Genomic DNA, 144,179 nt, shown 5'->3' with positions numbered 1-144,179 from the left:
GAAATCAAAATCCTGAAATACAAATATTTCACTATATGGATGATAAGTTATTGGCACATAAATATAAAAACACATTGCTAGAATGTTATGCCACACGTACAAATTTATTAAAAAGTTATAATCTAGAGATAGCAATAGATAAACTACAATTAAATCTTCCAATTAATTATTTAGGAGTTCTGTTATCCTCAACTATGGTCCATCCACCAACAATTCAAATATGAGTAGATCAACTCAAATCACTTTATGACTTTCAAAAGTTATTGGGAGACATAAATTGGATAAGGCCTTATCTAGGCATACCAACAGGAGAGCTAGGACCCTTATTTGATATCCTAAAAGGTCCATCGAATCCAAATTCACCCCGCATGTTAACGCCTGAAGCAAGAAAGGCATTAAAAATCATTGAAACATATATGGAAAGTATGCACTTGGATAAAATTGATATAAGTTTGCCTTTATTATTTATTGTACTACCAAGTAAAAATATTTCTACAGAAGTATTTTGGCAAGAAGGTCCATTATTGTGTATACATTTATCTTATTCTCCTAATACTATTCTTACTAGATATCCTGAGGCTGTAGGACAATCAATACTCAAAGGAATAAAAGCAGCAAAGGGAGTGTTTGGGATTTCTCCCAATAAAATTATTACTCCATATACTATGGATCAAATTGATGAGTTAGCTAATGAGTTAAATACTTGGGCAATAATCATGTGTAAATCTAATGTTTCATTTGATAATCACTTACCATCTAATCCTTTGTTGTCTTTTTGGTCTAAGCATCCTGTAGTTTTTCCAAAAATGACAAGAAAGACCCCTATTATGAATGCTCAAAATATATTCACTGATGGGTCAAATAATGGTACAGCAGCAGTAGTTACCCCTGATCAAACTTTTACATTTTTAGTACCCAAACAATCAGCTCAAAAGGTAGAGCTTAATGCAGTATTACAAGCTTTTATGATGTTTAAAGATTCTGTATTTAATTTATTTTCTGATAGTCAGTATGTAGTTAATGCTATAGTATCCCTTGAAGATGCTGGTAGGATTTCCCCTTCTTCTACTGTTTTCTCTTTGTTTTCCACTATACAAACTTTAATCTGGGACAGAAAAGATTAATTCTTTATAGGACATATCAGGGCACATACAGGATTGCCTGGAGCCCTTAGTTTGGGCAATGAATTAGCAGATAAATCTACACATGACATACATATTTTCTCCAAAATAGAAGAAGCTATAAATTTTCATAAAAGGTTCCATGTCAATGCTAATACTTTAAAAAAGCATTTTAAAATAACTAAAGAACAAACCAGATATAATAATAAAACAATGTTAAAATTGTGTGACAAAGATGAAACCAAACTACAACTTCTTCGATAATTATCACAAAAAACTGTATAAACCGATACATCAATGAATAATAATTCAACAAGTAATGCTCAAACAATGAGAGGATTTATCTTGGGAGGAAATGGACATATTGATAGATTCCTCCGCTTTGAACTGCTTACAGAACTTGCCTGGACTATGTATCACTTGTATGCACTGTGATCTATCTGTTGATGCAGCGAATTATGGTAATACTGGCGTATCTTTCCTGATGTGTCAGCAGTGATGCAATATTTCCTAAGGAGCCGTCAATTGATTTGGTGTCGTGGCATTTCTGTATCCTCCTCCCTTCTACTTAGAGATGGTCTAATTTTGGGGGCAAACAGCGGTGAGGCAAAGAACCTCACCCCCCCCACACACTGCTACATAGGCCTATCCACAAGTATGGCTATATGCTGGACCGGTAGCCAGTGACGGGTATGATCCAATTGCAGTGGTATCAACCTAAGACAGGAGGCTGATGCCTTAAGGTCAGTTTTCTGATGACGGGTAAGAACCATATGTTGAATTGGACAAACCTAACAGGCACGGTCCCTAGCCCCATTGCTTGTTGCTTAATTAAACAGAAGGGGGGAGATGCTAAGAGCCACAGCCAATTAATATGATGCATGGCATTTTTGATTGAAAGGTGATGCCAGCTAGCCATTGAGATGATATGATTATGTTAAAAATTACATTCATATGGATACCGGACTCCTGCTGTTCACCTCAGCCTGCTGCGGGACTCCTGGAGAGTTCCCATTGGTTGGGAAAGTGCAGTAGGAGAGAATTCGGGGAAGACACTTGCTCGGGGGTTCCAGAAGGACACGGGGAAAATGCTGCGTGTGTGGACCGGCAATCTTCCCGGACGCGTACGGGGTATTGGCGGCTAATTCAAAAATAAAGTTTGTTCCTACTTGAGTGGCTCGTGATCTTGTGCCCAGCCAGACTGAAGCACAAACCTAACCCTAACCATAATCCTAATCCTAACACAAACCCTAATCCTGAAACTAATTCTAACCATAACCCTAACCCTAACACTAACTCTAACCCTAATCCTAAACCTAACACTAAACCTAAACCTAATCTTAAACCTAACACTAATCCTAACCCTAACCCTAACCCTAATCCTAACACTAAACTTAAATCTAACCCTAACCCTAAACCTAACCCTACCACTAATGCTTACCTAATCCTAACTTTAATCCTAAACCTAACAATAAACCTGACTCTAACTGTAACCGTAACTGAACACAAACCATAACCATAACCATTCCACAAAACACAAACATAACCTAAATCATAAACCTAAACCTAACATGAATCCTAATCCTATTTTTAACTCTGAAAGTAACCCTAACCCTAAACCTAACACTAACACTTAGTCTAATTCTAACCCTAACACAAACCCTAACCAAACCATAACACTGAACCTAATCTAATTCTAACTCTCACCTTTACATAACCATAAACCTAACACCAATAATAACCCTAACTCTAACCTAACGTAACCTAATCCTACCCTTACCCTAACGCTAGCCCTAACATAAACCTATCTCTAACACTAACAGTAACTATAACTCTAACCATAACCTTAACTGTAACCCTAACACAAAACCTAACACTAAACCTAAACCTAACTTTAACACTAATCCTTACTCTAACTCTAACCCTAACACAAACCTGGACCCAAACCATATCACTAACCCTAACCTAACCCTAACAATAATGCTTAATTAACCCTAACCTTAATCCTAAAGCTAACATTAACCCTAAACCTAACCCTAACACTAACCCTAAACCTAAACAGAACTAAGCCTAACCCTCACCCAAACCCTCATCCCAAACCTAAAACTAACCCTAAACCTAATGCTAACCCTAAACCTAACAAAAAGCCTAACCCTAACGCTAATCTTACCCCTAAGAGTAACCCTAACCCTAAACCTAAACCTAACCCTCACACTAACCATAATCCTAAACCCAATACTAACCCTAACCCTATCATTAACACTAATCCTATACCTTACTATAACCCTAACTCAAACACTAACTTTAACCTTTGATCTAACACTAACCCTAACATTCACCCTAACAAAACCTTACCAACTGTAACCAAAACCCTAACCTTAGCTCTAAAACTTACCCTACCCTAACCAGAAACCTAACCTTTACCCTAACTCTTAATAACACTAAACCTAACCTTAAACTTAACCCTAACTCTAAACCTACACCTAAACCTAACCCTAACCAGAACACTAAACCTAAAAATGACCCTAAATCCAACACTAACCCAAATCCTTAATCTTAACCCTAACTCTAAACCTACACCTAACCAAAAACATAACCCTAACCTTAATCTAACCCTAACCCTAAACCTTACCTTAACCATAGCCTAACACTCACACTTACCCTAAACCTAATCCTATCACTAACCCTAACACTAACACTAATCCTGAACTAACCCTAACTGTAACACTAATCCTAACACTAACCATAGCACAATAGCTAAACCTTATCTGAACCCTAACCCTAAACCTAACTCTAACATTAACTAAAACACTAATCGTAACCCTTACACTAACCGTAACTCTAACCCTAACCCAAAACCTAAACTTAAAACTATCACTAACCCTAAACCAAACCCTAACATGAGCCCTAATCATAAACCTAACTGTAACCCTAACACGAACCCTAACTGTAAACATAACCCTAACACTAACCCTAAATGTAATCCTAACCCTAAAACTAAACGTAACCGTAACCCTAACACTAACACAAATCTCAACCCTAACCCTAACCTTAAACCTAAGCTTACCCCTTACGCTAACCCAAACCCAAATCCAAACCATAACCCTAACCCTAAACTAACCATAATGCTAACCCTTACCTAAACCTAAACCTAATCCTAACCCTAACAATTCCCCTTACAATAACCCTAATCCTAACACTAACACAAACAATAACACTAACCATTCCACTAAGCCCAACCCCCACCCACACCCTAAGCCTAACTCTAATCGTAAGACTAAACATTAATCTAAACCTAAACTTAACACTAACACTAAAACTAACACTAACACTAACACTAACCCTAGCCCTAACCCAAACACTAATATTAAAACTAACTCTAAATCTATCGCAAACACAAATTCTAATGCAACCATAACCTGACCCTAATCTTATCCTGACCCTCACACTTAAATAACCCTAACTACTAACCAAAAAACTAACCTAAACCCTAACCGAACCCAAACACTAATGCTAACACTATTCCTAAAGTTAAAAATAAAACTAACCCTAACATTAACCCTAACAATAATTCTAACTGTAACCCTAACAATAACCATGACACTTACACTAAGCCTAACCTTCACTCTAACACTAACCTTAACACTAATACTAAACCTGAATCTAAACGTAATGCTAACACTAACTCTAACCCTTAACCTAAACATAAACCTAACCCTAAACCTAAAAAAAACCCTAACTCAAAGCATAACCCTGACCCTTATCTAGACCTAACCCTCACCCTTACCTAACCCTAACCATTTTCCAAACACTAACTCTAAACATAATGCAAACCCTAACACTAACGATAATTCTAACCCTAACACTAAACTTACTCTAACCCTAACACAAATCGTAACCCTAACCTTAACCCTAAACCTAAAACTAAACTTAGTGCAAACCCTAACTTTAACAGTAACTCTCATGCTAAACCTAAACATAATACTAAACATAAAAATAACCCTAAAACTTACCCTAAACTTAACCTTTATCCTCACCCTAAAAATAACTCTAAACCTAACACTAACCCTAAGTATAACCTAAATATAACCCTAACAATAACTCTAACCTTAACCCTAAAACTAAACCTTACACAAACCCTAAATCTAATCATAACATGAACACTAACGTAACCCTAACTCTAACCTAACCCTAATCCTAAATCTAAACTTAACCCTAATTGTAACCCTAAACCTACCCCTAATGTAAACCCTAACCCTAATCCCTAACCCAAAGTCTAACACTAACCATAAACATAACCCTAATCCTAATCCTATCTGTAAAGCTAACACAGAACCTAACACTAAACCTAACACTAATTCTAACACTAACACTAAACCTAACCGTAACTCTAACCCTAACCATAACACTAAACTTTAAATTAACCCTATCCCTAATCCAATTACTAACACTAATCCTAACACTAACCCTAACCCTAACCCTAACACTAACCCTAACCCTAACCCTAACACTAAAACTAACCTTAAACCTAATCTTAACCCTAACCCTAACACTAACCCTAATTGTTACCCTAACACAAAACCTATACTGAACGCTTACTTTAACCCTATCACTAACCTAACCCTAAATCTACACTAACCCTAACAAAACTAAATAAAACCCTAAACCTAACCCTAACACTAATCCTAACCATAACACTAACACTGTCCCTACCTCTAAGCATAAACCTAAACCTAACACTAACCCTAATGCTAACCCTAACCCTAACACTAACACTAACACTAGTACTAATCCTAAACCTAAACCTAACACTAACCCTAACCCTAGACCTAACAGTAATTTTAACACAAACCCTAACCCTAAACCTAACCCTAAGTGCAACTATAACCTACCCTAAATCTAACACAAACCCTAACAAAAAACATAACCTTAACCCTAAATTTACCCTAACCCTCACCCTAACACTAACCCTAATCAAATCCTAACTCTATCACTAACCCTAAGCCTAACCCTATTCCTAAATCTAACATTAATGCTAATTCTAACCCTAATCCTAACGCTAACACTAACACTAACCCTAATTCTAACCCTAAATGAAACTCTAACCCTAACCATAACCATGACACTAACCCAAACACTAACCCTAACACTAAAATAATCCTAATCTTAAAAGAAACCCTAAACCTAATTCTGAACCTAACCCAAACCCTAAACCTTACACTAAATCTAATCCTAACCCTAACCCTAACTCTAACACTAAAACTAAACCTAAGCCTAACCACTATCTTAACCCTAACCCTATCCTTTATCCAAACACTAACACTAATCCTAACACTATCAATAACCCTAAACCTGTCCCTAACCCTAACCATAACCATAACCATAACCCTGACCCCAATCTAACTTTGACCTTCACACATTTCTAACCTTAACCAATAACCCAAATCCAAACAATAACTTTAACCCTAACCAAAACCTAACACTATCCCTAACACCAATCCTAAACTTAAAACTAAATCTAAACCTAACCCTAACCCTAACACTACTCTAACCGTTACTCTAACCCTAACCATAACACTTACCCTAACTCTAAACCTAACCCAGACACAAATTTTAAACCTAACCCTAACCCTAAACCTAACACTAAACCTAACACTAACCATAACGTTAACACTAAACCTATACAGTAAACCAAACAATAACTCTAACTGTGTCCCTAACCCTAACAATAACCTCACCCTATCCCTAACCCTAATCTTAAATCTAACCTCAATCTTAACCCTAAACCTCAAACGAACCATAACCTAATCAATAACCCTAACTCTAACCTAACCGTTATGCTAAGCCTTACCTAACACTAATGCTAATTCTAACCCGAACACTAATTGTAAAACTAACCCTAACCCTAACCGTAACACTATCCCTATCCCTAATCCTAACCATAATGCTAATACTATTTCTAATCCTAACCCTAACCTTAAAACTAACACTAATCCAAACACTAAACATAACCCTAACCCAAATGCTAATACTAACTCTAAACCTCAGCATAACCCTAACCGTAACCGTAGACCTAACACTAACCCTTACCTAAACATTAATCCTAATCCTAATTTGAACACTTACCATAACACTAACCGTAACCCTAACCCTAACCCTAACCCAAACTTAACCCTCATCTTAAACCTAACACTACTGTATACATAACCTTAACCCTAACACTTACCCTAACACTAACCCTAAGCCTAATTCTAACCTTTACCCTGGACTAACAGTAAACGTAAATCTAGCCCTTACTCTAATACTAACAATAACCCTAAACTTAACACAAAAACAAAACCTAACACAAACCCTTACCTAAACACTAACACAAACCTTACACCTAAATGTAACTCTAAAGCTAACCCTAACCCTAACCCTAACCCTAGACCTGACATTTACCCTTACCCAAAAAATAACCCTAACCTAACCTGCACCCTAATACTAACACTAACCCTAATCCTAACACTAAACCTAACATTAAACCTAACAATAACACTAAACCTAACCCTAAACTTTACCTTAACCCTAACATTAACCCTAAGTGCAAACCTAAACCTAACCCTATCACTAAACCTAAACCTAATCCTACATCTAAAACTAACCCTAATCATAACTGTTAGCCAAACACTAACCCTTAAACTATCCCTAAAACAAACCCTAACCCAAAACCTAACACTAACCCTACCGCTAACCCTAAACCTAACCCTAATCCTAACCCAACTTCTAACCCTAACCCTAACACTAAACCTAACACAAACTCTAACCCTAATCCTAACCATAACCCTAACCCTAAACCTAAAACTCACTCTAACAAAACCATAATCCTAAACTTAACACTTACTCTAAACCTAAACCTAACCCTAACACTACATCTAACCCTAACCCTAACACTCAACCTAACTCAAACCCTAATACTTTCTGAGAGCCATAGTGGAGTCGGAAAGAAGCATGACATTTTTGTCAGAATGGAGTGGTTGAGAGGTGACAGCAGGGAGCCATTGAGATGATGATGGTTATGTTAAGCTATGTTAAAAGAGGTTGCCCCATAGGAAGTGGTTTTAACAATACTAGGTATCAAAGGAGTAGAATACCAGGTAATTGACCAGATCCTGTAGAGAGAGACATTGGGAAAATGAATACTGTTATCAAACCACAATAGTGGGTTCTCCATTATCAAAAAACAGACAGGGACCAGGTGTTTACCCACGATATTGTGGAGAAAAACAGCGGGCTCCATTGGCAAAAAACAGACAGGGGGGACCAATGCTTCGGGGCCAACAACCACAAATATACAGGGCAATGAAGGAACCCAGCAACACAATCAGGGTAGTGCCCAGGACATATTATCCATTAGATCCTTCATCAGACAAACCAGAGAGAGTGCAGGGTTGGACATCTTTGCCTCTACCAAAGCAGTACTAACTCCAGAGATGGGACTTCCAATCATTCCCACAGAAGTAAAACTACCTCTTCCCCAAAGAACAGTAGGCTTATTATTGGGACGCAGTTCTTCTACTCTAAAAGGACTTATGATAAGTCCTGGGGAAATTGATCCCAATTATGAAGGTGAAATAAAAATTATAGCTAGTTCTCCAAGAGGTATATCAGTAATTTCACCAGGAGATAGAATAACACATTAATTAATAATACCCAGCCTGCAGGATAAATTTTCCAGTCATACTGTAGAAAGAGGTTCCAGGGAATTAGGCTCCACAGGTGTAGATTGGGCTGTGCTGTCTTTAAATTTAGATTCTCACCCAATGCTAAAACTAAATGTTCAAGGACATGAATTTAATGAGCTACTGCACACAGGTGCAGACCTTAGCATCATATCTCATCAAGAATGGCCGAAACATTGACCATTACAACAGGCCACTCAAACGCTTCAAGGCCTAGGAGTGGCAACTAATTCCCATAGAATTGCAATGATATTAGATTGGAAGGATTCTGAAGGATGTGAAGGAACTATACAACCATATGTATTGGATCATCTTTCTATAATTTTATGGGGATGAGATATCCTAGAGAAATTAGGTTTGACATTAACAAATAACATCAATTCAAATGTACCCACTATTAGGGCCAGACAAGGTTTTAGGAAAGAAAAAAGAATAGGATAAAAAGAACAAGGTATAGTAGCAATAATTCAAATAGATCAAGAAATAAATATACATGGATTAGGTTTTCAGAAGGGGTCACTGAGACAATAAAAATTACTTGGAAATCAGAAAGACCAGTATGGGTTCCTCAGTGGCCCCTGACTAAAGGAAAGATACAAGTAGCCTATGACCTGGTCAAACAACAATTACCAGAGGGACATATACAACTTTCCATATCTCCCCTTAATACTCCCATTTTTTTTTCATTAATAAGAAATCTGGTAAATGGAGATTATTGCAATAATTTAAGAGCCAATTATAATGAGATGGTTATTATGAAACCCACGGAATCGGGGATTCCTCAATTGTCTGCTTTGTAAAAAACCTGGGATGTTTTAGCCATAGATATTAAAGATTGTTTTTTTTTTCAATTCCAATTCTTCCTGAGTATAGACCATGTTTTGCATTTACTATCACTGCACTGAATCAGGAAGGTCCTGATCAGAGATATGAATGGAAAGTACTCCCTCAAGGGATGGCTAACAGCCAAACTATGTGTTAAATTTATGTTAAAGCAATTCAGCCACTAAGAAATCAAAATCCTGAACTACAAATATTTCACTATATGGATGATGTATTATTAGCACATAAAGATAAAAACACATTGCTAGAATGTTATGCCACACTTACAAATTTATTAAAAAATTCTAATCTAGAGATAGCAATAGATAAAGTACAATTAAATTCTCCAATTAATTATTTAGGAGTTGTATTATTCTCAACCATGGTCCATTCAACAAAAATTCAAATATGAGTAGATCAACTCAAATCACTTAATGACTTTCAAAAGTTATTAGGAGACATAAATTGAATAAGGCCTTTTCTAGGCATACCAACAGGAGAGTTGGGACATTTATTTGATATCCTAAAAGGTCCATCAGATCCAAATTCACCCCGCATGTTAATGCCTGAAACAAGAAAGGAATTAAAAATTATTGAAACATATATGAAAAATATGCATTTGAATAAAATTGTATGCATTGTGAACTAACTGTTGGTGCAGCAAATTATCATAGTGCTGGAGTATCTTTGCTGATGGTGTCACCGGTGGTACAATTTTTCCAAAGGAGCCATCAATTGGCTTGGTGTTGTGGCATTTCTGTATGCTTCTCCCTTCTGCTTGTGATGGTCATTCAGCTAAAATTTGCAGGCAAACAGAGGTTACGCTAAGAACCTTACCCCACCACACTGATGAAAAGGCGAAATTTGGGGGCCAACAGAGGTGAGGCAAAGAACCTCACCCTCACTGGTGCAAAGGCCTATCCACAAGTATGGCTGTATGCTGAACAAGTAGTCAATGACGGGTATGATCCAATAGCAATGGTACTAACCTAAGACTGGAGGCTGACGCTTTGAGGTCGGCTAATCGGATGATGGGTAAGGAACATATGTAGAATTGGACAACCTAAGACAGGCACGGTCCCTTAACCAAATGCTTGGTGTTTAATTAAACAGAAGGGGGGAGATGCTGAGAGCCATAACTGAGTCGGAATGACGCATGGCATTTTCACCAGAACTGAGTGGTTGAGAGGTGAAGCAAGTGAGCCAATGAGATGACGATGGTTATGTTAAGCTATGTATTCAATTGTATATTAGACTGCTGCTGTCCGTCTCAGGCAGCAGCTACTTTTGAGTTCCCGTGCTTCTTTGGAGTTCTCGTGGGGATTACTGGAGAGTTCGCATTGGTTGGGGAAGTGCCAGAGGGATTTGCGGTTGGTGTGTGGTGTGTCCCGGGAGAAGGCTGCATGCATGGCATTCACGGGAGTTCAGAAATAAAGTTTATTTCTGCTTGAGTGGCTCGTGATTTGTGCCCTGCCAGACTGAGGCAAATACTGACAACAACCATAACCCTAATCCTAAAACTAACCCTAAACCTGACCCTAAACCTTAACCTAACACTAACCCTAACCCAAATTCTAACATGAAAACTTACCCTAACAATAACCCTAAACCTAACGCTAATCCAAATGTGAACACTGACCCTCAACCTAACAATCTCCCTAACACTTGCCCTAAACCTAATCCAAAACCTAAAGCTAAAACTAACATTAACACAAACACAAACCTGACCCTTAACAGTAAACTTAAACCTAAATCTATCACTCACCTTAACACTATCCCTAATCCTAATCCTAAATCTAACTCAATCACTAACACTAAACTTAACCCTACACCTAACACTAATCTTAACCCTAACCCTAACCCTAACACTAACACTAAATATAACCCTAACACTAACACTAACACTAACTCTAACACTCACTCTAAACCTAACCCTAAGCAAACACTAACCATAATACTAATCATAAATGTAGGTCTAAGCCTAACCAAAACAATAATTTAATCCTAAATTTAACCTTATCCGTAACACTAACACTAACCCTAACCCTTACCCGTAACCTAAGCTTAACACTAACCCTAATTTTATCCCTAACACAAACCCTAACTCTAACCTTAACCATTAAACAAACCCTAAACCTAACCCTAATCCTAACACTAAACCTAACCCTAACCCTAATCCTAACCCTATAACTAATCTTAATAAGTCTAAACCTAACTCTAACTCTAAACCTAACCATAATCCTAACCTTAACCTAACCCTACCTTTAACACAAATCCACTCAACCATAACCTTAACCCTAACTAAATTCCAACTCTAAGCCTTACCTAACCCTAAAACTAACCCAAACCCTAACACGAAACCTAACACTAAACCTAACCCAAACACTAACACTAATCCTACTCGAAACCCTAACCCTACCACTACCCTTACCCCTAACCCTAAACCTAAACGTAACTCTAAACTTAATACTAACACTAACCATAACCCTAACCCTAACAGTAACCCTAAGCCTAAACCTAACCCTAATCCTAATGCAAACACTATCCATAACAATAACCCTAACACTTACCCTAAACCTAATCCGAAACCTAAAGCTAACAGTAACACTAACCCTAAAACAAACATGAGATCTAACCTAACACTAACACTTAACTTATCCCTAAACATAACACTCACCCTAATACTATTCCTAACCCTAATGTGAATGGTAACCCAATCACTAACAGTAAACTGAACTCTACACCTGAATCTAATCCTAAACCTAACCCTTACCCTAAAACTAACACCAACCCTAAATGAAACCCTAACACTAACTCCAACCTTAAACTACACTCTAAACCTAAACCTAACCTAACACAATTGATAACACTAATTATAAACCCTAACAAAAAACCTAACCAAGTCCAACCCTAAATAAAACACTAATTTAACCATAAGTTTTAACTTACCCATAAAACTAACAATAACCCTAACTCTTACCCTAACCCTAACCTAAAAACTAACTCTTACCTTATCCCTAACACGAACCTTAACTCTAACCTTAACCTTTAAACAAACCCTAAACCTAACTCTATACCTAACACTAAACTTAACCCTAATCTTAAAACTAACCCTAAGATTAATTTAACAATAACTCTAAACCTAACTCTAACCCTATCCCTAACCGTATACCTAACCCTAACCTAACCCTAAACTTAATACAAATCCACCCAAACCATAACCCTAACCCTATCTTAAACTCAACCCTCAGCCTTATCTAACTCTAAAGCTAACCAAAACACTAACACGAACCCTAACACTAAACCTTACACAAATACTAAAACTAACCCTACTCGAAACCCTAAACCTATCCATATCACTAAACCTAACCCTAACACTATTCTTAATCCTAATTTTAAACCTAGCCCTATCACTAACCCTAACCCCACAACTAACACTAACCCTAAACCTAATCCTAACCATTACCCAAACACTAAACCTAACACAAACACTAACACAAGCCCTAACCTTAACCCTAAAACTAAACCTACCCGTAATCCTAATCCTAACAGTAACCAAACAATAACCCTAAACCTAATGCTAGCCGTAACTCTAACCCTAAAATTAACACTAACCCTAACCCTAACCTTAACACTAACAGTATACCTAAACAAAAACCTAACACTAAACAAAACTCTAACCCTAACCCTATCCTAAACCAAACCCTAACCCATACCTTATACTAACGTTAAACCTAATCCTAAACCTAACACTCAACTTAACACTTACCAAAAAATGAACCCTTAACCTTAACTTACTCTAACATTAAAAATATACTTAAACCTAACACTCACCCTAACCCATACCAAAACATAAACCCTGACCCTCACCCTAATCCTAACCTAACCGTAACCCTAATAATAAACTTAATACTAACTGTAACACTAACCCAAAACCTAACCCTAAACCTAACCTTAACATTAACCCTTATTGCAACCCTATCCCTAACCATAACCATAACCCTATCCCTAACCATAACCTTAACCCTAACCCAAATCGTAACACTAACCACAAACATAAACCAAACGATAATACAAACCCTAAAACTATCCCTAGTGATAAGCTAATTCTAAACCTAACCTTAACCCAAACACTAACACTAACCCTAACCCTAACTCTAAACTTAACCCTATCCTTGAAAATAACTCTATATCTAACTTTATATCTAACCCTATCCTTGACACTAACTCTATATCTAATACTAACTCTAACCCTAACACTAACACTAATCTTAAACCTAACCCTAAACCTAACTCTAACTGTAAACTGTAAACCTGGCACTAACACTAACCCAAACCTTAACCATAATTTTATCCCTAACCCTAAACTTAACACTAACCCTAACCCTAACACTAAGTTAACACTAACACTCAACCTAACCCTAACACAAACCCTCACCCTAAACCTAACAATAACACTAAACCTAAACCTAACCCTAACTTAAGCCTAACCTGAACCTAATTCTAATGCTAAACCTCCCTGAAACCTTAGCCCTAACACGAACACTAATACTAACCCTCAAACAACACTAACCTTAACCTAACACTAACCCTAACCCTAACTCCAACCCTAAACCTAACCCTAAAGCTAAACCTAACACTGACACTAACCCTAAGTGTCACACTACCCTAAACCTAAACCTAAAACGAACCCTAATCCTAATCTTAACACTAACCTAAAACCTAACTCTAAGCTTAACCCAAACACAAAACCTAACCCTAAACCTAATTCTATCTGTAACACTAACCCTAACCCTATCCCTAACCCTAAAACAAACACGACCCCTAACACTAACTCTAACCATAACCCTAAACCTATCCCTAACATGAACCCTAACTCTAACCATAAAACTAAACCCAAAACTAACACAAACCCTAATCCTTACCCTAATATGAACCGTAACCCTATCCGTATACTTAATTTAACCCAAACCCTAACCTTAAACCTAACAATAATCCGAACCCTACCCCTAACCCTAACTATACCCTCACCCCAAACCTAACTCTTACCTTAATCCTAACCTTTATTATAACCCTAAATATAACCGTAACCGTAACAGTAACCTCTACACAAACCTTAATGATAAACCTAACACTAAACTAAAGCCTAACCCTAACACTAACCGTAACCCTTACTCTATCGCTAACACTAACTCTTACCGTAACCCTAACCCTAAACCTAAATTTTACCGTAATTGTAATCCTAACCCTAATCCTAAAACCAACCCTAAACCTAATACTAACACAAACTCTAACCCTAACAGAAATTCTAACTCTAACACTAAAATTAACCCTAACAAAACCACTAACTTTAATTCTAACCCTGTTCCTAACCCTAAATCTAACCCTAACAATATCCCTAAAACTAACCCTAACCCTAAAGCTAACCCTAACCCTAATCTTATTAATAACACTAACCCTAAACCTAAGTATAAACCTTACCCTAACACTAACACTAATCCTAACCCTAAACCTAAACCTAAAGCTATCACTAACCCTAAATTTATCACTAACATGAAGCATAAACCTAACACTAACCTAATCCTAACCCTAAACCTAACCCTAACCCTAACACTAACCATAACCCTAACAGTAATCCTAACCCTAAACTTAAGAAACCCTAATCCTAACCACAACCATAACCCTAATACAATACCTAACCCAAAACCTAACCCTACAAATAACCTAACACTAACCCTAACTTTTAATAATCCTACATGTAACCCTATCCTAACACTAACCCTAACCCTAACTCTAAAGCTAACACTAAACCTAATCCTAACCATAACCCTAAAACTCTCCGTAACAATAACACTAACCCTAACTCCAACTCTAATTCTATAACTAAACCTAACACTAACTCTAACCTTAAACCTATCAATAACCCTAACCCAAATCAAACCTTAACCCTAACCCTTACCTTACTCTAAACGTAAACCTAAACCTACCACTAACCCTAACAGTAAACCTAACCCTAATTTTAACACTAACCATAACACCAAAACTAACCCTATCACTAATCCTAACCCTAATCCTAACCCTAAATCTTACACTAACCCTTATCCCTAACTCTTACTTTAACCCTAACACTAACACTATCCCTAACACTAACCCTAACACCATACCTAAACTAACCGTAACCCTAAAAGTAACACTAACTCTAACCCTATGCCTCACTCTAATTCTCTTTCTAATCATAACTAAAACCCTAATTTTAACTCTAACTGTAACACAAATTCTCAACCTAACCCTTAACCTAATAAAAACCATAATTTTTATCCTAACACTATTCTTCACAATAACCCTAACACTATTCTTCACAGTAACCCTAACCAAAACCATAATCCTAATTCCAAAAGTAACCCTAAACCTAACCCTAACACAAAAACTAAAATTAACCATTAACCTAACTTTAACCCTAACACTAACCCTAACCATAACCCTAACCCTAACCCTAAATGTAACACTAACACTTTCGCTAATTCTAACCATAAACCTAAAAGTAACCATAAACCTAATCTTAACCCTAACACTATTCCCAAACCTAACCCTAACACTAACACTAACACTGAACCTAACCCTAAACCTAACCCTCACCCTAAACTTTACCCTAACACAAACCCTAACCGTAACCCTAACCCAAACACTATTCCTAACCCTAACCCTAACAGTAATCTTTACCTACAAGTTACCCTAAAACTAACCATAAACCAAACCCTAAGCCTCACTCTAACTGTAATCCTAACCATAACTCTAACCCTAACCATATCTCTAACCCTATCCCTATCACAAACCATATCCCTCACACAAACATTAATTATAACACTAAACCTAACTCTAACCCTAAAACTAACCCTTACCCTAGTTCGGACCCCAACCCTAATCCTAACCCTAAAACTGACCGAAAACATAACCCTTACCCTAACTGTTACACTAAACCTGAACCTAATCCTAGACCTAACCCTAGACCTATCCCTAACCCAAACACTCTTCCTAACCCTAACCCTAACACTAACACTAAAGCTAACCATAAACCTAATCCTAATCCTAAAACTAAACATAAACCTGACACTAACACGAAACCTAACCCTAACTCTAACACTAACCCTAACACTTACACTAACATGGAACCTAACCATATCCCTAACAATAAACCTAAAACTAACCCTAAACATAACCCTAACTCTAACTCTAACACGAACCCTAATCCTAATTGTAACCCTAAAGGTATAATAATCCTGACCCTAATCCAAGCTTAACACTAAAACTAAACCTAAGCCTATACCTAACCCTAACACTATCCCTAAAACTAACACTAACACTAACCCTAATCTCTTCAAAAACTCTAACCCTAACCTAACTCTAACCGTAACCCTATAACTAACACTAATCCTAACACTAACACTCACCCCAAAACTCACCATAAACCTAACCCTAAAACTAACACTTAATCTAACCCTAATGTTAACACTATCCCTCAACCTAACTCTAACACTAACCCAAACACTAATAATTACCCTAACCTTAATTTTAACTGTAACACTAACCCTAGCCCTTATAGTAAACCTAAAACTAACACTAAAATCAACCCTAACTGTAACTCTAACACAAACCCTAAACCTAACCCTTAATGTAACCCTAACACTACCCACACCCTAACCCTAACCCTAACACAAACTCTAAGCCTAATGTTAACGTAAAACACACCCTAACCAAACCCTAACCCTAACATAAAACTTACCTAACCCTTACCTTAACACTAACCCTTAACGTAACCTTAACACTAACCCTAACCCCATCGTTAACCCTATAACTCACACCAATCCTAAACCTAACACTAAACCTAAAACTAATCTTAACCCTAAACATAACCCTATGCCTAACCCTAAATCTAACACCAATCTTAACTGTAACCAAAACGATAACCTAAAACTTAAACCTAACATAAACCCTAAACCTAACCCTAACAATAACCCTTAATCGAACCCTAAACTAACCCTAATGCTAACTCCAAAACTAACCCTTACCCTCTCCTGTACTCCAATCCTAATCCTAACCCTATCACAAACACTAACCCTAACCCTAACACTAACCCTAACACTTACCCTAAACCTAACCCTTTCCCTAACCCTAATACTAACCCTAAACCTAACTGTAAATTTAAACTTAACTGTAACGCTAACCCAAACGCACACCCTAATCATAAGAAAAACCCTAACACTCAACCGAACACTAACCTTAAATCTAAGCATAACCCTAACCCTTACACTAATGTGAAACCTAACTCAAAGCCTAACCCTAACCCTAACACTAAACATAACCCTAATCCTAACAGTAACACTAACACCAACCATGAAGCTTACCCTAACCGTAACCCTAACCCAAACACTAAACCTAAACCTAACCTTAACCCTAACCTTAAAACTAACACTAACTTTAACATTAAACCTAACACTACCAAAACCCAAACACTAAAACTAACCCTAACCCTAACCAGAACACTAACACAAACTCTAAACCTAACTCTAGTCCTAATGCTAACAATAAAACTAACCCTAAACCTGACCATAACACTAACCATAACATTAACCCTAAACCTGACCCAAACCCTATAAATAATCAAAAAAACAATAATAAACTAATACCAGCCATAACACTAACACTAACACTAAACTTTTACACTACTCCTAACACTAAGTTTAACACTAACACTAATGGTAATCCTAATAGTAACCTTAAACCTAACCCTAATACGAACACTAACCCTAAACCTAAATCCAGCAATAATCCTAACCCTAACATTAACTTTTACCCTATCATTAATCCTAACCGTAACCTTAACCCTAACCCTAACACAAACTGTAACCTAACCTTAAATCTAACCTGTCCCTAACCCTAACCATAATCCTAATCCTAACACTAACCTTAACCCTAACCCTTACCCTAAGCTTAACACTCACCTAAACCTAACTCTAAACCTAACTTTAACCCTAACCCTAAATCTAACACTAACTGAAAACTTAACTATAACCCTAACCCAAACACTAACACTAACCCTAACATTAACCCTAACCCTAACCCAAACCACAACCCTAACCCTAATCCTAATCCTAAGAGTAACCATAACCTTTACCTTAACCCTAACCTTAACCCTAACACTAAAGCTAACCCTAACACAAAGCCTAACCCAAACACTCACCCTATTCCTAATCGTAACTCTAACCCTAGCCCTAATTTTAACCCTAACCTTAACCCTAACCCTAAACCCTAACCTAACCCTAACCCTACACTTAACACTAACCCTCACCCTAACACTATAATAAACCTAACCATAACCCTAACCCTATCTCTAATCCTAACTGTAACTTTTAACCCTAACCCATAACACAAACCATAACCTAGTCCTAAATCTAACCCTGTCCCTATCCCTAACCCTATCCCTAACAGTAACTCTAACTCTGACCCTAACCTTAACACTCACCTAATCCTAATCATAAACCTAAGATTAACCCTATCCCTAATCCTAACACTAACCTTTAACCTAAGTGTAACCCAAACCCTATTGCTAACCCTAACCCTAACTATACCGCAACCTCTTACCCAATCCCTTACTTTAAGCCAAACGCTCACCCTAATGCTACCCCAGTCCTAACTATAATTCTTAGCCTATCCCAAAATCTAACTCTATTACTAGTCTTAAACCTAGCCCTCATTGTACCTCTAACCCTAACCATGTCCCTTATTCTGACCCTAACACTAACCCTAGATCTAAACCTTACCCTAACACTAAACCAAACACTAACACTACCGCTACTGATAAAACTTTACCTAAACCTATCAGTAACACTAGCCATAGACCAAACCTAATCCTAAATAGAGTCATAAATCTAGCCCTAGCCTTAAACAAAAACCTAGCACTAGCCCTAACAATAACTCTTAACCTAATGTAAACACTAAACCTATCACTAGACCCAATGCTAGTCTATCCATAACCTTGATCCTAAAACTAGGCATAAACATATCTCTCACTCTTATATTACCCAAAGCCCTAACGTTATCCCAAAATATCAAAGAAAACCTAGCCCTTTTTCTAGTCCTAAACCTAGCTCTAATCATAATCCTAACCATAACCTTAGACCTAACCCTAACGCTAACACTTGCCCTAGCCCTAACCCTAGGTAAAACTCTAATCCTTAGCCTAAAGATAACCCTAACCCTAAACCTAACACTAGCCCTGACTCAAAACCTAACCCTCGCCCTAGCCCTAACCCTAGCTCAAATGCCTACACTTACCCTAAAACTAACCGTAACATTAACCATAGGCCTAACCGTAACCCTAACCCTAATCCTAACCTTAAAAGCCCTAAAACTAGATCTAACCCTATGCATTACCCTAAAGAAAAGCCTAACCCAAATGCTAACCCTAGGCCTAACAATACCCCTATCATTAACACTAATCCTATCCATTACTCTAAACCTAAGTGAAAGCATTAACCTAATTCTATCCATTACCCTTACCCTAACCCAAACCCACCACTAATTCAAGCATTAACCCTAAATCTTAACCTAAATCAAACCCTACCCGAACCCTAAAACTAATAATACACATACCTCTAAACTTGACCCTTACCCTACGCCTAAACTTACAATAGACACAGACATAACCTAACACTAATACTAATACTATCTATAAACCTAGACCTGACATTAGCCCTAACCTAAATCCTAGCCCTAGTCCTAACACAAATGCTCAGCCTAGCCATGAAACTAGTCTTAATTCTTATCCAAAAGATAACCTTAGTATTAACCCTAATTCTAACCCTTGCCCTAGCCCTAAACCTAGCTATAACCCTATCGATTTCTTTAAATCTAATCCTGACCCTAACACTAACACTAACCCTAACCCTAACACTAACCCTAGCACTAATCCTAGCCCTAGTAGAGCTCAAACCCTAAACCTACCCCTAACCCTAGCCCAAAGACTAATTCGAACTCTCAACCTAGCCCTATTTCTAGTTCTAACCTTATCTGTTACCATAACACTAGCCCTAAAATTAGCCCTAACCCTAGCCATAAACCTAGATATGACCATAACAATAAATCCAAGTCTAAACTTCACCCTATCATTAGCCCTAACACTATTGCAAATCTTAAAACTAGCCCTAACCCTAGTCCTAGTTTTTAAACAAAACTGAGCCATAGCCCTATCCTAAACCCTACTTAACCTTCACCCTAGACCTGACATTAGTCCTATCCCTAGCCCTAATCTTATTTCAAAGCCCAGGCTTAATCCTAACACTGATTTTAACCCTAGCCCAATCCCTAATTTTATCCCTTGTCCTAGCAATAACATCTTACCTTACCCTAACACTCACCATAACCTTAACCATAGCCTTAAACATAGGCCTAAACCTAACACTAATCCTATTACTAATGCTAGCCCAAATTTAGGTCTAAGAGTAAACCTAACCCTATCCCTATTCCTAAGACTAATTCTAAGTCTTTTCCTAGCCCTATCCATAGTTCTAAACCTATCCCTTACCATAAACAAAAACCTAGCCATATCCCTAGCCTCAACCTAAGCTGTAAATTTTGCCCTACACCTAAATCTGGATCAAAACCTAACCTTAAACCTAAATCTCACCCTAACACTATCCCTAAAAGCAATGCTAATTGGAAAACTAGCCCTAACCCTATCCTAGCCCTAAAACAAAACTGAGCCATAAACCTAACCCTAACCCTTAACTAAAACCAAACACTAACCCTTATCCTAGCGCTAAACCTTGCCAAAATTTGAGTGCTAAACCTAACCATAGAAGTAATCCTGACCCTGACTCAGATTCTAACACTATACCTAGCTCTAAACATTGCCTTAATTCTAAACCAAGAACTAGCCCTAATCAGAAACCAAGTTCTTTCATTAGCCATAGCTCTAATTCTAAAACACATCCTAGCACTTATCCAAACCCTAAACGTAGGTTTAACTCTAAGTCTAACCCTAACCCTAAACCTATCCCTAACCCTATCCCTAATCCCGAAAGCTACCTCTAATTCTAACCCTTACCCTAAACCAAATCCTCACAATAATTCTACTCTAGTCCTAACACTAATCCTTAGCCTATTCCAAACCCTAACTCTATTACTAGTCCTAACCCTAGGCCTCATTCTATCTCTAGCCCTAACCCAAACGCTGACCCTTATTCTGACCCCAACACTAACCCTAGATCTAAACCTGACACTAACCCTAAATCTGACTCTAAATCTACCCCTACCAGTAAACCTATACCTAAACCTAACAGTAACACTAGCACTAGACAAAATCTAATCCTAAATAGAGTTATAAATCTAGCCCTATTCCTAAACAAAAACCTTGAACTAGCCCTAACAATAACCCTTAACCTAACACAAAGACTAACCCTATCTCTTGACAAAATGCTATTCCTAATTCTGGCCCTAACACTAACCCAAACACTGACACTTACATTAACACAAACCCTAGCTCTATATCTTATCCTAACCCAAAACAAAACCCCAACACTACACTTACCCATAACCCTAACACTAAAACAAGCCATAACCATAACCTCAGTTCTTACATTACCCATAGCCCTAATGCTAGCCATAAACATCACACAAACCTAGCCCTTAACTTAGGCCTAAACCTATCCCTAATTTTAACCCTAACCATAACTCCAGACATAACCATAAACCTAACCCCCACCCTAGTCCTAAACCTAGCTCAAACTCTAACCATTTCCCTAATCATAACATAACCCTAACCTTAACCTTAGCCCTGACTCTAACCCTAACCCTCATCCTAGACCTAACCTTATCTCAAACCCAAATACTCACCTTAAATCTAACCCTGACACTAACCCTAGGCCTAACCCTAACCCTAGCCCTAAACTTAGCTCTAACACCGTCCATTGCCATAGAGAAAAGCCTAACCCAAATGCTAACGATAGGCCTAACGCTAACCTTATTGATAACAATAACCATATCCATTACTCTAAACATAACCTGAATCTTAAACCTAACACTATCCATTACCCTAATGCAAAACCGAACCCTAATGCTAATACAAGCCTTAACCATAAACCTTTACCTAAACAAAACCATACCCAGACTCTTAACCTAATAAAACACCCAGCTCTAAATCTGACATTAATCATAAACCTAACCCTTACACTAGACTCAGCCATAACCTAACCATAAAACTACCACTTACTTTGAACCTAGACTTGACATTAGCCCTAGCCCTAATCTTAGCCCTAACCTTAACACATACCCTCAATCTGGCACTAAACCTAGTCTTAATCCTAATCCAAACCCTAACCCTAGCCCTAAATCAAATTCTAACCCAAACCCTAGCTCTAAACCTAGCAGAAACCCTATCCCTTACCCTAAATCTAACCTTAACCCTAACACGAACACTAACCATAACGCTAGCCCTAACCCAAGGCCAAACCCTAACACTAACCCTAGCGCTAATCCTAGCCATAATTTAGCCTTAACCCTAAACTTACCCCTAATTGTAGCCCAAAGAATACCTCTAATAGCAGCCCAGTCGTACTTCTAGTTCTAACTCTGTTACTGTAACCCTAACAATAGCCCAAATCTTAACCCTAATGCAGGCCCTAGACCTAAACCTAGATCTAACCATAACAATGAATCTAAGCATAAAACCCATCATACCACTAGTCCTAACACAATCGCTAATCCTAAAACTAGCCCTAACCCTAACCCTAGCTCTAAAACAAAACTGAGCCATATTCCTAACCCTAACACTAACCTAACGGTAATGCTAGACCTGACATTAGCCCTATCCTTGATTCTTACCCTAACCCTAACACAAAACCTAACCCTACACCTAGCTTTAATCCTAGCCCTAATTTGAATCCTATCACTAACCCTGATCAGTAACACTGATCCTGACCAAGACCCTAACACTAACCCTATCTATAAACATCTCCCTAAACCTAAACCTAATCTAAACACTAGACATTGACCTACACCTACAATCTATTGTACTAACCTTAATCTTAACTCTAGTTCTTAAAATTGCTGTAGTCCTACTTTATCCCTATCCTAAACCAAAACCTAGCACTAATCTAATCCCTAACCCTAGCTTTAACCTTATCCCTAACCCTAACCCTAGCCCTAACACTTAACCTAAACCTAACCCAAAAACTAAACCTTGACCTAACCCGAACCATGACCCTAATCCTAACAATAACCCTAGACCTAATGCTAGCTCTAATCTTATTTATTATCCTAACCAAAACTCTAACCAAATTCTAACCCTAGGCATATCACTAACCATAGCCCTAAACTAACAATAACCATAACCTTAACTGTAGTTCTAATCCTATCCATTACACTAACCATAACCATAACTGAATTCTATCCCTAGGCCTAACCTTAACACTATCTCTAACCATAAAGTTGTCCATTACCCTAAACCTAAATTGAGCCCTAAACCTAACCATATACATTACTGTAACCCTAACATGAACCCTAATGCTAATTTGAGCCCTAACCCTAAACCTTAACCTAACACATACCCTAACCCTGATTCTGACCCTAATAATACCATAGCTACAAAGCTGACCCTAATACTCAAACTAAACCTTAAAATAGATCTGGCTATAAACCTAAACCTAACAATATCCCTAACCATAACCCTAGACCTGACATTAGCCCTAGCGCTAATCCTAGCCCTAACCCTAACACAAATCCTAGCACTAAGCCTCACATGAATTCTAACCATAACCTTAAACCTAGCCTTATCCCTAATTTTATCCCGTGACCTAGACCAAAACATATCTGAAACATCATGCCTTACCCTAATCCTAGCAATAAACCTACGCCTAAACCTAACAATAAACCTAGCACTAATCCTAGCCCTAATTTAGCCCTAACTCTAAACCTAAACCTATCCCTAGCCCTAAGACTAACTCTAAAACTCACTCTAGCCCTAGCCCAAGTTCTAAAACTATTCCTTACCATAAACCAAATTCTAGCCCTATCCCTAGACCCAATCTTAGCCCTAAATTTTTCCCTAGCCCTAAACATGAATCTAACTCTAACCTCAAGCCTAAAGCTCACCCTAGCACTAGACCAAACGCTAATGCTAGTTTGAAAACTAGCCCTAACCATAACCTAGCCCTAAAACAAAATGGAGCCATACACCTGACCCTAACCCTTAACCTAAACCAAACACTAACCCTAAACCTAGCCCTAATCCTTGCCATAATTTGAGTGCTAAACCTAACCCTAGAAGTAGCCCTAAGCTAAATTGGATCCTAACACTAATCCTAGCTCTATACATTGCCCTAACGCAAACCCTAGAACTAGCCCTAATCAGAAACCAAGTTGTTTTCATTAGCCATAGACCTAAAGTTAACATAAATCCTATTGCTAGACCATGCTCTAACCCTAGATTTAACCCTAAGACTAACCCTAAGACTAACCCTAGCCTTAATCCTATCTCTAACCCTAATCCTACCTCTAAATCCATCCCTTTCCCTAAGCCATACCCTTACCCTAATGTTACCTAGTCCTAACCCTAATCTTTAGCCTACCCCAATCACCAATTCTATTACTAGTCCTAACCCTAGCCCTCATTCTAGCTTTAACTCTAACCCAGACTCTGACCCTTATTCTGACTCTAACACTAACCCTAGAACTAAACCTCAGACTAACCCTAAACCGGACCCTACCCCTACCACTACAAGTAAACCTGTACCTAAACCTAATAGTAACACTAGCACCAGACCAAACCTAATCTAATTATAGTCATAAATATAGCAGTATCCCTAAACAAAAACCTTGCACTAGCCGTAAAAATAACCCTTAACATAACCTAAAGACTAACCCTATCTCTTGACCCAACATTAGTCCTAATTCTGGCCCTAACTCTAACCCTAACCCTTACCCGAACGCTAACTGACAGCCTTAATGCAAGCCATAAACACCACACAAACCTAGCCTTATCCTAGCCCTAATCATAACCCTATCCACAACCCTAGCCCTGACTCTAACCCTAACTATCTCTCTAGCCATAAACCTAGGGAATACCCTAACACTTACCCTAAACCTAACCATGACACTAACCCTAGGCCTAAACCTAAACCTAGCCCTAATCCTAACTTTAAAGCTAGCACTAACCTTAGCTATAACCTTATCCTTTAACCTAAAGATAAGCCTAAGTCAAATGCTAACCCTAGGCCAAATGCTAACCCTGTAACTAACACTAACCTTATCCATTACTTTAAACTTAACCTGAACCCTAAACCTAACTTTATCCATTACCCTAACTCTAACCCTAACCCTAACGCTAACTCAACACTTAACTCTAAACCTTAAACTAAACCAAATCTTACCCGACTCTGACCCTAATAATATGCTTAGTTCTAAACCTGACCTTTCCCTAAATGTAATCCTTACACTAGACCTAGCCATAACGTAACACTAAAACTATTCCTTATCATAGCCCTAGACCTGACATTAGACCTGTCCCTAATCCTAGCCCTAGGCCTTTCACAAACCCTAAAACCTAGCCCTAAAGCTAGCCTTAATCATAACCCGAATCCTAACCTAGCCCTAACTCTATTCTAACTCTCGCCTTATCCCTAAACCTAGCTACAACCCCATCTCTTTCCCTAAACCTAACCTTATCTCTAACACTAACACTAATCCTAACCCTAGCCCTAACCCTAAAACTAACCATAGCATCAATCCTAGCCCTAATTTAGCCCTAGCCTTAAACCCACACGTAACCATAGCCCTAAGACGATCTCTAACTTTTGCTCTACCCCTATTTCTAGTTATAACCCATCTGTTATCATAACCATAACACTAGCCCTAACTTTAGCCCTAAACATAGCCCTAGGCCTAAACCTAGATCTAACCATAACAATTAATATAATATTTAACCTTACCTTACTACTAGCTCTAACACTATCGCTAATCTCAAAACTAGCCCTAACCATAGCCCTAGCTCTAAAACCAAACTGAACCATAGCCACAAGCCTAACCCTAACCTAAACGTTACCCTAGACCTTACATTATCCCTATCCCTAATTCTTACGCTAACACACAAATCCTAACTCTACACTAACCTTAACCCTCGCCCTAATTTGAGTAATATCCCTAATCCTAAAAGAAACAGTGAACCTGACTCTGAATCTAACACTAACCCTATCTCTAATCATGCCCCTAAACCTAAACCTAATATAAACACTAGACCTTGTTTTAATGCTAACCCTAATACTAGCTCTGATCATAACCCTAGTTCTTACATTAGCCATAGTTGTACACTAGCCCTAACTTAATACAAAACCTAGCCCTAATCAAAGCACTAACCTTAGTTTTAATCATAGCCCTAACCTTATCTCAAGTCCTCACCCTTAACCTAACCCTAAGCCTAAACCTTCTCCTAATCCAAAACCTAAACCAAACCATAGACATATTCCTAAACATAACACTAGCTCTAAACTTAGATATAAATTTATCCATTTTCCTAACCATAACCCTAAGCAAATTCTAACCCTAGGCCTAAACATAACCATAGCCATAACCGAACCATAACCATAGTCCTAACTGTAGCTCTAATCCCATTCATTACCTGAACCATGTATTTAACCAAATTCTATCCATAGGCCTAACTCTAACCCTATGCCTTACCCTAACCTTGTGCATTATACTAAACATAACTTGAAAATGAAACTTAACCATATTCACTACACTAACCCTAATGCTAATTTTAGTCCTAACCCTAAAACTTAACCTAACCCATACCCTAACCCTAACTCTAACCTTAATAATACCCCTAGCTGTAAAACTGAGCCTAACGCTAAACATAATCCTTAAAATAGGCCTGGCCATAAACCTAAATTTAAAACTATCCCTAACCATAACTCTAGAACTAACATTAGCCCTAGACCTAATCCTAGCCCTAACCCTATCTGAAACCCTACCCCTAATCCCACCCCTAAGCCTAGCCTTAATGCTAATCCTAACCTTAACCAGATCCCTAACCCTAATTTTATACCATGTTATAGCCCAAAATATAGTTGTAACATCATACCTTACCCTAACCATAATGCTAACACTAACCCTAGACCTAATTCTAGGCCAAAACCTAACACTAACCGTAGGGCTAATCCCAGCCCTAATTTAACCCTAATCCTAATTCTAATCCTATGCATAGACCTAAGACTAACTTTAACTCTTGCCCTAGCCCTATCCAAACTTCAAAACCTATCTCTTACCATAACCCAAAACCTATTCCTATCCCTATCCCTATGCCCAACCCTAACTCTAACCATCACACTACCCCTAAACCTGGTTGTAAACCCTAACTGTAAGCCCAAACCTCACCCTAAAACTAGCCCTAACCCTAGCCCAGCCCTAAAAAAAAAATACTAGTATGGCATTATGTAAAAATGTGGATGTGTAACCGATATAATTCTGCAATCTGTATTTGGGGTAAAAATGGGAGTTCATAACTCACTTGAAGCTAATTTATGCTAATATATGAAATATGATATGTCAAGAGCTTTGTAAGGTTTTGAACAACCAGTAAAAAAAATAGATAGTAAATTAGTGGTTACCAGGGGATGAAAGAGTTAGGGGACTAAGAAGATGGAGATAGTTCAGTCAATGGCTACGAAGTTACAGTTAGGTAGGAAGAATAGTTCTGATATTCTGTTGCACAGGAGAGTCACTATGGTCAGTAATGCTTTGTGTATTTCAGAAAACTCAAGAGAGGATTTCAAATGTTTCACTACAAAGAAGTGGTAAGCATTTGAGGTGATGAATATACTAATTACCCTGATATAATCATTATAGTGTTTGCATGTGCTAAAACATCGTATTATACCCCACACATTTGCAAAATTGTTGTTTCAATTTAAAATAAAACAACTTAAAACTTAAAAAAAAGAAAAAAAAACCGAGCCATAATTCTAACCGTAATCCTTAACCTAAACCAAACACTAACCTTACATCTAACCCTAAACTTAGCCCTAATTTGAGTCCTAACCCTAACCATAGAAATAACCTAGACCCTGCATCAGACTCTAACAGTACCCCTAATTCTAAACATTGCCCTAACACAAACCCTAGAAATAGCCCTAATTAGAAAATTAGTTCTTTCATTAGCCATAGCTCTAATGCTAACACAAATACTAGCACTAATCCGAGCCCTGATTCTAACACTAACACTAACTGTACCTCTAACCCTATCCCTTACCCTAAGCCAAACCCTCTCCCTAATGATACGCTAGTCCTAACCTTAAGCCTTAGTCTACAACAAACCCTAACTCTATTACTTAGTTTAAACCTAGCCCTCATTTTAGCTTTAACCCTAATCCTAACCCTGAACCTTTTTCTGACCCTAACACTAACCCTAGATCTAAACCAAACCCTAACCCTAAACCGAACCCTAAATCTTTCCCTACCTGTAAACCTATACTTAAACTTAAAAGTAACACTAGCACAAGATGAAACTTTATCCTAAATATAGTCATCAATCTAGCCCTAGCCCTAAAAAAAAAAAAAACCTAGTACTAGCCCTAAAATTAACTGGTAAACTAACTTAAAGACTATTCCTATCCCTAGACCCAAACCTAGTCATCATCCTGGCACTCATCCTAAATCTAACACTATTCTGAACAATGATCCTTAAACCAAAACAAATTCTAGCTCTAAACCTATTCCTAACCCAAAACCAAACTCTAACCCTAGACATATCCATTACCCTGACCCTAAAACTAGCCATAAACATATTCCGAGTTCTTATATTTTCCATAGCCCTAATGTTAGCCCAAAACCTCACACAAAACTTAGCCCTTATCCTAGCCTTAAACCTAGCCCTTATCATAAACCTAAGCATAACCTTAGACGTAAGCCTAATCCTACGCTCACCCAAGCCCTAAACCTAGCTGAAACTCTAACACTAACCTGAAACATAACTCTAACCCTAACCCTGGACCTGACTCTAACCCTAACCCTTGCCAAGACCTAACCCTAGCTCAAATGCTAACACTTAAAGTAAAAATATCCCTGACATTAACCTTAGGCCTAACCATGACCCTAGCACTAAATGTAATCTCATCCCTAGCTCTAACCTTAGCTCTAACACTATCCATTACCCTAAAGATGAGCCTAACTCATTTCTATCCCTAGGCATAACGCTAACCCTATCCATTACTCTAAATCTAACCTGAACCCTAAACCTAATCCTATCCATTACCCTATCCATAATCCTAAAGCTAATTCAATCCTTAACCCTAACACTTATCCTAAACCAAACCATATCCAGAGCCTTACCCTAATAATACACCTCACTTTATACTTGATCGTTACCTAAACCTAAACCTTACACAAGACCTAGCCATTACTTAACCCTAAAACTAACAGTAACCATAAATCTTGACCTGACATTAGCCCTATCCCTAATCCTAGCTCTAGACCTAACACAAACCATCATCCTAACACTAAATATAGCCTTAATCCTAACCCTCGCACTAACCCTAATTCTAACCCTCGCCCTAGTCCTAAACCTAGTAACAACCCCATCCCTTCCCCTAACCCTATCTCTAACATAGGCCTAACCCTAACACTAACCCTAGCCCTAAATCTAGCTCCAATTTAGCCCTAACCGTAAACCTAACAGCATCCCAAGCCCTAAGAATAACTCTAAGTCTCGCCCTAGCTCTATCCAAACCTCTAAACCTATCTGTTACCATAACTCAAACCCTAGCCCCAGCCCTATTCCCAACCCTAGCCTTAAACCTGGATCTAACCCTAACCTTAATCCTAAAGCTGACTTTAACTCTACCCCTAACCCTAATTCTAATTGGAAAACTAGCCCTAACAGTACCCTAGCCCTAAAACAAAATGAAGCCATAACCCTAACCCTAAACCCTAACCTAAACCAAACCCTAACTTTACACCTAGCCCTAAATGTAGCCCTAATTTGACTCCTAACCCTAACTCTAGAAGTAACCCTGACCCTTATTCGGACCCTAACAGTAAACCTAGCTCTAAATATTGACCTAACGCTAACCTTAGAACTAGCCCTAATCAGAATCCCAGTTCTTTCATTAGCTGTAGCCTTAATGCTAACACAAATCCTAGCCCTATTCCAAGCCCTAAACCTAGGTTTAACCCTAAACTTAACCCTAGCCCTAACCCTAACCCTAACTCTACCTCTAACCCTATCCCTTACCCTAAGCCAAACCCTCACACAAATGCTACCCTAGTCCTAACCATAATCCTTAGACTACCTCAAACCCTATCCCTATTACTAGTCCTAACCCTAGCCCTCATTCTAGCTCTAAACTTAACTCTAACTCTTACCCTTATTCTGACCCTAACACTAACCCTAGGTCTAAACCTGACACTAACCATAAAGTGAAACCTAACCCTACCCCTACAGGTAAACCTATACCTAAACCTAGCAGAAACACTAGCACTAGACCAAACCTAATCCTAAATAGGGTCATAAATCTAGCCTTCTCTCTAAACAAAAACCCAGCACTAGCCTTACCAATAACTTTTAACCTAACATAAAAACTAACTTTATCCCTAGACCCAATGCAAGTCCTAAATCTGGTCCTCACCCTAAACCTAACCCTAACACGAACAATGACTGTTACCCTAAAATAAACCCTAGCTCTAAATTTTATCCTAACCCAAAACCTAACTAGAATAGTAAACTAATCCATATTCTAACCCTAAAACTGGCCATTACCATATCGCTAGCTCTTACATTACCAATATCCCTAATGCTAGACATAAACCACACACAAAGCATAGCCCTTATCTAGCCCTAAACCTAGCCCTTATTGTAACCCTAACAATAAGCCTAGACCCAACCCTAACCCTAATCCTCAGGCTAACCCAAATTCTAGCTCAAACTCTAACCTTAATCTAAAGATAACCCTAACCCTAACATTATCCCTGACTCTAACCCTAACCCTCACGTTAGCCCTAATCCTAGCTCAAACACTAACACTTACCCAAAACCTAACCCTGACACGAACCCTAGGCCTAATCCAAACTCTAGTCCTAATTCTAAACTTACCCATACCCCTAATCCTATGCATTACCCTAAAGATAAACCTAACACAAATGCTAATGCTAACACTATTGCAAACACTAACCCTATTCATTACTCTAAACCTAAACTGAACCCTAAACCTAACCCTATCAATTACCCTAACAAGAACCTTAATCCTATCCCTAATGCTAATTCAAGTCTTAATCTTAAATTTTAACCTAAACCAAACGCTACTCGAACCCTGAACCTAATAATACACCTAGCTTTAATCCTTACCCTTAACCTAAACCTAACGCTTATACTAGACCTAGCAATAATCTAACCCTAAAACTAACCATAACCATAAACCCAGACCTGACATTAGCCTCAGCCCTAAACCTAGCCCTAACCCTAACACAAACACTAGTCATCATCTTAGGCCTATAGCTAGTCTTAATCCTAACCCAAACCCTAACTCTAGCCCTATCTCTAATTTTAACCCTCACCCTAGATCTGAACTTAGGTATAACCCCATAATTTTCCCTAAAACTATCAATAACCCTAACCCTAACACTAACCATATCTCTAGCCCTAACAATAGGCCTAACACTAACACTAACCCTACCACTAATCCTAGCCCTAATTTAGCCCCAACCCTAACTCTACCCCTAACCTTGGCCTAAAACTAACTCTAACTATCCCCCTAGCCCTATTTCTAGTTCTAACCCTATCTATTACAATAAACCTAAGACAAGCCCTAACCTTAGCCCTAACCCTAGCCATAGACCCCACCTAGATCTAATCATAACTCTACTTTGACCCTAACACTAAGCCTAATCCTCAACCTACCACTAGACCTAACACTATTGCTAATCTTAAAACTAGTTATAACCCTAGCCTTTTCCCTTAAACAAAACCGAGCTATTGTTCTAATCCTAAATGTTAATATGAACCAAACCCTAACCCTAAACCTAGCTATAACCATCTATCTCTAATTCACATCATGGTCCTAAAATTAATGTTGACTCTGACTTATTTCCTAACACTAACCTGAGTTCTAAATATCACACTAACCCTAAAGATAACGCTAACACTTGATATAGACCGAATACTAACTCTATTCATACCCTTACTTCTTATATTAGCCATAGGCCTAACTCTAGCCCTAAACATAATAGAAAAATTAGCCCTAAGCAGAGCCCTAAACCTAGATGTAAACCTAAACCTAAACCTTAACCCTCACCCTAACATTAGCCCTAACACTAAGCCTAAATCTAGCCCTAACCCTAGCTCTAACTCTTTCACTTACCCTAAGCCAAACCCTATCCATAATGCTAACCTTAGTCCTAATCCTAAATCATAGCCTAATCCAAACAGAAACCCTATTAGTAGTACTAATTCTACCCCCCATTTTAGATCTAAACTAACTCAAATCCTTACCATAACACAAACCCGCATTACAAATCTGACCCTCACCCTTAACCAAACCATAAAACTAGCCCTACAGGTAAACATATAACCAAACCTAACCCTAACCATAAACCTAGTTCTCAGCCAAATCCTAAATATACCCGTAACTGTAGATCTACACTTAAAAACCCTGAGGCCTAGGCCTAACATAATCCTTAACCTATAAGAAACACTAACCCTATCCCTAGACCTAACCCTAGTCCTAATTCTGGCTTTCACAATTAATCTAACTCTAACCTCAACACTGAACCTAACACTAACAGTAAACCTAACTCTAAACCTGAATCTAACTCAAAACCTAAACCTAACACTAGTCATAGCCATAACCCTAACCCTAAAACTAGCTCTAATCAGAACCCTAGATCTTACATTACACATAGACTTAACCTAACACAAAAACTAGCTCTAATCTGAGGCCTAAACCTACTGTAAGCATAAACATAATCCTAAGTGTACCCCTAACCATAACCCTTGCCCTAACATAACCCTAGCTCAAAGCCTAACCCTTAGCCTAAACATAACCCAAGCCCTATTCCTAAACATAAACTTAACTTTAGCCCTAATCCTAACCTAAACCCTAGTACTAACCCTAGCTCTAACTCTAACATTACCCTAACCCTAACCCTAACCCTAATAATAACCCTAGCCCTCAACCTAACCCTATTCCTAACCCTAAACATAAACCCAACCCTCGACCTAAACCTAAACTTAACCCTTGTCAAAAACTTAACTCTAAACCTTACCATAAATAAAAACTAAACCTATCTCTAAATCTAAATTTAACCATAACCTAAACTTAACCCTAAACCTAATCTGACATCTAATCCAATACATTAATCTAAAACTAACCCTAACTCTAATGAAAACACTAGCCCTAAACCAAACCCTAACCCTAACCGTGAACATAATCCTATCCTAGACCTAACAATAAACCTAACACTTCACCTAGCCCTAACCATAGCTTAAATCCTAACCCTTACCCTAAACCTAACCCTAGACCTAGTTCTAATCATAACCCTAAATCTAGCCCTAACTCTAACATTAAACCTAGCCCTAATCTTAGGCTTAATAGGGCCCTATTCCTAACCCTAACACTAACCCTAGAATTAAGACTCACTATAATTCTCACACATGACCTATCCCTATTTCTAACCCTATCCCTTACCATAACCTTAAACCAAGCCTTAACCCTAGTCACAACACTTGCCCTAGCACTAACTCTATATACAAAACTATTTATAAACCTAACCCTATTTCTTACTGTAAGCCTAACCCAAGCCCTAACCCTAGTCATAATCCTTAGCACTAGCACTAACTCTAGATTGAAACCTATCTCTAAAACTAACCCTGACTTTATTCCTCAGCCTAATCCTGAAACCAACTGTAACCCTAATGCCATTCCTAAAATTAGCCCTAACCATAGACCTAGCCATAAAACAAAACATATCCATAACTCTAACACTAATCATTACCCTAGACCAAAACAAAACCCTACACCAACCCTAAACCTAACGCTAATTTAAAACCTCACCCTAACCCTAAACCTAACCATGATCTTCACTCATATCCAAACACTAAACCTAGCTGTAAATATCACCCTAACTTTAAACCTAACCCAGCACTAGACCTAACCCTAAACTTAACCCTAAAACTAACCACAATCATAACCCCATATCTTACAATAGCCATAGCTATAACACTAGCCCTAACCCTAAAAAAAACTAGCAATAATCCAAGCCCCAAAACGTGCTTTAATCCTAACCCTAACCCTAACCCTAGTCCTACACTTAGCTGTAAACCTATACCTTACCCTAAGGCAAATCCTCAACCTAATGCTAACTGTATTCTTAGCACTAATCCTTAGCCTAACCAAAATCTAACTTTATAACTAGTCCTAAACCTAGCCTTCATTCTAGATATAACCATAACCCAAACCCTAACCCTATCTCTTACCATTATTCTGACCCTAACACTAATCTTAGGTCTAAATCTAAACCTAACCCTATACCGAATCCTACCACTAGCCCTACTGGTATCGTTATACCTAAACCTAAACCTAACACTAGCCCTAGACCTAAACCTAATCCTAAACCTAGCCATATCTATAGCTTTAGTCCTAAAGACAAAGTAGACCTAGCCTTAACAATAACCCTTAACCTAACCCAAACTCTAACCCTATCTCTAGACCTAACCATAGTTCTAATTCTTGCTTTAACTCTAACCATTACCCTACCCGAACACTGTCCCTAACACTAACATTAAGCCTAGCTCTAACCTTAACCCTAACCCTAAAACTAATGATAAAACTACAACTAGCCCTAACATTAACCATTAAACTACTGTTAAAGATTACACTAGGGGCTGGGGATGTGGCTCAAGTGCTAGCGTCCTCGCCTGGCATGCATGCGGCCCAGGTTCGATCCTCAGCACCACATACAAACAAAGATGTTGTGTCTGCCGATAACTAAAAAAAATAAAATATTAAAATTCTTTCTCTCTCTCTCTCTCTCTCTCTCTCTCTCTCTCTCTCTCTCTCTCTTTCTCTCTCTCTCTCTCCTATATTTAAAAAAAAAGATTACACTAGTTCTTACATTAGCCATAGCCATAACCTATCACAAAACCTAACCCTAATCCAAGCCCCACTTTAGCTTTAACCCTAAAGATAACCTTAACAATAACCCTGGCCCTAACGATAACATTAAGCCTAATCCTATACCTAATCCTAATCATAACACTAGTCCTAACCCTAGCTCAAACACTATTCATTACCCTGAGATAACTATATTCCTTATGCTAACCCTGGGCAGAACCCTAATCCTAGCACTAGCCTTAACCTAAACTCTCAACCCACACCTAACATGAACCCTAGGCTAACTTGTCATTACCCGATACCTAAACATAAGCCTAATATGAGTCCTAAACCTAAACCTTAACCTAACACAAGCCCTAAACTTGACCCTGGCTCTAATAATACTCATAGCTCTAAACCTGACTCTAACAATGAACCTAATATTTACAATAGACCTACCCCTAAAATTAACCATAAAACTATCCCTAACCTTACTGTAGACCTGGCATTAGCCCTATATCTAATCCTAGCGCTAAACCTATTACAAAACTTAGCCCACATCCGAGCCATGAATCTCGCTTTAATCATAACCCTAACCCTAATGTTAACCCTAATCTTAACACTAATTCTCAACCTAGTCCTAAAACTAGCTATATTCCCATCCCTTACCCTAAACCTAAGCCTAACCCTAACACTCACACTAGCTCTAACCCTAGGCCTAACCCTAACACTTAAACCTAGCCCTAATCCAAGCCCTAATTTAACCCTATCCCTATCCCTAACCCTAGTCCTAAGACTAACTGTAACTCTCACACTAGCCCTATGCCTAGTTCTAACCCTATCCCTTATCATCACCATACACCTAGCCCTAAACTTAGTACCTAGCCATATACTTAGTCCTATCTCAAAACCTAGATATAAACCTTATTCTAAATTTAACTTTAATCCTAAGACTAAATCTAGCCATAACTCTACTCCTATCCCTAATCCTTAACCTAAGCCTAAACCTCACACTTACACTAGCCCTAACCCTAAGACTAATCTTAAAACAAGCCCTTACCCTACCCCTAGCCCTTAAACAAAACCGAGTCATGGCCCTTAACTTAACCCTTAACCTAAGCTAAACCCTAACCCTACACCAAGCCCTAACACGATTCGTAATTATAGTCTAAACCTAACGCGAAAAATAACCCTGACCCTGACTCTGACCCTAAAACTAACCATGGCTGCAAACATCATCATCACCGTTAACCTAAACTTAACACTAAACCTAGACCTAACTCTAACCCTATACCTAGCTGTAATCATAAACCTACTTCATATATTAGTGGTAGCCTTAACCCTAGCCCTAACCTAACCAAAAACCTAGACTTATTCCGAGTCCTAAACCTAGCTTTAAACTTAAAATTTCACATAACCCTAACTCAAATAGTAGCCGTAATCCTATACATAACCCTAGCCCTAACTTGAGGGCTAATCCTATCTTTACCCTAATGAAAACTGTAACACTTCTGATAACCCTAGGTCTAAAACTAACCCTATACATTACACTAAACCAAACCTAAACCCTAAACCTAACACTGTCATTTCAGGATTGGCCCTGCTCTATACAAAAAAATAAATAAATAAAAAAGAAGAAAAAGGTGGGGGGGAAACAACCCGCCCTTCTCAAGCCTTCTGAGCTTCATAAATTCAGCCTTCTGAGCTTCACAAATCCATGACAGCTGAACTTCAATTTTCAATTATGGTGATACCGTTTACCTTCCCATAATTTGGTATTTTACAGCTTTTACCACAGCTGCATCAACTTACAGTTATTATCATTAATGGTCCTGACCCAGTGATTGTCGGGATTTGGGGGTCTGTTTGTGTGTTTCCACAGGGAGAACAGCAGTCAATTTGGATTCCAGAGAGACTAACTAAAGTGACTTCTACAGACCAAAAAGAAGATGATTTGGCTCAAATCCATAACAGCTGATATCTCGAACTCTGGTCTGGCTATCCTTGCATATGCGGCCATGGTTCTCCCACACCGTGGGGACTAATGAATAATGAGCACCATTAAGGCCTATTTCAAATGTAAAAAACCTTGAGGCTTACTTTTGGGAATACCTTCAAACCCAGTGCCAATGAAGACAAAAATAGAATTTCCAGTATTACTGAAAACCAAAATGAGACTTCGGAATTACAGCTACCATCATCACAGCTGTTGCTGTTTCTGCTGCTGCTGAAGCAGCTTCTGCGATAGCTATCACACAAACTGTACAACCTGGACTGTGTATCACTTCTATGCATTAGGAATCTATTGAGACAACAAATTGTAATAGTACGAGGGTATCTTCCCTGACAGTGTCATTGTGGTACAATTTTTCCAATTGCTTTTCACTTGGAGTCATCAATGGCTTGGTATCTTGGTATTGTGGCATTTTGTATCCTCCTCCTTCTGCTTGTAGCAGGTTGTTTATGGTGTTTGTATACATTACACAGATCCCCAAGTATGCCTAAATATATTTGGTTGGTAGTCAAAGATGGGTAAGATCCAATTACAATAGTACCAACCTAAGCCAGGAGGCTGACAATTTGAGGTCAGACCATCCAATGAGGGGTAAGAACCATATGTAGTATTGGACAACCTAAAACAGGCACGGTCCCTAAACCACATACTTGTTGTTTAATAAAACAAAAGGGGGGAGATGTTGAGAATCACAAATCAAGTCAAGATGGTGCCTGGAAGTCTGCCAGGAGGAGTGGTTTGTGAGGCAATTTCAGAGAGCCATTAAGATGGTGGGGATTACTTATTGGTTGACTGCTGTATCTAGATGATGCTAATTGAGTCAAACTGTTCCACAATAAAGCAGTTTCCATTACCTTGGGGTCCCACTACCTTGAGTTTCCGCTAAGTTCCTGCTGAATTCCCCCTAAATGAAGCAGTTCGCGCTTCAATCTTCAAGTTGCTTGTCACCTCCTGGTTATTTTGCCCAGCTGGACTGCGGCATACACTCGCCCTAATTGTAACCATAAATTTAGCCTTAAACTGATATCTAACTCTATCCATTAACATAACCATAACCCTAACCATAATAATAACACTAGGCATAAACCTAACCCTATCCCAAATCCTAACCCTTCCATTACCCTAAACCTAACCTGAATCCTAAACCTAACCCTATCATTACCCTAACCCTAACCCTAACCCTAAAACTTATTCTAGCCCAAACTTGAAACTTTATCCTATCTCAAACCCTAACCCAAACCTTGACCCTAATAATACCCCTATCTCTAATCTTGAAGGTAACCAAACACCTAAGCCTTAGCCTAGATGTGGCCATAAACCTAACCCTAAAACCATCGTTAAACATAATTTTGGACCTTAAATTAGCCCTAGCCCTGTTACTAGCCCTAACCCTAGAAGCACACATAGCCCTATCCTAGTCCTAAACCTAGACTTAATCATAACCCTATTTCTAGCCCTACACCTAACCATAATTCCAACCCTCACCCTACCTCTACACCTAGGTATAATGTCCTCCAGTGCCCTAAATTTATACCTAACCCTAAACCAAACACTAGGCTTAAGCTAAACACAAAACCAAACCCTAATCATAGCCCCAATCTAGCTCTATCCCTAACCCTATCCTAAATATAGCCTTAAGACTAACTCTAACTCTTGCCCTAGCCCAATCCCTAGTTCTATCCCTATCCGCTACAGTAAACCAAACACTAGCCCTAAAAGTTGCCCTAAAGTTAGCCCTAGCCCTAAACCTAACTCTAAATCTAACATTAAACCTAAGCTTAAGCCTAACACTAACACTAGCCCTAACCCTAATGATAATCATAAACCTAGCCTTAACCCTAATCCTAGAAGTAAACCAAAACCGAGCAATGGCCCTAACCCTAAACCATAGCTAAAACCAAACACTAACGCTAAACCTAGACCTAAACCTAGCCTTAATTCAAGTTCTAAGCCTCACCTTAAAACTAATCCTGACCCTTACTCATGTCCTAACACTCACACTAGATCTAAACACCGCCCTAAACTCAAACCGAACACTAACATTTACAATAGCCCTAACTCGAGTCTTAACTCTAACCCTAAAACTAAGCCTGACCCTGACTCCTATCCTAACAAGGATCCTAGCTATAAATATCACTCTAACCTTAAAACTAACTCTAGCACTTAAACTACCCCTAACCCTAACCCTAAAATAACCCTAATGATAACCCTTTTTCTTACATTAGCTGTTGCCCTAATCCTAGCCCTAACCAAAACACAAAAACTAGCCTTGAACCGAGCCATAAATCTAGCTTTAACTCTAACTCTAATCTTAAACATAGCCCTAAACTTAGATCTAAATCAATCCCTTACCCTAAGGGAAACCCTAAAACCTAAGAGTAACCTTAGAAATATCCTTAGTCTTTAGACTAACCAAAACCCTAAACCTATTAATAGTCCTAACCCTAGCCTTCATTTTAGCTCTAACACTATGCCAAAACCCTAAACCTAACACTGGCCCTTATTCTGAACCTAACACTAAACCTAGTTCTAATCCTAACCCCAACCCTAACCCAAAATTTACCATAATCCTATCCCTAGACCTAACTCTAAACCTAACTCTAAGCCTAGCCCTAACCATAGCTTAGAACCTAACCCTTATGCTAAACATAAGCCTAAACCTAATTCAAGTTCTAACCCTCACCTTAACCCTAACACAGGAACTAATCCTAAACAACGCTAGCCCAAAACTTAACGCTAACGGTATCCATTACCCTAAACATTACCCTTACCATAAAGCCAACCCTAGGCTTAACCCTAACCCTATTGCTTTCCCCAAACCTATCAATCATGCTGAACCTACCCTGAACCCTAAACCTAATCCAATTACTATGCAAACCCTAACCCAAATGATAATTTGAGCCCTAACCCCAACCTCAAAATTAAACCAAAGTATAACACTTACCATTACCCTTAAAATCCCTCTAGATATATACCTGACTTTAATCCTACCTAACCATGAGACTTGAACTAGCCATAAACCTAACCCTGAAAATAATCCAAACCTTAACCCTAGACCTGATATTAACCCTAGCCATGATCCTAGCCCTAAACCTAACACAAACCCTAGCCCTTATAATGTTCCTAAACATAGCGTTAATTTTAGCCCTAACCCAAACCCTAGGCCTAATATTAACACTAATCCTAGCCCTATTTGTAGACCTAATTTAGCCCTATTCCTAATTCTAATTTTAACCCTAGCCCAAAGACTAACTCTAACTCTCAATTAACCCTAATCTTAGTTCTAAACCTAAACCTTACTAGAACCCTAATACTATCCCTAACCCTTGGTCTAACCCTAGCCCTATTTATAGCCCTGGCCATAACCCTAAACCTTACTCTAACTCTCAATCTAACCCTAACACTAAGCCTAAACATAAACCTAACACTAGCCCTAATGCTAATGCTAATCCTGAAACTAGCCTTAACTCTAGCCCTAGTCCTAAAACAAAACCTAGTCATAGCTATAACACTAAACCTTAACCTAACCCAAACCCTAACCCTACACTTAGCCCTAACCATATCCCTAATTCTAGTCCAAACCCTAACATGAAAACTAACCCTCACCCTGATTCTTACCCTAACACTACCCCTGGCTCTAAATATCATCATCACTGTAAACCTCAACCTAACACTAGACCTAGCCCTAATACTAACCCTATAACTAGGGCTAATCATAACCCAAGTTCATAAATCAGCCGTAGCTTTAATTCTAGCCCTAACCTAAAACCTAGTCTTAATTCGAGTCCTTAACCTAGCTTTAACCCTAAACTTAAACCTAACCCTAACCCAAAACTAGCCCTAATCTTTATATAACACTAGCCCTAACTTTAGGTCTAAACCTATCCATTACCCTAACAATAACCCTAACCATTAAGCAAACCCTAGGCCTAACCCTAACCCTATCCATTGCTCTATACCAAACATAAACCCTAATACTATCCCTGTCATTACCCTAAACAAAATCACTAAACTAACCCAAACCCTAACCTTGACCCTGACCCTAAAAATAACCCTAGATATAAAACTGAATCTTACCCAAAACCTACTCCTTACACTGGACCAAGGAATACACCTAACACTATATCTAGCCCTAAATATAACCCTGGATCTGACATTAGCCCAAGCCCTAATACTATCCCTAAGTCTAACAACAAACCCTAAATCTCATTCTAGCCATAAACCTAGACTTAATCATAACCTTTACCTTAACTCTAGCCCTAACCCTAATACTAACCCTTGCCCTGGCCCTGAACCTCGCCAAAACCATATCCCTTACGATAATCGTTACCATAACTCTAAACCTAACCCTTGTCATCACAATTGCCCTATCCTGAGCCCTAGCTTTAACAATAGATCGAAACTTAACTTTAAATCTAACCCTAACTCGATGCCTAAGCCTAAAAAATAACTCTAACCCTCACACTAATTTTAAAATTAGCTGTAATGCTAGTCTTAACACTAACCCTAGCTGTAATTTAGCCCTATTTCTAATCCTAACCCTAACCCTAAGAATAATTCTATCTCTCAAACTGGCCCTACCACTCGTTCTAATTCTATCCCTTCACATAAAACTAACGCTAACCCTAGCCGTAATTTAGATCCATTCCTAATCCTAAGCCTAGCCATAAGAATAACTCTAACTCTCACACTGGCCCTATCACTGGTTCTAATCTTATCTCTTTCCATAAACCTAACCCTATCCCAAATCCTTGTCCTAACACTTACCCTATTCTAAGGCCTAGCACACACCTTAGACAAAAACCTCACTCTATTAACCCTAAACCAAAGCCTAAGCCTATTTCTAAAAATAGTCCTAACCCTAACACTAATCTTAAAAATTGCCCTAACCCTAAACCTAGCCCTAAAACCAAAATGAGCCAAAGCTCTAACTCTAACCTTAACCTAAACCAAACCCTAACACTACACCTAGCCCTAAATCCAGCACTAATTCGAGTTTTAAGCCAAACCCTAAAACTAACCCTGATCTTTACTCTGACCATAACAATAACACAAGGTTTAAACATCACCCTAACCCTAAACCTAAACCTAACACTAAACCTAGCCCCCAAACACTAAAATTAGCATAATTATATCCCTAGTACTTACATTAGCTGTAACCATAATCCTAGCACTAACTTAACCAAAAACCTAACCCTAATCATAACCATGACCCTAGCCCTAAATTGATTTCTAACTCTATTCATTACCATAACCCTAACCCTAACCCTAATGCTAATTCAAGTCCTAACTTTAAACATTAACCTATCCCAAACCCTAACCTAGAATTTTACCCTAATAATACCCCTAGCTTTAAACCTGATGCTAACCCTAAAACTAACCCTTACACTAGACGTACCCATAGTCCTAACCCTAAAACTATCTTTAAACATAATTCTGGACCTGAAATTAGCCTTAGCGCTAATCCTAGCCCAAACACTAAAAGCAGCCCAGTCCCCATCCTAGCCCTAAATCTAGCCTTAATCATATCCTTAACCCTAACCGCAGCTTGACCCTAATTATAACCCTCAACTACTTATAAACCTAGCTATAAAGCTATCAATTACCCTAAAATGTCCCCTAACTCTAGACCTTAGCTATAAACTCTAACACTAAACTCTAACCCTAACCCTAACCATGGGCTTAAATTAAACACTAAACCTAGCCCTAATCCTAGCCCTAATTAGGCCTATCTCTAACTCTAACCCTAAACAAAGCCCTAAGACTAACTCTCACCCTAGCCCTATCACAAGTTCTAACCCTATCCCTTACCATAACCCTAAACCTAGAAATAACCCATGCCCTATCTTTAGTTCTTGGCCTAACCCTACATCTAACCCTAATTCTAAATTTAACCCTAACTCTAAGCCAAAGTCTAACACTAACCCTAGCCCTAACACTAACACTAGGACTAAAACAAAAGCAAGCGCTAGCCCTAACACTAAACCTTAACTTAAAACAAACCCTAACACTACAATTAGACCTAACCCTAGCCCTTGTTCGAGTCTTAACCTTAACCTTAAAACCAACCCTGATACTGACTCATATCCTAACACTCACCCTAGCTCTAAATACTGCCCTCACCTTAAAATTAAACCTAACAGTAACCCTAGCCTTAATTCGAGTAATAATTCTAACCCTAAAACTAAGCCTGACTCCGACTCCTATCCTAAAATGAGCCTAGTTATAAATATCACCCTAACCTTAAACCTAATCCTAACACTAAACTTAACCCATACCCTAACACTAAAACTAACCCTATTGGTAACCATAGTTCTTACATTAGCCATTGCCCTAACCCTAGCCCTAACGCTAACACACAATTTGGGCCTAATCTGAGCCCTAAACCTAGACTTAATCCTAACTCTAACCATAACTATAGCCCTAACCCTAGCTCTAAACCAATCCCTTACTTAAGAAAAACCATAAACCTAAGGGTAAACCTAGACCTATCCCTAATCCTTAGGCTAATCAAACGCTAACCCTATTAATAGCCCTACCCTTGCCCTCATTCTAGATCTAACCCTATCCAAAACTCAAACACTAACCCTGACCCTATTACTGACCAAATAACTAATCCTAGGTCTAATCGTAACCCGAACCCTAACCCAAAGCCTACCGTCATCCTATCCCTACACCTAATCCTGAACATAACTCTTAGCCTAGCCCTAACCATAGATCAGAACCAAACCCTTACACTACACATAACCTTATCCTAACCCTAGTTCTAACCCTAACCTTAACTCTAAATCAAGACCAAATTCTAACCATAACCTTAGCCCGAAGCTTAAGTTTAATGGTATCATTACCCTAAACATAACCTTTATGCTAATGCTAACCCTAGGATGAACCCTAAACATATCACTATCCCCAAACTTATCAATTATCGTAAACGTACCCTGAACCCTAGACCTAATCCAATCATTACCCTAACCCTAACACTAATGTTAATTCAAGCCCTAACCCTAAACTTAAACCTAAACCAAACCCTAACACTGACACTGACCCTAATAATTCCCTTAGCTCTAAGTCTACTCTTACCATATACCTAACCCTTACACTAGACCTAGCAATAAAACTAACCTTAAAAGTTTCCCTACGCATAACCCTAGACCTAAAATTAGCCCTAGCCATGATGCTAGCCATAATCCTAACAAAAACCCTAGCCCTTATCCTGGCCCTAAACATAGCCTTAATTATAACCCTAACTATAACATTAGGCCTAATCCTAACACTAACCCTAGCCCGAATCTTAGACCTAATTTAGCCCTGTCCCTAACCTTAAACCCAACCATAGCCCAAACAGTAACTCTAACTCTCATCTTAGTCCTAACCCTCGTTATAACCCTATACTTTACTAGAACCCCAATCCTAGTTCAAACCATAAGTCTAAAACTAGCCCTATTCATAGCCCTAGAACCAACCCTAGATCTAACCCTAACTCTACATCTAACCATATCCCTTAGCCTAAATCTAAACCTAACAGTAGCCTTAACCCTAAGGCTAATCCTAAAACTACCACTGACCCTAGCCCTAAAACAAACCAAGCCATAGACCTAACCCTAACCCTTAATATAAACTAAGCCCTACCCCTACACTTAGCCACAACTCTAGCCTAATTCGAGTTTTAAGCCAAACCCTAAAACTAAGCCTCTCCCTGACTCTGACCTTAACACTAATCCTAGCTCTAAACATCACCTAACCCTATACCTAAACCTAACAGTAGACCTAGCCCTAAGCCTAACCCTAAAATTAGCCCTAATTGGAACCCTGGTACTTACTTTAGCTGTTACTCTAAACCTAGCCTTAATTTAACCCCAAACAAAGCCTTATTCTGAGTACGATCCCTAGATTTACCCTTAATCTTACCCCTATCACTAATCTTAAATATAACCTTAGCCATAAACCTAGATTTAAGCATAATGCTAACCCTAAGTCTAACCCTATCAATAATCATAACAATAACCCTAGTCATATCCCTTTTTCTAACCCTATCCATTACTCTAACCATAAACCTAACCCTAATGTTAAACCTGGGCCTAAACCTAACTGTATCCCTAATCCTAACCCTATCCATTAACCTAATCCTAACCTGAAACCTAAATCTAAAACTATCTTTGCCCTAATACTAACTCTAATGCTAATTTAAGCCCTAACATTAAACCTTAACTTATCCAAAACCCTAATTGCAACACTGACCCTAATAGTACCCTGATCTCTAAACCTGACCCTAACCCTAAACCTAACCCTTACACTAGATGTAGCCATAAACCTAACCCTAAAACTATTTTTAACCATAACACTAGACCTGAAATTAGCCCTAGCCATAATCCTAGCCCTAAACCTAGGCTAATCCTAGTCCGAACCATTACCGGAGCCCTAACCCTAATTCTATTCCTCGCCCTAGCCCTAAACCTACCGATAATCTCATCCTTCACCAAATAACTAATCATAACTCTAAACCTAACCCTAACCCTCGTCCTAACACAAAGCCTAGTGCTAATCCTAGCCCTTATTTAATCCTATTCTAACCCTAAACCTACCCATAAAACTTACTCTAACTCTTGCCCTAGCCCTAGGCCTAGTTCTATCCTTAGCCTTAATCCTAATAGTAGATCTATACCTAAATCTAAATCTAAACCTAACTCTAAATTTAAATGTAACAATAAGCCTAAACCAAACTCTATCATTACCCCTAACCATAACGCTAATCCTAAAACTTTCCCTATCAGTAGCTCTAGCCATAAAGCAAAACCAAGTCATAGCCCTCATCCTAACCCTTAACTTAAATCAAACCCTAACCCTAGAATTAAACCTAAAAATAACTCTAAAACTAACCCTGATCCTGACACTGCAACTAAAAATAATCCTATCTCTAAACATCACCATAACTTTAAATTAACCCTAACACTAATTCTAGCCTTAATCTAACCCTAAATCTAGCCTTAATCAAACCCTAGTTCATACGTTAGTTATTGTCCTAACCACAGCCCTAACTCTAACACAAATTCTACCCCTAATCCGAGCCCCAAACCTACCATTAACCATAATACTAGCTCTAAGCCTAACATTAGCCCCAACCCTAACACCATTCCTTACCCTAAGCCAAACCCTAACCCAAACAAATGCTAACCCCAGGCCTAACCCTAATCCTTAGCCTAACTTCAACACTAACCGTAATACTAGTCTTAACCCTTGTCCTCATTCTACCTCTAAACCTAACCCTGACCCTCATATGACCCTAACGGTAACCCTAGGTCTAAACCTGCACCTAACCCTAAACCAAACCCTAATACTAGCCCTACTGGTAAACCTATACCTATACCTAAGCCTTACACTAGTCCTAGATGCAAAGCTAATCCTAATTATAGCTTTAACTCTAGCCCTTGACCTAAACAAAAATCTAGTACTAGCCCTAACACTAACCCTTAACCTAAACCAAACACTTACGCTACCCCTAGAACCAAACCTAGTTCTAATTCAGACTCTAACCCTAATCATAACCCTATCCCAAAAACTGACCCTAATTCTAACACTGTACCTAGTTATAAACCTGACACTAATGTAAAACCTAGACCTAACACTAGACCTAGCCATAAGCTAACCCTAAAACTAGCCCTAAACATAACCCTAATTCTTACAGAAACACATAGTCCTAACCCTAGCCCTAAAACAAACATAAAACCTAGCCCTAATCCTAGGTCTAAACTTAGCTTTAAGAATAACCCTCAGGCTGACCCTAGCCCTAAACCGAGCCCTAACCAAAGCCTCACCTTAGACCTAACCCTAGCTCAAAACCTAGCCCTTACATGAAACATGATCTTAGCTCTATCCTAAACCCTAACCTAACCCTAGCCTGAATCCTAATGTTAAACCTAGCCTGAACTTTAGCTCTAACCATATCCATAACCCTAACACCTAATTAAAATCCCATCCCTTACACTAAACCTAACTCTAACCATAAATGAAAACCTAGACCTAAACCTAAATCTCACCCTTGCCCTAGCCCTAACCCTAGCTCCAACACTAACCCTTACCCTAACCTAACTATAACCCTATGTTGGGGGTGCAAATAAAGTCAAGATGGCGCCTGGTAGTTCGCCAGGATGAGTGGTTTGTGAAGCAAGACCTGCGAGCCATTAAGATGATGAGGATTTCTTATTGCCTGACTGCTGTATCTAGATGATGTTAATTGAGTCAAGCTGTGTGCAATTAGTTAGGTATACATACTTCTGCTCTCTCTCAGAGAAGCGGCTCCTACTACCTCAGATGCTGGCTACTTTGAGTTCTCGCTCAATTCCCGGTGAGTTCACTCGCAATAAAGTAGTTCCCGTTTCAACCTTCAAGTTGCTTGTCACCTCCCGGTTTTTCTGCTCAGCCAGACTGTGGCAGTTGATAAAGTAATAATAGTGAAAGACAAAAATAACTAAATTTAATTATTAATGAAATAATAAATAGCACAGGAGATTAAAACCCTGAAGTTACACATTTGATTCAGTATTAAAGTTAGAAGCAATATTTAATTATTACCTATATAGCAAAGCAGTCAAGTCACCAGGAACATTCAAGTTCCTTTTAAAAATATTCATTTCATCTCATTATAAAATTATAAAATAAAAATTTCAATATAAGAGCAAAAGGGAGAAAAAAAATAACCTGTGTTCCCACAAATCATCTATGCTAACTGTCTAATCCTGCATTTCGGCTCTTCTTATTAGTCTCTGTTTTATAAAATATTGTGAGTACAATGGCTAATCACCCATGCTTATTTCTGCATTCAAGTTAGTGTTAAATATCTAGGTAGCTTTAGTTTATTATATAATGAATCTAAGTGTCAGTTCTAATTGAAAATTAAAGGTTGAGTTCTACACTTTAAGTGTAAACTAAAAGTTGACATTGACATTTTAATGTAGAAAAAAATGTCACAAGTCTAGTACAAAATCAAGGAATAAGAAATTATAAAATTAAAATTTGACCTTCAAAAAAAAAATCAACAATCAGCTCAACATGTAGAGCTTAATGCAGTATTAAAAGCTTTTGTGATGTTTAAAGATTCTGAATTTAATTTATTATCTGATGGTTTATGTACAGTTAATGCTATTAACTCCCTTGAAGATGCTGGTAAGATTTCCCCTTCCTCTACTGTTTTTTCTTTGTTTTCTGCTGTACAAATTTTAAACTTGGACAAAAAAGATCCATTCTTTATAGGACATATCAGGGCACATACAGTATTCCCTGGAGCCCTTTGTTTGGGCAATGATTTAGCAGCTAAAGCCACACATGACATACATAATTTTTCTATACTAGAAGAAGCTACAAATTTTCACAAATCCTTCAATGTCAATGCTAATACTTTGCCAAAGCTTTTAAAATAACTAAGGAAAAAGCTAGACATATAATAAAACAATGTCAAAATTGTGTGACATTTTTTACCTCAAGTTAATCTTCAAATTAATCCTAGAGGACAAATATCTAATCATATCTGGCAGATGGACGACACATATTTGCCAGAATTTGGAAAATTAAAATATTTGTATGTTACAGTTGATACTTCTTCTAGATATTTAATGGGCTCCCTTCATACCAGAGAAAAAACTAAAGATATTATATCTCATTGTTTACAAAATTTTGCCACTGTGGGCATTCCAAAACAGTTAAAAACAGATAATGGCCCTGGCTATACTTCTGCTTTTTTTAAACAATTTTGCTCATCATTTGCCATTACTCATATAACAGGTATCCTGTATAATCCACAGGGACAAGGGATAGTTGAAAGAGCTCTTTGAACTATTAGCATGTACTTACTAAAAAAAAAAAGGAGGGAATTGGAAAGAAATATAAATCCTCCAAAGATAAACTTAACATAACCCTTTTTACGTTAAACTTTTTAAATTTGGATTTATCAGAACTTACTGCTGCGGAAAGGCACATGTGTCTAAAAAATATACATAAGCCAAAGTTTCTTTGGAAGGATATTCTACCTGAACAATGGAAAGGTCCTGTCCCAGTGAATTTCTGGAGTTGGGGGTCTGTTTATGTGTTTCCACAGGGAGAACAGCAGCTGATTTGGATTCCAGAGAGACTTACTAAAGCTATTTCTACAGAGCAAAAAGAAGATTATTTGGCTCAAAATCCATAACAGTTGATATCTAGAACTCCAGTTTAGCTATCCTTAGATCTGTGACAATGGTTTTCGCACACCTGGAGACTAATGAATGATGAGCACCACTAAGGCCTATTTCAAATGCAAAAAACCTTGAGGCTTACTTGTGGAAATACCTTCAAACCGATATGCAAGTTACAAGAAGAATTTTTCTATTTTATTTTTTGAGCTTATACAGACATAGATTAATGTTTTTCTGATTGTTTCTATTTTTTGAACAACTGTGGAGTTTTGGGGCATTGCAATGGAAATTTTGCCTGTGGAAAGCTACAAGGCCTTTGGTATTGTGTTATATGTTTAATGTTGTGGGTGCACATTTATATTGTATGTTATGTATGTCCATGTGTCATGTATAGGGAGTGCTCATGAAAAAATGGATCCAAATATCTTTTATTCACGTGATTTAAGCAATTTAATTTAAATTGGGTATTGTTTTAAAAAGTGAACTCAAAAGGAGGTTAGCAGATCTGTTTGTTTACTTTCACCTTTTCTTTTTATTATATTTAATAATTCTATTCAGGATAATATAAATTGTTGAGAAAATTGTTTTCTTAGTGCCTACTGGAATTCAACACAATTTTCTTTAGACATCATTGCCAGAACTCCCACCTTAAGACAAAGATAGAATTTCCAGTATTAATAAAAAGTAAATGAGACTTTGGAATTACAGCAACCATCATTACAGATGTTGCTGTTTCTGCTGCTGCCACTACAGCTTCTGTGATGGCTATCACACAAATTGTACAGACTGCTGCATCAATACTTCAGGAGGGAAAGGACATGTTGGTTGATTCCTCTGCTTTGGGCTGTTTACAAAACTTTCCTGGACTGTGTTACTTATGTGCATTGTAAACTAATCTATTGATACAACAAATTGTTATAATACCAGGGTATCTTTGCTGACAGTGTCAGCGGTGGTAAATTTTTCCAAGGGCTTCTTACTTGGAGCCCTCAATTGGATTGATATCGTGGCATTTTATATCCTCCTCTTCTTTCAGCTTGTGGCAGGTTGTTTATGGTGTTTGTGTAAATACCACTATTGGTCGTTATTCACAAGTATGGCTAAATAATGTTGGGCTGGTAGTCAAAGATGGGAAAGATCCAATTACAATGGTACCAACCTAAAACACGAGTCTGACAATTTGAAGTCAGACCATCCAATGACGGGTAAGAACCATATGTAGAATTGGACAACGTAAAACAGGAATGGTCCCTCATACACATACTTGTTGTTTAAATAAAACAAAAGGGAGGAGATGTTGGGGATGCAAATCAAGTCAAGATAATGCCTGGATGTTTGCCAAGAGGAGTGGTTAGTGAAGCAATGCCAGCGAACCATTAAGATGATGAGGATTCCTTATTGGCTGACTGCTGTATCTAGATGATGTTAATTGAGTCAAGCTGTGTGTAATTAGTTAGTTATGTATACCTCTGCTGTCTAGCAGAGAAATGGCTCCTCTAACCTCGGGTGCCCACTACTTTGAGTTATCACTCAGTTCCCACTGAGATAACTCACAATAAAGTAGTTCTCGATTCAACCTTCAAGTTGCTTGTCACCTACTGGTTATTCTGCTCAGCTTGACTGTGGCAACCCTAACCCTAAAATTAATAATTACCCTAATCCTAAAACTTACCCTACATCACACCCTAGCCCTATACCTAAACCTACTCCTAATACTAGACTTAATCTAAACCATAACCTAGCCTTAAACCTAGCTCTAAAACTATCCGTTACGCTAAACATAATCCTAACCCTAATGCTAACACTATCCTGATCGCTAAACCTAACCCATCCAGTACCCAAAACCTTAACTGAAAGCTAAACTAAACCCTATCCATTACTCTAACCCTAAACTTAAACCTAATGCTAATTCAAGCTCAAACTCTTAACCTTTAGCTAAACCAAATGCTAACCCTGACCCTGACTCTGACCCTAATAAAAACGCTACCCTAAAGCTGACTTTTACCTAAACCTTAATTTTACACTACATCTAGCCTTAACGTAACCCTAAAACTATCATTAACATTAACCCTAGGCCTCATTTTAGCTTTAGAACTGGTCCTAGCTATAACCCTAACAGAAATCCTAGCCCTTAACCTAGCCTTAATCCTACCCTTAATTCTAAACTTAACCATAACCCTAGGCATAATCCTAATTCCACCACTCACCTCAGCCCTAAAGCTAGCTATAACCCTACCCATCTCCCTTTACTTAACCTTAACACCAATGATAACCCTAACTCTAGCTCAACCCCTTGGTATAACCCTAACACTAACCGTAGCCTTAATACTAGTCCTAATTTAGCCCTAATCCTAACACTAATTCTAGCCCTAATTTTAGCACTAATTTAGCACTAAACCTAACCCTAACTCTAGCCCTAATCCTAGCCCTAATTTAGCCCTAACCCTAGCACTAATAATAGCCTTAATTTACCCTAAACCTAACCCTAACGCTAAGACTACTACTATGACTAACTGTAATTCTCGTCCTAGCTGTATCTCTACTTCTAACCATATTCATTACCTTAACCCTAACCCTCACCCTGACCCTAGACCGACCCCTATCCCTAACCCTATATCTAATCCTATCTCTAAATCTTACCCTAACTCTATGCCTAAACCTCAACGTGACACTAGCCCTTACCCTGATGCTAATCCATAATCTAACCATTACTGTAGCCCTAGTCCTAAAACAAAACCAACCTATATCCCTAACCCTTAACCTAAACAAAACCCTAACCATACAACTAGTGTTAACTTAAGCCCTAATTCGAGTTCTAACCCTAACCCTAAAACTAACCGTGACTCTGAAACTGACCTTAATAGTAACCCTTGCTCTAAACATTCCCATAACCCTAAACCTAAACGTAACACTACACCTATCCCTAACCATAACCCTAAAACTCCCAATAATTGCAACTCTAGTTTCTACATTAAACATAGCCTTAATCCTAGCCCTAACCAAACCCCAAACCAAGCCCTAATACGAGCCTTAACCGTAGCTATAACCCTAACGCTAAACCTAACCCTAAACCAGTACCTAGCCCTAAACCTTACCCTAACACTAGCCAGAAATCTAAACATAACCCTAGCCCTATCACTAGCTCTAACCCTATCCATTATCCTAACCATTACCATAAATCTAATAGTAACCCTAGGCCAGACTCTAAACTTATCCCTAACCCTAACCTATTTAATTAACCTAAACCTAACCTGAACCCTAAACCTAACTCGATCATTACACTAACACTAACCCTAATGCTATTTTGAGGTCTAACCCTTAACATTAACCGAAACCAAACCGTAACTTTGACCTTTCCCATGATAATATATCTAACTCTAACCCTGACCCTACCCCTAATCCTAACCCTTATACTAGACCTAGCCATAACCTAACCCTAAAACTCTCCCTAACCAAAACCCGAGACCTGACATTTGCCCTAGCCGTAATTCTAGCCCTAACGTTAACACACAAAAAAAAACCCCATAACCCTAACCTAGCCCTAGCCCCAATCTGATCAATAAACCTACCGTAAATTTAGCTCTAACCATATCAATTACCCTAAACAAAACCTAATTATAATGCTAACCGTAGGCATAAATATAACCCTATTCATAATTGTAATCCAATCCATTATGCTAAATCTAACCTGAACCATAAACCGAACCCTATAATTACACTAACACGAACTCTAATGCTAATTCAAGCCCTAAACCTAAAATGTAACCTAAACAAAACACTAAACCTGACCCTAATAATACCCCTAGCTCTATATTTGACCCCTACCCTAAACCTAACACTTACACTAAATATAGACATAAACCTAACCCTAAATAATCCTAACCATAACCCTAGACCTGACATTTGCCCTAACACTAATCCTAGCCCTAACCCTAACACAACCCCTAGCCCTCATCTTAGCCCTAAACCTAGCCTTAATCATAACTCTAATGAAACTCTAGCCCTAACCCTAATTCTAACCTTCAACCTAGCCCTATCCCTACCTCTAACCCCATTCCTTACAGTAAACCTAACCCTAAGGCTAAAACTAACACTAGGCCTAAACATAACCATAAACCTAACCCTGTTCCTAGCCCTAATTAATCCCTATACCTAAACAAACACTAAGCTAAAACATAAGACTAACTCTCACTCTCATACTACCCCTATTCCTAGTTCTAACACTATCCCTTATTATAACCCTAAATCTATGCATAAACCAAGACCTAACAGTAGCCCTATCATTAGCCATAGACATAAGCCTAGATTTAAACCTAAATCTAAATCTAACTTTAACCCTAAGCCTAAACCTAAAACTAACAATAACCCTAAACTTTATGCTAAACCTAAAACTAGCCCTAACCATAACCATATCCCTAAAACAAAACCGAGCAATAGCCCTAACTTTAAAACTTAACCTAAACCAAAACCTAACTCTACACCTAACCCTAACCCTAGCCCTAATTTGAGTCCAAACAATAACCCTAAAACTACTCTAATTTTGAATTTGACCCTAACACTAAATCTAGCTCTAAACAACACCCTAACATTATACCTAACTCTACCACTAGACCTAGTCCTAACTCTAATACTATAACTAGACCAAATCGTAACCATAGTCCATACATTCGCCATAACTCTAAAACTAGTCCTAACTCTAACCAAAATCTAGTCTTAAAGCAAGACCTAACCCTAGCTTTAAGCCTAAACCTAAACCTAACACTAGCCCTAACCCTAACCCTAAACATAGCCCTAACCCTATCTTTAATCCTATCCCATACCCTAAGCTAACCCTTACGCTAATGCTAACCATAGGAATAAGCCTAATTCTTAGCCTAACCTAATCCCTAACCCTATTACTAGTCCTAAACTTAGCCCATATTCTAGCTCAAACAAATCCAAATCCTAACCCTAACCCTGACACTTATTCTGACCCTAATGTTAACCGTATGTCTAAAATTGACCCTAATCATAAACCAAACCCTAACACTAGTGCTAGCAATAAACCTATACCTACAAATAACACAAACACTAGCCCTAGACCTACACCTAATCCTAAATATAGCCATATCTCTAGACCTAGACCTAAACATAAACCTAGCCCTAGCCCTAATGATAAACCTTAACCTAACAAAAACACTAACCCTACACCTAGACCTAACTCTAGTGATAATTCTGGGTTTAACCCTAACCCTAACTATAACCTGAACACTGACCAAAACCCTAACACTAACCCAAAGTCTAAACATCAGGCTAACACTAACCCTAACACTTTACCTAGCCATTACACTTACCCAAAAAGTAGCCCTAATCATAACCATGGTTTTTACATTAGTTGTACGCCTAACACTAGCCCCAACCTATCCCAAAATCTGGCCCTAATCCAAATGATAACCCTAATTTTAACACTAAACCTAAAACAAGCCCTATCCCATACCCTAACCCTAGATCTAACCCTAGCTCTTACCCTATCAATTACCTTAAGCTAAACCCTAAAAGTAATGCTAACCCTAGTCCTAACCCTAATCCATTGCCTATCCCAAACACTAACCCTATTACTAGTCCTAACATTAACCTTAGTTCTATCTCTAACCCTAATCCAAACCCCAACCCTCACCCTGACACTTATACTGACCTAACATTAACCATAGGTCTAAACCTGACCCTAACCCAAAACCAAACCCTAACATTAGCCCTACCGGTAATCCTCTACTTAAACCTAAACCTAACACTAATCCCAGACTTAAACCTAATTTTAAATCTAGCCATATCTCTAGCCCTAGACCTGAACAACAACATAGCCCTAGCCCAAACAATAACCCTTAAGCTAACCCAAACACTAATCCTTCCCCTACTCTAACCCTAGTCCTAATTCTGGCACTAAACACAACACAAATTCTAACCTGAACACTGTCCCCGAACCTAACATAATCCTAGCTCCAATGCTCACCCTAACCCAAAACCTAATCCTAACACTAGACCTAGCCATAACTCTAACCATAAACTAGCCCTAATGATAACCCTAACTCTTACATTACCCATGGCCCTAAACCTAGATCTAAAGTAACACAAAGCCTAGCCTTACTCCTAGGCCTGAACATAGCTCTAATTGTAACCCTAAACCTAACCCTAGTGCTAACCTTAACCCTAAGCCTCGCTTTAGACCTAACCCCAGCTCAAAGCCTAACCTTACCCTTAACATAACCCTAGCCCTATCCCAAACCCTAAACTAACACTAACCCAAATCCTAACCTTAACCATAGGCCTAACCATAGCTCTAATTATATCCACTACCCTAACCCTAGCCCTAATCCTAACCACAACCATAGCCCTAACCCTAGCTCTAATTCTATCCATTACCCTAACCAAAATCCAAAAACTAATGCTAACCCTAGGCTTAACACTAACCTTATCTAAATCTCTAAACCTATCCATTACCCTAAAACTAATCTGAACCCTAATTCTAAGCCTATTCATTAACCTAACCCTAACTATAACCCTAATGCTAATTTGAGCCCTAAACATAAACCTTAACCTAAACAAAACCATAAGCCATACACTGACCCTAATAATAAACATAGCTGTAAATTGACCCTTACCCTAAATTTAACACTTACACTAGACCTAAACATAAACACAAACCAAAACCTATCCTTAACCTAACTCTAGACCTGACATTAGCCCTAGCCCTAATCCTAGCCCTAACCCTAACACAAACACTAGCTGTCATTCAAGCCCCCAAACCAAGCCTTAATCATAACCTAACAATAATTCTAACCCTTTCCTTAGACTAAACCTAGTTATAACCCCATCGTTTACCTGAAACCTAACAAAAACCCTAACCCTTACACTAACCCTAGCCCTAACTTTAATCTTAGGACTTACCCTACAACTAAACAAAGCACTAATCCTAAACCTAACCCTAAACTTAGCCTTAAGACTAACTCTAAAACTTGCCCTAGACCTAGCCCCAATTCTAACCCTAACACTTACCATAACTTTATGCCTAGCCTTAGTCTATAATAACTCTATCCCTAACCTTACACCTTGCTCTCACTCTAGATCTAAACTTAATTCTAAATCTAATACTATTTCTACACCTAATCCTAACCCTAACACTAGCCCTAACCCTAACACTAATCCTAAAACTAGCCCTAACCATAGGCTTAGCCCTAAAACAAAACTGAGCCGTAACACTAACCCTAAACTTTTGCTAAACCAAACCCTAACCTTACATCTATCCCTATGCTTAACCTTAATTTGAGTCCAAATCTTAACCCTAAAACTAGCCCTGAACCTGTCTCTGACATTAACACTAACCCTACCTCTAAACATCACCCTAAACCTAAATCTTACCCTAACACATGACCTAGTCCTAACCCTAATTTTAAAACTTGTTCTAATCATATCCCTAGATCATACAATAGCCGTAACCTTAAACCTAATGCTAACCAAAACCTAGCCCAAATCTGACACCTAAATGTAGCTTTAACCCTAATTCTAAACCTAACACTAGCCCTAACCCTAACCCAAAACCTAGCTCTAATTCTAGCTCTATCCTTATCCTTTACCCTAGCCAAACCACAAACCTGATGCTAACCCTAGTCCTAAAGCTGATCCTTATTCTAACCCAAAGCCTGAAACAATTACTAGTCTTAACCCTAGCCCTCATTCTTCTTTTAACCATAACCTAAATCCTAACCCTAAACCTGACCCTTATTTTAACCCTGAACATAATTCAAAACACTAATACTAGCACTACCCCAAACCCTATATCTAAACCTAAACCTAACACTAGCCCTAGATTACACCTAATCCTAAATCTAGCCATATCTTTAACCAAGAACTAAACAAAAAACTAGACATAGCTCTAATGATAACCCTTAAGCTAAGCCAAACACTAACCTTACCTCTGGACCTAACAAATCCAAATTCTGACTCTAGCCTTAACCCTAACCCTAATCCAAACACAGACCCTGACACTAACACTAACCCTAGCTATAAAACTGACACTAACCGAAACTTAAACCTAACACTAGGCCTAGCCATAACCGTAAATATAACCCTTAGATTACCATAGAACTACAACTACCTCTAAACCTAACACAAAATCTAGCCCTAATCCTAGGCCTCAATCTAGCCCAAAGTGAAACCCTAAACCTAAGCTAACCTTATCCTCATGCTAACCCTAACCCTCGCCTTAGACCTAACCCTAGATAAAACCAAAAACTGAACCCTAAATAACACCCTAGCCCTATCCCTAAACCTAATTCTAATCCTAGCCCTAATCATACTGTTTACACTAGCACTAATACTATCTCTAAAATTATCCAATACCCTAAACCAAACCTTAACCCTAATGATAATCCTAGCTCTAATCCTAATCGTAAACCTAATCCTAGACCTAACCCTAAACCTAACCCTCATCGTAGACTTAACCATAGATAAAACCATAACTCTATCTCTAATACTAACCCTAGCCAAAACCCTAAAACTAACCCTAAACATAAAACTACTCCTAACCCTAACCTGAAATCTAACTCTATCCATTACCCTAACTCTAATGATAATCTTAGCCTAACCCTAACACTAAACCTAAACATAAAACTACCCCTAATCCTAACCTGACATCTATTAACCTAACTCTAAAGAAAACGTTAGCCCTAAACCTAAGGCTAAGATTAACCATAAATGTAACTCTAGATATAGTCCTAAATCTATCCCTCACCCTAGCTCTAACCCTAGCTCAAAAACTAACCTGTACCCTAAACCTAACCCAAACCCTAACCCTACACCTAACCATACCCTAACCCTAACTCTAGCCATAATCCTATCCGAAACCCTAGCTCTAACCCTAGCTCTAATACTATTAATTTTCCTAACAATAACCCTAACCCAAAGGCTAAGCCTAGCTCTAACCCTAACCCTATCACTAACCCTAATCCTAACAATTACCCTAATCTTAACTTGAATCCTAAACTTAAACCTATCCTTACACCTAACCCTAATTCTAACCCTAATGCTAATTTGAGCCCTAACCCTAATAATTAACCTAACAAAAACCTGAAACCTGACAGACCCTAAAAATACACCTTACTCTTAACCTGCCCCTTTCCCTAAACCTAACATTAGAACTGGCCATGAACCTAACCTTTAACTATTCCTAGCTGTAACTCTTAATCAGACATTATCCCTGTCCCTAAAACTTGCCCTAACACTTACACAAACCCTAGCCCTCATCCTATTCAGAAATCTAGCCTCAATTCTAACACAAACCTAACCCTAGACCTAAACGTAATTCTAATCATCACCCTAGCCCTAAACCTAGCTATAACCCTATCCCTTCACCTAAACCTAACCCTAAACCTAATCCTAAACATAGCAGTAACACTAGGGCTAACACTAACACAAATCCTAGAAATATTCTTAGCCCTAATTTAACACTAAACTTAACCCTAACCCTAGCTTTAAGACTAACTCTTACTATTTCCCTAGATCTCTTCCTAAAATGAAGGAATCTAACCCTATCCCTTACTGAAACCCAAACACTAGACCTAACCATAGCCCAAACCCTAGCCATAGCCCTAGCCCTAGAATTAACCCTAACTCTAAATGTACCCCTAAGTCAAAACTCACCCTATTACTAGCAAAAACACTAACATTAATCATAAAACTACACTTAACTTTAGCCTTAACCCGAAAACATAATGAGGCATAGCTCTAACCCTAACCCTTAACGTAAAACAAATCCAAACCCTATATTTAGCCCTAAGCCTACTCCTAATTCGAGTCCTATCCCCAACCCTAAAACTATTCTGGACCCTGACTCTGAACCTAACACTAAACCTACCTCAAAACATGATCCTGAACTTAAACCTAACCATGAAACTAGACTTAGTCCTAAACTTAACCCTAAAATTCGCCTTAATTATAACCCTAGTTATTACATTACCTGTATCCCTAACACTAGACCTAATTTTACTCAAAATTTAGCCCTAATGCGAGCCCCAACCCTAGCTTTAACCATAACTCTAAACCTAAACCAAATCCTAACCCTTACCCTAAACCTAACCCTAACTTTAATATTGCACTAACCCTAAATCTATCATTAAACCTAACCTTAACACTAACCATAACCCTAGACCTAACCCTAGCTCTAACCCTATGCATAACCCTATCCCTAACCCTAATCCTAACCCTAATTCTAACCCTCATCCTTACCTTAACACATTCACTTAACCTAACCTATTCATTACCTTAAACATAACCCTAACTCTAAACAAACCAAACACTATACCTAGAAGTAACACTAACCCTAAAACTAGCCCTAATTGTAACCCTAGTTCTTACATTAGCCATAACCCTAAAGCTAACAAAAAACCCAGCCTAGCCCTAATTCAAGCTCTAACAATAGCTTTAACCCTAATCCTAAACCTAACCCTAGACCTAACCCTAACCCTAACCCTAGCACTAACACTAGCGCTAACTCTTTTCCTTACCCTAAGCCAAACTCTATCCCTAAAACTACCTAGTTCTAATGCTTATTCTTTGCCTAACACAAAACCTAACTCTATTGCTAGTCCTAATCCTAACCCTCAATCTAGCTGTATAACTATCCCAAACCCTAAACCTAACCATGATCCTTATTCTAACCCTAACATTAACCATAAGTCTAAACCTGACCCTAACCCTAAACCGACTCCTAACATTGGCACTACATGTAAAACTATGCCTAAACCTAACCCTAACAATATACCTAGACCTACACTTAATCCTTCATCTAGTGATAACTCTAGGACTAGCCCTAAAAAAAAAACTTAGCCCTAAACCTTATAATAACCCTAAACCTAACCCAAACACTAACCCTACCCCTAGACCAAACTCTAGATCTAATGCTGGCCATAACAAAAAAACCTAAACCTAACCTGAACACTCACCCTTACCTTAACACAAACACTAGCTCTAAACTTTATCCTAACAAAAAACAAAACCCTAACATTAGATCTAGCTATATTACTAACCCTGAAACTTGCGATCAACATAGGCCAAACCTACCTCTAACTCTATCCATTACCCTAATGCTAAACTTAATGCTAACCCTAGACCTAATCCTCACACTGACTCTAACCCTAATCCTCATCCTAGTCCAAACACTAGCTCAAAATCTAACCCTTAAAATTAACCTAACATTAACACCAAACCATGGTCTAAACCTAATCCTAACCTTAAACTTAGCCCTAATCCTAACCTTAAACCTAACACTAACCCTAGCTCTAAGCCTACATATTATCCTAACTCTAAACCTAGCCTTAATGACAACCCTGTCCCTAACCCTAGCTCTAAAACTACCCATTACCCTAACCCTATCTCTAACCCAGATGATAACCCCAGCCCTTACCTCAAATATACCCTAACCCTAAACCTAGACATAACCATAAACCTAAATCTTGTCATAGAGCTAACCCTTGCTCAAACCCTAACCATTACCCTAAACCTACACCTAAACTTATCTCTAACCCTAACCTTAAGTTGAAACCTAACCCTAATCGTAACCATAACATGACAGCAAACCCTATTCAATACCCTAGACCTAATTATAACCCTAGCCTTAACCTTAACACTAACCTTGACCCTAACCATAACTATAACCTAGACCTAACCCTAACCCTAAACCTTGCCCTAGCTCTAACCCTAGCTCACACTCTAAACCATACCCTAAACCTAAAACTAACCCTAACTGTAGGTCTAATACTAACCATAACCCTAGCTCCAAACCTATCCATTATCCTAAGAACAACCATAACCCTAAGTCTAACCCTAGGCCTAACCCTAAACCTTTTACTAACTCTAACCCTATCAATTACCCTACACCTAACATGAACCCTAAACCTAAACCAACATTATCCTAACCAAACCCTAATGCTAATTCAAGCTCTAAACCTAAACCCTAACCTAAAAGAAACCTGAAACCTAATTCTAAACCTAATAATATCCCTAGCTCTAAATCTGACCCTTACCCTAAACCTAACCCTTACACTAGACCTAGCCTTAAATCTAACCCTTAATCAATCCCTAACGTAAGCCTAGACTTGACACTAGCCCTAGCCCTAATTCTTCCCATAACCCTAAAACAAACCCTAGCCCTCATCTTAGCCCTAAACCTAGCCTTATTACTAAACCAAATGGTAATTCTAGCCCTAACCAAAATTCTAACCTTTAACCGAGCCATAAACCTAGCTGAAACCCATCTCTTCCCCTTAACCTAACTCTATCCCTAAACCTAAACCTAAGCCTAAAACTAGGCTTAACCCTAATAAAAATGCTAGACCTAATCCTAGCCCTAATTTACCCCTAAACCTAACCTAATCCCAGCCCTAAGTATAATTCTAACTCTCTCCCTAGTCCTATTTCTAGTGCTAACCTTATCCCTTATCATATTACTATTACTTGCCTTTAAATTTTCTCTAACCCTAGCTCTAGCCTTAATCTTATAACTAACCCTAACTCTAAATCTAACCCTAAAGCTAAGCTAAACCTCTCACTAACACAAGCAGAAGAAAATAATAGTAATTTTTCAACTAGCCCTAACCTAGCCCTAGACCTACAAAACAACCAAACCATAGCCCTAACACTAACCGTTAACATAAACCAAACCCTAAACCTACACCTAGCCATAAACCTAGCTCTAATTCGAGTCCTATCCCTAATCCTAAAACAAACTCTGACTCTGACTCTGACCCTAACACTACCCTAGGACTAAATAACATTCAAAACCTAAACCTAAACCTAAACCTACACCTGGCTCTAACCCTTACCCTAAAACTAATTCTAATCATAACCTTAGTTCTTTCATTAGCTGAAGCCCTAAACCTAGACCTAATCTAACCCAAAACCTATCCCTAATTGGAGCCTTAACACTACCTTTAAACCTAACCATAACCCTAAATCTAGCCCTAAACCTTACCCTAAATCTAACCCTAACCCTAACCCAAACAAAAACCTAACCCTAACCCTAGCCTTAATTCTAACCATAAACCTAGCCCTAATCCCAGCTGTAACCCTACCCATAACCCTAATCTTTATCTTAACCTTAATTTTAACACAAGGATAATCCTAAACCTATTCCTAACACTAAAACTATACATTACATAAATCAAACCTGAATCCGAAACCATATAAAAATAACCATATTTATAAACCTAATCATAACCCTAATAATTTTAAACCTAAAACCATCTCTAACTATAACCCTAGACCTGACATTAGCCCTAACCCTAATGAAGCCCTAACCCTAGAACAAACTCTAGCCCTAATCCTAGCCCTAATTTTAGCCTTAATGCTAAACCTAGCCTACCCATAAACCAAACCCCAATTTTAAGCATCGTCCTAGTTCTAAAGCTAGCTATAACATCATACCTAACCATAAAAATAACCATTACCTTAGCCATAAACCTAGACTCAGCCTTAATACTAACCCTAGCTCTAATTCTAGCCCTAATTAAGCCCTGATTCTAACCCCAAATCTAACTCTAACAGTAGGATTAATTCTCTCTCCCTAGCCCTATAACTAGTTCTGACCCTATCCCTCATGATAACTCAAACCCTAGCCCTAACCCTATCCCTAATTTTCGCTGTAGTCCTAAACCTAAATCTAACCCTAACTCAAAACCTAACCCTAAACCTAAGCCTAAACCACACCCTAACACTAGCTCTAACCCTAACGCTAAGTTGAAAACTAGTCCTAACCCAAGACATAGCCGTCAAGCAAAATCTAGCCATAGCATTGACCCTAAACCTTAACTTAAACAAAAACCTAACCCTTCACCTCGAACTAACCCTAGACCTAATTCGAGTTGTAACCCTAACTATAGAACTAATACTAACCCTGACTCTGACTTTAACACTAACCCTAGCTCTACACGTCAACCTATCCCTAAACCTAATCATATTATTAGATCTCGCCCTAAACCTAACCCCAAATCTAGCCATGAACATAGTGCCAGTTCTTAAATTAGCCATAGCCCTTAACCTAACAAAACATAGCCCTAATCTAAGGCCTAAACCTAGATTTAACCCTAACCCTTACCCTGAACCTAACAATAACCCTATCCCTAGTCTTAAACCTAGCTCTAACCCTATTTCTTACACTTAGACAAACCCTCACCCTATTGCTACCCTAGTCCTAAACCTAATTCTATGCCTACACCAAACCCTAATTCTATCACTAGTCCTAACTTTAATTCTCATTCTAGCTCTAAACTTAACCCAAACCCTAACTCTAGCCCTGATGTTTATTCTGACTCTAACACTAAACCTAGTTTGAAACCTGACCCTAACCCTTTTCCAAAACCTAACACTAGCCCTACCATTAACCCTAACACTAAAGCTAACACTAACACTAGTCCGAGACCTAAACCTAATGCTAAATATAGAAATAACCCTAGCCTTAGCCCTAACAATAACCCTTAACTTAAACCAAACACTAACTCTACACCTAGACCTAACCCTAGTCCTTATTTAGGACCTAAACCTAAACCTAAGCTTAACCTGTACCCTGATACTTACCCTACCAAAAACCCTATGTCTAAAACTTATACTAACATAAAATCTAACCCTATCACTAGAAACACTCTAAATCTAGCCAAAACCATAACTCTAGCTTTTACATTACCCATATACTTTACACTAGCCCTAAACATCACACAAAAACTAGCCCTAATTACAGCCCTACACCTCACGCTAAGCATAACTCTAACCATAAACCTAGTCCTAACTCTAACCCTAGCCCTTATTCTTGCCCTAACCCTAGCTCAAACTTTAAATGTTACCCTAAACATAACCCTAGCACAAACCCTAAAAATCACCCTATATGTAGCCCTAATCCTAACTGTAGCCGTAGCTCAAACCCTAGCTTTCACTCTATCCATTACACTAACCATAACCCTAAAACTAATGCTAAACCTAGCTCTAAACCTAACCATTACCCTTCCATAGCCCTGATTGTAAGCCTAACTGTTGCCCCAAACCTTACACTTAATCTAACCCTAATGCTAACCCAAGGCCTAACTCTAACCATAACACAAGCCCTAACACTAAACTTAACCCCAGCACTAATCCTAGCTTGAATTCTACCAATTACCCTAAATTTAAACTTAACCCTGATGATAAAACAAGACCTAAAGCTAAACCTACCCTAACCCTAAAAAAAATATAACCTTAGAAATAACAGTGAACCTAAACCTAACCGTAAACTTAAGCTACCTAAAACGTTTACTCTGATTCTAAATAAAAACCTAATGATAAACTTAACCTAAACCTATCTTTAACCTGACATCTAAACCTATTACCCTAACCCTAATGATAACCCTAGCCCTAAATGTAATGCTAACCATGACAATAACCCTAGACCAAACTCTAAATTAAACTCAGCCATAGCAAAAATTATGGCTCAATCCCTAAAATGTACCATAAACCTAATCCTAACTGTAACCCTCGCCCTAACCCTGACCCTAAACCTAACTCTAGCCCTAGTCTTAACCATAAACCTAGCCCTAACCCTAGGTCTAACCCTATAAATTACCCTAACAATAACGATAACCATAACCCTAATTCTAACCCTATGCCTATCCCTAAACCTGCCACAAATCCTAACCATATCTATTACCTTAAACCTAAACTAACCCTAAACCTGACACTATCCAATACCCTAACCCTTATTCTAACCTTAATGCCAATTTGAGCCTTAAACCTAAAACTTAACCTAACCCAAACCCAAAGCATAATGCTGACCCTAATAATACCCCAGGTTTTAATTTGACCGTTTCCCTAAACGTAACACTTTAATTTGACCTAGCAATAAAACTAACCCTAAAAATATCCCTTATTATTAACCTAGACCTAAGATTAGTTTTAGCCCTATTTCTTGCCCTAAACCTAACACAAAACCTAGCCCTAATCCTAGCCTTAAATCTAGACTTAATTCTAAACCTAACCATAACCCTAGCCCTAATACTAAATCTAATCATAAAACTAGCCCTAACCCTAATCATAGCTCTAAAACAAAACCGAGCAACAGGTCTAACACTAACCTCAACTTAAACCAAACCCTAGCACTACACCTAAAAATAATCCTAGCCCTAATTTGAGTCCTAACCATAACCTTAAAAATACCCCAAACCTGACTTATATCCTAACACTCATGGTAGCTCTAAACACCACCCTAAACTTAAACTGAAACCTAACAGTAATCCTAGCCATAAATCCAGTCCTAACCTAGCTTTAAAAATAACCCTGATCTGACTGATATCCTAACACTAACCCTAGCTATAAATATCACCCTAATCTTAAACCTAACCCTAACACTTGAACACTAATTGTAACCCTAGTTCTTATATTAGCCATCTCCATAACCCTAGCCTTAAACCTCAAACAAAACTAGCCCTAATCTGAGCCCTAAACCTAGCTTTGACCCTAACCATAAACCTAACCCTAGCCCTAACGCTATCCCTTACACTGAGCAAAACCATAACCTGAGAAAGAAATGAGAAACAATAATAAAAACCATCAGTGGGAAGTGCCTCAGTAAAGACTGAGGGCAGGGGGAAGCTAATCATGGAGAAACAAACTAAATTAAAAAAAAAAAGATAAATAATCAAACATGGCTGGAAGTACAAACCATATATTAATAGTAACTCTAAAGGTTAATGGCTTAAACTCTCCAATAAAGCGACATAGGCTGGTAACATGGATTAAAAATCAAATTCAACAATTGCTGCCTCCAGGAGACACATCTAATTGGAAAAGACATACACAGGCTGAAGGTGAAAAGTTGGGAAAAAATATACCACGCACACGGTCTTCATAAGCAAGCAGGGATGGCCATCCTCATATCAAATAAAATCGACTTCAAGACTAAGTTAATCAAATGGGGTAAGGAAGGACTATATATACTGTTAAGAGGAACCATTCACCAATAAGACATAACAATTATCAATATTTATGCACCAAATAATGGTGCTGAAAAGTTCATAAAACAAATTCTTCTCAAGTTCAAGAATCAAATAGACCACAACACAATAATTATGGTTGACTTCAACACACCTCTCTCACCAATGGACAGATCCTTCAAACAAAATTAGAATAAAGAAATTATAGAACTCAATATCACAATCAATAACTTAGACTTAACTGACATATATAGAATATATCAACCGTCATCAAGTGGATATACTTTTTTCTCAGCAGCACATGGATCCTTCCCAAAAACAGACAATATATTATGCCATAGGGCAACCTTCAGTAAATATAAAGGGCTTGATATAATACCATGCATTTTATCTCATCATAATGGAATGAAACTGGAAATCAATGATAAAAGAAGGAAGGAAAAATCCTACATCACATGGAAAATGAACAATATGTTACTGAATGATCAATGGGTTACAGAAGACATAAAGGGGGAAATCAAAAAATTCTTAGAGATGAATGAAAATACAGACACAACATATAGGAATCTATGGGACACAATGAAAGCAGTTTTAAGAGGCAAATTCAATGCCTGGAGATCATTCCTCAAAAAAAGAAAAAAAAAAAAAACAAATAAATGAGCTCACACTACATCTCAAAGCCCTAGAAAAGGAAGAGCAAAACAACAGCAAGTGTAGCAGAAGTCAAGAAATAATTAAAATCAGAGTGGAAATCAACCAAATTGAAGCAAAAAAAAACTATTGAAAAAATTAACAAAACTAGAAGTTGGTTCTTCGAAAAAATAAATAACATCAACAGACCCTTAGCCATGCTAACGAAGAGAAGAAGAGAGAGAACTCAAATTACTAACATACGGGATGAAAAAGGCAATATCGCAACAGATGCTACAGAAATACAGAAGACAATTAGAAATTATTTTGAAAACCTATATTCCAATAAAAATAGAAGATAGTGAAGACATTGATAAATTTCTTAAGTTATATGTTTTGCCCAGACTGAGTCAGGAGAATACACCCAATTTGAGCAGACCAATATCAATGGATGAAATAGAAGAAGCAATCAAAAGACTACCAACCAAGAAAAGCCCAGGACCGGATGGGTATACAGCAGAGTTTTACAAAACCTTTAAAGAAGAATTAATACCAATACTTTTCGAGTTATTTCAGGAAATAGAAAAAGAGGGAGCTCTTCCAAATTCATTGTATGCGGCCAACATCACCCTGATTCCGAAACCAGAAAAAGACACCTTAAAGAAAGAAAACTACAGACCAATATCTCTGATGAATCTAGATGCAAAAATCATCAATAAAATTCTGGCGAATCGGATACAAAGACACATCAAAAAAATTGTGCACCATGATCAAGTAGGATTCATCCCTGGGGTGCAAGGATGGTTCAATATACTGAAATCAATGAATGTTATTCATCACATCAATAGACTTAAAGATAAGAACCATATGATCATCTCGATAGACGCTGAAAAAGCATTCGACAAATGACAGCATCCCTTTATTTTCAAAACATTAGAAAAACTAGGGATAACAAGAACTTACGTCAACATTGTAAAAGCTATCTATACTAAGCCTCAGACTAGCATCATTCTGAATGGAGAAAAATTGAAGGCATTCCCTCTAAAATCTGGAACAAGACAGGAATGCCCTCTATCACCACTTCTATTTAATATAGTTCTCGAAACACTGGCCAGAGCAATAGACAGACGAAAAAAATTAAAGGCATAAAAATAGGAAAAGAAGAACTTAAATTATCACTATTTGCAGAGACATGATTCTATACCTAGAAGATCCAAAAAGGGCATACAAAAAAACTACTAGAACTAATAAATGAATTCAGCAAAGGGTAAGGATATAAAATCAGCACACATAAATCAAAGGCATTTCTGTATATCAGTGACAAAACTTCAGAAACGGAAATGAGGAAAAACACTCCATTCACAATATCCTCAAAAAAAAAAATACTTGGAAATCAACCTAACAAAAGAGGTGAAAGATTTATACAATGAAAACTACAGAACCCTAAAGAGAGAAATAGAAGAAGATCTTAGAAGATGGAAAAATATACCCTGTTCATGGATAGGCAGAACTAACATAATCAAAATGGTGATATTACCAAAAATTCTCTATAGGTTTAATGCAATGCCAATCAAAATCCCAACGGCATTTCTTGTAGAAATTGATAAAGCAATCATAAAATTCATATGGAAAAATAAAAGACCCAGAATAGCAAAAGCAACTCTAAGCAGGAAGTGGGAATCAGGTGGTATAGCCATAGCAGATACTATTGCTCTATATTACAGAGCAATAGTAAGAAAAACAGCATGGTACTGGTACCAAAACAGGCGGGTGGATCAATGGTAGAGAATAGAGGACACAGAGACTTATCCACAAAGTTACAACTATCTTGTATTTGATAAAGGGGCTAAAAGCATGCAATGGAGGAAGGATAGCATCTTCAACAAATGGTGTTGGGAAAACTGGAAATCCATATGCAACAAATTGAAACTGAATCCCCTCCTCTCGCCATGCACAAAAGTTAACTCAAAAAGGATCAAGGAGCATGATATCAAATCAGAGACTCTGCGTCTGAAAGAAGGAAATGTTGGCTCCGATCTACATATTGTGGGGTCGGGCTCCAAATTCCTTAATAGGACACCCATAGCACAAGACTTAATAACAAAAATAAAAAAAAAAATGGGACTTACTTAAACTCAAAAGTTTTTTCTCAGCAACAATAAGAGAGGTAAATAGGGAGCCTACATCATGGGAAAAAATTTTTACTCCTCACACTTCAGATAGAGCCCTAATATCCAGAGAATACAAAGAACACAGAAAATTAGACAATAAGATAACAAATAAACCAATCAACAAATGGGCCAACAACCTGAACAGACACTTCTCAGAGGAGGACATACAATCAATCAACAAGTACATGAAAAAATGCTCACCATCTCTAGCAGTCAGAGAAATGCAAATCAAAACCACTCTAAGATACCATCTCACTCCAGTAAGATTGGCAGGCATTCTGAAGTCAAACAACAACAAGTGCTAGCGAGGATGTGGGGAAAAGGGTACTCTTGTACATTGCTATTGGGACTCCAAATTGGTGCGGCCAATTTGGAAAGCAGTATGGAGATTCCTGGGAAATCTGGGAATGGAACCACCATAGACCCAGCTATTGCCCTTCTCGAACTATTCTCTGAAGACCTTAAAAGAGCGTACTACAGGAATACTGCCACATGGATGTTCATAGCAGCAAAATTCACAATAGCTAGACTGTGGAACCATCCCAGATGCCCTTCAATAGATGAATGGATAAAAAAAATTGTGGCATTTATACACCATGGAGTATTATGCAGCACTAAAAAAAATGACAAAATCATGGAATTTACGGGGAAATGGATGGCACTAGAGCAGATTATGTAAGTGAAGCAAGTCAATCCCTAAAAAAATGCCAAATGTCTTCTTTGATATAATGAGAACAACTAAGAACAGAGCACGTAGGAAGAGCAGGAGGAAAAGATTAACATTTAACAGAGACATGAGGTGGGAGGGAAAGGGAGAGAAAATGGGAATTGCATGGAAATGGAAGGAGACCCTCATTGTTACCCAAAATTACAAATAAGAGGCTCTGAGAGAAATGGGAAAAAAAAAACAAGGAGAGAAATGAATTACAGTAGATGGGGTAGAGAAAAAGGATGGGAGGGGAGGGGAGGGGGGATAGTAGAGAATAGAAAATGTAGCAAAATACAACAGTTACTAATACGGTTACTAATTACATAATGTGGATGTGTAACCGATGTGATTCTGCAATCAGTATTTGGGGTAAAAATGGGAGTTCATAACCCACTTGAATCTAATGTATGAAATATGATATGTCAAGAGCTTTGTAATGTTTTGAACAACCAATATAAAAAATTACATAAAACTACAAAAAAACCATAATTCTAATGGTAATCCTAGACCTATACATAATCCTTTGGCTAATCAAATCCTAACCCTTTTAATAGTCCTAATGCTAGATTTTATTCTAGCTCTAATGCTATCCCAACCCTAATCCTAACCCTGCCCCTTGTTTTGACCATAACATAAACCCTAGGTCTAAACCTGACCCAAACCCTAAACCAAAACCTAACACTAGCACTACTTGTAACCTTATACCTAAACCTAAACCTATCTCTAGCTCTAGACCTAAACCTAATCCTAAATCTAACCTAAACTTTAGCTCTAGAACAAATCAAAATCCTAGCCCTAGCCCTAACAAAAACCTTTACCTAACCCAAACACTAACTCTACACCTAAACCTAAACATAGTTCTAATTCTGGCTTTAACCCTAGCTTTAATTCTAATCCAAACACTGACCCTGCCTTTAACGCTAAACCTACCTCTAAATCTAAAACTAATCAAAACATAAACCTAATTCAAGACTCAGCCATAACCCTGACTCTAAAACTAGCCCTAATCTTAACCCTAGATCTCTCATTACCCATACCCTTAAACCTAGGCCTAAACTTAACACTAAGTATAGAGCTAATATTAGGCCTAAGCCTAGCTTTATGAATAACCCTAACCCTAACACTAGACTTGTACCTAACCCTAGCCCTCACCTTAGTTCTAAGATAGCTCAAAGCCTAACACTTACCCTAAACATAAACCTAGACCTATTCCTAACCCTCACACTAACCCTAGCCCAAATCCTAAACTTAATCTAGTCCTTAACCTAGCTTTAACCTACCCAGTACCCTAAACCTAAACCTAACATCATTGTTAATCCTGGCCCAAGCCTAATCTTAACCCTAACCCTATTACCATAGACATAACCCTAAAATTAACACTAGGCATAGCCCTAACTCTAGATCAAACCATAAACTTAACCATAAACCTAAAGATAAGTGTTACTCTAATCATAAGCCCTATCACTAATTCTAACTCTAAGCCAAAATCTAAACCTAACCTAACCCTATCCATTACTTTAACCCTAACCCTAGCATTAATGATAACCCTAGCCCTAACTCTAGCACTACACCTAGATCTAATCCTAGCCTTAATTTGAGTCCTAATCATAACCTTAAAAATAACCCTGAATGAGACTTATATCCAAACACTCATCCAAGCTCTAACCACCACCCTCACCCTAAACCTACAGTAATCCTATCTCTGGACCTGACCCTAAACCTAGCCCTAAACCTAGATCAAAACCTAATCTTTATGCTAAACAAAACTCTAAACCTAACCTTAATCCAAGTTCTAATACTAACTCTAACCCTAATTCAAGGCATATTCCTAACCATAACTCTATTTCTAACCCTATCTATTACCCTAACCATAACACTTACTGTAATGATAACCCTAAGACTAACTCTAGCCCTATCACTAACGCTAACAATATCAATTACGTTAAACAAAATCAATTACCTTAAACCAAACCTGAACCTTAAAACAAATCGTAACTATACCCTAACCCTAACCCTAATGCTAATTTGAGTCAGAAACCTAAATCCTTACCTAAGCCAAATTCTAATTTTAAAATTCCAAGAGTTCTTAACCTGACCCTTACCCTAAACCTAACCCTTATACTAGATATAGCCATAAGCCTAACCCCAAAACTATCTATCTTTAACCATAACCCTAGACCTGATATTAGCTCTAGCACTATTCCTAGCCCTGTATCTAAAACAAACATTAGCTCTCATCTTAGCCCTAAACCTAGCCTTAATAATAACCCTAACCCCCAACCCTAGCCAAAACCCTAATTCTAACCCTCACCTTATGTCTCAACCTAGCTATAATGTCATTCATTATCCTAAACTTAAACCTAACCCTATACCTATTGCTAGGTCTAAGCTGAACACTAACCCTAGCTCTAAAACTAGACCTAATTTATCCCTATCACAAACCCTCAATCTAATTTTAGCCCTATTACTAACTCTCTCACACTAGCCCTGTCCCTAGTTCAAACCCTATCACTTAACATAACACTAGCCCTGGCCCTGAACCTTGCCCTATCTTTAATTCTATCCTAATCCTAGATCTAAACCTAACTATAAATGTAACCCTAGCCAAAAGTCTAAGCTTAACACTAACACTAGCCCTAACCCTAATACTAATTGTAAAAGTAGTCCTAATACTAACCCTAGGAATAAAACAAAACTGATCAATAGACCTAACCCTAAACCTTAATTTAAACCAAACCCTAAACTACTACAAGAACTAATCCTAGACCTAATCAAGTCTTAACCCTAATCTTAAAACTAACCCTGACCCTGACTCAGATCTTAACACTCACCCTAGGCTTTAAACATGACACCAACTTTAAACTGAACAGTAAACCTAGCACTAATTCGAGTCCTAACTCAAACTCTAAGACTAATAGTGACCATGACTTCTATCCTGAAAATAACTCTAGCTCTAAATATTACCCTAACCTTATATCTAAAACTATCACTAGAACTACCCCTGAACCTAACCCTAAAGATAACCCCAATTGTAACCCTGGTTCTTACATTGCATGTTGCCCTAATCCTACCCTAAAATAACATAAAAATGAGCCCTAATTTGATTCCTACACATAGCTTTAACACTAACACTAACCCTAACCATACTCCTAACTAGCTCTAATCCTATCCCTAACCCTAAGCATAACCCTAACCTAATGGTAACCCTAGTCCTATCCCTAGTCCTCAGGCTAATCAAAACTCTCACCATATTAATAGTCCTATCCCTAGCCCTAATTCTAGCCCTAAACTTATAGCAAACCTTAACCCTAATCCTGACCCTTATTCTGACCACAACACTAACCTAGGTCTAAACCTAACCCTAATGCTACATCCAAAAATAACACTAGCCCTACCAGTAACCTTATACCTAAACCTGACCCTATCACTAGCCCTAGACCTAAAGTTAATCCTAAATCTAGCTTTAACTCTTGTTCTAGACCTAAACAGAAACCTAGCCTTAGTCCTTAACGCAAAGACTAACCCTGCCCTAGACACAAACCTGGTCCCAATTCTGGCTTTAACCTTAACTCTAACTCTAACCTGAACACTGACCCTGCATTTAACACTTAACCTATCTCTAAACCTTACACTAACCAAAAACCTGAACCTAAAACTAGACATAGACAAAACCCTAACCATACAACAAGCCCTAATCATAATCCTAGCTCTTACGTTAGCCATAGCCCTAACTTTACACCTTAACCAACACAAAACCTTGAGCGAATTCTAGGCCTAAATTTAGCCCTAAGCGTAACCCCAACCCTAACATTAGCCCTAACCCTAACCCTAAACCTAACCATAGCCTTAGTCTTAAACCATAGTCAAAGCCTAGCCCTTACCATAAATATAAACTTAGACGTATACCTTACTCTAAACCCTAACCATTTAACCTTAACCCAAATCTTAACCATATCCTAAAACCTACCTCTAAACCTACACCTTACCTAACCCTACAACTAACTCTATTCATTACCCTAGACTTAACCCTAACCATAACCATAACCCTAACTAGAAATCAAACAATAGACCTAACCTTAAAACTAACACTCACCATATCCCTAATCCTAGTTCAAAACCTAACCCATACCCTAAACATAAACATATCCGTAAACTTATCATTAATCCTAAAACTAAATCTACTCCTAAAACTAAACCTAAACCTACATCTAACCATATCCATTACCCTAACCCTTATCCTAACCCTAATGATAATTTTAGCCCTAATCTAAACCCTAACACTAAACCTACCATAATATTATCCCTAGATCTAAGACTGAACCTAATCCTCGCCCTAGCCCTAGCACTGACACTAGCTCAAAACCTAGCCATTACACTAAACATAACCCTAGACCAAAAACTAACCCCAATCGTAGCCATAATCCTAAGCGTAACCATAGCCCAATTCCTAGCTCTAACTCTATCCATTACCCTAACCATAACCCTAAGCCTAATTCTAAACCTAGCCCTAACCCTAACCCTAACCCTAACTCTATCCCTAGCCCTGATTCTAACCTGAAGCCTCAACATAGTCTAACACTTACTCAATCCCTGACCCATATACTTAATCTAAACGTAAGAAAATGATAAGCCTAACCCTAACCCTAACTCTAACCCTAGCCCTTATTCTAAACTTTAAACTAGACTTAACCTTAGCTCAAACCCCACCCATTACCCTAACCCTAAACATAAACATCATGATAACCTTAGCCCTAACCCTAAACCTACTCTAACCTTAACTGTAAACCTAACCCTTACCAAAAACCTAAACTTTCCATAGTCCTATCCCTAGATCAAATTCTAACAATTTTGCTAAACTTAACAGTAATACTAGTCCTAAACCTAAACCTAACCTTAACCCAAACCCGATATCTAAACTTGTCCATTACTTTAACTCTAATGATATTTTTAATCCTAACCCTAGACCTAAATCTAAACCTAACCTTATACTTAGCACTAATCTTAGCTCAAACCCTAACCCATACCCTAAACCTAACCCTAAATCTAGCCCAAATCCTAAATATAACCATAGACCTAACCCTAGCTCTAACCCTGTCAATTGCCATAATAATAACCATAAACCTAATGCTAACCCTAGTCCTAAACTTAAACCTATCCATTACCCTAAATCTAACCTGAGCCCTAAACCTAATTGGAAGTCTAAACCTGACCTTATCCATTACCCTAACCCTAACTCAAACCTAATAATAATTTGAGCCATAACCCTAAACCTCATCCTAACTGTAACACAAAACATGATTCTGACTATTTTAATATGCCTAGCTCTCAACTTTAACCTCACTCTAAACCTAACTCTGACACTAGACCTAGCAATAAATCTTACCCAAAAACTATCCCTAACCATAACGTTAGACCTGGTATTAGTCCTAGCCCGAATTATTGCCAAAACCCTAACACAAACACTAGCCCTTATCCTAGCCCTTTACATCGCCTTGATCCTAACCCAAACTCTAACTCTAGCCCAAAACCTAATTTTATCTCTCACCCTAGTTCTGAACCTTGCTATAACCTCATCCATTCCCCAAAATCTAACCCTAATTCTAACTATAGACTTAGCCGTTACATTAATCCTAGACCTGATCCCAGCCCTAATTTAGCCCTAAACCTACTGCTAGCAATAAGACTAACTCTAACTCTCACCCTAGCCCTATTCCTAGATCTAACCTTATCCCTTACCATAACCCTAATACTTCCCCTAACATGAGCCCTATCACTAGCCCTAGCCCTAAACTTAGAACTAAGCATAACTCTAAGTCCAACCCTAACCCTGAGCCTAAACCTCACACTAACACTAGCCCTAATGCTAACACTAATCTTAAGACTAGCCCTAATCTAGTTCAAGCCCTTAAACAAAACCAAGCCAAAGCCCTAACCCTAATCGTTAACCTAAACCAAAACCTAACCCTACACCTAGCCCTAATTCTAGTCCTAACATAACCCTAAAACTAACCTTGATCCTGATTCTAACCTTACACTAACCATAGCTCTAACATCACCCTAAAAGTTTACCTAACACTAAAACTAGGACTAGCCCAAACCGTAACACTAAAAGTAGCACTAATTATAACTCTAGTTCTTACATTATCCATAGACCTAATCCTAGCCCTAATCTAACCCGAAACCTAGCGATAAACTGAGCCCTACATCTCATTATAACTCTAACACTAACCCTAGCCCTAACCATTACCCTAAAACATAAACTAACCCTAAAACTGCCCCTAACACTAAACCTAACCCTAGACTTAATCCTAACCATAATCCTAGCCATAACTCTAGCTCTAACACTATTCATTACCCTAAACATAACCCTAACCCTAATGCTAACCCTAGCCTTAAACTTAAACTTAATCCTAAACATAGACCTAACACTAAACCTAACCATCACCTTAGCCCTAATCATAGCTGAAACCCTAACACTTAACCTAAAACTAACTCTTACACTCACCCTAGGCCTAACCCTAACCTTAACTCTAGCCCTAATCCTAACCATAACCCTAGCCCTAAACCTATCCATTACCCTAAGCATAAGCCTAACCCAACCATAGCTCTAAACATAGCTCTAAACCCTCCCATTACCTAACCCTTATTATAAAAGTCATGATAACACTAGCCCTAACCCTAAACCTACTCTAACCCTAACTGTAAACTTAACCCTAGTCCTAACCCTAAACCTACTCTAACCCTAACTTTAAACCTAACCCTAGAACTAACCGTAAACCTAAACCTTGCCATAGTCCTAATCCTAGCTCAAACCCTGAGAGTTACACTAAACCTAACATTAACCCTAGTCCTGAACCTAAATCTAATCCTATCCATTTAGGCCTAACTCTAAACCTATTACTAACACTAACCTTAAACTTACCTATAACTAACCTGAACAATAAACCTAACAGTAACAATTACTCTAAACCTAACCCTAAGCCTAACCCTAATGCTAATTCAAGCCCTAAAACTAAACCAAAACCTAATCCAAACTAAGAAAAAAACACTGACTGTAATTGCACACCTAGCTATAAACCTGATTCTCACCCTAAACATAACCCTCAAACTAGACCTAGCCATAAAACTAACCCTAACCGTATCCCTAACTGTAACCCTAGACCTGACATTAGCACTCTACCTAATTCTTTCCATAAACCTAACACAAACTTGAGCCCTCATCCTAGCCCAAAAACTAGCCTTAATCCTAACCCGAACCCTATCCCTAGCCCAAACCCTAATTTCAACTTTTGCCCTAGTTCTGAACCTAGGTATAACAACATCCCTTCACCTAACCCGAACCCTAGTCCTAACCCTAACACTGACATTAACACTAACCCTATCCCTAACCCTACGCCTTATCCTAACACTAATCATAGCTCTAATCATAGGTCTAATTTATTGCTAACTGTAACCCTAACTCTAAACCTAGCTCTTAGACTAACCCTAACTCTAGCCCTAGACCTATTCTAGTACCATCATTATCTATTAAAACACTAACACTAGCCTGAACTTTAGTCCTAAACCTAGAACTAACCCTAACTCTAAATCTAACCCTAACTTTAAACCTAAACCTCACCCTAACACTAGCCATAATCCTAATTCTAATTTGAAAACTAGCCCTAACCCTAGCCATACCCCACAAACAAAACTGAGCTATTGCCCTAATCCTAAACCTTAACCTAAACCAAATCCCAACGCTACACCTAGAAATAACCCTATAGCTACAACTAATATTGACCCTGACTGTGACCCTAAAAATACCTCTAAACATCACCCTAACTCTAAACTTAACCCAAACACTAGACCTAGCCCTAATCCTAACCCTAAAATTATCCCTAACCATAAAGCTGTAAAGCTAGTTCTTATATCAGAAATAGCCCTAACCCTAACACAAAACCTTGCCGTAAACTGAGGCTCAATCCTAGCTTTAACCCTAACTCTAACCCTAACTCTAGCCCTAAACCTAACTCTAACCATAGCTCTAAACTTAGTCCTTACCCTAAGCCAAACTCTCACCCTAATGCTACTCTAGTTCTAACTCCAATTCTTAGCTTCCTCCAAACCCTTACTCTATTACTAGTTCTAACCCTAGATCTTTTATATTCCTAACCCTAATCCGAAGAATAAGCTTAATTTTTACGCTTATTCTGACACTAACACTAACCCTAGGTAAAAGCCTGACCTCAACACTAAACTGAACCCTAACATTAGCCCTACCAGCAAACCTATACCTGAACTTAACTGTAACACTAGCACTAGACCTAAACTTAATTTTAAATATAGCCATAATTCTAGCCCCAGTCCTAAACAAACACCTAGCCCAAGCCCTAAATTAACCATTAACCTAACACAAAGACTAACCTTATCCCTAAACCTAACCCTAATTCTAATTCTGGCCCTAACAATAAACCTAATGCTAACCCAAACACTGACGCTTACCCTAACACAAACCTTAGCTCTACACCTTATCCTAACCCAAAACTTAAACCTAACACTAGACATATCTGTATCCCAAACCCAGAAAACTACCCATAACCATAATCCTAGCTCTTACATTACCCATAGCCCTAACACTAGCCACAAACCTCACACAAAACCTAGCCCTAATACAAGCACCAAAACTTGACCTGAGCATAACCTTAACCCTAATCCTAACCCAAACCCAAAACCAAAGGCTTGTCCTAGCCCTAACCCTAACTCAAACTCTAAAACTTATACTAAACATAACCCTAGCTTCAAACCTAACCCTAACCCTTTTCCTAATCCTAACTGTAACCATATCCCAAACCTAGTTTAACTTTATCCATTGCGTTAAACATAATCCTAACCCTAATGGTTACTAATGCTACCCCTAACCCTAATCCTAGCCATAATCATAACCATAGAGCTAATTCTACTCCGAACCCTCACCCTAGCCCTTACCCTAACATTTAGCCTAAACCTAACTGTAACACTAACCCAAGGAGTAGCACAAACCCTAGCCCTAATACTAACCTTAACTTAAGCCCTAATACTAGCACTAAACCTATTACTTACTCAAAACATAAGCCTAAACCAAAAGCTAACCCTAGTCCTAACCCTAACATTATTTGTAACACTAACCCTATACATTATTCTAAACATAACCTTAACTGTAAACCTAATTCTCTCCATTACTCTAACCCTAACCCTAACCCTAAAGCTAATTTGAGTAATAACCTTAAACCTTAACCCAAACCAAACCATAACCCAGACTTCTGACCCTAATAATAACCTAGCTCTAAACCTGACCACTTCCCTAAACCTAACCCTTACACTAGACCTAGCCATAAACCTATCCCTAACACTATCTCTAACCATAACCCTAGACCTGACATTAGCATTAGCCCTAATCTTTGCCCTAACCCTCACCTTAGTTCTAACCGTACCTCAAAGCCTAAGCCTTATGTTAAACATAACCCTAGCACTATCCCTAACCATAACCCTAAATGTTGCCCTAATCCTAACCTTAAAACTAGACCTAATACTAGCTCTAACCTTAGCAATTATCCTAAGTCTTACCTTAACCCTAATGATAAACCTATACATAACTCTAACTGAAACCCTGACCCAAACCAAAAACCTAACCCTACACCTAACCCTAAACCTAAACCTTGCCATAGCCTTAACCCTAACTCAAACTCTAACACTTACCCTAAAACCAAAAGCAAACCTATCCCTAAAACTAAACTTAAACTTAAAACTAACCTTAACCATAAAGCTAACCTTATATCTAAACCTATCTATTACCCTAAACCTAATTCTAACCTGAATGAAAACCCGAGCCCTAACCCTAAACCTAACCGTGACCATAACACTAAACCTAAGCCTCGTACTTGACCTAACCCTATCAAAACCTAAACTTTACCCTAAATCAAAATTTAAGCCTTAATCATAACCCTCACCCTAATCTTAGCCCTAACCCAAATTCTAAACCTCACCCTACCTCTAAACTTAGCCATAACAGCATACCTTATATTAAAATTAACTATAACCCTAGCCCTAACACTAGGCCTAAGCTGAAAACTAACCCTAACCCTAATCCTAGCCCTAACTTAGCTCTATCCCTAAAACTAACGAAAACCCTAGGTCTAAGGCTAACATTAATTTTCACCCTAGCCCTTGCCCTTGTTCTAACCCTATCTGTTACCATAACCATAACCCTAGCTCTAAACATTGCCCTATATTTAGATCTAGCCCTAATCCTAGATCTAACGTTAAATCCAAATGTAACCCTAACCCAAATCCTAAGCATAACACTAACACTATCCCTAACCCTTATGTTAATGTTATAACTAGCCCAAACCCTAAACCTTGGACTAAAACAAAACTGAGCAACAGCCCTAACCCTAAACTTTAACATAAAGCAAACCCTAACACTACACCTAGACATAACTGTAGCCCTAATTCGAGTCCTAACCCTAACCTTAAAACTAACCATTGCCCTGACTCATATCCTAACACTCACCCTAGCTCTAATGACTACCCTAAACTTAAACCATACCCTAACAGTAAACCTTGCCCTAATTGAAGTAATAACCCCAACCTTAAAGATAACCCTGACTCTGACTGATATCCTAACAGTCACATGAGCTCTAAACAGAGCCCTAACTTTAAACCGAACATGAAAATTAACTCTAGCCCTTTTTTGAGTCCTTACCCTAACCCTAAAACTAACCCTGATGCTGACTCATATCCTAACAATAACCCTAGCTCTAAATATTACCCTAACCTTAAACCTAAACCTAATAGTTGACCTACCCTTAATGCTAACCCTAAAAATAACCCTAATTGTAACGCTGGCTCTTACATTAGCCAATGCCCAAATCTAGCCCTAACCCTAACAGAAAGAACTAGCCCTTATCCAAACTCTAAACCTATATTTAACCCTAAGCCTAACCCTAACTCTAGCATTAACACTAGCTCTAATGCTACACTTAACCTAAGAAAAACCCTAACCTTAATGGTATCCCAAGACCTATTTCTAATCCTTAGGCTAACCAAAACCCTAACCCAATTAATAGTCCTAACTGAAGCTCTATCCCTATTCCATTCTAGCTCTAAACCTGTCACAAACCCTAACTCTAACCCTGACTTTTATTCTGACCCTAACACTAACCCTAGGTATAGAACTGACCCTAAACCTAGACCAAACACTTACAATTGCCCTAGACCTAAACCACCATAAATCTAACCTTACCTCTTGCCCTAGAACTAAATATAAACCTAGCTCTGGCCCTAACAATAATCCTTAACCTAACTCAAATATTAACCTATGCCTTGACCTAAACCTAGTCCTAATTCTGGCTGTAACCCTAACTCTTAACTTTAACCAAAACACTGACCCTGCCTTTAGAATAAACCTACCTCTAAATCTGATCCCATAAGAAAATCCAAACCTAACACTAGACCTAGCCATAACCCTAGCTCTACACCTAGCCCTTAACACAACCCTAGTTTTTAAATTACCAATAGCCCTAACCCTAGGTCCATACCTAAAACAAAACTAGTGCTAATCCTAGTCCTAAATGAAGCTTTAAGCATAACCCTAACCAAAACCCTAGCTCTAACCCTAACATAACCCTCGCCTTAGCCCTAATCCTAGCTCAAAGACTAAACATTACTCTAAACATAAACCTACACCTTTCCCACAATCTAACCCTAATCCTAGTCCTAATCATAACCTTAACCCTAGTCCTAAACCTAGCTCTAAACCTACCCTTACTCTAAATCAAAACCTAAACATATTGATAATCATAGCCTTAACGGTAAACCTAAACCTAAATGGAAAACTAACCCTAGACCTAACCTTAAACCTCACACTTGACATAGACCTAACCCTAGCTCAAACACTAACACTTACTATAAACCTAAACATAACCATAGCTCTAACTCTTAGCCTAAACCACAATCTAATTTGAAACATAGCCCTAAAAATACATCTAATCATGTACATTATCCTAAATCTAACCCTAACCCTAATGATGTCCCTAGCCCTAGTCCTAACCGTAACCCTATGAGTACTATAATCTTATCCCTAGAAGTAATCCTAAACCTAAACTTCACTCTAGCCCTCACCCTAGCTCAAAACATAACCCTTAAACTAAACATAAACCTAAGCCTAACCCTAGTTTTAACCTTAAACCTAACCCTAATTCAAGACCTATTCCTAACCATAAACGTAGATCTATACTCAGCTCTAATCCTATTTATTACACTAACAGTAATCCTTACCTTAATGTAAACCCTAGGCCTAATTTTAACCCTATTGCTAACCCTAACCCTGTTAATTACCCTAAACCTAATGTAAACTTTAAACAAAACCCTATCATTAGCATAAACCTCACCTTAATGCTAATTCAAGCCCTAAACCTAAACCCTAACATCAACGAAACTCTAACACTGACCCTGACCCTTATAAATCAAGTAACTCTACAGCTGACTTTTACACTAAAACTAACCCTTTCACTAGACCTAGCCATAAACCTAATTCTAAAACTATCCCCAACCGAATCTTAGACCTGACATTAGCTATAGCCCTAAATCTAACCCTAAACCTAACACAAAACCCAGCCCTTATCGTAGCCCTAAACCTAGCCTTAATCCTAACTCTAAACTAACATTATGCCTAACCCAAAAACTAACCCTAGGCCTAATCTTAGCCCTAAATTTGTCCTATTCCTAACCTTAGCTCTAAACCTAGCGCTAAGACTAAATCTAACTCTTACCCTAGCTCCATTCCTAGTTCTTATCCTATCCCTTACTGAAATCTTTATCCTTGGCCTAACCCTAGCCCTAACCCTAGCCCTATCATTAGCTCTAGCCCTAACATACATCTAATTATAACTATAAATCAAACCCTAACCCTAACACTTACCCTAACCCTAACTCTAAATCTAACTTTAACACTAGCCCTAAACCAAAACCCAGCCATAGCCCTAACCCTAACCCTAACCCTCAACTTAAACCAAACCCTAACCCTAACCCTAATCATAGCTCTAATTCTAGTTTTAAGCTAAAAACTAGAAATAACACTGACTCTGACTCTGAATATAGTTCTAACCCTAACCCTAGACCTAACACTAGATCTACCACTAACCCTAACCCTAAATTTAATCCTAATTGTAACACTGGTACTTACACAAGACTTACCCCTAACCCTAGTATTAACCTAACCCCAAACCTAGCCCAAATTCAAGCCATAACCCGAGTTTTAACCCTAACCCTAATCGTAACCCTTGCCCTAATCAAAACCGTAATCCAAGCCCTAACCCTAGCTCTAACCCTCTCCATTTCTGTAACCATAACTCAAGGCCTAAACCTAACTCTATCCCTAATCCTAAATATATGCATTATTCTAAACGAAAACTAAATCCTAAACCTCAACACTGACACTAACCATAGGCTAATTTGAGTTCTAACTTTAAAACTAAAACTACCCCAAACTTCTGACCCAGATCTTGACCCTAAAAATACCCCTAGCTCTAAGGTGACCCTAACCTTACACCTAACCCTTATATTACATGTAGCCATAAACCTAACCCTAAAAGTATCTTTCACCATAACCCAAGATCTGATATTAGCCCTAGCCCTAATCCTAGCCCTAACCCTCAAATTAACAATAGCCCTCATCCGAGCAACAAACTTAGTCTTAATCATAACCCTAACCCAAACCATAGCTCTAATCTTTATTCTAACCCTCACCCTATCTCTAAACCTAGCTATAATGCAATTCCTTACCCTAAACTTAATCCTAACCCTAACCCTAAAACGAGGCCATAGGTGAACACTAACCCTAGCCATAACCCTAGCCCTAATTTAACTCTATCCGTAACCCTAACCCTACCCCTAAGAATAACTCTCTCACACTAGCCCTATCCCTATTTTTAACCCTATCCATTACCATAATCCTAACCTTAGCCCTAACTCTAGCCCCAAAACCTAACCATAACCATTGTCTAATCCTTATTACTAGTGCTAACTCTAGGTCTATCCCTAATTCTAAATCTAACCCTAACCCTAAGGCTATGACTAACATTATCACTAGCCCTAGCCCCAGCCCTAATGCTAATCATAAAACTAGCCCTAAACCAAACCCATGCAGTAAAACTAATCCGAGCAATAACCCTAACCCTAAACCTTAACTTAACCAAACATTAACACTACACCTAGACCTAATCCTAGCCCTAATTCAAGTCCTAATCTTAATCTTATTACTAACCCTCTGACTCATATCCTAACACCATAACTCTAAAAACCACCCTAAGCTTAAACTGAACCCTTACAATAACTGTAGCCTGAATTTGAGTCCAAAGCCTAAACCTAAAACTAAACCTGATCCTATTAACCTACCACTAACACTAGCTCTAAATTTTACCCAAACCTTAAACCTACTCCTAATACTAGAGTTTTAACCCATCACCATAAGACTAAAACTAACCATAAAATCCTAGTTCTTTTATTAGCCATTGCTATAAACCTAGCCATAACCTAACACAAAAACTAGTCCTAATCTGAGCTCTAAACCTAGCTTTAACCCTAACCCAGCTCTAAACCTATCCCTTACCCTATGCCAAACCCTAAACCTAATGCTAATCCTAATCATAATTCTTAACCTAACCCAAACCCAAACCCCATTACTCTTCCTAACCCTTGTTCTCATTTTAGGTCTAACATAACCTAAAACCTAACCCTTACCCTGACCCTTATTCTGACACTAGCACTAATCATACGTCTAAACCTGAACATAACCCTAAGCTGAACCCTATCACTAGCCCTACTGGTAATATTAAACCTAAAATTAACACTAAAACTAGCCCTAGACCTACACCTAATTCTAATCTATCCATAACATTAGCCCTAGATTTAAGAAAAATATAGCACTAGCCATAACAATTACCCTTATCCTAATGCCAAACACTAACTCTTCTCCTAGACTTAATACTAATCCTAAGTCTGGCTTTCTCATTAACCATAACCCTAAACTGAACACTGACCCTGACATTAACACTAACCCTAGCTCTAAACATTACCCTCACCCTAAAACTATACTTAGCTCTAAATTAACACTAAAACTAGCCCTAATCAAAGCAAAGATCTTACATTTACCATAGTCCTAACCTATTGCAAAACCTATCTCTTACCCAAGCCCTACCTTTTTTTAACCCTAAAACTAACCATAACCCTAACCTTAGCCCTAACCATAAATCTAAGCCTAACCATAGACCTAGTCCTAAGCATAACACTAGCCCTATCACTAGCTCTAACCATATCCATTACCCTAATGATCACCCTAACGCATCTACTAACACTAGGCCGAACCCTAATCCTATCCCTAACCCTAACCCTATCCATTAATCTATACCTAACCTGAACTCTAAACCTAAAAGAATAATCAACCTATCCCTAACTGTAATGATAACTGGAGCCTTAAACCTAAACCATATTCTAAGAAAAACTCTAACTCTGACCCTGACCCTAACAATATCCATAGCTCTAAAGCTGACCCTAACAAGAAACCTGACCCTTACAATAGACCTAGCTGTAAACCAAACCCTAAAACTCTCTCTAACTGTAACCCTAGACCTGACATTAGCCCTAGCTCTAATCCTAGTCCTAATCATAACACAAACTTTAGCCCACATCCTAGCATAAACCTCACCTTACACATAAACCTATGCCTAACCATAACCCTAATTCTTATCCTCACCATAGACCTAAATGTAGCTATAATCTTAACCCTTAACCTAAACCTAACCCTAAACTTAACACTAACGCTAACCCTAGCCCTAAACCTAGGCCAAACACTAACACTAACACTAGTCCTAATCCCAGCCCTAATTTAGCCCTATCCCTAACCCAATCCTAACCCTAGCCCTAAGACTAACTCAAACTCTCACCCTAGCCTTATACCTTCTTCTAACCCTATCACTTACCATCACCCTAAACCTAACCCTAAACTTAGCACCTAATCCTAGCCCTATTCTTACCAGTAGCTCAAATCCTAGATCTAAACCTAACTCTAAATATAACGCTAAACCTAAGCCTAAACCTCACACTAACAGTAGCCCTAATTCTGACACTAATCCTAAAACAAGCCCTAACTCTAACTCTAGCCCTAAAAACAACTGAATCATAATCCTAAACCTAACACTTAACCAAAGCCAAACCATAATCCTACACCTAGCCCTCATCCTATCTATAATTCTAGTTCGAACACTACCCTGAAAACTAATCCGGACCCTGACTCTGACCCTAAAATTAAACCTAGTTCTAAACAGCATTGTAACCATAAACGTAACCCTAACACTAGACGTAAACCTAACTCTGACCCTATAACTAGCTCTAATCATAACACTACTTCATACATTAGACATAGCCTTAACCCTATCCCTAAACTAACCCAAAACCTAGCCTTAATCCGAGTCCTAAACCTATTGGTTTTTTTTTTTTAATATTTATTTTTCAGTTTTCGGTGGACACAACATCTTTATTTTATTGGTATGTGGTGCTGAGGATCGAACCCAGTGCCCCGTGCCTGCCAGGTGAGCACACTACTTCATGAGCCACATCCCCAGCCCCTAGACCTTGCTTTAACCCTAAATGTAAACCTAATCTTAACCCAAACAAAGGCCCTTATCCTCTACATAACCCTACCATTAATCTAGTGCTAACCCTAAGTATTAACCTAAAGATAACCCAACAAATATGATAACACTAGGCCAAACCCTAACCCTATCCATTACACTAAACAACACCTAAATCCTAAACCAAACAATTTCATTACCTTAACCCTAAACCTAATGATAATTCAAGCCCTAAACCTAAACCCTAACATAACCCAAACCCTCAACTTAATCCTGTCCCTAAAAATAACACTAGCTCTAAAACTGACTCTTAGCATAAACCTAAACCCTACACTGGTCCAAGCCATCAACTAACACTAAATATATCCCTAACTATAACCCTAGACCTGACATTAGCCCTAGCCCTAATACTAGCCCTAACTCTAGCACAAACATTAGCCCTCATCCTAGCCCTAAACCTAGCTTCAATCATATCCCTAAACCTAACCCTAGTCCTAACCCTAATACTAACGCTTGCCCTAGCTCTCAACCTACCTATAACCCAATACCTTAGCCTAAACGTAACCCTAACTCTAACACTAAACCAAGGCCTAAACCTCACACTAACACTAGCCCTAATTTAGCCCTATCTCTAACCCTAATCCTAACCCTAGCACTAAGAATAACTCTAACTCTCATACTAGCCCTATCACTAGTTCTAACCCTATCCCTTGCCATAATCCTAAACCTAACCCAAACCCTAGTCCTAAACCTTGCCCTATCCTTATTTTTAGCCCTAACCATAGATCAAAACCTGACTCTAAATGTAACCCTAACCTGAGCCTAAGCCTAAACATTATAAATTCATTTATATTTAGACACTGTGTCTACAGATTTTGACTTCAATTATGATTTAGAATATAGTCATTAGTTTAATAAAAGGCATACCATTTCTGGTGGCATATAGAGAACTGAGGGTCAGGGGTAGGATGCTATGTTAAGTGGAAAAGGAGTGAGGGTATGCAATTAATATAACTTAGCAAATTTGGTGGAGAACTCTAATGAATAGACAGGAAGAATTTATTGAAGATGAATAAATTCAAAATTCTTATCTGTATTCATAAAATTACCCTATTTATAGATACTAAAAGTTAGGAGGCTGAAAGTGGAACAGAGGGAGAAAGAAAAGAGAAGAACAAATAACAAGGAAAGAAAGAAAGAGAGGGAGAAAGAAAATAAGAGCAAATAAAAGAATGGTGAGCTAGGGCCTATTCAATTCCTCTATATTATACTATTCTAGTGATTCAGTTCTTAAAGTCCAAGTTCATGGACAGTACTTTGTTTCACCTATGTTGTGGTGTGAGGACCAGAGTTGGAAGGATAGAGAAAAATGGATGAGAAGTGCTAGAAAAGAAAAGTAAGATAGAAAAAAAGTCTCTCAGAACTCTGTTGTTTTTTTCCTGCTGTATATGGAGTCATCAATTTCTAGCTTAAGTCTCTGTGCTCAGTGTGGTTGAGGTAGCCAGGTTGAGATGGCTTGAGCTTCTACCTAGATCATCCCTACTATTAGTCTCTGAATTGGAAATCAGGTACCTGTACAGTTTCTGTTCCACATTGATAGCTACACCCGCAAAAATCTTGTCAGAAAAATCTTGAGTTATTATAGCTGGAGAAAGGGGAGTTGGAAACTGGGTACCTGATAATCTGCTGAACCCAGATGGTAGGCATGGCCACCAATAGATGATGAATAATGTTTTGCAAGAATGATTCCATCTATTACCCATGTATGGTGGTTGGTGAGGTGGGTGGCTCTGGAGTGACCTTGTGCTGTGTCCAGAGCTCAGTCTGGTGACCCATAAGCAAAGCCTCTGTGTTCTGTGCTGCCTTCCTTTTGCTCAGAGAACATACGTGCAGTTGAGATGCTGTCTGCGCCCAGAGAAACTGCGCACCTGAGTCTTCCATATTTGAAGAGAGCACCATTGGGGCCCTATATTTTTCAAATTTCTATGATACTGTGCAAGATATATCTTTTTCTTAGCCTTACTGTGCTCCACAGGTTTGGGCCTTCTTGGTTCAATGGTTCGCTTTCAGGAACAGTTTGTATTTTACCGTTTTCCCTTCATCATGGCTTATTGATGTGAATGAACATTGAGCTGGAAATCGAACAGGGTTGGCAGGAGGTGCTTGAAACTTCACACAATCAGTTGTCAGTGGGTGCACTCTGGTTTCTTTCTTTTGATGGTAGGCCAAAGATGAAGCATGCAAAAGCATCTGTATTCGAGAGCCCTTTAGGAGAAAACAGAGAAACATGTAGGTACTTAAATAAATCTATCAACAATTTGATCAGATTTCTTTGATACTGAGCAGTATTCATCTTTTAGCTTGCTCAACTAGGCTCCTCAAGGTTGGCACTTCTAGGATCAATGGTTCTCTAAACAGGTAAGGGTTATTGTTATGGTTTGGGTTAGGGCTAGCTTCAGAGCTAGTGTTAGGGTTAGAGTTTGTTATGTTCAAATTTCTTTGTTACTGGGCATATTTATCTTTTACCTAGCCTTACTATGTGCCCCAGTTTTGGGGCTTCTCAGTTCAATGGTTTGCTTTTGGGAATAGTTTGTTTTTAATGTCTCACTTCATTTTGACCTATATGTGTAAATGCAAATGGAGCTTGAAATCAGAGGGTTGGTGCCAGCTGGTTGAAACTTCACATACTCAATTAGTTGTCTGTGGGCACTCTCTGGTTTCATCCTTCTAAAAGTAGCCATAAGCTGTAGCATGCAAAACAACTTTATCCAGGAACACTTTAGGAGAAAACAGGGCAATATGCATGTACTAAAATACCTCCCCCAATTTTTGGTCAGATTTCTTTGATACTGTGCAGGATTCATCTGTAAGCTTTACCCACTAGTCTCCCCAAGTTTAAAATTTTTATGGTCAAAGTTCTCTTAACAGGTTAGGCTTAGCATTAGGTTAGAGTTAGGGCAAGTGTTAGAACTAATGTTAGGGTTAGAGTTATTTTTTTTCAACTTTTTGTACACTGGGCAGGATTTATCTTTTCTCCTATGCTTAGTATGCTCCACATATTTGTTCCTCCTAGGTAAAAGGGTTTGCTCTCAGAAGAAGTTTTAATTTTCGTGTTTCACTTCATTTTGCCTTATAGGGGTGAATGAAAATGGAGTTGGACTCAAACAGGTTTAGTGCTAGCTGATTGATACTTCACACACTCAATCAGTTCTCAGTGCACATTCTCTCATTTGTTTATTTTGGTAGTAGCCCAAAGCTGAATTAGAAAGAAACAGCTTTATCTGTGAGTACTTTAGGAGCAAGCTTCAATTTTTTGCCTGGATTACTTTGATATTGTACAGGATTTATCCTTTTCATAGTCTTATTATTATCCCCAAGTTTGGGTTTTCAAGGTTTGCCAGTTCATGTCAGGAACAGTTTGAATTTTTAGTTTTTATTTTTTATTATGGTCTATAGATTTTGAATGAAAATGGAGCTGAAAATCAAAAAGAGTTAGTACTAGCTGCTTGAAACTTCACACACTCAGTTAGCTCTCTGTGGGCACTCACTGATTGTTCCTTGTAAAAGTACCTTGAAGTGAAGCATGAATAAATAATTTATGCAAGAACACATTAGGAGAAAACAGGGAAATATGCATGTAATGAAATACCTCCCTCAAATATTTGGTCAGATTTCATTGATACTGCACAGAATTTATCTTTTAGATTGCCCCAATTGGCTCTTTTATTTGGGAACTACTATTATCAATGTTTCTCTAAACAGGTTATGTTAGATTAAGTATTAGGTTAGGGCTAGGATTACATCTAGTGTTTTGTTAGATTTAGTTTTGTTTTAATTTCTTTGATACTGGGCAGGATTAAACTTGTACTTACCCTTACTATATTGTCAAGGTTTGGGCTTCTTGGATCAAGTGTTTGCTGTCCTGAACAGTTTGTATTTTAAGTTTTTATTTCATTTTTACCTATGCATGTAAATGGAAATGAAGCTGGAAATCCAACAGGGTTGGTGCTAGCTACTTCAAAACTCACACACTCAATCATTTTTCTTTGGGCATTCTCTGGTTTATTCTTTGTAAAAGTAGCCCTAAGCTGAAGCACTAAAAGCAACTTTATGTGAGAGCACTTTAGGAGAAACAGGGAAATATGCATGTATTGAACTACCTCCCCAATTATTTGGTCAGATTTCTTTGATATTGTGAAATATTCATCTGTTAGCCTACCCAACTTAGCTCCCCAAGTGTTGGAGTTCTAAGATCAAAGGGACTCTAAACATGTTAAGGTTAGTGTTAGGGTTAGTGTTAGGACTAGCATTAGACCTAGTGTTAAGGTAAATGTTAGTTTTGCTTTCAAATTTCTATGATACTGTGCAGGATTCATCTTTCATCTATTTTGACTATACTCCAAATGTTTGGGCTTCCTACATAAATGGTTTGCTTTCAGAAACAGTGTCAATTTTTATGTTTCTCTTCTTTTTGCCCTATAAGGGTGAAAGAAAATGAAGCTGAAAATCAAGCAGGGTTTGGGCTAGCTGCTTCAAACTTCACACACTACATTAATTTTCAGTGAGCATAATGTGGTGTTTGCCCTGGAAGTAGACCTAAAATGAAGTAGAAAGAAACAGCTTTATCTCTTAGTGCTTTAGGAGCAAGCAGAATACTCATGTACTGAACAAGCTTCAAATTTTTTTTGGCTGGATTAATTTGATACTGTACAGAATTCATTCTTTTTTTTTTTTTGCATGTGGTGCTGAGGATCGAACCTGGGCCGCACGCATGCCAGGAGAGTGAGAAACCGCTTGAGCCACATCCCCAGCCCCCAGGATTCATTCTTGACCTAGCATTAGTAGGCTCTCCAAGATTGGTCCTTCAATGTTCAATTGTTCAGTGTCAGGACCAGTTTGAATTTTTAGGTCTCACTTCATTATGGCCTATAGGTGAGAATGGCAATGTAGCTGGAACTCTAACATGGTTGGTGCTAGCTGCATGAAATTTCACACACTCAATCAGCTCTCTGTAGGTACTCTTTGTTTTTTTTCTTTGTGAAAGTATCTTAAGCTGAAGCATGAAAAACAATTTATCCATAAGCACTTAGGTTTATGGTTAGGTAAGGGCTAGATTTAAACCTAGTGTTAGGGTTAAAGTCAGTTTTGTTCATGTGTCTTTGATACTGGAACGTTTTCATCTTTTATCTAGTCTCACAATGTTCACTAGTTTGGGTCTTCTCAGTTTAATGGTTTGCTGTCAGTAACAGTTTGTATTTAAAGGTTTCACTTTATTTTGAACTGCTTTGTCGAAGAGAAATGGAGCACAAAATCAAACAGGGTTGGTGACAGCTTCTTGAAACTGAACACACTCAATCAGTTCTCTGTGGGAACTCTCTAGTTTGTTATGTGTGAATGTTGCCCTCAGCTGAAACATGCAAAGCAACTTTATCCCAAAGCATTTTTGGAGAAATCAAGGAAATATGCATGTACTGAAACACTGCCCCCAATTATTTGCTCAGATTTCTTTGATAGTGTTGAGGATTCGTCTGTTAGTTTTCCCCACTAAGCTCCCATAGTTTGGGACTTATATGATCAAAGGTTCTCTAAAAAGTCTAGGGTGAGCTGTAGGGTTAGGATTAAGGATAGATCTAGTGTTGAGTTTGCAGTAGTTTTGTTCAAATTTCTTTTATACTAGGCAGGATTCATCTTTTACCTAGTCTTACTATGTTACCCAGGTCTGGGCCTTCTAGGTTCACTGGTTTGTTGTCAGTATTTCAGTTTTTATTTTAAGGTTTTACATTCTTTTGACCTATATGGATAAATGGAAATGGAGCTGGAAATCAAACAGGGTTTTTGCTAGCTGCTTGAAATTTCACACACTCAATAAGTTCTCTGTGAGGATGCTCTGATTTTATTCCTGTGAAAGTATCCCAAAAATGAATCATGCAAAAATAACAGTATGCAAGTGCATTTTAGGAGACAACACCAAAATATGCATGTACTGAACTACCTCCTGCAATCATTTGGTCAGATTTCTTTGATATTGGGCAGGATTCATCTGTTAGCTTGCCAAACTAGGCTCCTCAACTTTGAGGCTTCTATGATGAAAGATTCTCTAAACAGGTTAGGGTTAGCCTTGTGGTTATAGTTAGGTCTAGTGTTAGGGTTAGAGTTTGACTTGTTCATATTTTTTGATACTGGACAAGATACATTTTAACGCAGCCTTACTCTGGTCCCCATGTTTCAGCCTTCTCGGTTCAATTCTTTGCTGACAGAAAATGTATTTTATGGATTCACTTCATTTTTACCTACATGGGTAAATGGACATGTGGCTGGATTTCAAACACGTTTGGTGCTAACTGCTTGAAACTTCACACACTCAATCAGTTCTCTATGGGCACTCTCTGATTGGTTCTTTGTGAAATAAGTAATAAGCTGAAGCATACAATACAAATTTATCTGAAAACACTCTAGGAGAAAACAGGGAAATAAGCATGCAGTGAAATAGCTCCTCCAATTATTTTGTCAGATTTCTTTAAAACTGCCCATGATTAATCTGTAAGCTTGAACCACTAGACTCCCTAATTTCGAAAATTCTATGATCAAAGATTCTCTAAACAGATTAGGTTTAGGTTTAGACTTAGTGTTAGACTACTTTTAGACCTAGTATTAGAGTTAGAGTAAGTTTTTTTTTTCCTAATTTCTATGACACTGGGCAGAATTCACCTTTTTTCTATTGTGACTATTCTCCAAATGTTTTGGCCTTCTATGTAAAAGGGTTTTCTGTCAGGAACTTTTTCAATTTTTATGTTTCTTTTCTCTTTGCCCTATAGGGGTGAATGGAAATGAAACTGGAAATCAAATAGGGTTTGTTCTAGCTGCTTGAAACTTCACACAGTCAATAGTTAACAGTGAGAATTCTCTGGTTTGTTTTCTGTGAAGCATCCTTAAGCTGAAGTAGAAAGAAACAGCTTTATCTCTGAGTACATTAGGAGCAAGCAAAATACATATGTACTGAAAGAGCTTCGATTTTTTTTTTGGTCAGATTACTTTGATTTTATACAGGATTCATCTTTGACCAAACCTTACTAGGCTCTCCAAGGATGGGCCTTCAAGGTTCAATGATCAGTTTGAATTTTTAGTTTTCACAACATTATGGCCTATAGGTGTGAATGTTAATGGAGCTGGAAATCAAATAGCGTTGGTGCTAGCTGCATGAAACTTCACACATTCAATCAATTCACTGTGGGAATGCCCTGGTTTGTTCCTTGTGAAAGTACCTTACACTGAAGCATGAAAAATCAATTTATCCAAGTGCACTTTAGGAGAAATCAGGGAAAATAGGCAAGTACTTAAACATCTCCCCCACTATTGGTCAGATTTTTTGATACTGGGAAAGATTCATCTGTTACCTTTTCCTACTAGGCACCCCAAGTTTGGGACTTATATGATCAAGCTCTATAAACAGGAAAGGCTTAGTTTTTGGATTAGGGATAGGACTAGGATTAGAACTAATGTTCAGGTTAGAGTGAGTCTTTTTCAAATTTCTTTGATACTGATCAAGATTCATCTTTTACCTAGTATTACCATGTTTCCCAAGTTGGGCCTTCTCAGTTCAAGGTTCACTGTCAGGAACATTTTGTGTTTTAAGGTTTCACTTTATCTTGACTTCTATGGGTTAGGGTTAGGGTTAGGGCTATGGCTCAGTTTTGTTTTAGGGCTAGGACTAGGGTTAGGGCTAGTTTTGAATTAGTGTTTGGGTTAGGGCTAGTGTCAGGGTGAGGTTTAGGGTTAGATTTGGGTTAGATTTAGAGTTAGGGTAAGATCCAGGGTTAGAGTTAGGGCTAGGGTTAGTGTTACTGTAAGGGATAGGGTTAGAACTAGGGAAAAAGATAGGACGAGAGTTAGATTTAGATTTAGGACTAGGCTTAGGGTTAGAATTTGGGTTAAAGCTAAATTAGGGCTAGGTTTAGGCTAGGGTTATTGTAGGGTTAGGCCTATGGGTAGGGCTAGGTTTGGGGTTAGCTTTGGGGTTAAGTTAATGGAAGTTAAGTTTAGTATTAAGTTTAGGGAAATGGATGGGGTTATAGCTAGCTTTAAGGCTAGGGTGAGGGTTGGAATTAGGATTAGAGGTAGGGTTAGTATTAGGTTAGGATTAAGGCTAGGTTTTGATCTAGGGTTTCTGTTAGGTTCATGGCTAGAACTAAGGCTAGGGCTATGTTTAGTGTAAGGGTCAGGTTTACAGTTAGGGCTATTATAGTGTTATGGTCATGGTTAGCATTTTGGTTAAGGTCAAAGTTTATCGTTAGGGCTTGAATTTGTGTTAGGTTTTGTTTTAGCGTTAATGAAATGAATAGGGTTAGTTTCGTGTTTCAGTTAAGGTTAAGGATAATGAATGGGTTAGGTTTAGCAATAGGGTGAAGTTTAGCATTTGGTTAGTATTATGTTTAGTATAACGGATAGATTTAGAGCTATGGTTAGGGCTAGGTTATTGTTTGGATATAGTGTAGAATTATAGTCAGGTTTAGTGATAGGGCTAGAATTTTTTATGGTCAGTGATAGGTTTAGGGCTATGGTTATGGTAAGGTTAGGGTAAGTGTTAATTTTGAGCTAGGATTTGGGCTAGGGCGAGGATTAGATTTACATTTACATCTAGGAATATGTTTATGGTTAGGGTTTGATTTAGGGTTCGGGTTATGGCTACAGTTTTCATTACAGTTAGGATGAAGTTTAGGGTAATGGAAAATGTTAGATTTAGGGTTAGGGTTATGCTATAGATTAGGGATAGTCTTATGATTAGTTTTAGTGTAAGGCTTAATATTACCACTAAGGTTAGGGCTGTGGTAAGGTTCTGGTTTATGGTTAGGTCTTGGGATACGTTTATGGTTAGGGTTAGGTTTAGTGATTGGGATAGAGTTATAATTAGGGTTATGTATGGGGTTAGGATAATTGAGAGAATTAGAACTAATGTTCGAGGTAGGATTAAGGTTAGAATAAGAGCTAGGTTTAGGGTTATGGTTTAGGATACAGCTAGGGTAATGTTTAGGGTAAGGGTTTGGCTTTGAACTAGGTTTAGTTCTAAGGCAAGGGTTAGTGTTATGATTAGTGTTAGGGGTAGGGTTAGGGTTAGGTTATGCTTTGAGCTAAGTTAAGGCCTAGGAGTATAGCTAGGTTTTTGTTAGTTTTAGGGCTAGCGTTAGGACTATGTTTAGGGTTAGGGCTTCTGTTAGCGTTATGATTAGGGTTAAAATAGGGTTAGAGCTAGTGTTATGTTTACGGCTAGTATTAGGGTTAGGGTTATGGCTAGGTCTAGTGTTAGGATTAGATTTTGGGTTAGGGTCAGGTTTAGAGATAGGTTAATGTTAGGGTCAAGGTCAGTGTTCTGGATAAGATTAGGGTTAGTGTTAGAGCCAGATTTTGGACTAGTGTTATGTCTAAGGGTAAGAGAAGTGTTTAGGTTAATGGTTATTGTTAGGGATAGAGCTAGAATTTTGTTTATTTCTAGGGCTGGAAGTATAGCTATAATTAGGATTAGTTTTTGGTCTAGATCTAGTGTTAGGATCAGGTATTGGTACAGGGTTACCGGTAGGGCTAGTGTTAGGGTTTGGTTTAGGGTTAGGGTCAGGATTATACCTAGGGTTACTGTTAAAATCAGAATAAGGATCATGGTTAGGGTTAGAACTAGAATGAGGGCTAGGGTTAGGACTAATAATATTGTTAGTGTTTATGTTAGGCTAAAGATTAGGGTTAAGACTAGGATTAGCATTTGGTTTAGGTTTTGTCTTAGGGTAAGTGATAGGGTTAGAGCTAGGGTTAGGGCTAGGGTTATAGTTAGGTTTAGGGCTAGTGTTAGAGATAAGATTAGTTTTTTCACATATAGCATGCTTATTTCATAGAGTGATATAAGATTCAATAAAGGACTTCAGAATTATTAGTGTACGTTTTATTAAATTCTATTAAATCACAATGTGACAAAGAGTATTAAAATTTTACATAGCTAAAGCTTTTTAAACAATGAATGATAGGCACTCTAAGCAAGTATGTAGTTCCAATTATTCATTTACTGAAATTCATTAATTCATAATATAATAGTTGACTAAAACCACACATCAGAGTGTCTATTTTTGAAAAAATTGGCGAATTACTAACAATGCAACATGCAATTTTTATTTATTATTGATTCATCACTCCCACATTTTACCCACATAGTAAGATTGTTACAGTATTCAACAAGTTGTTGCTAAAAACATGAAATACCACATAACATATTGTACATATTATGTAAATGCTCTTATACTTTCTTCATCCTTTTCACAAATATTCATCAGGCATTTACTATAAGCTAATTAGAACTAAGTTCATCCTAATAATTTAAGATATCTCAAAAAAACTGCAATTCCTAATTTGAAAAGGGCAATATAGATTTCAGAAGTAATACTCTTTCTCTAGTGAATAATGTGTATACAAATCTGCTAAGGTCTCGAGGTATGCAAATATATTTGAGATACATCAGAGAGTGCATATGAAAAACCAGTACAATTTATCAGTTTTATATAAATAAAGTAAAATATCATACCAGAAGGTTAAAAAAATAACTTTGGGGGAAAAAAAGCAAAAGGGTGCACTAGTATCTAAAATAAGGTAATAATAATTATTAATATAATTAGTTGTTTCTGAGTCTCATTTCACTCTTTAATTATCTATCCATATTGTTAAGTATGCCTATTTTTAAAAATAAACATAAACTATACTTCTGTATTTTAAGGTAATTTTAAGTCTCATAGCCTTAGGTCATAATTCACAGTACAGTTACCTCATATTTTTCTAAGGCAATCTCAAAACAAAGTAGTTGGGATATATTCTTAATAAAAAAATTATTTTTACTAAGTAAAACTATGTTGTTCTATGTATCATACTTTTCTTTGCACAATATATTTGGACTAAAATTAATGTAAGTAAATGCTTTGATGGGGCTGCCAAAAGGTTTATTCTATCTTGTCCAGTTGAATATTGTGGCAGAATATATGGAGGATGAACAAGAAGATTTCTAGAACTTTATATTTTTGTGGAAAATTTTGAAAGGTACAACATTGTTTTTTTTTAATTAATTTTTATTGTAGGTTGTTCAAAACATTACGTAGTTCTTGATATATATTTCACACTTTGATTCAAGTGGGATATGAACTCCCATTTTTACCCCATATACAGATTGCAGAATCACATCAGTTGCACAACCATTGATTTACATATTGCCATTCTGGTGTCTGTTGTATTCTGCTGCCTTTCCTATCCTATACTATCCCCCCTCCCCCATCCCCGCCCCTCTTTTCTCTCTACCCCCTCTACTGTAATTCATTTCTCCCCCCTTATATTTTCCCTCCTTTCCCCTCACTTCCTCTTGTATGTAATTTTGTATACCCCTGAGGGTCTCCATCCATTTACATGCAATTTCCCTTCTCTATCCCTTTCCCTCCCACCTCTCATCCCTGTTTAATGTTAATCTTCTTCTCATGCTCTTCGATCCTACTCTGTTCTTAGTTACTCTCCTTATATCAAAGAAGACATCTGGCATTTGTTTTTGAGGGATTAGCTAGCTTCACTTAGCATAATCTGCTATAATGCCATCCATTTCCCTCCAAATTCTATGATTTTGTCATTTTTTAATGCAGAGTAATACTCCATTGTGTATAAATGCCACATTTTTTTTATCCATTCGTCTATTGAAGGGCATCTAGGTTGGTTACACAGTCTTGCTATTGTGAATTGTGCTGCTATGAACATGGATGTAGCAGTGTCCCTATAGTGTGCTCTTTTTAGGTCTTTAGGGAATAAACCGAGTAGGGGAAGAGCTGGATCAAATGGTGGTTCCATTCCGAGCTTTCCAAGAAATCTCCATACTGCTTTCCAAATTGGCCACACCAATTTGCAGTCCGACCAACAATGTACAAGAGTACCCTTTTCCCCACATCCTCGCCAGCACTTGTTGTTGTTTGACTTCCTAATGGCTGCCAATCTTACTGGAGTGAGATGGTATCTTAGGGTGGTTTTGATTTGCATTTCTCTGACTGCTAGAGATGGTGGGCATTTTTTCATGTATTTGTTGATTGATTGCATGTCCTCCTCTGAGAAATTTCTGTTCAGGTCCTTGGCCCATTTGTTGATTGGGTTATTTGTTATCTTATTGTCTAATTTTTTGAGTTCTTTGTATATTCTGGATATTAGGGGTCTGTCTGAAGTGTGAGGAGTAAAGATTTGTTCCCAGGACGTAGGCTCCCTATTTACCTCTCTTATTGTTTCTTTTGCTGAGAAAAAACTTTTTAGTTTGAGTAAGTCCAATTTGCTGATTCTAGTTATTAACACATGTGCTATGGGTATCCTATTGAGGAATTTGGAGCCCGACCCCACAGTATGTAGATCATAGCCAACATTTTCTTCTATCAGACGCCATGTCTCTGATTTGATATCAAGTTCCTTGATCCAGTTTGAGTTAACTTTTGTGCATGGCGAGAAAAAGGGATTCAGTTTCATTTTGTTGCATATGGATTTACAGTTTTCCCAACTCCATTTGTTGAAGATGCTATTTTTTTTCCATTGCATGCTTTTAGCCCCTTTATCGAATAAAAGATAGATGTAACTTTGTGGATTAGTCTCTGTTTCCTCTATTCTGTACCATTGGTCCACCCGCCTGTTTTTGTACCAGTACCATGCTGTTTTTCTTACTATTTCTCTGTAGTATAGTTTGAAGTCTGGTATAGCTATACCGCCTGATTCACACTTCCTGCTTAGCATTCTTTTTGCTATTCTGGGTCTTTTATTTTTCCATATGAATTTCATGATTGCTTTCTCTATTTCTACAAGAAATGCCGTTGGGATTTTGATTGGCATTGCATTAAACCTATAGAGAACTTTTGGTAATATCGCCATTTTTATGATGTTAGTTCTACCTATCCATGAACAGGGTATATTTTTCCATCTTCTAAGATCTTCTTCTATTTCTCTCTTTAGGGTTCTGTAGTTTTCATTGTATAAGTCTTTCACCTCTTTTGTTATGTTGATTCCCAAGTATTTTATTTGTTTTGAGGATATTGTGATTGGGGTGGTTGTCCTCATTTCCATTTCATAGGATTTGTCGCTGATATACAGGAATGCCTTTGATTTATGCGTGTTGATTTTATATCCTGCCACTTTGCTGAATTCATTTATTAGCTCTAATAGTTTCTTTGTAGACCCTTTTGGGTCTGCTAGGTATAGAATCATGTCATCTGCAAATAGTGATAATTTGAGTTCTTTTTTTCCTATTTTTATGCCTTTAATTTCTTTCGTCTGTCTAATTGCTCTGGCCAGTGATTCGAGAACTATGTTGAACAGAAGTGGTGAGAGATGGCTTCCCTGTCTTGTTCCAGATTTTAGAGGGAATGCCTTCAGTTTTCCTCCATTCAGAATGATGCTAGCCTGAGGCTTAGCATAGATTGCTTTTACAATATTGAGGTATGTTTCTGTTATCCCTAGTTTTTCTAGAGTTTTGAACATAAAGGAATGCTGTACTTTGTTGAATGGTTTTTCCGCATCTATCGAGATGATCATATGGTTCTTATTTTTAAGCCTATTGATATGGTGAATAACATTTATTGATTTCCGTATATTGAACCAACCTTGCATCCCAGGGATAAATCCTACCTGATCATGGTGCACAATTTTTTTGATATATTTTTGTATCCGGTTCGCCAGAAGTTTATTGAGGATTTTTGCATCTAGGTTCATTAGAGATATGGTCTGTAGTTTTCTTTCTTTGAAGTGTCTTTGTCTGGTTTAGGAATCAGGGTGATGTTGGCCTCATAGAATGAATTTGGGAGTTATCCCTCTTTTTCTATTTCCTGAAATAGCTTAAAAAGTATTGGTATTAGTTCCTCTTTAAAGGTTTTGTAAAACTCTGCTGTATACCCATCCGGTCCTGGGCTTTTGTTAGTTGGTAGTTTTTTGATGGTTTCTTCTATTTCCTCAAATGATATTGGTCTGTTTAGGTTGTCAATATCATCCTGACTCAACCTGGGCAAATCATATGACTTAAGAAATTTATCGATGCCTTCACTATCTTCTATTTTATTGGAGTATAAGGATTCAAAATAATTTCTGATAATCTTCTGTATTTCTGAAGTGTCTGTTGTGATATTGCCTTTTTCATCCCGTATGCTAGTAATTTGAGTTCTCTCTCTTCTTCTCTTTGTTAGCGTGGCTAAGGGTCTGTCGATTTTATTTATTTTTTCAAAGAACCAACTTTTAGTTTTGTCAATTTTTTCAATTGTTTCTTTTGTTTCGATTCCATTAATTTCATCTCTGATTTTAATTATTTCTTGTCTTCTTCTTCTTTTGCTGTTGTTTTGCTCTTCTTTTTCTAGGATTTTGAGTTGAAGTATTAGATCATTTATTTGTTAGTTTTTTTCTTTTTTTAAGGAATGAACTCCAAGCAATAAATTTTCCTCGTAGAACTGCTTTCAATGTGTCCCATAGATTCCGATATGTTGTGTCTGTGTTTTCATTTACCTCTAAGAATTTTTTAATTTCCTCCTTGATGTCTTCTATAATCCATTGATCATTCAGTAACCTATTGTTCATTCTCCAAGTGATGCATGATTTTTCCTTACTTCTTTTATCGTTGATTTTAAATTTCATTCCATTATGATCAGATAAGATGCATGGTATTATCTCTACTCCTTTATATTGTCTAAGAGTTGCCCTGTGACATAATATATGATCTATTTTTGAGAAGGATCCATGTGCTGCTGAGAAAAAAAGTGTAACTGCTTGATCTTCGGTGGTATATTCTATATATGTCAATTAAGTCTAGGTTATTAATTATGTTATTGAGTTCTATAGTTTCCTTATTCACCTTTTGTTTGGAAGATCTGTCCAGTGGCGAGAGAGGTGTGTTGAAGTCTCCCATGATTATTGTATGGTGGTCTATTAGACTCTTGAACTTGAGAAGAGTTTGTTTGATGAACATAGCTGCACCATTGTTTGGGGCATATATATTTATGAATGTTGTGTCTTGTTGGTGTATGGTTCCCTTGAGCAGTATGTAGTGTCCCTCTTCATCCCTTTTGATTAACTTTGGCTTGAAATCTATTTTATTTGATATGAGTATGGACACTCCTGCTTGTTTCCGAAGTCCATATGAGTGATATGATTTTTCCCAACCTTTCACCTTCAGTCTATGTATGTCTTTTCCTATCAAATGCGTCTCCTGAAGGCAGCATATTGTTGGGTCTTGTTTTGTGATCCATTCTACTAACCTGTGTCTCTTAATTGGTGGGTTTAAGCCATTAACATTTAGGGTTATTATTGATATATGGGTTGTTCATCCAGCCATATTTGTTTATTTATGTTACTAAACATGGTTCTTTTTCCTCTTTGATTATTCTCCCCCCCCCCTTTACTGTACTACCTCCCGCTGTTGGTTTTCATTGATATTTTCCATTTCCTCTTCCTGTAATATTTTGCTGAGGATGTTTTGAAGAGATGGTTTTCTAGCTGCAAATTCTTTTAACTTTTGTTTATCATGGAAGGTTTTAATTTCATCTTCCATCCTGAAGCTTAATTTTGCTGGATACACAATTCTTGGTTGGAACCCATTTTCTTTCAGTGTTTGAAATATGTTATTCCAGGATCTTCTAGCTTTCAGAGTCTGTGTTGAAAGATCAGCTGTTATCCTGATTGGTTTACCCCTAAATGTAATCTGCTTCCTTTCTCTTGTAGCTTTTAAAATTCTCTCCTTATTCTGTATGTTGGGCATCTACATTATAATGTGTCTAGGTGTGGATCTCTTATGATTTTGCACATTCGGTGTCCTGTAGGCTTCTAGGATTTGGGATTCTGTCTCATTCTTCAAGTCTGGGAAGTTTTCTCGTATTATTTCGTTGAATAGATTGCTCATTCCTATGGTTTGGACTTCTATACCATCCTATATCCCAATGACTCTTAAGTTTGGCCTCTTTATGTTATCCCATATTTCTTAAATATTCTGCTCATGGTTTCTTAACAGCTTTGCTGAGCTGTCTATGTTCTTCTCCAGTTGAAATACTTTCTCTTCATTGTCTGATGTTCTATCTTCTAAGAGTTCTACTCTGCTGGTAGTATTCTCAATTGAGTTTTTAAGTTGGTTTATTGTTTACTGCATTTCCAGGATTTCTGTTTGTTTGTTTTTTATAACCTCTATCTCCCTGTATAATTGATCTTTTGCTTCTTGGATTTGTTTATGTAATTCATTGTCAATGTGGTCGAAGTGGTCTTTCATTGTCTGATTTTGCTGTCTAATGTCTTCCTTGAGACTCCAGATCATCTGAAGCATGCATATCCTGAATTCTTTATCTGACATTCCATCTGCTGCAGATATTACCTCTTCTAAAGTTGAGTTGACCTGCATTACTTGTGGTCCTTTTTTCCTTGTCTTTTCATACTGATCGCGTTTCTTTCTGCTTGGTGAAACTGTTGTGTTATTGATTTTCCCCCCTATATATTTATGTTGCTCTTGTATAGTTGCAAAGTCTCCCTCGCAGGCTTTGTCGGTGGTTCTGCCCCTCCTCCAATTGGGGCAATGTGCCTACCACGCTGGCAGGCTGCTGGGCCTGTACTTTCGGTGGGCCTGTTCTTTCGGTGGTCACAGGTCCACCTACCTTGCAGGTGTGAGCAGCGGCTCTGCCCCTCCGCTGGCGGCTAGGCCTGTTCTGTCTATCAGTTGCAGGTCTGTCTACCTAACAAGCACTGGTGGCGGCTCTGCCCCTCCCCCAACCAGGGTGATGTGTCTGGCGGGCCACTGGGCCTTTTTGTCAGTGGTCACGGTTCCGCCTACCTTGCAGGCGGGTGGAGCAGCTGTGACCCTCCGAGAGTTGCTGGGCCTGACCTGCCGGTGGGTGGCAGATGCACCTACCTTGCAGGCGCGGGGGTGGCTCTGCCGCTCCGTGGGTCGCTGGGCCTGATCTGCTGGTGAGTCGCATTCCTGCCTACCTTGCAGGCGCCCGGCTGCTCTGCCCCTTCCCCAATGGGGCCGGGCGATGTGTTTGGCCGGCCGCTGGGCCTGTTCTGTCAGTGGTCACAGTTCTGCCTACCTAGCAGGCGCGTGGGGCAGCTGTGCCCCTCCGCAGTTAGTTGGGCCTGACCTACCGGTGGCTCGCAGGTCTGCCTACCTTGCAGGCTCGGGCGGTGGCTCTGCCGCTCGGCGGATTGCTGTGCCTGTTCTGCTCTTGGGTCGCTGGTCCGCCTACCTTGCAGGCGCCCCGCGGCTCTGCCCCTCCCCCAACCGGAGCGATGTGTCTGGCGGGCCACTGGGCTTGTTTTTTCAGTGGTCACGGTTCCGCCTACCTTGCAGGCACGTGGGGCAGCTGTGCCCCTCCGCAGGTTGCTGGGCCTGACCTGCCGGTGCTCGCAGGTCTGCCTACCTTGCAGGCGCCCTGCGGCTCTTTTCCTCCCCCAACCGGGGCGGGGCGATGTGTCTGGCCGGCCGCTGGGCCTGTTCTGTTGGTGGTCACGGTTCTGCCAACCTAGCAGGCGCATGGGGCAGCTGTGCCCCTCCACAGGATGTTTGGCCTGACCTGCCGGTAGGTCACAACTCTGCCTACCTTGCAGGCTTGGGGAGTGGCACTGCCGCTCTGTGGATTGCTGTGCCTTTTCCACTGGTGGGTCGCGGGTCCGCCTACCTTGCTGGCGCCTGGCGGCTCTGCCACTCCCCCAACCGGGGCGATGTGTTGGCGGGCCACTGGGCCTGTTTTGTCTGTGGTCACGGTTCCGCCTACCTTGCACATGGGTGGAGCAGCTATGTCCCTCCGAGAGTTGCTAGGCCTGACCTGCCGGTGGCTGGCAAGTGCACCAACCTTGCAGGCCCAGAGGTGTCTCTGCCGCTCCGCGCGTTGCTGGGCCTAATCTGCTGGTGAGTCGCAGGTCTGCTTACCTTGCAGGTGCCCTGCGGCTCTGAACCTCCCCCAACCGGGGCAGGGCGATGTGTCTGGCCGGCCGCTGGGCCTGTTCTGTTGGTGGTCACGGTTCTGCCTACCTAGCAGGCGCGTGGGGCAGCTGTGCCCATCCGAAGGATGTTGGGCCTGACCTGCCGGTGGGTCGCAGGTCTGCCTGCCTTGCGGGCTCCGGGGGTGGCTCTGCCGCTCTGCGGATTGCTGTGCCTGTTCTGCTGGTGGGTCGCAGGTCCGCCTACCTTGCAGGCGCCGGCGGCTCTACCCCTCCCCCAACCGGGGCGATGTGTCTGGCGGGCCACTGGGCCTGTTTTTTCAGTGGTCATGGTTCTGCCTAACTTGCAGGCGCGTGGGGCAGCTGTGCCCCTCTACAGGTTGCTTGGCCTGACCTGCCGGTGGTCCCATGTCTGTCTACCTTGCAGGCGCCCGGCGGCTCTGCTCCTCCCCCAACCGGGGCGGGGAGATGTGTCTGGCCGGCCGCTGGGCCTGTTCTGTCGGTGGTCACGGTTCTGCCTACCTAGCAGGCGCGTGGGGCAGCTGTGCCCCTCCGAAGGTTGTTGGGCCTGACCTGCCGGTGGGTCGCAGGTCTGCCTTCCTTGCAGGCTCGGGGGGTGGCTCTGCCGCTCTGCGGATTGCTGTGCCTTTTCTGCTTGTGGGTCGCGGGTCCGCCTACTTTGCAGGCGCCCGGTGGCTCTACAACATTGTTATTAATGAAAAAGGCTGACTAAAAACAGCAATATTCTTTAAGCTGTACATAAATGAACAAATTCTTTGTTAAGGAAAAATGCCCTGTGCAGGCAGGGATGGCTGAAATACTGATTATGCTGAGATTCTGAAAATCTCAGTACTTTTTTTTTAACCTCTAACTAGTAAATTTTTCTAGCTAAATAAATCTCTCTATATTTCTTTTCTTACTTTTAAAACCAGAGGAGCAACACTTGTCTTTTTTAACATTCTGGATTGTTTTCCAATTTGACTGAAATAAAACATATAGAAGTCTTTTGGAATATATTACAAAGAATACAAAAAAGAGTGAACAATCATTGTTAATTTTGTGACTCTTTTTCTTTCAATTGCTGTTCTAGCTCAAAATGGGTAACTTATCCTTCTTCAATTACTTCTAACTGATTATATATCCATTTTCTTCGTATCATTTGGAAGCCACACTTTATCCACTTTTGGTCTTTTGCTTAAGTCATTACAAGATTTTATTTGTATGTTGTTGTGTGTTGATCCTATTGATTTTTTCTCTCATTAATTTAATTTAATATATAATTAAATTGTTGCAAATATGTCTCTATTAGTGAGGGTACAATGCCCCCAGACCTTATTGTTAGCCATATGTTGTTACAAACTCAGTTCTTCATGAATTATATTTAATATTAATAAAATTGTGAATGATATTCAATATGACTTTTGTATGGATTCCATGTATAAGAAGACTTTGTGCTATTGTAGCTGGTAAGCCAACATTTTATGATAAAAAAATTTAATCTTTACATACAACCTTCAGTTTACCTTACTAATTGGTCCATCGAAATTAAGACTATGAAACATAGCTCATTGATTATTTTGTCATAAGAATAAGGCCTCACTCAACCTTGACTCCAGATCCATTTCTCTGATTCATCTCCTGATATAACACTACCTATAGAATAACAGTGATGTCTGAATTTACTAATGTACATGAAAATACTGATCATAGACCTCATTCACAGAAAAATGAAATGTCACCAATGACTGTTGAGTATTGGTGAATAAATTTTGGAGGCAATGTCACATTATCAATTTTCAAATTTTAAAAAATTTTCTCTGCTTTGGTTATTGTGTTGAGTATTAAATTTTGATCTCTTCTTAGAGGAATTGTACAATGGTCTCATTTGTACAGCTTCTCTCCAGTGTGTTTTCTCTGATGTCTAGTAATGCATGATATATAATTTAAAATGTTTCTACATTCTCTACATTTATACGTCTTCTTTCCAGAATAAATAGCCTAGTGGTGAGAAAGACTTGATTTCTTATTAAAAGCTTTGCTGCATTATTTTCATTTTTAGGGGTTCTTTTCTGTATAAATTATGTTGTTAATAAGATATAGTTTTTCTTTAAAAGTATTATCAGTTTATTCACATTTCATATTCACCAGGGTGTCTTCTGCTGTGGTGAATAAAGTTTTATTTTTTATTAAAAGTTTTGCCACATTATTCACATTTTTAGGGCTATTCTCCACTGTGAGCTCTCCTGTGTTCAATAGGCCTGTTTTGTTGCTAAAAGCTCTGCTACACTCTTTACATTTTTAAGCCTTCTCTCTAGTGTGAATTCTGCTTTGGCGAATAAGGTTTAATAATTGAGTAAAACCTTTGTCACATACTTTCCATTTGTGGGGCTTCTCTCCAGTGTGAGTTCTTCTGTGGCAAATAAGGTGTGATTGTTGACCCAAAGATTTGCCACATTCTTTACATTTGTAGGGCTTCTCTCCAGTGTGTGTTCTACTCTGGCAAATAAAGAGTGATTTTCAACCAAAATTTTTGCCACATTCTTTACATTTGTAAGGATTCTCTCCAGTGTGATTTCTGCTGTGGCAAATAAGGTGTAATTTTTGACTGAAAGCGTTGCCACATTCTTTACATCTGTAGGGCTTCTCTCTAGTTTGAGTTCTTCTGTGATGAATAAGGCTTATATTTTGACTAAAATATTTGCCACATTCTTTACATTTGTAGGGCTTTTCTCTAGTGTCTATTTTTCTTTGATAAATATGGTTTAATGTTTGACTAAAAACATTACCACATTCTTCACATTTGGAGGGCTTCCCTTCATTGTGAATTCTGATTTGCTTAATAAAGTTTGATTTTTCTTTAAAAACTTTATCACATTCTGCCCATTGGTAGCACATCTCTCCAGTGTGGGTTCTTCTGTGGTAAATAAAACCTTTTGTTTACTTAAAGATTTGTCGCATTGTTTATATTTGTAAGGCTTCTCTCCAGTATAATTTCTCTGGTTTTGAACAAGGCCTGATTTTTTTATATGATTTCTTGTGTTTACTCTCACTTGTACTTTTGCATGTTTTATTTTGTTGTAAATAGTCAAGATCACAACTTCTATATTTTCCACTTATCCCTTCATAAAATATATGTTTTATGCCCTTTTCTGGTGAATGTTCTTGGGTATGATTAATAGTCATGGCCAGGAAGGCCAAGTTTCTATAATTCTCTAACATCACATCTCTATATAATTTTTTTCTGAGCAGGCTGAAGGCATTCCCACTCCTCTTCAGTAAAATCAATGACTACATCCCTGAATGTTAACAGTTCCATTTCCTGGCTCTCAGGGTTCTCAGCATTCTCCCTGTTGTTTGTTTTCAGATTCTGCATAGTATAGACACCTGAGATCTGGATATAGGACAGAAGCCTAAAAAAAGATTGAAAAACAAGATTAGGTTTTAAGCTTAGGTTAAGACTAGAATTAGAGGTGGGAACTGTATTGGGGTTAGGGCTAGGATTATAACAATGACTAATAAATGAACTATGGTTATGATTACAGGTAAATTTAGGGTTAGGGTTAAGGCTAAGTCTAATGTTAGGGTTAATTCAAGGTTAGCATGAGGTTTAGAGCTAGGATTAGTGTTAGGATCAGCATCAGGGTCAGGGTTATTTTTAGAGTTAGGGTTAGGGCTAGGTGTAGGTTTAAGGTTTGGTTTAGTTTCAGGGTTAGGTTTAGGGTTAGGAATATGGCTTGGTTTTGTTTTATGGCTAGGGCTAAGGGTAAGTAAATTTTAGTATTAGCATTATTGTTAGGGCTAGTATTAGAATTTGGATTAGGATTATGGTTATGGTTAAATTTAGAGTTAGGTTTAAATTTAGAGTTAGGTTTATATCAAAGGTTGGGCTGGGGCTACGGATAAAACTAGGGATAGAATAGGGCAATAGTTAGAGTTATTCTGAAGGCTAGGTTTAGGTTTAGGATAAGACTAAATTAGGATTAGTGCTAGGCTTAGTGTTAGTGTTAGGCCTAGGTTTAAGGCAAAAGTTATGGTTAGGTTTCAGATTATGTTTAGGTTTAGGGTTATGGTTAGGTTTAGGGTAAAGATGGGGCTATAGCTAGGTTTAGGGCTAGGGCGAGGGTTAGAATTAGGTTTATACCTCAGGTTATATTTTGGGATAGGATTAAGGCTAGGTTTAGGGATAGGATAAGGGCTAGGGCTAATTTCAGGTCCAGCTTTACAGTTAAAGATAGTTTTATGGTTAGGTTAGATGTAGTGTAAGGATTAGATTTAGGGTTTGGGTCAGGCTTAGAGCTAAGGGTATTTTTTGGGTGAGGTTTGTGATTAGTGTTTTGGATAGGTTAAGATTTAAATTTAGGGCTAGAATTACCATAGGGTTAAGATTAGCGTAATGATATAGTTAGGTTTAGTTTTCAAGTTAGGTTTAGGGTAATGGATAGAATTAGGATAGGGATATGAAAAGGTTTAGGCCTAGGGTTAGCATTAGGGTTAGGATAATGGTTAGGGTAATGGATAGGGTTAGAGCTAGGGTTAGAGCTAAGTTATGGTTATTCATATTGCTAGGTTTAGGGTTAAAGTTAGGGTTAGGGTTAAACCACTGTTTAAAACTCAGATTAAGCTAGGTTTTTGGTTAAGTTAGGCCTAGGGTTAGGTTAATGGCTAATGTAAGTACTAGGGTAACAATTAGGGCTAGTTTTGGGGTTAGGGTTAGGTCTATGTCTAGTGTTATGTTTAGGGTTAAGTTTAGGTTGATGTTTAAAGCCAGGGTTAGAGTTAGTGTCAGAATCACATTTAGGGTTAGTTCTACTTAAAACTCGAATTAGGGCTAGGTTTAAGGATAGATATAGGGTTAGAGTTTGGTTTAGGTTAAGGGTTAGGGTGAGGACTATGGCTCAGTTTTGTATTAGGGCTAGGGCTAGACTTAGGGCTAGTTTTAGGAGTAACTTTAGGGTTAGTGTTAGTGTTAGGTAAAGGCTTAGACTTTGAATTAGGGTTAGATTTAGAGTTAAGGTTAGATCTAGGGTTAGGGTTAGGGCTAAGGAAATGGCTATGGTTAGACCTAGAGTTAGAGCAAGGTTTAGTTTCCATTAAGAGATATGGTTAGAACTAGTTTTAGGGTTAGGGAGAGAGTTAGACTTAGTTTTAAGTCTAAAGTTATGATTAGGGTTAGGGTTAGGGATAGCACTAAGGTAGGTCTAAGATTAGGGATAGGGTTGGTTTTAAGTAAGGCCTAGTTTTAAGGTTAGGGTTATGATAAAGTCTATGTTTAGGGTTAATATGGGCTAGGGTTTGTGTTTGGGATAGGGCTCTGATTATATCTAGGGCTAATGTCAGGTCTAGGGTCATGGTTATGGATAGTTTTAGGGTTAGGATTCACCTAGGTATAATATAATGTTTAGATTTTGGGTAAGGGTTAGGTTAGAGCTAGTGAACTTATTAGTGTCAGGGTAATGGTTACGGTTTCTTTTAGGTTTGAGTTTAGGATTAGGGCTCAAATTAACATTAGGTTCATGGTTGGGTAATAATGGGGTTAGATTTAGGGTTCAGGTAAGGTTTAGGGTAATTGATAGGGTTCGGGTTAGTGATAGGTTTGGAGTTAGGCCTAGGGTTAGAATTAGGGAAAGGGTTATGTTTAGGGTAATGAATACATTAGAGTTAAGGTTAGGGCTAGGGTTATAGTAAGGATTAGCTCATGAGATAAGTTTAGGCCTAGAGTTACCATTAGGGTATGGGTTACCATTAGGGTAATGGATACAGTTAGAGCTAAGTATATAGCTAGAATTATGGTTAGGATTATTTCTTAATTTAGTGTTAGGGTATGGATTAGAACTGTGTAAGGGTTAGTAATATGTTTAGTGTAAGAGTTAGGTTCTGTGCTATGATTAGGGTTACAGCAAGGGTTAGGTTCAGGGTTATGTTTAGAGATAGGATTAGGGTAGGTTTAGGGTAAGGGTAAGTGTTAGAGACATTATTTTAATTAAGTTTAGGGCCAGGGTTAGGATAATAAATACTGATAGATGTAGGTTTAAGTTTAGGGAGAGGTTTAGATTTAAGTTTAGGGTTAGGTGTATGATTATGTTTAAGTTTATGTTAAGGGTTTGGGTTTGATCTATGTTTAGGGCTATAGTGAGTATTAGATTAGGGTTAAATCTAGTGTTTGTTTTCTTTTTAGGGTTAGGATTATGGTTGGGTTTAAGGCTAGGGTTGCAATTAGGGTTAGGGTTAGGGTAATGGGTACATTTAGAGCTAGGGTTAGGGCTAGGGTTAAGGTTAGGATTAGGACAAGTTTTAGGGTTAGATTCAGGGATAGTTCTTGGTTTATGTTTATAGTAAGGGTTAGGTTTTGAGCTAGGGGTAAGACTAAGGCAAGGGTTAGGTTTGGGAAAGGGCTAGGATTAGGGTTAGGTTTATGCTTAGGGCTAAGTTAAAGCCTAAGATTAGGTCTAGGTTTTGTGTTAGGTTTAGGCCTAGGGTTAAAGCTGTGTGTAATATAATAGATAGGGTTATGATTGGTCTAGTTTAGGGTAAGGGTTATGCTAAGGTTTAGTGTTAGGTTTAGAATTTTAGTTAGGTCACGTTTACAATTAGGTTTACTGTTAAAGGCAGAGTCAGTATTTGGGTTAGAGTTTAAGTTAGGGTTACAGTTAATGTTTAAGGTTAGGACTATTGCTAAGATTTTTTTAGAAGGAGATAGAGATAGAGAGATAGAGAGAGAGAGAGAGAGAGAGAGAGAGAGAGAGAGAGAGAGAGGATGAATTTTAAAATATTTTTTATATTTTATACTTTTTGGTGGGCAAACATCTTTTTTTAAAATTTTATTTTTATTATTGCTCTGGATCGAACATAACACCCCGCGCATGCCGGCGAATATGTTACAACTTGAGCCAAATCCTCAGCTCCTATTGCTCAGTTTTGTTTAATCCTAGGTTTAGGGTTAGGGCTAATTATATGATTAGCATTAGGGTTAGGGCTAGGGTTTGTGTTAGGTTTAGGCTTAGGATTATGTTAAGATTTGGACTTAGGGTTAAATCTAGGGTTAGGGCTAGATCTAAGGATAGGACAAGGTTTAGGGTTAGGTTTATAATTATGGTAAATGGTAGGAAAAGAACTAGGGATAAGGCTAGGGCAAAAGTTAGAGTTAGTCTTAGGGCTAGATTAATGGTTAGTTTTAGGGATAGGGCTAAATCAGGGCAAGGATTAGAACTAGGGTTAGTGTTCAGCTTAGGCCTAGCATTAGGGCTACGTTTAGATTTAATTTTAGGGAAAGGGATATTTTATAGCTGGATTTAGAAGTAGAGTGAGGGTTAGAATTAGGATTAGGGCTAGGGTTAGGGTTAGGGTTACAATTACGGCTAGGATTAGGACTAGGATGAGGGCTAGGGTTTGTTTTAGTGTTAGGCCTACAATTAGAACTAGGGATAATGTCAGGTCTAGTGTTACAGGTAGGAGTAGATTTAGGATTAGGTCTATGTCTTCATCTAGTGTAAGTTTTAAGTTTAGGGGAAAGGTCAGTTTTAGAGCTAGGAGTATTTTTAGTTTCAGGGTCAGAGTTATGGTTTGTATTAAGTTAAGATTTAGGGGTATGGCTCAAATGAGCATTAGGGTTAGAGTTATATTTATGGTAATATATAGGGTTAGTATTAGGGTTCAGGGTAGATTAGAGTAATGGAGAGATTTGGGGTTTTCTATAGTGTTAGGGTTAGGCCTAGATAGAATTTGGAATAGGGTTATCATAAGGGTAATGTATAGGGTTTGTGTTAGGGTTAGGTTTAGGGCTAGGATTAGTGTTATTGTTAGGGATAAGGCTAGGGTTATGTTTAGTCAAATGTTAGGCTTTGAGCTATGCTTAGGTCTAAGGTGAGGGTTAGGTTTAGGGTTAGGGAAAGTTTAGGGTTAGGGTTATGCTTACGGTAGGTTTAGGACTTGAATTATGGCTATGATTGGTTTTAGGTTTAGGTCTAGAGTTAATGCTATGGTTAATGTAAGATCTAGGGTTCTAATTAGGGCTAGTTTTAGGTTTAGGGTTTTGACTAGGTTTAGTGTTAGGTTTAGATTTTGGTTTAGAGTAACTTTTAGAGCTAGGTTTAGTCAATGTGAGTATTTAGATTAGAGTTAGGATAAAAGCGAGAATCAGTAGTAGGGTTAGGTCTAGGGGTAGTGTTGTTGTTTGGTTTAGGTTAATCTTTATTGTTAGGGCTAGAACTAGGTTTTTTTTTTAAGATCTAGGGCTAGAGTTATTGATAAGTTTAGAATTAGGTTTAGGTCTAAGGTTAGTGTTAGGATTAGGTTTAAGTAAAACTTTACTGGTATGGCTAGTTTCAGATTTCAGTTTAGGGTTAAGGTTAAGTTTAGACCTATAATTAATGTTATGGTCAGAATAAGGGTGAACTTTAGGGTTCGGTTTGGGTTAGGTTTAGAGCTAGAATGAGTGGTAGGTTTTGAACTAGTAATAGGGTTAGTGTTTGATTTAGGCTAAGGATTGTAATTAGTACTAGGGTTAGCATTATGGATAGAGTTTGGCTTAAGATAAAGGATAGAGTTAGAGCTAGTCTTAGAGCTATGGTTAGGGTTAGGTTTAGGGCTATGTTTAGGGTTAGGATTAGGGTTAAATCTGGTTTAAGGGCTCAGATTAGGGCTATCTTTGTTTTGGGGTTAGGGCTAGGTTTAGGACTATGGCTAACGTAAGAACTAGGATTATTATTGTGGGTAATTTAGGGTTAGGGTTTGGGCTAGGAATGGTGTTTGCATTTGCTTCATGGTTATGGTGATATATAGAGCTAGGGTTAGTGTTTGGATATGAGTCTGGAAAAGGGTTGGTTTTAGTCCTAGGACTCGAATTTGAACTAGTTTTATGGCTTGTTGTAAGGTTGGGGTATGGTTTAGTTTAGAATTCGGGTTAGGGTAAACACTCATTTTTTTAGGGCTAGATCAAGTGTTAGGGTTAGTTTTATGATTAGCGAGAGTTTTTAGCTAATGGTAGCGTGAGGTTTAGGCTTAAGGTTAGGGTTAGATTTAGAGTTATAGTTAGATGTAGGGTTAGGGCTAAGGTTAGGCCTAGTGTTATGTTTATGGTAACAGACAGGTTCAGAAATAGAAATGGGGCTAGGGCGAGAGTTAGAGTTATTTTAGGCCTAGAGTTAGGGGTTTGCTTAAAGTTGGGGCTAAATTAGGGATAGTTTAGTGCTAGGTTTAATTTAAGGGTAAGGCCCATGGTTAGGGTTAGAATTAGGGTTAGTGTTAGTGTTAGGGTTATGGTTTGTTTTGGGGAAGGGAAGATTATTGCTAGGTTCAGGGCAAGTCAAGGGTTAAATTAGGTATAGGAATAGGGTGAGTGTTCGGGTTAGGATTAAGGCTAGGTTTAGGGCTAGAATGAGGCCTAGGGTTTGTGTTAGGTTTAGAGCTACAATTAGGGCTTGGATTAATGTCAGGTAGAGGGTTATGGTTAGGAATAGTGTTAACTTTAGATTTATGGCTAGGTCTAGTGGAAAGTTAGGTTTAGGGTAAAGATCAGGTTTAGAGCTAGGTGTATTATTATGATCACAGTCCGGTTTAGGGTTCGATTTAGGATAAGGTTTGGGATTAGGGCTAAAATTAGCATAAGGGTTAGGGTTAAAGTAATGGATAGTGTTAGGTTTAAGGTTCAGATTAGGTTTAGAGTAATAGATAGGGTTAGTGTTAGCGATATAATTAGGGTTAGCGTTTGGGTTAGGTTTATGCTTAAAGTAATGGAGAGGGTTAGTGCTAGAGTTAGGGCTTGTGTTAACATTAGAATTTTGGCTAGGTTTAGAGATAGGACTAGGGTTAGTGTTTGTGTTAGGTTTAGCAGAATTGTTAGGGTTTGAGCTAGGGTTAGAGTCAGGGCTACAGTTGGGTTTAGGGTTAGGATTATGACTTGGGTTAGCATTAGGATTAGGGTTATGTTTAAGGTAATGGGTAGAGTTTGTGCTAGGATTTGTGCTATGGTTACACTTAGGATTAGGGCTAGATATAGGGTTAGGTTGAGGGTTAGGGCTATTGTTATGTTTAGGGTAAGGATTAGGGTTTGAGTAGGGTTAGGGCCAGGGCCAGTGATAGGGTTATGTTTAGTGCTAGGGATAGTGTTAGGGTTACTCTTAGGTCTAGACTTAGGGATAGGATTAGGGGTAGGTTTTGTGTGAGGTTTAGGATTAGTGTTAGTTGTATGGGTAATGTAAGAGCTAGGGTTATGGCTATGGGTAGATTTAGGTTTTTTCAAGTGTTAGGGTTAGTTTTTCGGTTAGCATAAGGTTCAGAGCTAGGGTTTGTGTTAGGATAAGTTTCTAGCGTTAAGTCTAGTGTTACAGTTAGGGATAGATATAGGGTTATATTTATGGTTAGGTCTACTGTTAGGGTTAAATTTAGGGTAATGATCAAGCTTAGAGGTAGATGTATTATTAAGGTCCGAATATGGCTTAGAGTTTTGTTTAGGTTAAGGTTCAGGTTTAGGGCTTTAATTAGCGTTAGGGTTAGAGTTAGGGTTAAATAGTCTTAGGTTTAGGGTACAGGTTAGTTTTAGATAATGGATAGGTTTAGGGATTGTGATTGAGTTAGGGTTAGAATTAGGGTTAGGATTATGGTTAGGGTGATGAATAGAATAAGAGCTAGGTTTTGGGCTAGGTTTATGGGTAGGATTAAAGCTAGGGTTAGTGTAGTGTATAGAATTAGAGCTATGGTTAGGACTATGATTAAGTTAGGGTTGGGATAGAGTTAGTGTTATGTTTAGGGTAAAGTTTAGGCTTTGAGCTAGGGTTAGGTTTTGGGGAGGGTAAGGGTTAGGGCTAGGGCAAGGGTTAGTTTTGGGTTAACTTATTGCTAGGTTTAGGCCTAGAATTAGGGCTATGTTTTGTGTAAGTTTAGGCCTAGGTTTAGGCCCCTGGGTAGTTAAGATCTATAATAAGATCTAATCATAATTAGGGCTAGTTTTAGGGTGAGCATTATGGCTAGGTGTAGTGTTAGGATTATGTTTTAGTTATGTTCAGCAGTGCAGCTTGGTTTATTTTAGGGTTAGAGTCAGTGTTCAGGTTAGAGTGAGTGTTGAGGTTAGTGCCAGAATAAGGACTAGTGTTATGTCTAGAAGTAGGATTATTGTTTGGGTTATGTTGAGGGTGATTGTTAGGGCTTGGGCAAGGTTGTTTTTCAGGGATAGGTCAAGAGTTATGGCTAGATTTAGGATGAGGTTTAGGTCTAGGACTAGGGTTAAGTTAAGGTTTATGTATAGGATTACTGTTAGGGCTAATGTTAGGATTTGGATTTTGGTTAGGATAAGGTTTAGCTCTACAGTTAGTGTTAGGGTCAGTATAAGTTTCAGTGTTAGGATAAGGGTTTGGATTATGGTTAGAGATAGAATGAGGCCTACGGTTAGGACTAGTATTAGGGTTAGGGTTTGGATTAGGCTATGAATTAGGGTTAGAACCAGGTTTAGCATTAGGTATAAGGTTAGGCTTAAGGTAACAAATAGAATAACAGCTAGGGTTAGTGCAAGGGTTAGGGGTTGGTTTATGGCTAGGGTTCGTCTTAGGCTTAAAGCTAGGGTTAGCACTCGGATTAGGGCCAGGTTTTGGGTTAGGTTAGGGCTAGTGTTAGGGCTACAGATAATGTACAAACTAGGCTTATGATAGGGCCAGTTTTTTGGTTAGTGTTATGGCTAGGTCACGTGTTAGGGTTAGGGTTAGTGTTAGTTTGATGGGTAGAGTTAGAGTTAGTGTTAGAGTCAGTGTCATTGTTCAGGTTAGAGTTAGCTTTAGGGTTAAAGCTAGAATTATCACTATTGTTAAGTCTAGTGATAGGGTTAGTGTTTGGGTTAGTTTAAGGTTTATTATTAGGTCTAGGGCTAGGTTTTTGTTTAGGTTTAGAGCTAGAGATATGGCTAAATTTAGGATTAGGTTTAGGTCTAGGGCTTATGTTAGGGTTAGTTTTAGGAATAGGTTTATTTCTAGTGCTAGTGTTAGGGTTCAGTATAGGGTTACGGTCCGGTTTAAACTTACTGTTACCATTAGTGTAAGAATAATTGTCAGGTTTGAGTTTTGGTTAGAGCTAGAATGAGGGCTAGGGTTAAGCCTAGTTATAGGATTAGGGTAAGGCCTAGGATTAGCCTTAGGGTTAGGATTGGCTTAGTGTAAAGGATAGGATTAGACCTAGGGTTAGGGCCACATTTAGGGTAGTATTAGGTATAGTTTTAAGATTAGGTTTATAGTTAAAGCTAGGGTTAATTTTCAGATTAGGGCTATATTTTTTCAGAATTAGGTCTAGGTTTAAAATTACGGTCAATGTTAGTAGTAGAGTTACAATTAGGGCTAGTTATGTGATTGGGGTTAGGACTAGGTCTAGTGTTATATTTAGTTTTAAAGTTAGGGTGATGGTTAGAGCTAGAGATAGCATTAGGTTCAAAATTAATGTCAGGGGTAATTTTAGGATTAGGGTTTTGACTGGAATTATTGGTAGGGTTAGCGTTTGATGTAGGGTTAGGTTTTGGTTTAGTTTAAATTTTAAAGTCAGGGCTATGGCTTGGTTTGTTTTAGGGGTAGGGCTATGGTTCTGGCTAGTTTTAAGATTACCATTAGTTTTAGGACTAGTGTTAGGGTTAGGTTCAGCCTGAGATTTAGAGTTAGATTTCAAGTGAAGATTAGATCTAGAGTTAGGTCTAGGGCTAATGATATGGATTGCATTTGTTCTAGGTTTATAGCTAGGAGTAAGGTTATGATAAAAATAGGGTTAGAACTAGGGATAGGACTTGGGTAACAGTGAGAGTATTAGGGCTAGGCTTAGGGTTTGGTTAGGTATAGGGCTTTATTAGGGCTAGGAATAGAGCTAGGTTTATGTTTATGTTTAGGCCTAGGCATAGTTTGAGGCTTAGGGTTAGGTTTAGTTTAAATGATGGGGTTAGAACAAGGTTTAGGGCTAGGACGAAGGTTAGAATTAGGGTTAGGGCTAGGGTTTCATTAGAGTTATGATGAAAGCTAGGTTAAGGGCTAGGAAGAGGGCTAGGATTTGTGTTTTTTTAGGGCTAGGATTACTGTTAGGGTAAATGTCAGTTCTAGGGTTATGGTTAGGGATAGTTTTAGGGTTAGGTTTATGGTTATGTTTAGTGTAAGGTTTAAATTTACGGTAAGGATCAAATTTTGAGCTAGGGGTATTATTAGGGTCAGGGTCATATTTAGGGTTTTGTTTAGTTTAGGGTTTAGGATTAGGGCTCAAATTAGCATTAGGGTTTGGGTTAGGGTAATGTTATGGTTAGGTTTTGGGTTCAGGTTATGTTTAAAATAATGAATAGGTTTATGGGTAGCCATAAGTTTAGATTTAGGCCTAGAATTTGCATTAGAATTAGGGCTATGTTTAGGGTAATTGATAGGGTTAGAAGTAAGTTTAGGGCTAGGGTTATGGATAGGATTAGGTCTAGGGTTAGGGTTAGGCTTAGGGTTAGGTCTATGGTTTGTGTTAAGGTTAGGGCTAAGATGACAGCTAGGGCAAATGTCAGGTCTATGGTTACATCACTAACAATTTTAGGGTAAGGTTTATGGCTTAATCTTGTATTAGGGTTAGGTTTAGGGGTAGGGTCAGTGTGAGAGATAGGTATATTATTACAGGAAGGCTCAGAGTTAGGGTTTGGTGTAGATTAAGTTTAGGATTAAGGTTCAAATTAGCATTAGGGTTAGGGTTCGGGTAATGATAGTGTTAGGTATAGGTTTAAGGTTAGGTTTATTTTAATGAATAAGGTTAAGGTTAACAATTAGATTAGGGTTAGGCCTAGGGTTACCATTAGGGTTATGGTTATTGTTCTTGTAATGGATAGGGTTAGAGTTAGTGATAAGTCTAGGATAATGGTTAGGATTCTAGCTAGGGTTGGGGTAAGTTTTAGGGCTAGGTTTGGGTTAGGGTTAGGTTTAAAACTAGGGTTAAGTCTCAAATAAGGGCTAGGTTTTGGGTTTGATTAAGGCTAGGGTTAGTGCTATGGCTAATGTATGAACGAGTGTTACAATTTTTGCCAGTTTTAGCGTTAGGGTTAGGGTGATTTTTAGAGCAAGGCTTAATTTAATGTCAGGGTCAGGGGAAGTTTGAGTGTTAGTTTTAGGACTTGAATTAGGGCTAAAGTTAGTGCTAGGTGTAGGGTTAGGTTTTGGTTCACATTAAGGGTTACGATTAGGGTTATGTCTCAGTTTTTTTTTTTTTTTTTTTTTTTTTTTTAGGGCTAGGGCTATCGTTAAGGCTAGTTTTGGGATTAGCATCAGGGTTAGGGCTAGTGTTATAGTGAAGTTTATGCTTATGGTTATAGTTAGATTTAGAGTTAGGGTTGATCTAGGGTTAGGACTCATGCTAGGTTTAGGGCTATGGTTAGGGTAATGGTAAGGAATATGGTTGGAACTAGAGATACATCTAGGGTGAGAATTAGAGTTATTTTTAGAAGTAGGTTTAGGGTGAGGGTTAAGAGTAGGGCTAAATAAGTGCAAGGTTTAGGACTAAGGTTAGTTTTAGGGTTAAGCCTAGGATTTGGGCTAGGGTTAGGGTTATCACTGTGGTTAGGGTTAAGTTTAGGGAAATGGGTTGGGTTATAGGTAGGTTTAGGGCTAGGGTGATGGTTAGAATTAGGATTAAGCCTAGGGTTATGGTTCTGTTTAAAATTAAGGCTAGGATTACGGATAGGATAAGGGGCAGGATTTCTGATGGGGTTCGGGCCAGGACTCAGACTAGTGATAATATCAGGTCTAGGGTTATGGTTAAGGGTAGTTTTAGCGTTAGGTTAGTGGCTAGGTCTATTGTAAGGGTTAGGAGTACGTTAAAGGTCAGCTTTAGATCTTGAATTATTATTAGTGTCAAGGTCAGGGTCAGGCTTAGCATTTGGTTTATCTTACGGTTAAGTGGTTGGAGCTCAAATTAGCGTTAGCTTTAGATTTAGAGGTAAGGTAATTGAAGGGTTTACTTCAGGTTTTATTTAATGTTTAAAATTAAGGATGGGTTAGGTTTTAGTGATCGGGTTGAGGTTACCATTAGTGTTAGGGCTATGTTTAGTGTAATGGATAGTATTAGAGCTAGGATTAGGACTAGGTTATGGTTGCAATTGAGTCTAGGATTAGGGGTAGGTTTAGGGATAGGGCTAGGATTTGAATTAAGGTAAGTGTTAGCATTTGGGTAAGTGTTAGTTTAGGGTTAAGGTTATTATTAAGTTAGGATAAAAGTTAGTGTTTGAGCTAGGGTTAGTTAGGGCTAGTGCGTAAGTTAAGTTTAGATTTACTTCTAAGTTTAAGATTATGGTTAGAGTTAAGTCTAGTGTTAGGGATAGGGTTTTAATTAGGGTTAGGGTTAGGAAAATGTATATGGTTAGAGCTAAAGTTTGGGATAGGGTTAAGGTTAGAATTAGGGCTAGGGATACGATTAGGATTTAGGATAGGGCTAGGGTTATCTTTAGTATAATGGTTAGGCATTGAGTTAGGGTTAGTTTTAAGGAGAGTGTTAAGGTTAGAATTAGGGTTTGGGTTAGGGCTAGGCTTAGGTTTATGATTAGAGCTAAGTTTAGGCCTATGATTAGCTCTGGGTTTTGTGTTAGGTTTAGGGCTAGGGTTAGGACTATGGGTAATGTAAAAACTAGTGTTATGTTTAGGGCTAGTTTTAGTTTTATGGTTATGGCTAGGTCTAGTGTTAGGCCTAGGTTTTTGGTTAGAGTCAGGTTTAAAGCTAGTTTAAGTGTTTGGATCAGGGTCAGTGTTCGTGGTAGTGTTAGGTTCAGGGTTAGAATCAGAATTAGGAGTTAGGTCTAGGGAAAGGGTAAGTATTTTTTTTAGGTTAAGGGTTATTGTTAGGCCTAGTGCTAGGATTTTGTTTAGGTCTAGGCCTGGAGTTAGCTATATTTAGGATTAACTTTGGCTCCACATCTAGTGATATATATATATATATATATATATATATATATATATATATATATATATATATATATATATATATATAGTTATGGATAGGTCTGGTGTTAGGTTTTGGTTTAGGTTTAAGTTTAGGGTTACTTTTAGGGTCAGATGAGGGTCAGAGTTAGGTTTAGAGGTAGAATGAGGGCTAGGCTTAAGACTCGTAGTATGTTTAGAGTTGAAGTTAGGCTAAGGATTTGGTTTAGGACGAGGATTAGCATTTGGGTTAGGTTTAGGCTTAGGGTAAGTGATAGGGTTAGAGCTAGGCTTAGGGCTAGTGTTAGGGTTAAGTTTAGGGCTAGTGTTAGGGTTAAGATTAGTTTTAAAGCTAAGTTTAGGTCTCAGATCCAGATGTGATTTGTGTTAGGGTAAATGCAAGGTTTAAAACAATGACTAATGTATGAACTAGGGTAAAATTAAGGTTAGTTTTAGGGTTACGGTTAAGGCTAGGTCTAGTGTTAGGGTTAATTAAAGTTATGGTAATGATTAGAGCTAGGATTAGTGTTAGGGTCAGCGTCAGGGACAGAGTAAGTTTTTGAGTTAGGGTTAGGGCTAGATGTAAGGTTTTGTTTTGGATTAGGTTAATGGTTTGTGTTAGGGTTATGCCTTGGTTTTGTTTTATGGCTAGGGCCAGGGGTAGGGCAAGTTTTGGATTACCATTATGGTTAGGGGTAGTGTTAGGGTTTGGTTTGGCTCATGATTACACTTAAATTTAGAGTTAGGTTTAGATTTAGAATTACGTTTAGATCCTGAGTTAGAATAGGGCTAAGGATAGAGCTTGGGCTAGGGCTAAAGTAAGAGTTATACTTAGTCTTAGGGCTAGGGTTAGAGTTAGGATAGGATTAAATTAGGGCTAGGATTAGCACTAGGCTTAGTGTTAGTATTAGGCTTTGGGTTAGGCTGTGGGTTAGGGTTAGTTTTAGGGTTATGGTTAGGCGTATGGTAAGGGATGGTGTTATATGTAGGTTTAGGCCTAGGGTGAGGGTTAGAATTAGGGTTAGGCATCGGGTTATGGTTCAGGTTAGTATTAAGGCTAGGTTGAGAGCTAATTTCAGGTCTAGGTTTATGGTTAAAGATAGTTAAAATTAGATTTATGGCTACAACTTTTGTGTTAGTTTTAGGGTTAGGGTCAGGTTTAGAGATAAGGGTATAATTAGATTCATGGTCACGATTAGTGTTTTGGATAGGTTAAGTTTTAAAGTTAGGACTCGAATTAGCATTAAGTTTAGGATCAGCGTAATGATAAGGTTAGGTTTAGGTTTCAGGTTAGATTTAGGTTAATGGATAGGGTGAAGATTAGGGATAAGGATAGGTTTAGACCTAGGCTTAGCATTAGGGTTAGGGCTATGGTTAGGGTAATGTATAGGGTTAGAGCTAGATTTACAGCTAGGTTTATGGTTACAATTAGTGATAGAGTTAGAGTTACGTTTAGTGTTAAAGCTAGGGTTAGGACTTGGAATAGGGCTAGGATTAGAGTTAAGGCTAATGTAAGTACTAGGGTTATGATTAGGGCTAATGTTAATGTTAGGGGTTAGGGCTAGTTCTAATGTTAGGTTTAGGATTAGGATTAGTGTGATGTTTAGACCTAGGGTTAGTGTTAAGGTCAGAGTCAAGGTGAGGGTTAGTTTTAGGGTTTGGCTTAAGACTCAAATTATTGCTAGGGTTAAGGCTAGTTGTAGGATTGGGGCTGGTTTATGTTAAGGATTAGAATTAGGTTTATGGTATGGTTTTGTTTTAGTACTAAGGCTAAGGTTAGGGCTGGTTTTAGGATTAGCCTTAGTGTTAGGGCTAAAGTTAGGTTTAGGCTAAGGCTTATTGTTAGGGTTAAATTTAGAGTTAGGGTTATATCTAGGGTTATAGCCTGGGATATTAATAGGGCTAGGGTTAGACGTACAGTTCAGGCTAGGATTAGGCTTCCAGTAAAATATAGTGTTACAACTACACTTAGGGCTAGGGTGAAAGTTAGAGTTTATGTTTGGGCTAGGGTTAGGGTTAGGGTTAGGGATAGGGCTAAATTAGGGCTAAGATTAGAGCTAGGGTTAGTGTTAGGTTTAGGCCTAGGGTTAAGGATAGGGTTATAATGAAGGCTATTTTTAGGGCTAGGATAAGAACTAGGTTTTGTGCTAGTGTTAGGGCTAGGATTATTGCTAGGGCTAAAGTCAGGTCTAGGGTTATAATTAGGTATAGTTTTAGGGTTAGGTTTATGTCTATGTCTAGTATAAGTGTTCGGGTTAGCATTAGGGTAATGATAAGGTTAGGTTTAGGGTTCAGGTTATGTTTAGGGTTTAGTCCTGTGGTTAGGTTTAGGAATAGTGTAAGTGTTAAGCTTAGGCTTAGGGTTAGGGTTAGATTTGGAGTTAGTGTTAGATGTAGGGTTATGGCTGGGACTAATGATAGGGCAAGGGTTAGGGCTAGGGATAGGGTTATGGTATGGGATAGGGTTGGGGTAAGAGATAGGGTTAGAACTAGGGATAGGTATAGGGCGAGAGTTAGAGTTAGTCTAAGGGCTAGGATTAGTCTTAGGGTTAGAGATAGGGCTAAGTTAGTCCTAGGATTAGGGCTAGATTTATTGTTTTGCTAAAGCCTAGAGTTAGTGTTAGGGTTAGGGTTAAGTTTAGGGTAAGAGATGGCATTATAGCTAGGTAGAGAGGTAGAGTGAGGATTAGAATTTTGCTTAGGGGTAGGTTTATGATTAAATCTAGGTTTAGTGCTAGGATGAGGGCTAGGGTTTCTTTTAGGTTTAGCACTAGGATTAGCGCTAGGGCTAATTAGGTCCAGAATTATGGTTAAAGATAGTTTTTGGATTACTATTATGGCTACGTCTAGGGTAAGGTCTAGGTGTAGGGTTATGTTCAAGTTTGGAGCTAGGGGTTTTATTGAGGTCAAGGTCAGGGTATGGTTTGGGATAGGTTAAGGTTTAAAGTTAGGGCTCAAATTAGTGTTAGTGTTAGTGTTAGGGTACTGATAAGGTTGGGTTTAGGTTCAGGTTAGGTTCAGGATAATGGATTGGGTCACGATAAGTTATAGGTATAGGTTCATGCCTGGGGTTAGCATTAATGTTTATGGTTGTGGTTATGGTAATGAATAGAGTTAAAGATTGGCTTAGTGCTAGGTTTATGGTTATGAATAGAGCTAGGTTTAAAGGTGGGAATAGGGGTAGGTTTTGGGTTCACTTGGGGATAGGGTTAGTGTTAGGCTAATGTAAGTACTATGATGATGTTTAGGAATATTTTTAGGGTTTTAGGGCTAGAGTTAGTGTTAGGATTAGGGTGATGTATAGAACTAGTAGTGTTAGGGTCAGTGTCAGGTTCAGGGTTAATTTAAGGGTTCGGCTTACAACTCATATTAGGTCTAGGTTAGGTTTAAGGTTAGGGTTTGGTTTAGGTTAAGGATAAGGGTAATAGCCATAGGATTATGGCTATGGCTAGGGTTATGGTTAGTTTTATGATTAATGTTATGGTTTGGGCTAGTGTTAGGGTTTGGCTTAGTTAGGGCTTGATTTTGAATTAGGTTTTGTCTAAGGTTAGTGCTAGGGCAAGGGTTTGGACTAGGGTTAGGGCTAGGATTAGGGTTATTGTAAGGGATAGGGTTAGAATGAGTGAAAGGTCTAATGTGAGAATTAGATTCAGTCTTAGAACTAGAGTTAGGGATAGGGCTAAATTAGAGCTATGATTAGGGCTAGAGTTAGTGTCAGGGTTAGTCCTAGAGTTTGGGTTAGGGTTGTAACTAAGGGTATGTTTAGGGCTAAAAATAGGGCTAGAGTTTATGTTAGTGTTAGGGCTAGAATTATGGCTAGGGCTAATGTCAGGTCTAGGGTTACAGTTAGGGATAGTTACAGGGAAAGGTTTATGACTATGTCTATTTTAAGGGTTAGGTATAGTGTAAGAGTTAGGTTTAGAGCTAGGATAATTCTTAGGGTGAGGGTCAGTGTTAGGGCTTGGTTTATGTTTGAGTTTAGGGTTACAGTTTGAAATAGAGATAGGGTTAGGTTTAGGATAAAGATAGGGTTTGGATTAGGGTTCAGATTAGGTTAAGGGTAATTTATAATTAGGTTTGGGGATAATTATAGGGTTAGGATTAGTTGTAGGGTTAGCATTAGGATAAGGGTTATATTTAGGGTAATGTAAACAGTTAGAGTTAAGGTTAGAGCTAGGGTTATGGTTAGGATTATGTTTTGTGTTAGGGTAAGGGTGAGGGTTAGGATTAAGGCTATGTTTACAGCTCGAATGAGGGTTTTTGTTAAGGATAGTGATAGGATTAAGGCTAGGGCTAATGTAAGGTCTAGCATTAAGGGTAAGGGTAGTTGTAGGGTTTTGTTATTAATAGGTCTACTGTAATGGTTAGGTTTAGGGAAAGGTCATGTTTAGAGCTAGGTGTATAATTACGGTCAGGGTTAGGTTTAGGGATTGGCTTCATTTAAGTTTTAGGGTTAAGTCTCGAATTAGCATTAGGTTTAGGGTACTGGATATGGTTAGGTTTAGGGTTCAGAGTAGGTTTAGGGTTTTGAATAGCCTTATGGATAGCTATACAGTTAGGTTTAGTCCTATTGTCAGTATTTGGATTAGGCTTATTTTTAGGGTAAAAGATAGGATTACAGCAAGTGTTAGGACTATGTTTATGGTTAGCATTAGGGCTAGTGTTAGGGTTAGAGTAGGCTTATGATTAGGCCTAGGTTTAGGGTTAGGTTTAGGGTAAGTGTTATGGTTGAAGGTAGATTTAGGGCTAGGGAAAGGTTTAGAGTTAGAGCAGGTCTAGGGTAAATGTTAGGTTTAGGACTACGTTTAGCATTAGCATTAGGGTTAGAGTTATGGTCATGGATAGAGTTAGAGCTAGGGTTTGGGGAATGGTTACAGTTAAAATTAGGGTTAAAGTTAGGGTTAGGGATAGGTCTATGTTAATGTTTAAGGTTAGGATTGGGGCTCAGTTTAGAGGTAGTGTTAGGGTTAGAGTTAATTTATTCCAATTTCTTTGATACAATTCAGGATTCATCTTTTACTTACCTTCCTCTTTTTCCTAAGTTTCTGCCTTTTGGTTCAACTCTTTGGTGTCTGTAACAGTTAGTATTTTCATTTTAATTCGTTTTGATTTATATGAGTAAATGTAAAATGATCTGAAAATCAAACAGGATTTATGCTAATAGCTTGAAACTGCACACACACCCTCAATTCTTTGTGGGGACACTCTGATATGTTCCTTGTGAGTGTAGGTCTAAGCTGAAGAATGCAAAAACAACTTTATCCGAGAGCCCTTTAGGAGAAAGGAGAAAATATGTATGCACTGAAATTCCTCCCATAACTGTTTTTTCAGATTTGTTTGATACTGAGAAGGATTCACTATTTAGCTTGCCCCACAAGGGTTTCCAAGTGTGGGACTTCTAGGATCAATGGTTCTCTAATCAGGATAGGGTTAGTGTTAGGTTTAGTTTTAGGGCTAGGGTTACATATAGTGTTACGGTGAGAGTAAGTTCTTTACAAATTTCTTTGATAGTTGGAAGGAGTCATCTTCTACCTACCCTTAATATGCTCCTCAGGTTTGTGCCTTCTGATTTCAATGGTTCGCTAAGAGGGACACTCTGTATTGTAAGGTTTCACTTCATATTGACCCATATAGGTAAATTAAAATGGACTTTGAAATCAAACCAGATTGGTGCTAGCTACTTGAAAATTCAAACACTGTATAAGTTCTCTGTGAAAATTTTCTGGTTTGTTCCTTGTGAAAGTAGCCCTAAGATTAAGATAGCAAAAAAAAAAAAAAAAAAGAAAAAAAAAAACTTTATCTGAGAGCCCTTTAGCAGAAAAGAGAGAAATATGCATGAACTGAAATACCACCTTAATTTTGATTTTATTTCTTTGATACTGCATAGGATTCATCTGATAGCTTTGCCCACTCCCAAGTTTGGGATTTCTAGGATCAACAGTTTTTCAAAAAGTTTAGGGTTTGTGTTAAGGTTAGTGTTAGGGCTAATGTAAGAGCTCGTATCAGGGTTAGAGTGAGTTTTGTTCAAATTTCTTTAATACTGGGCAGGATTCATTTTTTCTCCTAAACATACTATAGTCCAAATATTTGGGCTTTATAGGTTTAATGGTTCACTGTAAGAAACACTTTGTATTTTAAAATTTCGGTTTATTTTTTCATATACAAGTTAATCAAAATGGAGCTGGAAATCAAACAGCATTGGTGCTAGCTGCTTGAAACTTCACACTTCATCAATTTTCTGTGAGCAATCTCTGGTTTGTTCTTGTGACAGTAGGCCTAAGCTGAAGCATGTAAAAACAACTTTATCCAAGAATACTTTAGGAGATAAGAGGGAAATATGAATGTACTGATATACTTCATGAACTTTTTGGTCAGATTTCTTTGATAATGCACAGCATTCATCCCTTAGCTTTCCTCACTAGGCTGCCCAAGTTTGGAAATTTTATGGTCAAATGTTTCATTAAAATGTTAGGGTTAGGGGAAGAGCTAGGGTTAGAGCTAGTGTTAGGGTTAGAGTTATTTTTATTAAAAAAATCTTTGATACTTGGCAGAATTTATCTTTTAGCTAGTTTTACTTTGTTCCACAGGTTTAGGCCTTCTCTGTTCACAGGTTTGCTGTGAGGGACAGTTTGTATTTTAAGATTTCACTTCATTTTGACCTATACGGTAAAGTTAATAGAGTTGAAAATCAAACAGATATGTGCTAGCTGCTTAAAACTTCACATGCTCCATCAATTCTCTGTAGGGTCTCTGGTATGTTCCTTGTAAAAGTAGGCCTATGCTTAAGCTTGCAAAAACAACTTAATCTATGAGTCTTTTAGGAGAAAACAGGAACAAATGCATGTATTGAAATACCTCCCATTATTATTTGGTCAGATTTGTTTGATGTTGTGTAGGATTCATCACTTAGCCTGCCCCACAAGGCTCCCCAAGTGTGGGAATTCTAGGATCAATTGTTCCCTAATCAGGTTATGGTTAATATTAGGTTTAGCGTTATGGCTAGGTCTAGGGTTAGAGGTAATGTGAGGATAAGGGTTAGTTTTGTTCAAATTTCTTTGATAATGGGAAGAATTTATCTTTCATCTAGCCTTAGTGTGCACCCAAGGTAGGTTCTTTTCAATTCAATGGTTCACTATAATGAACACTTTGTATTTTAAGGTTTCACTTCATTTTGACACCTACGGGTAAGTGGAAATAATAAAGGCATCCCTTTCCCTAAACCTAACCCTAAACCGAACCATAAACATACCCCTAATCCTAGGCCTAAGCCTAACACTAAACCTAGACCTATTTCTAGACCTACTTTAGCCTTAACCCTAACCCTAACTCTAGCTTTAAAACTAAATCTAACTATTGTTATTGCCCTATTACTAGTTCTAACTCTATTCTTTACCATATCCCAAACAGTAGCCCTACTAATATCTCTACCAGTTGCCATAGACTTAACACTAGAATTAACCATAACTGTAAATCTACTCTTAAGCCTAAACTCATCCTATCAGTAGCAATAACACTAACTCTAATCATACAACTACCCTTAACATTAGCCTTAGCCCTAAAACAAACCGAGTGATAGGACTACCCCTAACCCTTAACCAAACCAAATCTTAACCCTACATCTAGCCCTAAGCCTAACCCTAATACGAGTCCTATCCCTAACCCTAAAATGAACCGTGACCCTGACTCTCACACTAATACTAATCCTACTTCAAAACATCACCATCAACTTAAACCTAATCCTAAAACTAGACTTAGTCATAAATGTAACCCTAAAAATAGTCCTAATCATAACCTTAGATATTACATTAGCCATATCCCTAAGAAAAGCCCAATCATAACCCCAAACCTAACCCTACTCCAAGACACAACCCTAGCTTTAACCCTAACTCGAATCCTAAACCTAGCCCTACCTTACCCTAAACCTAACCCTAACTTTAAACCTTGCACTAAACCAAAAGCTAATTATAACTCTTACAATAATCCTAGCCCTAACTCTAGCTCTAACCCTATCCAATACCCTAACCCTAACCCTAACCCTAATGTTAATCCTCAGCCTGATCCTAGCACTTTCCTTATCCCTAACCTATCCATTACCCTAAAGCTAACATGATCTATAACCCAAACCATATCATTACCCTTACTCTAACCTTAACCCTAAAGCTAATGTGAGCCCTAACCCTAAACCTTAACCTAAACCAAAATCAAATCCTAATTCTGACCATTTCAATAATAATAATTCCTATCGCTATACCTTATCCTAACCCTCATCCTAACACTTAAATTATACCTAGCCAAAAAACTGTCTCAAAAATCTGTCCATAATCATAACCCTATACCTGATATTAGTCCTAGCACTATGCTAATTTAACTCTAACACAATCCCTAGTCCTAATCCTAGGCCTAACACCAGCTTTAGTCCTAAACTTAGATTTAACCCTAACCCTAATACTAATTTTAACCATCACCCTAGCCCTAAACCTAGCTGTAAAATCATACCTTACCCTTAACCTACCCCTAACTTTAACACTAGCTCTAACCCTATCCCTAACTGTAAGAAAAACCCTAAACCTAATGATAACCCTAGACCTATCCTTAATCCTTAGGTTAATTTAAGATTTAACCCTATAAATAGTTCTAAGGCTAGCCCTCACTCTAACTCTAAACCTATCCCAAACCCTACCCTAAAACTGAAACTTATTGTGACCATAACACAAATCCCTAGGTCTAAACCTGACCCTAACCCATTACCAAACCCTAACATTATCACTACCAGTAAACTTATACCTAAACCTGATCATACAACTAGCCCTAGACCTAAACCTAATCCTAAATCTAGCCTTAACTCTAGCACTAGATGTAAACAAAAACCTAGCCCTAGTCCTAACAATAACCCTTAACTTAACACAAAGAGTAAACCTACCCTTAGACATAAACCTAGTCCTAATTCTGGCTTTAACCTTAACAACCCTAATGATAAGCCTAGCACTAACCATAACCCTAACCCTAAAACTACCATAATCCTATCACTTAACCTAATGCTGAATCTAACCCTTGACCTAGCATTAGCCCTAACTCTAGTTTAAACCCTAACCCTCATCCTAGCGTTAAACCTAACTGTAAACATATCCCAAACCCTAGCTGAAACTCTATCCATTTCCCTTATAATAACCCTAAACCTAATAGTACAACTAGCCATAACCCTTACCCTAACATTATCCCTAGCCCTGATTTTCACCCAAAGCCTCAACCAAGCCCTAACACTTACTCAATTCCGGACTTTTACACTTAATCTAATCCTAGCTTAAAACCGAACCCTAAACCAAACTCTAAACCTAACTCTAATCGTAAACTTAACCCTAGCCTTAACCCTAGCTCTAATCAGACCCATTACTCTAACCCTAACCATTTACCTCATGATAACCCTAGCCCTAACCCTAAACCTACTCTAACCCTAACCAAATAGCTAACTCTAGGTCTCTAGACCTAACCATAAACGAAATCCTTAACATAGTCCTAACCTAGCTCAATCTCTAAGAGCTACACTACACATAACAATAATTGTAGTCCTAAACCTAAACCAAACGCTAACTCAACATCTAACCCTCTCCACTACTCTTACCCTAATGATAAACCTAGCCCTAACCCTAATACGAACCCTAATCCTAGACCTAAACTTTAATATAACCCTAGTTTAGAACTAACCCTAGCTCAAACCCTAACCCATACACTAAACCTAACCCTAGCCTAATCCCTAACACTAACCCGAACTCTAGCCCTAATACTAAAAATAATCCTAGCCCTAAACCTATCCATTACTCTAATGATAACCATAGACCTAATTCTACCCCTAGGCCTAACTATAAACCTATCAATTACCCTAAACCTAAACTAAAAACTAAAACTAACCTGAAGCCTAAACCTATCCCTATTTATTACCCTAACCCTAACTCTAAACTTAAAGCTAATTTGAGACCTAACCCTAAACCTCAATTTAACCCAGACCCCAAAGCTGACCCTGACCATTATAATACCCTTAGCTGTAAACCTGAACCTTACACTAAACCTAACTCTGACACTAAACCTAGACATAAATTTTTCCCTAAAAGTATTTCTAACCATAACTTTACACCTGATATTAGCCCTAGCCCTAATTCTTGCCATAACCCTTACACAAATGCAAGCCCTCATCCTACCCTAAACCTATCTTTGATCCTAACCCAAACCCTAACTCTATCCCTATTCCTAATTTTATCCTTCGCCCTAGTTCTGAACCTTGCTGTTGCCTCATGTTTCCTGTAAATCTAACCCTAACTCTAACCCTAGAAATAATCTTTACACTAATCCTAGAACTACTTGATCCTAGCCCTAATTTAGACTTAACACTAACCCTAACCCTAACACTAGCACTAAGACTAACTCTAACTCTCGCCCTAGCCCTATTCCTGGATCTTACCCTATTTCTTACTATAACCCTAACACTAACCTAACATTATCCCTAACACCAGCCCTATCCTCAAACCTAGATATAACCATAACTCTAAATCTAACCGTAACCCTAAGCCTAAACCTCACATTAAATTAGCCCTAACACTAATGCTGATCCTAAAAATAACCAGAACCTAGTCCTATCCCTAAAAAAACTGAGCCATAGCCATAACCCTAACCCTTAACCTAAACCAAAACCTAACCTTACACCTAGCCTAATTACAGCCCTAATTCCAGTCCTAACCTTACCCTAAAACTAGCCTTGACCCTGACTCTGACCCTAACTCTAACCCTAGCTCTATCACCCTAAAAGTATACCTAACACTAAAACTAGAACTAGCCCTAACTGTAATTTAAAAAGTGGCCCTAATCATAACTCTAATTCTTACATTAACCTTAGCCGTAATCCTAGCTGTAACATAACCCAAAATCTATCTCTAATCAAATCCTTACACCTCTTTTAATTCTAACCTTAACCATAGCCCTAACCATTACCCTTAAACAAACCCTAATCCTAAAACTTGCCCTAACCCTAAACCTAACCCTAGCCTTAATCCTAACCTTAATCCTAGCCCTAACACTAGATATAACACTATTCATTACACTAACCATTACCCTAATCCTAATGCTTACCCGAGGATAACCCTAACCCTATCTCTAACCCTAACATTATCCATTATCCTAAACCTAACCTGAACCCTAAACCTAACCATAAACATTACCCTAACCTTTACCCTAACCCTAATGCTAATGAGAGCCCTGACCCTAAACCTTAAATGAACCCAAACCTTAACCATGACTGTGACACTAATAATAACCCTATCTCTAAACAAGACCCTAACACTCAACCTAACACTTACACTAGAAGTAGCCATAAAGCTAAACCAAAACCAACCCTAACTATAAACCTAGACCTGAAATCACCCCTAGGCCTAATCATAGCCTAACACTAACAAAAAATCTAGCGCTAATCCTAGCCTTAAACCTATCCCTAATAATAGCCCTAAACACAGCTTTAATCCTCATCCTAACCTTAACCCTAGTCCTAACCGTATTTGGACCCTCACCCTAATCCTAGATGTAACATCATACCTTACACTAATCCTAACATTAAACCTAGCCCTAAACCTAGGGAAAGCCCTAACACAAACCCTAGCAATAATCCTAGAACTAATATAACCCTCACCGTAACCCTACCTCTAACTATCACCATAGCACTAACCCTTGTTCTAAACCTATCCCTTACCATAACCCAAACTCTAGCCCTAAACCTAACCCCAACACTAGCCCAAAATTTGCCCTAGCTCTAACCTAGAACTAACCCTAAGTCTAAAGCAAACCCTAAATCTAAGCCTAAACCTCATACTAACACTAGCCCTAATCTTTAAGCTAATTGTAAAACTAGCCCTAACACTAGGCCTATCACTCAAACTAAAACGAGACCCAGGCTTAACACTAATCCTTAAAAAAAAAAAAAAAAAAAAAAAAAAACCTAAGCTATACCTAGCTGTAACCTAGCCCTAATTCGAGTTCTAAACCTAACTCTAGTAATTACCCTGACGCTGACTCAGACCCTATAACTAACCACAGATCTAAACATCACCCTAAACCTAAACCTAAACAGAACACTAGACCTAGCCCTAACTCTAACCCTAAAACTAGCCCTAGTCATAATGCCACTTCTTAAATTAGCCATAGTCCTGTAATAACAGAAAATTTAGCCCTAATCCAAGACATAAACCTAGCATTAAACCAAACCCTAATTTAGCCCTATCCCTAACCCTAACACTAGCCCTAATACTAGCTCTAAACTTGTCCCTTACCCTAAGCCAAACCCTCTACCTAATGCTCTCCTAGTCCTAACCCTAATCCTTAGTCTACTCCAAATCATAACTCTAATACTAATCCTAATCATAGCCCTCATTCTAGCTCTTACCCTTAACCAAACTGTAACTCTAACCCTGACCCTTATTCTGACCCTAACTCTAACCCTAGTTTTAAACCTGACCCTATTCCTAAATCCAACTCTAACACTAGCCCAACGGGTAACCCTATACCTGAGCCTAAACTTAACACTTGACCTAGACAAAAGCGTAATTCTAAATTTAGCTATATCTCTAGCACTAACCCCAAACGAAAACCTAGCCCTAGCCCTAACAATAACCCTTAACCTAACCCAACACTAACCCTATATCTAGACCTCACACTAGCCCTAATTCTGTCACCCAAAAAAAACCTAACCCTAACACAAAGAAAGATTCTTCTCTTAACAAAAACCCTAGCTATAAAAATTATGCTAACCCAAAATCTAACCATAACCCTCACCCTAGATCTAACCAAAATCCTAACCCTTGCTGGGAGCCATCAGCCAAGTAGGTATGACAATTTCCTTGCCAGCGTACCCCCATGTTTCTTTAGTGGAAGGACTCATGGAAATAGGACATTTTTCAGGACATTGCATGTAAGTTGACCTTGCTCAAGGACCAGGGCGGATCCGTGTTTAGGTTCCCCCTTTAGAATAGGGTGTATCCTGCTGCCTGGTTTCCTCTTGAGTTCTTAGGGTCGGACAGTATATTTTGGGAGACAGAAGCCCATGTGGAGTGTGAATTTGTGCAGAGAACGTGGATTCCCCCAGAATGTGTTTGTAGACTGCCGGTGTGAGTTCGGGAATAAAGAATTGCTGTTTGAATCTACAAGCTGTGTGGAGACTCGTGATTTGTGCCCAGCCAGAGACTGCGGCAAACCCTAGTTCTTTTACCCATAGCCTTAATGCTAGCCCTAAACCTCACACAAAATTTAGCCCTAACCGTAGCCCTAACCCTAGCCTTATGTGTAACCATAACCCTAACACTCGCCTTAGGCCTAACCCTAGCTCAAAGACTAACCCTCACCATAAACCTAACCCTAGCCCTAAACCTAAACCTAACATTAATCCTAGCCCTAAACCTAACCATTACCAAGGCCAAACCCTACTTCTAATTCTATCCATTATCCTAAACATAACCCTAAACCTAATGCTAACTCTAGCATTCAACTTAACACTAATCTTAAACCTATACCTGACACTAACCCTAACACTTTCCCTAACCCTAACCATAGCTCAAACCCTAACACTTACCACCTAACACTAACACTAACCCTAGGTCTAACCCTAACCCTAACCCAGACCCTTCCCATAATCCTAACCATAAACCTAGTCCTATACCTATCCGTTACCCTAAATATAATCCTAAACCAAATGCTAACCTTAGGCTTAAACCTAAACCTATTGCTAACACTAACCCTATCCATTACCTAAACCAACCTGAAAACTAAAACTCAACCTATAATTTACTCAAATCCTAACCCTAACACTAATGCTAATTTTAGCGCTAAACTTAAACCAAACTCTAAACAAGACACTGGCTCTAATAATACACCTATATCTAATCCTGGCCCTAACCCTAAACCTAACCCTTAAACTAGACCTAGCCATAAAACTAACCCTAAGAGTATCCCTAACCATAACCTTAGACCTGACATTATCCCTCTACCAAATTCTTGCCCTAAACCTAACACAAACCCAATCCCACATCCTAGCTCTAAACCTAGCCTTAATCCTAACCTGAAAACTAATCCTAGACCAATTCCTAATTTCAACTCTCGCCTTAGTTCTTAACTTAGGAATAACCACATCCCTTCCCCTTCTTTTAACCCTAACCCTAACACTATGACTAACCCTTACCTGAGCCCTAACATTAGGCCTAACCATAATACTAACCCTAGATCTTATCCTAGCTCTAATTTATAGCTAACTGTAGACCTAACCCTATCTGTAGTCCTAAAATTAACTCTAACTCTCACCCTAGATCTATTTCTAGTACTAACCTTATCTGTTACCATAACCCTAACACTATCTTTAACCTTAGCCCTAACCCAAGCTCTAACCCTTGACCTAACCATAACTCTAAATCTAAGCCTAGCCCTAAGCCTAAGCCTCACTATACCAACAGCCAACAGTATCACTAATACTAAAACTAGCCCTAACCCAAGACCTAGACCTAAAACAAAATCAAGCCATTGCCCTAACACTAATCCTAACCTAACCATAACACTAGACCTGACATTAACCCTAGTCGTAATTCTTGCCCTAACCTTAACACAAAACCTAACCATACACCTAGCCTTAATCCTATCTCTAATTTGAGTGTTATCCCTAACTTTAAAACTAACACTGAACCTGACTCTGACCCTAACAATAACCTCATCTCAAATCTTTACCCTAAAGCTTAACTTAACTCTAATACTAGACTTAGCCCTAACTCTAGTCATAAAACTAGACCTAATTGTAACCCTAGTTTTACATTAGCCATAGCCCTAACCCTAGCCCTAAGCTAACCTAAAACTTAACCCTAATCTGAGTCCTAAACCTAGCGTTATCCCTAACCCTAAACCTAGCCATAATCCTAACCATAACCCCAGCCCTAACTTTAGCTCTAATCCTATCAATTAGCTTACCCTAACTCTATGTCTAATGCTAACCCAAAGATAACCTGAACCCTATACATAACTCTAAACCTATCCATTACCTTAAACCTAACCTGAAACCTCTACCTAACCATGTTCATTACCCTAACCCTAAATCTAACCCTAAAGCCATTTTAAGCCCTAACCCTAAACCTCAACCTAAACAAACCCTGACTCTGACCCTGAATCTAATGATACCCCTGGCTCTAAACCTGGCCCCAACCCTCAACCTAAACCTTTCACTATACCTAGCTATAAACCTAAACCTAAGACTATCCCTAACCATAACCTTAGACCTGACATTAGCCCTACCCGTAGTCCTAATGCTAGCCCTATTCCTAACAAAAACCATAGCCTTAATTCTGGCCCTAACCATAGCTTTAAACCGAACCTTAATTCTAACACAAGCCCTAACCCTAAATTTACCCATTGCCCTAGCCGAAAACCTCGGTATAACATAATACTATACCCTAACCCTAAACCTAACCCTAGCCCTAAACCAAGGCCTGACCCTAATACTAAACCTAACTCTAACCCTAGCCCTAATTTAGTCCTAACCTTAAACTTAATCATATCACCAGCCCTAAGACTAACTCTAAGTCTTTCCCTAGCCCTAACCCTAGTTCTAAACTTATCCCTTACCATAACCCAAAGCCTAGTTCTAACCATAGCCAACACCTAGCCCAAAACTTACCCTAGCTGTACATGTAAATCTAACACTAACTCTAAATCTAATCCTAAACGTAAACCTAAACCTCACCCTAAAACTATTCCTAACCCTAAAGCTAATTTGAAATCTAGCCCTAACACTACCCACAGTCCTCAAACAAAACTAACCTATATCCCTAATCCTAACCCTTAACTTAAACCAAATCCTAACACTACCCCTGGTCCTAATTCTATCCTTACAACTAATACCGAACCTGACTCTGATCCTATAACTAACTCTAGCTCTAAATATCACCTTAACCCTAAACATAACCCAAACACTAGACCTAGCACTAAACCTTACCATAAAACTTGCCCAAATTGTAAAGTCAGTTTTTACATTAGCCATAGCCCTAACCCTAACACAAATCCTAACCCTAATCTGAGCCCTACAACTAGATTTAACCCAAACCCTAAATATAACCCTAGCCCTAGCCCTAACCCAAACCCTAACTCTAGCTCTAACCCTATCAATTTGCCTAGGCCAAACTCTCACCTTAATGCTATCAGAGTTGTAACCCTAATCCTTAGCCTACCCCAAACCCTAACCCTATTACTATTCCTAACCCTAGCCCTAATTCCATCTTTAAACATATCACAAAGTCTAAGCCTATCCCCGACCCTTATTCTGACCCAAACACTAACCCTTGGTCTAAGCCTGACCTTAACTCTAAACCGAACACTAACACTAGCCCTACCACTTAACCTATACCTAACCTATCCATAACACTAGAACTTGACCTAAACCTAATCCTGAATATAGCCATAAATCTATCCCTAGCCCTAAAAAAATCCTAGCCCTAGCCCTAACAATAACCATTAACCTAAGTCAAAGACTAAACCTACTCCTAAACCTAACCCTAGTTCTAAATCTGGCTCTAACCCTAACCCCACTGTCCCAAATACTGAACGTTATCCTAATACAAACCGTAGTTCTAGACCTTATTCTAACACCATACCTAACCCTAAATATAGACCTATCCATAACCCTAACCAAAAACTAGCCATAGTCATAAACCAAGATCTTTCATTACCCATAGCCCTAACACTAGCCATAAATCTTACACAAAACCTAGCCCTAACCCTAGACATAAGCATAAACCTAACCAAAACCCTAGCCCAAACCCTAACCCTAATGCTTTCCCTAGCCCTAACTCTAGCTCAAACTCTAAAACTTACCCTAAACATAACTCTAGCCCTAACCCTAACCTTAAACCTAGCCCTAATCTTAACTGTAAGCATACCACAAATCTTAGATCTAACGTTATCCACTAGCTTAATCAGAGCTCTGTACCTAATAATAATCCTAGCCCTAACCATAATCCTAACCCTAAACCTCACCTTAGCCCTAACCCTAGTTCAACCCCTAACACTTGGCCTAAACTAACCTTAACTTTAACACTAACATTATGCCTAACCATAACTCTAGCCCTAATCCTAAGCTTAACACAAGCCCTAATATTAGCACTAAAACTATCCATTTTCCTAAACATAAGCCTGAACTAAATGCTAACCTTAGGCCAAACCCTAACCCTATCCATAACACTAACCCTATTAATTATTCTAAACCTCACCTGAAACTTAAATGAAACCCTATCCATTACTCTATCCATAAAACTCACCCTAAATCTAACCATAAAATTAACCCTAATTGTAAAGCCAGTTCTTAACCCTAATGCCAATTTAAGCCCTAACCCTAAACCTTAAACCAAACCCAACCCTAACCCGACTCTGAACCTAAAAATACACCTAGCTCTAAACCTGACCCCTACATTAATCCTAACACTTACACTAGACCTAGCTATAAACCTAACCCTAACAGTACCCCTAACCATAACCCTAGACCTGAAATTATCCCTATCCCTAATCCTAGTCCTAACTGTATCCCAAACATTAGCCCTTATCCTATCCCTATACCTAGCCTTAATCCTATCCAAAATTTTCACCCTAGACCAATCCTAAATTTTAAAGCTTGTCCTAGCCATGAACCTAGCTATAACCCCATCACTTTCTCTAAAAGTAACTCTAAAACTAACAATAACACTAATTCTACCCCTAGTCCTAATCATAGACCTAACCCTAACACTGACCCAAACGCTAATCCTAGAACTAATTTAGCCCCAACCCTAACCCTACTCCTAACCCTAGCCCTAAGACAAACATAACCATAGCCCTATTTCTACTTTTTACCCTATTCATTACTGTAACCCTCACACTGGCCCTAACTTTAGCCCTAACCCTAGCCATAGTCCTAACACTAGATATAAACATAACTCTAAATATACCCTAAAATTAAGCCTATACCTCATCATACCATTAGCCTTAACACTATTGCTAATCCTGAAACTATCCCTAACCATAGTCCTAGCCCTAAAACAAAACCAAGCCATTGCTCTAACCCTAAACCTTACCCTATAGCAAACCCTACACCTATAACTGGCTATAACCCTAGCTCTAATTTGAGCCCTAGGCCTAAAACTAACCCTGACCCTGACTCTTATCCAAACACTAACCCTATCTTTAAATATTACCCTAACCTAAAGCTAATGCTAGCACCACTCTTAGCCCAAACCCTTACCATCAAACTTACACTAATCGTAACCCTAGTTCTTACATTTGCCATAGCTCTAACGGTAGCCCTAACCCTAACACAAAAATAGATCTAATCCAATAGATTTAACCATAACACTAATCCTAGGCCTAAACCTAACCCTAAACGTAGACCTAACTTTAGCTCTAACCCTGTCCCTTACCCTAAGCCAAACCCTATTCATAATGATTATTTTAGACCTAATCCTAATCCTTAGACAAAACCAAACACTAACCCTATTACTACTCCTAACACTAGCCCTCATTCTACCTCTAACCCTAACCAGAATCAAACTCTAAACTTCACCCATATTCTGACTCTAACACTAATTATAGGTCAAACCCTTACCCTAACTTAAACCAAACCCTGAAACTAGCCCCTACATATAACCTTACACCTAAACATAACAATAACACTAGCCCTAAATCTAAACCTAATTATAAATCTAGTGATAACTCTAGCCCTACACCTAAACAAAAACTTAGTCCTATGCCTAACAGTAACCCTTAACCTAATCCAAACACTAACCCTACCCATATACCTAACCTTGTCCTAATTCTGGCTTTCACCCTAATCCTAACTAACATGAACTCTGACCCTGACACTAATACTAAACCAATCTCTAAACCTGACAATAAACCAAAATCTAAAGTTAACAATACACCTATCCATACCCCTTACCCTAAAACTAGCCGTAATTAGAACCCTAAATCTTACATTACCCATAGTACTAACCCTAGGCCTAAACCTAACACAAAAACCTCGCCATAATCTGAGGCCTAAACCTACCTTAAGAATAACCCTCACCCTATTCCTAGCTCTAAACCTTACCCTAATTCTCACCTTAGTCCTAACCCTAGCTCAAAGCCTAACTCTTAGCCTAAACATAACCATACCCCTATACCTACCCATAAAAATAACCCTAGCCCTAATATTAACCTTAACACTATCTCTAACCCTATTTCTAACCCTAGCCATTACCCTATCTCTAATGCTAAATGTAATGATAACTCTAGTCCAAACTCTAACCAAAACCCTAACACAAAACATAAACCTAACCCTAGACCTAATGCTAAACCTAACACTTGCTTTACCCGAACCCTAATTCAAAACTTAACACTTACCACAAATCCAACTGCAAACCCAGCTTTAAAACTAAATTTAACCCTAAACCTAAGCTTAACCCTAATCTAACCTTACATCTAACCCAATCTATTACTCTAAACCTAATGAAAACCCTAGACCTAATCCTAAATCTAACACTGACCATAACCATAACACTAACCCTAGACTTAACACTAAACCTAACCCTCACCCTAGGACTAACCAAGCTCAAAACCAAACATTTACCCTAAACCTAATCCTAACCTACCCTAAGCTAGGTTTACTAGCCTAACCCAAACCCTAACCCTAACTCTAGCCCTAATCTTAACCATAAACTTAGCCCTAACCCTAGCTCTAACCCTATACATTATCCTTATGATAATCCTAATTCTAATGCTAACCCTAGGCCTAAGCCTAACCCTATTGCTATCCTGAAACATTTCCATTACACTAAAACTACCCTGAATCCTAAACATAACCCTATGCATTACCCTAAGCCTAACCCTAACACTCATTTGAGCCCTATCCCTAAATCTTAACCTAAAACATACCTTAAACCTGATCCTGACCCTAATACACACCTAGCTCTAAACCTGACCCTTACCATAAGCCTAACACTTACACTAGACCTAGACACAAAACTAAACCTAAATCTATGCCCAACTGTAACACTAGACCTGACATTAACCCTAGCCCTAATTCTAGACCTAACCCTAGAACAAACACAAGCCCTCATCCTAGCCCTAAACAAAGCCTTAATCATAACCTTAACACTAAACATAGCTCTAACTCTAATTCTAACCCTCACCCTACTTCTAAACCTAGCTATAACAACATTCCTTACCCTAAACATAACCATAACCCTAGTCCCAATTCTAGGCCTTAGCTGAACACTAACCCTAGCCCTTATCCTTGCCCTATTTTAGCCCTATTCTTAAAACTAACCATAACCCTAGCCCTAAAAATAAATCTAACTCTCACTCTAGACCTATCCCTATATCTAAATGTATCAGTTACCGTAACCCAAACCCTAGCCCTAACCCTTGCTTTATCCTTAGACCTAGCCCAAACCATAGCTCTAATGCTAACTCCAATCTAAACCTAAATCTAAGCATAAGCCTAACAATAATACTAGCATTAACCCTTATGCTAATCATATAAATAGTCATAACCCTAAATCTAGGACTAAAACAAAACTGAGCAATACCCTACCACTAAACCTAAACTTAAACTAAACCCTAAGAGTACACCTAGATCTATTCTAGCTCTAATTCAAGTCCTAACTCTAACCTTAAAACTAACCCTGACACTGAATCACATCTGAATACTCACCCTAGCTCCAAACACCACCCTAAAATTAAACAAAACCATAACTGTAACTCTAGCCCTTATTTGAGGCATAACCCTAACCCTAAAACAAACCCTGACCCTGACTCCGACCATTACCCTAACTTTATCACTAACTTAACCGAAAACCTAGCCCTAATCTGAACCATAACCCGAGTTTAAACCTAATCGTACCCCTAACCCTAGCCCTAATCACAACCATAACCCTAGCCCTAACCCTAGATTTAGCCCTATATATTGCCATAAACATAACCATAATCCTAATGCTGACCCTAGTCCTAAACCTAACCCAATCCCTAATCCTAAACCTATCCATTATTGTAAACCAAACTTAAACCCCTAACCTCACCCTATCATTACCCTAACACTAAGCCTAATGCTAATTTGAGCCATAATTTTAAACCTTAACTTAACCAAAACCCTAAACCAGACCCTGACCCTAAAAACACCCCTAGATCTAAACCTGACCCTAACGCTAAAGCTAACCCTTATACTACAGATAGCCTTATACCTAACACTAAAAGTATCTTTAACCAAAACCATAGACCTGATATTAGCCCTAGCTCTAATCCTAGCCTTAACCCTAAAAAAAAAAATCCCTAGCCCACCTTCTAACCCTGAACCAAGACTTAATCATAACCCTAACCCAAACCATAACCCTAACCCTAATTCTAACCCTCATCCTATCTATAAACCTAGCTCTAATGTGATTCTTTAGCCTAAACTTAACCCTAACCTTAACTCTAATGCTAGGCCTAAGCTAAACACTAACCCTAGCCCTAATTCTAGCCCTAATTTAAACCTATCTCTAATTCTAACCCTAACATAAGCCCTAACACTAACACTAACTCTAACTCTCACAGTAGCCCTATCCCTACTTTTAACCCTATCCCTTACTGTAACCCAAAACCCTAGCCCTAAACCTAGACATAACCCTAGCTCAAAACCTTGCCTAATCTTTATACCTATTCCTAATCCTAGATTTAAACTTAACTTTAAATCTAACACTAACCCTAAGCCTAAGCCTAACATTAACACTAGCCCTAATCCTAAAACTAATAATAAAGCTAGCTCTAACCGTAACCCTAGCAGTAAAACAAAACTTAGCAATAGCCCTAACAATAAACCTTAACTTAAACCAAACCCTAGCACTACACCTTGACCTAACCTTAGCCCTAATTCGAGCCCTAACCTTAACCTTAATACGAACCCTGACTCTTACTCATATCCAAACACTCATCCTAGCTTTAAACACCACCCTAACTTTAAACCAAACCCTTACATTAACACTAGCCTTATTTCTAGTCCTAACCCTCACTGTAAACTAACCCTGACCCTGACTATTAACCTAATATTAACACTCGCTCTAAATATCACCATAACCTTAAATATAATCCTAACACTAGAGGTTTAACCCCAAACCATAACTCAAAAATTAACTCTCAATGTAACCCTAGTTCTTACATTAGCCATTGCTCTAACCCTAGTCCTAAACCCAAAATAAAACTAGATCCTAATACGAGCCGTAAACCTAGCTTTAACCCTAACCCTTGCCCTAATCCAAGCCCTAACCTAGCTTCAACCCTATCTCTTACACTAAGCCAAACCCTAACCCTAATACTAACGCTAAACTTAACCTAACACAAACCCAAACCCTATTACTAGTCCTAAACTTAACACTCATTCTAGCTCTAACCATAACCCAAACTCGAACTCTAACCCTGACTCTTATTCTGACCCTAACACTAATTGTAGGTCTAAACCTGAACGTAACCCTATTCTGAACCCTAGCACTAGTCTTACCAATAACCTTATACCTAAACCTAAACCTAACACTAGCCCTAAACATAAACCTAATCCTAAATCTAGCCATAAATCGACCCTAGCCCCAAAGAAAAACCTAGACCTAGCCCTAAAAAAATATTTAGCCTAAGCCAAACACTAACCCATCCACTAGACATAACAATAGACCTAATTCTGACTTTAACCCTAACCATAACCCTAACCTGAATACTGGCCCTGACACTAACAGTAACCCTAGCATAAACATCGCCCTAACCCTAAACCAGCCCTAAAACTATACCTAGCCCTAATATTAACCCTAAAGCTAGCCATAATCAAAACAAGTTCTTACATTAGCTGTAGCCCTAACCTATCACAAAACCTAGCCCTATACCAAGCCCTACCCAAACTTTAACTATAAAGCTAATCCTAACCCTAACCATAGTGTTAACCCTAATCCTAAGCCTAAACATAGATCTAATCCTTTGCATAGCCCTAGCCCTAACCCTAGGTCTAACCTGTCCATTACCTTCATGATAACATTAACCCTTATGCTAATCCTAGGCCAAACCCTAATACTATCCCTAAGCCTAAACCTATCCATTAGCCTACAATTAACTTGAACCCTAAACCTAAAACTATCATCATCCTATCCTTAAAAATAATGCTAATTGGAGTCCGAAACCTAAACCTTAACCTAACAAAAACCCTAAATCTTACCCTA

Source organism: Callospermophilus lateralis, chromosome 12, assembly GCF_048772815.1.
Source record: "Callospermophilus lateralis isolate mCalLat2 chromosome 12, mCalLat2.hap1, whole genome shotgun sequence".
NCBI lineage: Eukaryota > Metazoa > Chordata > Mammalia > Rodentia > Sciuridae > Callospermophilus > Callospermophilus lateralis.
This window is presented reverse-complemented; position numbering follows the sequence as displayed.